Below are 133,589 nucleotides of genomic sequence, written 5' to 3' on the forward strand. Positions count from 1 at the left end.
CACTTTTTTGAAATTGGGCGAGCGAATTTCAAAATGATTCCCTCCCTCCATCAAGAGAGAGGGATGAAGAGAGTGGGAAAGAGAGGGAGAGAGAGACATGACAATAATAATTGAGAGGGAGAGGGAGAGGGAGAGGGAGAGGGAGAGAGAGATAGCGAGAGAGCGAGAGGGAGTGAGTGAGAGAAAAACATGTCAAAATTACGTCCACTAAATCAAGTTTATTGCTTCCAAGTGAAAATAAAACCAAGGTCTTTCATATACAACTTCCAAATACAACTCTTTAGTCACAACTATTGTACAGAATCTTGTTTACTTCCATGGGCTTTGCTTGTCCTCCGCGGTGAACACACAAAGTAAGAGAATGACATTCTTTCCCTTTCGCACTTCCTCAAGCAAGAGACGCTCAGACGTATCATCAATAAAACCATGGGCATGCCGTATCGCAATTAAGCCCACCACTTTGGTCTTCACTTGAGAAATATCATCATCATCTATGGTCTTTTACTTGACCTCCGCATTGGTGGCCTCCCTCGTGATTTGCCTAGCAACAACTTCAATGCTAACATTTGATGAGGCCCTCACAAGTAATATGTAGGAGGGTTGTGGGTGGTGTACTCTACTAATAAGGCTTAGCTAAATGGTTATTGACAAAGTGCTATGGATCTTATCTCTATATTTATAAGAGTCGAAGAGGTGGATAAAGAGATATTCCTTGTTCTTTTGAAATAAACAAGCGAGTATGTATCGTTTCTTTTTGTACGTGCAATGTTAGAAAAGGTTTTATGTGATCTATGGCCCACCTTGCCTCTCTCTTCTCTCTCTCCCTCATTGTTCCTCTCTCATTTCCCTAAGATTTCTAATCGTTTAATGCTCATAATGTGATTACCATTCATTAATAGAAGACCACGTTCTAGAATACCATACCTACTTGAAAATGCAATGGACTAACAATATTCAACAAAACTCAACTTTACTTTCATAATGCAATATGAGAAGCTTAACAAACTTTGTTTGGAAGTAGGATCACATAGTTCATAAACATTACTACCATCATCAAGAGATAGAGACAGGGAGAGGGGGGGGGGACGGAGGGAGGGGGAGAGAGAAAGATATAACCCAATAGAAGTCCCAAAGTACTATAAAACATGAAATGAGAAATTTTGGCATGTGAAATTCCATGCATTCAATGGTCTAAATTAGGGTAGGTTCTTCTACGAGACAAGGCATTATAAAGCTCCAAGTTCGAGAGGATAGGTTGGTGGATGAACATATTCTGGTTTTGGCTCAAGCCAAGAACACACAAATATATGAAGTAAAAGTGCTTGCCAAGATAAGGTTTCTTCTTGGATTCTCTATCTGTAAAATCTATACACATACAGCATGGTTCATATTTCACATGCACATAGTATTTATTCATGCTTGTGCTCTAGACTCTGCACTTCTTCTACCACTGTAGCTTTCATTTTCAAAGAGGCCTTTTCCTCTGATATCGACGTATGGTACTTGACTCTTATGCCATTTTGCATGCCTGAGACACGTGCCTCTGTGTTTGTAGTGGACCCATATGGTGGGTCTTTATTACTTGTTATTGTATAAGACCTTGTAGCTCCACCGCTACTAGGTGGGGTGGGCCTGACACCTTCTGCATTCTTTATCTCCACCTAGTATCCACCTTTCCTTAATGATATGAATAGACCTTCTTGTCTATGAGATTAGTTCCCATATCACCTGGCCATATCTTGGGTGGTGGATTGGGCTTTGGGTCTATGTTGGTGTCCACAATATAGCAATGAAGCACATGATCAGGGAAAAACCAGAATCATTATCTAATGAGACCATTAGGGTACTTGTGATACCCTTCAAATGATGGTGCAAGAACACCCTTTGTAGATCCAGCTATGTGTTGCCCACACTTCTTACCACCATGAGGTGTTCCGCTGCATGTGACCTTGCTGCCAATGCATGTCTTTGGGATCGCCCACATTGCTTCACATTGCACTCAATCACACTAAACTCTATGACTTTCATTGTTCTTTAAGGAGTAGTGGTTGTAACATGCTCCTTAAAATTGATCTTCTGTAGCCTCCTTGCATATTTGTGGTCTCATACATGCGCATTATACTCTGGACAATGTATGGCCTCATCTTCAATATCAATGACCATAGTGGCTGGTCTCTTGTGACGTGTAGTTCTTTGTCACCAGTGTTCTTTCAATTGCTTGATTGACTGTTTGGACCACTTTGGATGGGCTTATAGACATCCATTCTATTAGTTTCTCGAAACTTATTCCTCTCCCTATGTGTTTGCCTTGAGAGCAAGAGACTACCTTAGTGCTTTGAAAAATTGCATTTGCCATATTAGTAGTGCATGCATCATAAAGAGAAATCTTACGTCTATATCCTTTCCCTACAAGACATTTCCCATGCTTGCTTTCTGCTAGGTTTGTTCTTGGGGAATTTGGATCATCTTCTCTCTAGTATTGTCATGACTGAACCACCCCAATGTGCTATGCATACCTCCCACTAGCCCAAGAGTCCATTGGAAAATATTTCTATCTATGACATGACCATTGCGCTACCATTGACGTATTAATCGAGCCTCTATTGATGCAGTTTCACTAGTAGGAGCCATGTACCACTTCTTGCACATTGCATTGTGCTCACCTTAAGATGTGGCACACACATATTTTGTTATGTTGGCAACCATGCTCTGCTCCCAATGAAATAGGCAATACCTCTCCCTATATGTCAAGACGTTATTTTCTGACCATTGAACACCTATTAAACTATAGTCCAGTTAGCATGTGCCTCATCTTCCGCATGAAACCAAAGAAATCTGCCCTTTCCCATGGTTTCCCCATCACCTCATTGATGCACTCCCAAAACAGACATTGGGCCTCCATATCCTCATCTTTTATTTCACATGTTACAACTGTTAGAAGATCCTGCATGCTACATGAAAACTCAAGTCCGTGTTATGCTCTTTAACACAATTAAAATCCTTTGACTACATTTATTATGGAATTTGTAATATGCTAACTTGGGTTATACACATGACAAGCCATGGTCACTTAATTTGATGTTCGTCGGGTGTGGTCGAGCTGTATCCATGCATGTCGTAGGTCCCTAGAGCTGGTACACTACATTCGATTCACCAAATCCAACACAGAAGCGGTTCCAATGGTGGACATCTTGAAAACAAAGCACTTCTCACTTGTGGACCCTTGTCGTGGGAACCTACTTTCGTGAAAAAAGTCGTAAAGTGCACTCTCGTTTTAGCTTCAAAAGTGCATCCCAAGCCAAAGCTCTCCTTAGAAAGCCCATGTCGGGCTTTAGTTACTGAACTCCAAAAACCTAATAATTAAATTGTTCATGGTTCACACTTCGCTTATCTAGATTTATAACTCATTTACAAAAACATAACTGTCCAACCAATTTAATTTACCAGTTGTCTTCCACCAGTGGTCCCATGTCCTTTGTAATGATGATGATGAAATGCTGCCATTACGATTTCTTTTTCCACACACATTTGTACCTTTCTTACCTCGGCATTGCAATCTACTCCTAACACGCTAGACACAATTTTCTTTGTCCTATTAGTTAGTGCCTTTAATGTGCCTACCCGTACATTATGTTCATGGATATTGATGTGTATCATTAATCGTCTCATTGTCTCATATGAGGGCATCACATAATAGATGTAGCAATTGCAGGTAGTGATGCACATCACCGGCATTGAGCAATAATGGCAAAGGAGCTTTCCAGATGCATTGTTGCACACCTCCCCAATGGTCGGTGCCTTAGTGCTCATGCTCCCACTAAAATGTGATGTGTTTGAGATCCTATGGTTCTTTAGGCGTGGGCAAAGCTCATTCACACACTTCAAACTACCTAGGTAATGTCCTCTTGGACACACTCTAGGGAAGGCAATGTTGGAGGTTTATGGCTTTGACCACTAGTCGGGATCATACTTATGCTCCATGGAGTTCATTCCTGCATGTGAGCCCATGGTTGGTGGGAACTCAAATGTATATAACCATTATATTGCCTAGTAATCTCACCTCTTTGACATTCAACAAAATCTTTGTTAATGTATTTCCTTCTTCATGCTCCAAAGGTATTCCAAGATGCTTTTGTGGATGAGATTGATGCACTGGTTTTATTGTTATCTTGTAAGGGGCTGCATAAATCTATCACGCTTGATTGAGTTGGAAGTCCTCTAGGTGGGCTATCTAAGATGGCTATTGGTTGTGGGTTTGAGCTTAATAAACTTTAACTATTGTGGAGTATTTGGCTGCTAAAAAAAAGAGAGTTTTCAAGTATATAGAACTCCTATATCTGATGATTAGAGGTAGGCTCTAGAGGGACACACAACTCTTGGGACCTAATATTTACTATTTCTTGCAATCCGTAGAATAACATGGGGGCTACTTAATAACCTGTAAAACATGGGGCACTCATGTAGACTAGCTAGATGAGTTTGTTTTATAGGTTATTAAGGTGCACTCATGTAGACTAGATAGATGAATTTGTTTTACAGGTTATTAAGGTGCACTCATGTAGACTAGCTAGATGAGTTTGTTTTACTTAATTAACCACGATTGCCTAATTTTTCTCTATTTTTTTGCTACCATCCTATAAGAAAGAGTACTCTTAGACGTGAGAAGTTTGCATCAACATATAATGCAATTAGCCTAAACATGGAAAAGGTAGAAACATTCAAATATGAAAATGTGAAGCTTTATATCATGATCACTTTTATGCAGGAGCCACTTGTGTGATGAGAGTACACTTTTGTTGATGTGCCTTCTGGTTGTTGGCTAAATAATTGTATCAAAAGTGGAGTGAAGCTCTACCTTTCTCTTTGTTTCTCTATCACTTATTTGGAGTGAAGCTCTACCTTTCTCTTTGTTTCTCTATCACTTATTTGGAGTGGTGAGTGTTTGTGTCAATGAGTTTACTTAAAGTTTAAAAAAGTGCATAGTTTTGATGGATTCTAGTGAAGATTTTTGCATGGCTTTCTTTACAAAAAATTAGTCTCATCCAAGGGTTTGATTGTAAAGCGTAACATGGGTAACACCCACGGGTTTTATTATGATGCTTTTGTAAAGTGTAACAGACATGGTAGGATGATCTTGATAGACCTCCCAAATAATGTACAATAATATGTATTGCCCTTAGTAGACATACTTTTACAATAATATGTAAGCGTAACATACATGATACCATTATCTTAATAGGCCTTCCAAATTTACAATAATATATATTTATCTTAGACATACTTTTACAATAATATGTAAAAGTAAGTCTAATATGTAGCTTGACTTTTTTTGGGAGTAGATAATATATATTACCTTAGACATACTTTTACAATAATATGTAAAAGTACGTCTAATACGTACTTTTTTTTTGGGAGTAGATAATATGTATCAATGCCTTAGATGTACTTTTACAAAGGTACACTAAAAAGAATAAAATAATACAAAAGATGTGAGACGTTGCATCAACCTATAGTTCAATTAGCCTAGATGTGTGCTAACCCTCATTGGATACCTCTCCAACGTTGATGCCATCCATTGGCAACCTTCACTTCATTTGGCCGTTGTGACATTAAAAATGCTAACATTGTGTGCAATAACCGCTTGTTTATAAAAGGCATGCCATGGGATTAATTATGGAGATTTCATGCTTAAGTATTTGCACAAACCTAGGCGACCTTGGAAAGCCATGGACCTATATTTTAAGTATGACCGGCTAACTTCCAAGAGATAAGGGTCAGTTTGTATTCTCACCATTCATTCTCTTATATGCAACTAATATAGTGCTTTTCTTCTCTATGCTCTCTTGTGTGCTTTGCTCACTTGCCTAATTCAATTAGAGATACTATATGCTTATTGTGTATGTGTGAGTGCATGTGAGAGAGAGGGATTGAGTGAGACGAGGGTCGAGCTTCCATTGGAGTACGGTGGCATTGGAGTGGAGCTTTGGAGTGTGGCCATGTAGCAACATTGTCTCCTACAACAGGAATCCGAGCACAAGCTTTCATGAGGTGAGTGACACACCTTGCCCATGCAATTGTGAGCTAGGTTATGGAATATTAGCTTCTTGGGGGAGTTGTTTTAGGCTCCCAAGTGCGGTTGGGCAAAGCTCCACGACCTTGGTTAGTTCTTAAACTCTTCTATGGTGCAAGGGCTTCCCATAAATGGCTCAACTGCTGCTGCAGGAGGATAGCCCCACCGCATAAACACAATGCATTTTGAATGCGTTTTTTTATATGGTTAATTTCTATTATATTTCAATTTTATATTTTTTCAAGAATGGTAGAAATGAATTTCTGAAAATCTATTCATTTTGTGGCATTGTTGTTAAAATCTATAATTTCTACATGTTCAATTTTTGCAATTCCTACATATTTCTACAATTTCTACATGTTCCTCAATTTCTACATATTTCTACAATTTCTACATGTTCCTCAATTTCTATATGTTTTTCATTTTTTGTGAGTTTTACAATTTGTGCATTTAGGTTAATTCTTCTTCCACTTATCATTTACAAGTCCAATTTGTGGTTTTTTACATTTGTTAAATTTTTTTTTATAATTTTCAAATTTGAAATAAAAAACAATCAATTGCACATTAAAATTGAAAGAATTGGGTTAAATAGACCACAGAAACTATGGGAGGATTTGCCACACAGAGAAATTTCTATGTTTTTTGCACATTCAGCATTTTTGCATTAGTGTAATAACGCGAGTTAATTATGCTTAACACTCTCTAATTTGGGACATCTTGATTTGTTAGCTACATTTGATGAGTGCACGCTTTTAGGCCACTAGCCAAAAAAGTCCAAAAGACTGTTTTGTGTGGCTGGATGCATTTAATGCGTGTAGCCCCAAGTCAAAGATTCTAGGAAAACCCAATCATAAAAAAGTAAAAAATAAAAGTGAAAAGGTAAAAGGTAAAAGGTAAAAGATCATTGGGTAAAAAAAGAATTTTTTCAGAAAGTGTTCACTCAAACTTGCCTAATATATATTTTAGGCTATTGTGATTGTGTTGATGCAACTTGTGTGACACCTGAAAAATTTCCATTTTTACATAGTTAAGAAACTATGGGAGCCAATGCAAACACTTCACTGTTTCAATAGCCCTAAGACATGGGCATAAACATAAGAAGGCAACACCCAAGAAACTCAAAAATATCCCTCAAGAAGACCTCGGTGACATCACTTCAAAGCTTCACCTTCAAAGAGCTCCAGTCAAGGAGAAATCGAAATGGATCAAGTCTCTAACAGAGAAGCTTCTCAGAGAGCCTAGGGGACACTCACCTAGCCAACTCTCTGTTCTCTAGCTCACCCTCTGCTCTAATCCTTGCAACGATGAGATTACACCAAGTGTCTCTCTAGAGTTTACCTTAACTCCTGCATCATATGGTCTGTAATCAGATTTGGTTTAGAGGTAGCAGTTGAGGCCAAACCTCTGAGGTAGCTAGTAGCTACGCGATCAAAACGACCAGTGGCTGGCTTGACTGGTGAGGCCTAGTTAGTTCTCACTTCTTTGGACTGGGATCCTTCCATTGACTCAAAATCTGATGTATCACACAGGTCCCTAGTATAGGTCCTTGTACAATGCTAAACTGGGTTTCGATTGATGGTCCTGAGCCCAGTGTAGGCTGGTACGCACCTAGCTTAATAGATGCACTATCATCTATATCAACCTCTGATACACGCCCACATCGTAGGTGCATGTGATTATAAGGTGCAGAAAGGTCCTACAAATGCCACGGACAAGTTTGAAAAATCTTTAAAAAAATCAAATTTTGTTTATTTCTAGAAATTTTTTAGATTAACCCCAAGTTTTTTTGAGACACGTCTTTTGTGTTTCCGAACCCGTTTGGCAACAAAAATAGTGTATTTTTTTCAGGTCAATAAAGCGTTGTAAGGGTCTGGATAGAGCTTGATAATTTTATAAAACTCTTACGTAAGAAAAGGGCTGAAGATAATTACGCAAGTCAATTTGAAATAGCAATCAAGATGCTTGTGGAAACAATTGTAGCTGCCTAGGGAAACAAGGACATAACCTTCTACATATAGTAAGAGTTTTTGCTTCATGTAATTTGTACATTGACTAATTAATACGATATAAAATGATTATTAATATATTTTTTAAATATGTGAAGCATATTTTTTTGCACATGGCCCATACTTTGTGAGGAACCAAGGACCTCTTGCTACATGGAATACTCAAGGCATGGAAAAATCACACTATGCCGCACGTATCAACTATTTTTTGTACAACTCGACATGGTGGTGGAAAAACAAAAACAAATGCACTACGAGAACTTTTCAACACATTCTACCGAAGGGAATTGTTACCATACAATGAAATTCTTAAAAATTAGGTTAGTTTATACAACACAAAAATAGTCACTGTTATTAACATTAATATATTATAAATACTCATCATGCTAAATAAAGTGTATCTTTATGCAAGAGATGGTGATTGAGAAGGAGAAAAAGTCAAGTGACACAAATTGTAATAAAAAAGATTCTCAATACAAGTGGAAAAAGGACTCTTAAAAAAGTCTTCTTTTTTGCTTGAACTAATTGTCTTCGTCAAATAGACTCCCCTCCTTTTTAGGGCTTTCTTCTTTGGGTAGCTGTTGGCCCTCATCTTTGTGGATAACTGCTTAGCCTCATCTTCTTTGGGTAGTTTGCCTCTATACCTTAATAGATTTTGGCGTTGATAGCCTCCAATAGCATGGGTATTCAAATCAGGAACTGCCTTTGCATACGCCGCATTAAAAAAATACCCTGCTTTCGATGCCCTCAACCTTGGTGCATATCCAAAAATATGTATAGCTTCCTCCTTCTCTATTAGCATTATCCTTTCATATCCTAAGTATGGTGACAAAACCTTTAAGGCCATCAATAGAATGTGTGGATCATCTGAATATTTGCATGGTAAATGATCAGCACGCCTGGAGGTATCCTTGAAATATAGTGGCTGAGGGTCGAGTCTTTGCCAACAAAAAATTGTTTACCTCCACCTTGATCGAGGAATCCATATTCATCTATTATCTCAAGCTGTAAAAACAAAGAAGAAATTTACTTTACAACAATAAAAATCTTTTAAAAAATGTTATTTTTATTCATATAAATACCTTTTTGTTCTCATCGTCAACAAGTCACCTATCTTCCCACAAGTCAATTGAACCTTGTGGAGGCATCTCTTCTTCTGAGCATGGAATCCTTGGTTGCTTCCTTCCCATATTAGAGATTCCCGTGCTGTCTTGAATATCTTCAAATTCTTCCTTTGTGGGAAGAGTGTCTTCTTCTTCTTAAAACTTTTTAATGCACATTTCTATAGCCTTAGGTGCACTGAATGAAATTGTTACCTACTGCTTTTGTGTACCTAATGCACATTTCTATAGCCTTAGGTGCACTGAAAATTCATCAGTGGCATCTGGATCTAAAAAATCTGAAGCAACTTGACATGCATCTGCAATTAAATCAATACAATAGTCCTCCCTTATATTCAACATCTTTTGAATATCTATTAGTAATACAAAACTCTTATTGTCCTTTAGTGGGAAGGATGGTAGGCATGGGAGAAGTATCTCCTTCTCTGAATCCTCTATAGAAACATTCTTTTCATCTAGAAGAATCAAACTTGCCTTAAAATCTATAGCATCAAAATCCCTGCTCATTATTGCTTCTTTCTCTTTATCCACCACCATTTCCACTTCCTGAATTTCTTCTTGATTTTCAATTTCTCCTAGAAATGCTATAGGCTAGACACACTGGAAGTCTCCAGGTAATTCTTTTCAGCATCTTCAATTCTTGATTATACATGAAGATAGAAAAGAAAAGCCACATGATGCTGAAGAAGCTTACATTTCTTACTATGTAATGAGCAATGCTCCATAGTGAGCTTTACATGGTCATGAAGTATGTCATACTTTTTCCATAATCTGCCCTTTTCTGAAGTTGTCTGTGACAACATGCTGAGATGATCAAACCTTACACCCTCAATAATAATTCTACTATCATTTGTCAATGCACTGAAATCTTACATCTCCTCTTCATAATATTCCTTGAAGTTATCAATCATGAACTCACTTCAAATCTGAAATATAAAGATTCCCTATAGCAATCAAATAAACTTTCTGCACGTGCAAGCTGTAGGAAGTCAAAATAGTCTCTCTATTGGTGTTTCTTCAATCACACAATCACCTTCATCACCTGAAAATTTTAAGGCTCGCGAGCAGCTGTAGGAAGCTATGTTATGCAAGAAAAAAAAATTGTGAGAAAAAAGGGCATACAATAAAAAATTCTAGGGTATGGAAAAACAACGCAATATGGGCAGCCCAATTCGGTCGGATTGATATCCTCGTACTATTTTTTTGCTGGGCTATATTAGCGATATGACAGGGCTATATCAGGGAGATGAGGGGAAGCACAGGGTGCTAGGACAACTCAGCAGGCGGCTGTGGCAAGTCAGGGCGAGAGAAGACTTAACTATGTGTGCCCTGATTGCCTACAAGAGGAGCAGAGGAGATCTGGGCTCTGCACCTTGTTGGAAAGACAAGGGAAGAAGAGGAAGCATCACCATGAGATCAGAGGAGGACAAGCATGACCAACATGGAAAGAAACCACCACGAGGGTAGCGATCCGAAGTCAAAAGATCCACGATATTGCATTGTCGTTCCTAGTTTGGCAAATGGGGAATCTCACAAACATGGAGCAGCTCAAGAAGGGGCTGGGGAGCAGGTGGGGTGATGAGGCAGATCAGGGGGCCAGGAAAAGGCCAAGGGAAGCTCACTGGAAAAGCACAAAGGGCAAGGGCAAGAGAGAGACAGGCAAACGGGCGTAGGGTTCTCGGGCAGTTCAAAGGCAAAATAATAATAATAATTAACATGCTATTTATAAGCGTATGGGAATAGTACAGATGCCACGTGGTCATGCCACCCATCCAGACATGGGAGGCCACATGTGTGAAGCCACACGTGTCGACATGCGATCACATGTGTGAAGCCACATGGTGTCGTGTGGTCACACGTGTGAGTCGCACGTGTGCATTAATAATCGCACATTTTGTTTTTTGTACACCACATGGCAATCTTGAGGTCATCTATAAATATATTCGACGAGATATTATTATTTTTTGCTTCCATACGTGCGTGAACAGGTGTCACTAGCTCATTCTGTTGATCCCCAGCTCCTCCTCTTGGTACCCATCTTCTTCTCTTGGTCTTCACCCTAGCTCCTCCTCTTGATCTTATCTTTACCCTAGAGTCAATGGTGTCTAGCTCAGCATAAAGGTGCATTGGAATAACGGCCCTCAAGTACCAAAGTGTGAGTCACACACTGTCAAGATCTGGTTTGTACGGAACCTGCATAAACTGGCTCTCTAAGCCAACAGTGTAGCTCAAATCTGGCCTGCTGATCATGATATAGATCAAACTCTCCACAAACTTCCTGTACATAGTGGGATCCTCCAACACATAACCTGCATCCGTACTAAGCTTGCCATTTTGATCTAATGGCACCGAGATTGACTTACAATCAGCCATCCCATACTTGGACAACATGTCTAATACATACTGTCTCTTTGATAGCCAAATGCCCTTAGGTGTACGAATGACCTCAGTTCCCAGAAAGTAGCGCAGATCTCCCAAATCCTTCATCTTAAACTTCCTTTTGAGAAGGCTTTTCACATGCTCAATATCTTCCAAGTTGTCACCCCAACAATAAGATCATCTACATAATACATAAATGGTGATGATCACAATATCCTTATTACTCTTGCGCACATACAAGGGGTGATCTGCATGTGCCAAGATACTCAACAATCTTGTCATGCCATGCTCATGGAGCTTGCTTCCAATAGACTCATCAAAACATGTGGGTTCTACAACTTGCATAACTTTTGCCATATAAGCACAGTGATGTGCCACATAACCACATAAGTCAACCTCTGCACAGGGTTTTTGACTCTTCCAGATCTTCGTAACTTTACATTCATGGCTTCCATAGCCTTCTTCACACCATGTGTCCTCATTATTGGAATCCCAAGCTCCTTATCAAGGCTCATCTCCGAGCCACACTCTCCACCATCAACAAGAGAGTGCCTTCTTGTAGAAATATTTGGCATACCAAGGGGCTCAACCATTTTCTCTTTTCCTTTATGTGATGTACCAACTACATTTCCAGGACTGGTATTATGACGTAGCCTGCCACTCCATGGTCTATCATAGAAATGCTGGATGAGGATTCTCCTGGTCTACTCAATGAATGTGATTGCTGACTTGCATTCTGTGCAACCACATTTTCACTTACATTAGCCCCAACAGCATCTTTTTCAATAGCATACTAGCTACTCATCTCATCAAATACAACATCCCTGCTTACCCTCAATTCACGTGTAACAGGATTATAGCATCTATATCCCTTTTGCTCAAGGGAATAGTACCCAATAAACACATTTTTCTACCTTTGGATCCAGCTTAGTATGCAACTCATTTGGCATATTCACATATGCAATACATCCAAAAACTTTCAAGTGAGACAAATCAGGTTTCTTGCCAGTAAACTTCTCCTCTGGTGTTACATCATGTATGGCTGTAGTAGGAGTCCTGTTCATGATATAAACTACTAGCCTCAGCCCAATAGCTATGCAGCATATTCTTCTCTGCCATCAATGCTTGTGCTATCTCTGCAATGTGCATCTTTTCCGCTCAGCAACTCCATTTTGTTGCGGAGTGTATCTACATGTAAATTGTCTCTTAATGCCAGTCTTTCGAGAATTCAGAGAACTCATTGGAGAAGTATTCTCCCCCTCCATCTGACCTTAGGCACTTCACATGCTTTCTTGTTTGTTTTTTAGCCATCACTCTGAAATTTTGAAAGTGAGTGAACACTTCACTCTTGTCCTTCTGAAGTACACCCACACTTTCCTTGTGTGGTCTCATCAATGAATGTTACACAGTACCTGCAACCACCCATAGACATAGTCTTTGTAGGACCCCATACATCTGAATACACAACATCTAGTACATTCCTGTTCACATTTTTGTCATGTGAAAATACATGTTTTTTTTGCTTTTCAAATTGACATGCTTCACATACTTTCTGCATATCTTCAACTTTAAACTTAGGCAGACTTGTCACAATTTTTTTAGTCTGCATAGACTTCATTCTTTGCAGATTTACATGCCCAATTCTCTTATGCCAAATGTTTGTATCAGCAACAACTCCTGGACCATTTGGAAACATTGCAGCACTCACTTCAGGCATATTTACATTCAATATAAACATTCTACAAACTCTGTTTCCTTTTGCAACAACCAACTTGCACTTATCTTTAAAGTCTTCTATATAACAGCCATCAGGGTTAAACCGGACCTGCAAACCCTGCTCAATCATCTGGCCAATTGAAACCAGATTCTTTGTAATATTCGAAACATGAAGTACATCTACAAGGTACTTCACCTTGCCATCCTGCAGAGACAATGGCACATCTCCAACATGGGCAATCAGACGAGAAGTGTCATCCCATGTTTCAACAAAACTTGGTCGTTCAAGACTCTTCATTTCCTTGAACCACTCACCATGACTTGTCATGTGGTTTGAAGCACCTTAATCAATGTACCATACATCATCTTTACATACTGCTACATCATATCCAGACACAGTATTAACCACATGTTGCATAACGAAAAACCTCTCATTATCCTCATTATTTCATCTAGAGGGTGCATAGTTATTTTGCTGAACTTTTCTGTTTCGCATGTCACTTTGCTTCTTATAGTAATTTGCCTGCACATGTCCAGGATTACCATGGTAAAAACACCCTCGTGTATCATTATGTTGCCTTTGCCAATTACCATGACCTTTTTAACTCCCCCTGCCTCTAAAATGGCCTCTTCCACGTGTGTGTTGTTGTTGTGATTCTTGGGACTATTGCTGCTTCTGACCATAATTATGATTACCTGTTTGGCCACCACCTTGGCCACATCCATGACCTCTACCTCTTCCTCTACTTAAACTTGTGTAGAAGGCCTGCTGCTCTGAATTGTTTTTGTTTTGTGTGAAGATTGTTTATCTTCGCCCAAGTTCTTCTCTTCAATGATCAACATTGACACCAAATCTGTGAAGTTGGGAATTTTCTCTCGAGTTTGAATAGACATCTTGAATGCCTTGTATTGTGGCTTGAGACCACATAGACACACTTCCACCTTATCATCATCATCATCAACAAAAACACCAATTGATGCAAGGGATTCCACAATGCCCTTGATCTTCAAAGCATAATCATTCACATACATATTTTTCTTCTTCACAGTATGAAGCTCATTCTTTAACTGAATCTTTCATGCCTTGGTGTTAGTTTCATACAGCTTCACCAAGGTGTCCCATGCCTCCTTAGGTGACTTGCAAGGCATCCTATATATGCCCAATCATGGTGTCCTGTTGTATACTAATAGAAAGCTAATACATGACTTTCCTTTCTCCTTGATTCCAATCCTTGAATTCTTTTACATCTGCAGCAGTTGGATTAATCTCTGGTATCTCTGGTGCCTCCTCATGTTCACCTTCAATATAGTCCCAGTAACTTTTCCCATCAGGAAATTGGTCAATCTAAACATCCAAGCATGGAAGTTGTTCTTGTCAAGCTTCTTTGTAACAATCTAGTTTATTACATCATTCGACATCTTGTCTGCAACACAAATTTATCAAAAAACATCACTCTTTTTTACCTACACAAACTGCTGTATTCTCTACAACGGTATTATACTACACCCAAACTGTCACAACCAATGACCTCAATATGCATACATATACCCAATGGCAACTTTATATGCCCTTCAAGAACTTGCAGAGGATTTCATTATAGACTTTTTTATTGATAGTTACATTTGTTCTATCCATGCACACCTGCAGGTTAATAAGATACAAATTTGTTCATATAGGGTCACTCTTATGGACAAAGACATGCACCCCTGCAGGTTAATAAGATACAAATTTGAGAACTTATTGCATCCTATACCATTGAGTGATCCCAGGGCATTCAATATTTTGAATGTCCCACCAGCTAGAAAATCAAAGGATGTAGGTATTAAGATTGAGAATGTTACCTATGATAGGGATACTAGGACTTTAGATGAAATAAAGAATGCGAAGGGCAAAGAATAGACGGTAGTTGAGGAAGAAAAGAGGGTTGATGAAGAAAGAATAATGGGAGATGAGTTGCCAGACCTTGAAGAGAAGAATGTATAAGATTTAAGGAATGTACTTGGATTGTTCATGTGAAGGATTTTACTGATGGTGCAGAGTATCTTGATATAGCACCTTTAGACATGTATATGCTGTCAAAGAGAAATAGAGAAATAAATGATGTTGTGATCTTGATATCTCTCAAGTATGTAAGCTATCTTTTTTAAAATTTTATCTATTGATTTGTTTTTTCAAGATAACTACCTAATTTATCCTTTGGTTTGTTTTTTATAGGCTGCTTTTGTCCACCCTACCCCCATAGGCCTATTTTGCCATCTTTTTGCTAGACCCCATAGTCTCACTTCATGTAAGTATTTTATTTTAAATATGTTTTACTTTGTTTTATGTCTTTTTATACATCTCTAACAATTTTTTTTCTTTTATAATTGATATTAAGAAAAAAGACATTTTTCTTGAATTCCATGCTTGGTATGCATGGAGAAGCCAAATTGCAAGTTATTAATTTTAATAGAGATTGTGTTTAAGATTCAATGTATATTAGAAAAGTTATCACATCATAAATGATAAAGTTTAAGTTTGTAATAAAGCTTTAGTTAAAAGTCTAAACAAGCACTATCATTGCTATAGGTTCCATTACAAAAATTGACGGAAGCTCATGTGTGGATAGAGAGTAGTCGCAAACACAAGGAGATATATGCAATCAAAATTTCAGTAGACATATCAAAAAGAGTAGCTGTGAGTATTTTGATCGACACATCAAAAAGAGTTGTAAAAATTTAAATATTTTCTTTAAACTTTTATATCCTAATATATACTAAGGTTTTGGTCATGATAGTTTGCAATTCACAACTTCATGTTATAGAGACACATACATTTGGTGGGTGAGAGCAAAGGAAATCCAACTAATGCTCGACAATTGTGTGAATATTCCCACAGATCCAGATTCACCACCATCAAACGCACCTATGATGGCAAAGAAGCCATCGAAAAGGAAAGAACCTATGATGTCTCCGTTGAAATTCGAGAAGAAGGCTTCTCGAAAACAAAAACAATCTAAGGAAAAAGATGCCAAGTCAAAGAAAATGTCTAAGAAATCGGAGTCCAAGCCGACCAAGGAAGGCAAAGAGGCCAAGGCTTCTATGGACACTAACCCTCCAAAGTAGATAGTTTTTTGTTTTCTCATACATTGTAACCAACCAATTTGTATAGATACTACCATTGTAATAAATATATTGTTTCTCATTTTACATTATTCATGTTCTCTTAATAACGTTGAATAACTATTTTACAAAATGAATCGATAAGATGAGATAGATGGGTGTAAAATTATATTATATTAAGAAAACTTTAGGATTATAGGGGGCAAACATTTCATGCAACTAAAAGTATTTTTGAACCTTCTTCCCACCATAATACCGTCTACCTTAAATTTGTAGTCTAATGGTATGGCATCTAATATAAATTCCAAGGACATATGCACATCCCTCATCAATGTCTATTTTGTATTTATAGGGATGACTCTATTTTCATCATCACTCAAGTTGATTGTTAGGTCATACTACACTAATTTTTCCTCTGAATCCAATGGCATCCAAGTCCCTCTACTCAATTTCCTTTGTCTCTACTCTAAGCTAATGTACAAGGTTTGTCGAGAGATGTTGTATGCCATCACCCACCAAGATTCAATGCAAGCATTACATTTTATAAAATCACCCCTATGGATGACTTCATTCACTTTCCATTCTCAACTGCATTATGCAAGTCAGACTCAGACATATGTGTAGATAGCCACATTACTTTTGTCCTCTTCATGTTTGCTTCTCAAAAACATGCCACAAATACATGAAGAGGTATAAACCATGATAGCCTAATCCTCTTAGAAATCATTCCTGCTTTCATAGACTTTTGAATATCTAAGGCAATCTTGGATTTAAATGCTAAATTTTGAGAACCTAAATTTTAAATTTTTTCTTTTTGAAGTACTGACATTTGGCATGGAGGACACGCCCTTGAAGTTGAAACCCACTAAAGTGATGTTGAAATAGCCGCACTGTATCACATTAAAGTGGTGATAACCCACTAAAATAGCCAAAACTAGTGAAGTTAGTAAAAAGTGGATATGACACCCAATGTCATATTTATGGTTGAATGTCACATTTCTATTGGTTTAAAGCTTAATCTAAATCCAGTACAAGTGAATGCGGACCCTTTTTAAACGTTTTTAGCCCTAATCTTGGGGTTGTGTATGTAAGGTTAGTTGAATTTGGAGGATTGCAAAGGATCCTGGAGGACAGGTTTTCGACTAGGGACAAGTGGAGGATTTCAGAGGTAGAATCAGACAGGTCTATGTTAGCTGAAGGTCTATGTTGACCCGAGAGGACAACTGAAGTAGTCATCTAGATTAGATAGGGAGGTTGGGAGGGTGTTGAGGTGTCCTATTGAGTTAGTTGAGGATCAGGGGTCAGCTGGGTGTACTGGTGTCTTGATTTGGAGTTTCTGCTAGGTTGTGGTGTTGGTGGTAGTTTTCTCCTCACAGTAGTGTGCTCTGGGACGGGCTATAGAGGCAGGTTCTCCTAGACACATCATTGTTTTGGTGCCCCTATTGAGGAGGGATTTGAAGCACCCTTTTAGTCTGCAGGTCTTAGAGTTTTCAAAAGAGTAGATGGCAGCCATGCTTTTATATCCAATGTGCTATGGGCATACTAGAGAGGATCCAGAGGAATTTTTCACGGGGATGGAGTTGGCAACATTTACCTTTTGGAAGGATAGAGATGAGGATAAGTTAACCTTGTTGTCAATGTTATTAAAGAGAGATTCCAAAAGGTGGCTATAGACATGGAGAGCTCATCCTAATCACAAGGTTAGGTCTATGAAGAAATTAAAGGGGCCTTGGTGCAGCAATATAAATAGGGGGAATCCCTAGATGCTTTGTGGCAGGAAATTCAAAAGTTGAAGCATAGTTTGTCTGATGTGTTTCATAGATTTGTGGACTATTTTGAGGACTTGTGGGGAAGCAGATGGGATACTTCTCTAAGAACAAAGCATCCAACCACTGGTTTTGCTTAAGAAAAATATTTTTATCTAGTCCCTACATGTTGATCTAAAGGAAAAGGTGGAATTGAAAAAACCTGGAAGTTTTGAAGAGTCCTTGAGGATAGCCAAAGAGAAGGAGTGGAAGTTACAAAGGTTGGCCCTGAAAAGCAAAGGGTATTTTTAACTAAGGATAGACCAGTTATGTATCCTTAGTGTCTTTACCCCAAGAGGATGGATAGTTATAGCTTTCTTATGCTATTCAGAAGTGAAGACATACAAGATCTTAGGAGAGAAGAAGAGATGCCAAATCGAAAGATGTCAAAAGAGAGGTAGCTAGGGAATAGAATGAATGAGGTTCAATGTTTCAATTATGGAGAAGGGATCATATGGCCTAGAAGCCAAGGAAAGCCCTAGGTGGAGTTGGTATGCTTGATTTGTTTGGTGTAAATCATGGTAGAAGCAATGAGCAGGTTGTGGATTCTTGTGTGAGTGTTGTGTCAGAGGATGCCAAGAAGGAAATGGACCAGTATATCTGTGAGGTTGAAGAGGGTGCAAGCTGTATGCTTACAGACCCAGACTTGGAGGTAGCCCAAATCAGCTTAGCTAGTGCAAGAAAAGCTAGGTACACAGCATGCAGTTTTAATTAAAGGTCCACTAGAGACTAGTGATGGATTTGAGAACATAGGTGCAATTCCCTTATACCATGGGATTGGTGGGGATGTGTATTATATTTTGGATAGTACCCTGTCATCATTTTATGTTGCAAAAGTAGAAAAATTAGAAGCTGTCCTCTCAACACCAATAACCACCCCAGGAGATATTCCATTTGGCTCTAGCAGCAAAACCTCACCTATGTGTCACTTTTTACCTTTTTAATGTATGTAAAATAGAGATCTTTTGGCTTTTAGATTTTAATTTTTGAGTTTCAAATGTTGACTTTTTGTTTCCAGTGACTTGGATGATGATACAAAGTTAAAGGACATGGTAAATTTGGAGCATGAAGATAATATAATTAAAATTGAGGAAGGTGAGCTTGCATTTGAAAATATCATCTCTGCCTTCCAAATTGTTCGTACATTGCCACCCAATGACATCTTGCACAAAATTATTAATGATTGCACATTCAAGGGTAAAGTACAGGAGCTTCCTAAGGTGTACAGCGAAAATTGTATTTATGAGCTTATAGATGGGAAGGGCATGGAAGGTATGGAGCACAAGTATGAGGGAAACCCATGGACAAAACCCTAGATGACACAGACAAGAAATATTAAATCCTTTGTTTTGAGGAAGAGTTTTTGTGGGGGTACCTTCCAATGCATGAATGAGAGATGCACTTATCGATTGCAAAAAAACACACCTAATAAGCTCCATTGGAATGGCCAATTATTAAAAGCCCCAAAAGACGGGTGTTTGGCAATGCGGAGTTATGGGAACCTCGAGTGTTTTTTTTTGTAAGCATGTTCCAATTTGCTTGCAAACATGTCTAGTGTCTGCCTATTATTTTATGCCTAAAGAGCCCTCCCACAGTCGATTGTTTCTTCACCATGGAAAACATACACAGTTCCTACAGGCATGTGTCGAGCATCTATGCGAAACATAAAGCTTTGGTGGCTCCTGTAGTTCAAATGGACCATAATGCAGGTCCACAAAAGGTGCAAATGATTCTTGCCAAGGAGCTAGTGTTAAAGGCTTTCACTGAGGATAAGTCCACTAGAGAGTTTATGTCCGAGAGGGAATTGCAAGAGATGTCTCAAGAGCTAATATCTCTAATAAACAACAAAAAGTAAGTTCGTGTTGCCATATATATATAGGCAGTGATGTGTGTGAACACATCACTTTCGTGTTGCCATATATATATAGGCAGTGATGTGTGTGAACACACTTAGGACCACCGGGGTACTTTTTCCCTCTTTAGGAGGTTTTTTCCCCTGGCTTGTATATACGCCCATCATTCTAGGGCTAACTTATCTTTTGTACATTGACACAATCTAATACATTGAGTGTTGTGTGCATTCTTGCTTCTTCTTCTCCAAGCTTGGTGTGCTTTCCTGCAACCCTAATTCCAACAATTGGTATCAGAGCAGGCATCGGCTCCCAGGGCTACGCCGCCAGCACCCTCCGACTCACGTTCTTCGATTGAGGTGAGCTTTCACGAGCATTTGCAGGTCCCTATACTTTGCAAATTGACCCATAGGGCTTCGCGTTCTCAGAAATCGCATTTGAGGTCGTTTCGGGCTCCGTTTTTGCATTACAAGTTCTGCATAGGTGTTTTCGTCATTTTCTGTAGAAATTTCAACAGTGCAGTTTTCTGCAAAATAGGCATATGTATTCTATTGTGGACCGTGCTACATAGCACGAGTTGTTCTGTATTCAGTCTTTGCTTCATTACAGGTAGCTTTTGCATCAGTTTCATTGGAGACAGCAACTACCCACTTTGGGCATACATGATGTAGCATGTTTTGGTTGCAAAAGGAGTGTGAAACATTGTGCAGGGTATGGATGTATGTCTAGGTTCTGTGGATGTAGGATCTCTTGAGGATGTTGCAGGTTCTAGCAGCTCTACTATTGCTGTTGTTTTACCCACTGCTAAACAAGCTTGTTGGGATGGTAAAGATGCGCAGGCTCATGCCTTGATTGCATTTTCTGTCAAATGTAACATCACCCCACATATTCATTCAGTTAAAACAGTAAAACAGGCTTGGGATATTCTAGCTGGTTTGTATGCAGGTCGTAACGAGGCAAAAATCTCTTACCTGTGTAAAGAGCTAGAATCGAAGATTATGTAGGAAGATGATGACATGAATGTTTTTCTTGCTGAGATTAAAGATCTCAAGGAACAGTTGATTTATGCAAGTGAGATTATGCCTGATCATTCTCTTGTGCAAACTGTTCTTGATGCTTTACCTGAGTCATATCAGACTTTTGCTTCCACGTTTTTTACTTGTTTACTGAGGACAGACCTGATGTTGTCAAGTATGATACTTTAGTCAACAAACTCTTGCAAGAAGCGCAGTCCAGGCAAAACAAGGCAAGGCAACGTGCAGTTGGTCAGGCATTTTTTGTTGCCCAGCAGAGAAGAAGTGGTAAGGTAGCCCCTTCCACTGTTTCTTCTCCTATTAGTAGGTCTGCAACTTCTTCTCCTTCCACAGGTAGCAACAATAGGTCTGAGAAGGCTCTTGATAAAGACAAGAAAAAAATGAGGTGCAACTATTGTAAGGCAACTGATTATGTCATTAAGAATTGCCCTAAGCTAAAGGCTAAAGAGGCAAAGAAGAAAGAGTCAAATGCAGCCACAATAGCGGATGCTTCTACAAATGCAGATTCTGCAAATGTTGTGCAGGATACAGAATGGGTGTTTAGCGTGTATTGCCAGTATGACCCATCTGTACATGATGCATGTTTGGCAGTTTCTGTTGACTCTGATGTTTGGTATTTTGACAGTGGTGCTACAAAGCACATTACCTCGCATCGTGATATGTTCACTTGTCTTGAGGCTGTCTCTAATGGGAATACTGTCACATGTGCTAATAATGCTTCTTACCCAATGAAGGGTGTTGGTAAAATTATGCTTATTGCTGCAAATGGCAGTGCTTTCACACTTTCAGATGCTTTGTATGTGCCAGGGATAAAGAAGAATCTATTGTCTATCTCTACGCTTGCTAGACTTGGACTTGTAGTCAAATTTGTGGATGACAGATGTACTGTTCATGATTTGACTTCTGGTGATACGATTATTGCATCTGGAACCTTGTTTCGTGGGCTGTATAGGCTCAATTCTTATGACAAGTGTGTGGAAGATTCAGCAAACGCAGTTTCTGGTGAAAAGGCAGTTTCAGATGCAAAACTATGGCATGCTCGTTTTGGTCATCTGAACTTTGCTAGTTTGCTGCGTTTGTAGAAATTTGGTTGCTTGGCCTATGCTTTAGTGCCTGTGCAACAACGTAGAAAATTGGATGATAAGGCTGTCAAATGCATTTTTGTTGGTTACAGTGCTGAGAGCAAGGGTTACAGATTGTATCATCCACAGTCAAAGCGTATCTTGATTAGTCGAGATGTTGTTTTTGTGGAAGATGCTGTGCAGCCTTTGCTATCATGTACCAAAGAGACATGTGTGAGCTCATGGGATGTATTTGATACGTTGTTGCCTCTATTTATAGGTGGGAATTCAAATGTAAGTCCTAATGAGGCAAATATTCAGCCTATGCAGATTTCAAACGACATCATAGATCAGCCTATTTCTGATGCAGATTTACAGGATGTAATTCATGAGGATAGGGCTGAAAATGTGCAGGCTAGAGGTATGCCTAAATGGCTGGTGCAAACCTTACGTGATAGTAAAATTGATGCACCTATGTCTAGTCGTACTCGTTCAGGTTTTCAGCATGTCTCTTATGCATCAGATTGTTATGCTTTGGCTGTGTCTAGTATGTGTGAAGAGGAAGAACCTCTTTCATTTGATGAGGCACAAAAATCAGAAAATTGGTTGGCTGCAATGCAAAATGAATATGATGCTATAATGAAGAATGGTACATGGTCTTTGTGTGATTTGCCTATTGGTAAAAAAGTCATTGGATGTAAGTGGGTTTTTAAGTTGTTGAAACGAAAGCCAGATGGCAGTGTTGATTGCTATAAAGCTAGACTTGTTTTTGCAAAGGGTTATGCTCAAGAAAAGGGCATTGATTTTGATGAGACCTTTGCTCCCACTTGTCGTATGACTACCATTCGTAGCATTTGTGCATTGGCAGCTCATAATGGTTGGAATGTACATCAGTTGGACATAAAGACTACGTTCTTGAATGGAGATTTGCATGAGGAGGTGTATGTATTGCAGCCTCGTGGTTTTGTTCAAAGAGGGCAGAAAAACAAAGTGTGCAGGTTGAAAAAGGCTTTATATGGTTTAAAGCAAGCTCCACGAGCTTGGTATGAAAAGATACATGCATATTTGACTGCACATGGTTTTTAGAATAGTCCAACAGAAAGCACTTTGTATGCTAAACGTGTGGATGATGTACATCTAATCATTGCTCTCTATGTCGATGACATGCTGCTCACAGGACCAAATGAGAGTCATATTGCTGATTTTAAGGCTGATTTGAATGCCTCTTTTGAGATGTCAGATTTGGGGCATTTGCATCATTATTTGGGGATACAATTTAAGCAGTGTGATGGAGGTATTGCTTTGTGTCAGACAAAGTATATTGAGACATTGTTACGGAGATTTGGCCTTGAAGACTGCAAGCCTATTGCTACTCCAATGGAGACAAGTTTGAAATTGAGTCTTCATGATTCTGGAGATCACTTTGATGTCACACTCTATCAGACAGCTGTTGGTTGCCTCATTTATGTATGCATTACGAGGCCGGACATTCAGCTCGTAGTCTCACAGGTGAGCAGGTTTATGCATAGCCTAGGGTCTCAGCATTGGAAGGCAGTTAAACGCATCTTTCGCTACTTGAGTGGCACCATACATCTTGGGTTGTTTTATCCCAAGGGGGGATCGTTGCCGCCAGATTTACATGCTTTTTCGGACTTAGATTGGGCTGGTTGCTATGACACAAGAGTGTCCACAAGTGGTTTTTGTTTCATGCTCGGTAGCTCATGAATATCTTCGTTGAGCAAGAAGCAACCTCCTATGGCCACTTCTAGTTGTGAAGCTGAGTACAGGGCAGCTTTCACAGCTAACGGTTGAGTGTGTGTGGCTCAGACGGCTTATGGTGGCTGACTTGGGTGTTGGACAAGAGTCTGCCACCTCTATCTACACTGTCAGTCAGAGCGCATTGGCAGTTGCGAGAAACCCAGTTTTTCATGCTCGCACAAAGCACATTGAGGTGCATTATCACTATGTCAGGGGGAGACTCTCAGCAGGAGAGATCAGCTTGGTCTATGTGCCAACATAGGACAACCTCGCTGCAAAGGCGCTTCCTCGTGAGAAGTTCGAAGCTTTCCACAAAGCTTTGGGCTTGCTCCCCTTTGTGGACTGATCTACTTCGGGCATGGCACTTCCCTATACATGAGTGCCAGCTCTCATTCACACCATCACTCCCAGGGGGGATTTGTTGCCATATATATAGGCAGTGATGTGTGTGAACACACTTAGGACTGTCGGGGCACTTTTTCCCTCTTTAGGAGGTTTTTCCCCCCGGCTTGTATATACGCCCATCATTCTAGGGCTAACTTATCTTTTGTACATTGACACAATCTAATACATTGAGTGTTGTGTGCATTCTTGCTTCTTCTTCTCCAAGCTTGGTGTGCTTTCCTGCAACCCTAATTCCAACAGTTCGTTTCAATTCAAAGTAAGTTCTTTTCTATTGAATAGATGGTAGGTGATATATGTATGCAATTTCCTAACCGACTTCCAAGGTGAATGCAAAGTCGGAAGACAAGTCGACCACTAGGTGATGGATTTGAGGCTATCCTAGAGCTCAAGAGAAAATGTCACTTTCAGTTCTTCCATGGGTCAAGCTTTCCCTTGCAAGCAAACAAAAGTGACGAGAGGTGCTATGTGTTTAAGATGTCGACAACTGGCCCTAGCTCCGAGGTTGATATTGTCCGTAGAATGGATGCTGCAGGTGATGGAGACCTTCGACATTCATGGGTTTGTTTTGATCATATCCACCGAGTGGAGATGGATTGGCATACTATGGGTGCACATGTGTATGATCACATGTATGTTTTAATTTTTATGCTCTTTTTAAAATGAAGTGATTGCCTGAGTTGTTATAATAATAGTAGAATAATCTTCCAAATACTTATTGGAGAGCTATTGACAATTGCAACTTGTGAGTTTAGAGAGGAGGATGAGCAAGCACACATCATGTCCTGGGAGAATTTAGCATACTAGGACAGCAGCAAACTTTTTTGGCTTCATGGCTGTGAGATCCCACTGCCCCCTCTGTGCACCGGATTCCGGGATGGTCGTAGAGCGGAAGTAGCTTCCTCTTACGTGGGGCAGGGTTTCTCACTCGGGGCCTTGCCCTCGAATGTCCGGGCACGAGACTAAGCTGGTGGACACTCCGAAAACCGAAACCCGAAAATTTCCCATGCCGGGAAAGCGGGGACGATTCCACCATTTTGAATTTCTTAAATAACGAATTTTTCTAACGAGAGGTCAAGACTGAACTAACCTTCATCTGAATAAACCGGATAGAAGGGAAACTATAACGGACTTAACTTGAAGGAATCAATGCTTTTTTCCTAATTGAAAGAATCAATGCTTTTTTCCTAATTGAATTAGGCACAACCGTTGATCTATTCGTTTGAGAAGTCTTCAGGTTATTATTTAACTATTCGAGTTCTAAGCATAATCTTATTAATCAATTTTATTATTAAAACTCTATTGATTCTAGCCTGCTGCCCATGGGTTAGCCACCGCCCAACCACTGGAATAGTAGAACCAGACAAGTACTCACCCACCCATAATTGAAAGCCTTTCTTAACTTTTGCTTTAGAATACAGATACTCACACACTCCTCTTTAAACTTTAATTTATAAAACAATCCATTGACAAACAATTACTGGGTACAGATGTCACAACTCAAAATTTCCATTTAATCCTGTTTCTCACAAAACAGTATCACTCTGGACTCTCCGTTGAGACCAGCAGGTCAGCAAACGAGATCTAGTAATAGATTACAATAAGTTTCTCGTCATACATATATATCTTCCACGACATACGCATGGGTGTCCTTGGCACCGCGAGCCCGTACATCTCCTGGTTAGAACCCTCCAGGATCCTCCTCAGGTGTCCTGGCACTTCACTCACGGACCGCTTCGTCGGCCCTCGCCCATCGTACCCGGAAGCGCACCAATTTAAACATACCAAGGTTGGTCAAGACCTAGGCAGGCTTTGCCACGTGAGCCGCGTGAGCTGTCCTTTGAACACTCCCCGCCAGCTGTTGCAACCAAACTTCCCTTAGAACACACATATACCAAACGCTCCCTCCAGCATTCTGGCGTAAGACTGTCCTTTAAGAAAATAGGGTTTCTATGCAAGTTTTCAGTTTTGATTTGCTTTTGAATACAATGAATATATCTTAATTCCGAATCCCAAGACGTCTAGATCACAGGTCTGGATTCCCAAGCAGAATTCCTCTAATTCTGAATTCTTGATCCTCAGATAAAAATCAAAGGTCTCAACTTAGTTTCAGATTTGGTGGGTGATTTGAGTGTAGATTACTGAACTGGTCACATTGTCTATTCTTGAAACTGACGAAGGAGTTATGTCTTGGTCATAGTCTGATTCAAGGATTGAGTCTGGAAAGGTTCTCCCTGATCTATCTTTCTCGAAGGTAATATTTCAATTACTACTTTACTGAATTCAAAACTAAACACGAATTCCTACGAGGAATAAATTAGTCATTTATCTAAATTTCGACTTCGATAGTTTTTCTGAATTTTCTCATTACCATCCTAGAGAATATAAAACGGTATAATTTTCCTTCACTGAGTATTTACTTATTCTTTTTTCCAATATTCATGGGATTTAAACATAGGATTAAAGTGAACTCTTATTTTGACGAAAAAATTCTTTTATGCATCATTTTATGCATAAAAATCAATATTAGTAAAAGTAACACTTTTACAATTAAAAAATTTCTTTTATGCATAAAAATCCATTTTAATGAAAGTAACACTTTTGTAATAAAAATATACTTTTATGCATCTATCTAGGCATAAAAATCCATTTTGATGAAAGTAACACTTTTATAATTTAAAAAATTTTCTTTTATGCACCATTTTATGCATTAAAATCAATATTAGTGAAAGTAACACTTTTACAATTAAAAAATTTCTTTTATGCATCATTTTATGCATCAAAATCCATTTCAATGAAAGTAACACTTTTATAATAAAAATATACTTTTATGCATCTATCTATGCATAAAAATCCATTTTCATAAAAGTAACATTTTTATAATAAAAATCTTCTTTTATGCATCTATCTATGCACAAAATCCATTTTGATGAAATTAGCACTTTTGTAATTAAAAAAAATCAATATGCATCTTTCTATACATAGAATTTAATTCTATTGAAAATCATTCTTTTATAATTTAAAAAAAATCAATATGCATCTTTCTATGCATAGAATTTAATTCTATTAAAAATCACTCTTTTATAATAAAAAAATAATCAATATGCATCTTTCTATGCATAGAATTTAATTCTATTAAAAATCACTCTTTTATAATAAAATAATAATCAATATGCATCTTTCTATGCATAGAATTTATAAAAATCACTCTTTTATAATAAAAAAATAATCAATATGCATCTTTCTATGCATAGAACTTAATTCTATGAAAAATCACTCTTTTATAATTAAAAAAATAATCAATATGCATCTTTCTATACATAGACTTTAATTTTATTGAAAATCATTCTTTTATAATAAAAAAATAATCAATATGCATCTTTCTATGCATAGAATTTAATTCTATTAAAAATCACTCTTTTATAATAAATAAATAATCAATATGCATCTTTCTATGCATAGAATTTAATTCTATTAAAAATCACTCTTTTATAATAAAAAAATAATCAATATGCATCTTTCTATGCATAGAACTTAATTCTATTAAAAATCAATCTTTTATAATAAAAAAATAATCAATATGCATCTTTCTATACATAGAATTTAATTCTATTGAAAATCATTCTTTTATAATAAAAAAATAATCAATATGCATCTTTCTATGCATAGAATTTAATTCTATTAAAAATAACTCCTTTATAATAAATAAATAATCAATATGTATCTTTCTATGCATAGAATTTACTTCTATTAAAAATCACTCTTTTATAATTTAAAAAAAATCAATATGTATCTTTCTATGCATAGAATTTAATTCTATTAAAAATCACTCTTTTATAATTTAAAAAAAATCAATATGCATCTTTCTATGCATAGAATTTAATTCTATTAAAAATCACTCTTTTATAATTAAAAAAATAATCAATATGCATCTTTCTATGCATAGAATTTAATTCTATTAAAAATCACTCTTTTATAATAAAGAAAATAATCAATATGCATCTTTCTATGCATAGAACTTAATTCTATTAAAAATCACTCTTTTATAATAAAACAATAATCAATATGCATCTTTCTATACATAGAATTTAATTCTTTTGAAAATCATTCTTTTATAATAAAAAAATAATCAATATGCATCTTTTTATGCATAGAATTTAATTCTATTAAAAATCACTCTTTTATAATAAAAAATAATCAATATGCATCTTTCTATGCATAGAATTTAATTCTATTAAAAATCACTCTTTTATAATTAAAAAATAATCAATATGCATCTTTCTATGCATAGAATTTAATTCTATTAAAAATCACTCTTTTATAATAAAAAAAATAAGCAATATGCATCTTTCTATGCAAAGAATTTAATTCTATTAAAAAATCACTCTTTTATAATAATAAAAATAATCAATATGCATCTTTCTATGCATAGAACTTAATTCTATTAAAAAACACTCTTTTATAATAAAAAAATAATCAATTTGCATCTTTCTATACATAGAATTTAATTCTATTGAAAATCATTCTTTTATAATAAAATAATAATAAATATGCATCTTTCTATGCATAGAATTTAATTCTATTAAAAATCACTCTTTTATAATAAAAAAATAATCAATATGCATTTTTTTATGCATAGAATTTAATTCTATTAAAAGTCACTCTTTTATAATAAAAAAATAATCAATATGCATCTTTCTATGCATAGAATTTAATTCTATTAAAAATCACTCTTTTATAATTATAAAAATAATCAATATGCATCTTTCTATGCATGAATGAAAATGACACTTTTAGAATACACAAACGATGGGGATTACTCTTTTTGATTAATAAAAGATGAAATTTATTTCACAAATTTTTTGAAAAGTTTTGCCATAACCTCCTTTGTATGGCTGACCATTTTTCAATTTTTCTAACCTTAATCTACTTAGGAATTATCCCCTATTGGTCTAAAGCATTCTAAACTAATCAATTTTCACTTTTAAGAGAGAAACAATATGAAAAATTTAATTCCAACAATTAGATCACTTAACTAGGATAAAGAAGGGCTGATTTTAAGAATGAGAGAGGGGGAAAGCCTTTCTGTTTATCATTTTAAGATAACAAACAATTTAGAAAACCATTAAAAGAATAAGAAAAAGTAAGATTTCTTACTTACATGAAATTCTGGGAGCTTTCCTTTGGCTTGATGGTTTGAGGGATCTACTCTTGTTTGCAACAAGAGTGGCCACTAGTTCTTTAGAAGAGGGAATGTTCAAAAACTAGTGAATTATTAAGAAATTCACAGTTCTTGGCTCTTGGGAGAGGAGTAGAGTAACAGTGCATAAAACACTATTAAGCTTCAACAAAGGGGGGGGGGGCTTCTTTTTAAAGGAAAAAGTGAGCTTCAAACCAAGCAAACTGGTTCTAGAATTTTCCAGATCAGTTTGGTCAATTTTTGACCATTTTTAGGTCAGTTTAGCTTACTTTTTGGAACTAGACTTGAATTAGGAGAGAGGAGAGATGAAATATCTCAATTTTTGATAATTTTAAACTCCACCACACATGTGAAGTAGGCGCCTCCTTCATGAGGGGGGATTCCCATTGTGAGAGGTGTCAAAAATAATTCCTTTGGTCCTTAGTCCACTCTTCATCTTATGTGAGTATTTACTCATTTTTGGGGAGATTTTCTTTATTTCTTCTATTTATCTTCTCGACACATTTGGATGAATTTGATTGGCCCCTCAAAACCTTAATTTAAAATTTTTCGAAAATCTGGACCCCTAGGATAAGGTCTCTTGAACAGATTATACTTGATTTCTAATGCACCTTCTGAAAATCGTTTTGAACTTCTGTTTCGGAGGAACTTACTTTAATAAGAAGAGATATTTTTCCATCCAAAAATATTCAAAATCTGAATAACCTCTCTCTATAAATTTTCTCTCTCTATGCCAAAACAGGCAGAAACAAGATCTTTTATATTTCTGAAGAGAGGGGATTGATTACAGGGGAAGATACTGGACATCTTGAGAGGGAGGAATCTTACATTCTCTCCCACTTGAAAAATGCGAGATGTTCTCATCTCGCAAACTGGGGGTAATCCCGCAACATTTTGGCTTCTTTCTCCCAAGTGGCATCTTCAAAAGGATAGAACTTCCATTTGACCAATAATTCTCTCAGAATTCTGTTCCTGAGAACCTTTTCTCGAACATCAAGGATTTCTTCAGGTTGGAGTTCCATCTGCCCTTGGGTTGAAGAAGTTAAGATTTCATCATCAAGCACATGATTTGGGCTTGGTACATACTTTTTAAGAAGGCTGACATGAAATACATTATGTACTTTGAGATGAGGAGGCAGAAGAAGTTCGTAGGCTAAGTCACCTACTTTCTTTGTAATCAGATATGGTCCACAATATCTGGGAGATAACTTCTTGTACTTCCCAAGAGATAGAGAACTTCTTTTGGGACGTACTCGAATGAAGACCATATCTGCTTTTGGGACGTACTCGAATGAAGACCATATCTGCTTCTTCAAATTTTTTGTCTGTTCTCTTCTTATCTGCATACTATTTCTGTCTATCTTGGGCAGCTTTTATATCTTTGCGAATTGACTGCATCTACTGCTCCATGTCATCAAGCATCTGTCTGGACATCTCGACCCTAATCAATGGGTCAGACCAAGTTAATGGAGTTAAGCAATCTTGTCCATACAGAGCTTTGAAATGGCTCATCCCAATACTTTGGTGATAAGAAGCATTGTAGGCGAACTCGACTAGGTGTAGATAGCTTAGCCACTTCTTGGATTCCCTGCCACAGCATGACCGAAGTATATCTTTGATTACTTGGTTTACCCTTTCTGTTTGACCATCGGTCTCAGGGTGGTAAGCTGTGCTGAGATCCAAGAAAGTTCCTACTGCTTCAAAAAATGCAGTCCAGAATCTTGACGTGAATTTGGGATCTTAATCACTTACTATTCTTTTGGGTAGGCCATGCAATCAGAAGATTTCCTTGAGGAACACTCTGGCCACATCCACTGCAGAGTGTAGGTTTCTTTTACTGGAATCAGATGGGAAACTTTGGTTAGTCTATCAACTACCACGAAGATGGAGTTGTAACTTGATTGCACTGAAGGTAATCCAGTAATAAAATCCATACTGATACATTTCCACTTTATCTGGGGGGGATGTCTAATGGATATAATTTCCCAGGCATTTTTACTCTCTCGGCCTTGACTTTCTGACAGGTCAGACATTGACGTACATAATTAAGCACATCCTTTTTTAGACCAGGCCAAAAGAATCTTTTCTTTATAGACATGTAGGTTTTGATGAAACCTGGATGTCTTGCAATAAGGCTGTCATGGGCTTCATTCAGAATTTGACCCTTAGTTCCCTCATCATTGGGAATGCATAGCCTACGATTATAATACATAATTCCATCATCCATGCTGTACCCTTGAACTCGGTTCAACTCCTGTGGAGTTTTGCTTTCCTGCATAAGTAGGGTAGCAATAGGGCCAAAGAATCTATCCTTCTGCATGATCTTCTCTCTTGCTTCAATAATCAAAGGATTTGACACTACAGTAATTGCAAGCAAGGAGGCTTTTCTACTGAGGGCATCTGCTGCTACCACATTTTCTTTTCCTGCGGTACTTGATTTCAAAATCAAATTCCTGCAGGGTCTGCATCCACCTTCTTTGGCGCATGTTGAGATCCTTCTGAGTGAAGATCCACTTTAAGCTCTCATGATCAGTCTCATCAAAGTGAATCTTTGACCCAGGGTAATGTCTCAACTTTAGGGCATATACTACTAAAAGTAGTTCCAGGTCATGGGGACAGCATAATTCCTCTCATGCGTTCTGAGTTTTCGGGATTCATAGGCCACTACATGACCTTCCTGCATGAGTGCACCTCGCAGGGCAAAACCACTAGCATAGAGAGAAATCTGGCAGCTTCAAAATGGAATTGGGTACCAAGGCGGTCTTCAGCTTATCAAAAGCACTCTGGCACCTGGCAGACCATTGAAACGGGATATTCTTCTTGAGAAGATTAGTCAAGGGGAAAGCTATGAGAGCATACTTTGGTATAAAAATTCTATACCAACCAGTCAATCCCAAGAATCCTCTGACTTCTTTCAGTGTCTTTAGTTCAGGCCAATCTATGATTGCTTGGACTTTCATGGAGTCTGGAGAAATTCCATCTTTGGATACCAGAAAGCCCAAGTATTCAACATGGTCGTCGAGGCAGAGAAAGTGCATTTGCTCTTTTTTTGCAAAGAGTTGATGCTTCCTTAGAATCTCAAGAACTTTTCTGACATGAGCTTCATGGTCAGGTGCATTCTTTGAGTAAATTAGAATATCAGCTCTGGTCACGAGAGGCTTATAGGTGGATGGTGAGAGGTGTTGGAGGTCTGTGCTGACTTGAGAGGATAGCTGAAGTAGTCACGTGGTTAGGAGGGTGTTGAGGTGTCCCATTGAGTCAGTTGAGGATCATGGGGACATTAGCTAGGTGTACTAGTGCCTTGATTTGGTGTTTTTGCCAGGTTGTGGTGTTGGTGGTAGTTTCCTCCTCACAGTGGTGTGATTTGGATAGATGCAAGTTCTCCCAGACACATCAACACCAGTTGATTTGGCATTCATGAATAGCCATCCATCCCCTTGTGAGGATTAGATACTCTTGCATAGTGCTTGTTAGGGTGATGAAAAATTTAGATAGCAAAGGTTTAGAACCAGCAATTATATTTGCTTTTAGACTCCCAGACCATTTCCTATTATACCAAAGGACACATATATATATGAAGCAAACCCAAGTGAGTGGGAAAATCAACCTAGTGTGATTAAGAATTGGAGCATGCTTACAAACTAAGGTTATCTGACGATGAGCTTACTAGATGAGTTTGTTTTACAAGTTATTAAGGTGCACTCATGTAGAGGAGATTCATATTTACAACTTATAGTGGACGAGCAACCTTGATATGGACATGATTTCCCTCATTGCCCAGGTGTATTCTAATCCATCCTCACCTTTTGCTATTGTTTCAATCTTTTTTATGATTCTCCATTTAGTGTTTGTTTGAGTGCTTGCTTACATTGTTATGTAACTGGTCTATCAATTTTCTAGTTATTACTTGGATAACCATTTAGGCTTTGGTCCTAATTCAATCCTCCCTGAGATCAACCTTAGAGTATGCCAAGCACTTCACCTTCCTTAGTGTGCCCTCTTTAGTCAGAATAGAGCCTTCTATTAAGTGAATTGTGAAAGTGAAACTAGTTTAAACAAAAAATAAATAAGTAAAAATAAAAATAAAAAAACCACAAGAAGATAACTATCACCAAGTGCGATCTAGGTAGGACTTTGGGCTCTTAGTAATGGAGCCTTGGGACCGTAGCCTTGATCTCCATGGGATGGAACCTTGTGGCTAAAAACCTATCATTGTTGTGGAGGTAATTAGCGGTTCTTAAATACTCTTGTATGAGGTATGTGGACCATTGCTTGGGTCTCTATATAGGGTGGTTCCCTAATTTTATATTTTTAGAATCAAAATGAACGCTTATAACAATCACTTAATAGTTTGATTTATGAGGCTAAATAATCACTAGAGATGGTTTCACCAAAGTGATAGTGTGTCGAGACTAAGGTCATAATAACCAGAGGCATGCTTTTTGTTCCTTCTCAGTTTAGATCAAATTTGGACTAACCTTAATATTACCCTTGTATTAACTAGAAAACTGACCAGTCGCAAAAATCTTTCCTCATTGCTTGATTGATGTTTACATTATGCTTGATGTTTCCACAAAAGCACCTTACTCGTTGTACCATGTTACTTTGCAGACCTCCCCCAAGACCTTCAACATTTCCAACGCCCATGTGCAACCAACAATCTCCACGAATCTTCATTAAAATATTCTAAGGACAGAATCTGCATTAGGAAGGCGACATGTTAATCCTAATTGGACACCTCTCTAGTGTCGACGCCATCCATTGGTAGCCATCACTTCATTGGCCGTTGATATTAAAAATGCTAATATTATATATTTTACATGTGCGATCGCTGCTTGTCTAATGAAAGGCACGCCACGTGATTAATTATGGAGATTGCATGCTTAGATTAAGTGTTTGCACAAACTTAGGCAATCTTTGAAAGCTAAGGACCTATATTTTAAGTACGGTTGACCAAGGTGTGAAGGCTGGGGGCCAAGATAAGGGTCAGTTTGTATTCTCACCACTCATTCTCTTATATGCAACTAATAGAGTGCTCTTCTTCTCTATGCTCTCTTGTGTGTCTTCCTTGCTTGCCTGGTTAAATTAGAGCTACTATATGCTAATTGTGTATATGTGAGTGCATGTGAGAGAGGGAGATTGAGTGAGAGCAGGGTCGAGCTTCCATTGGAGTGCGACGGTGGCATTGGAGTGGAGCTTTGGAGTGTGGCTATGCAACAACATCGTCTTTTATGAGAATTCGAGCACAAGTGTTCACGAGGTTGTTGAAAATACAAGTGAATAGGGTGTGTGCGGGAACAAGCCCCCTTGGTTAGAGGCTGTAAAAGAGAAGATGTAAATGTGAAAGAACCTGTGAAAAGGTGAGAAGAATCTACTGGGAGAGAATAAAGGGTAGCATGAGAAGATTTAGGAAGTGTGGAGATATTCTGGGAAAAGTGAAGAGGTGGAGAGAATTAGGGAAAAGAGGTGGAGTGAATCATGGAGAAATCAATGGGATTTGATGCTTGATGTAAACTCTATAAATTGAGGCATAGCCCTAATGAGAATTTGCTAGTTTTTGAGTATCCATGCCTACATTAATCTATTTGTTAATTATCCACTAATTACGTCTTAATTATTTACTAATCACTTTATTAATGATGTTGATTGTAGTGTTTGATCCACCATAGCTCATCACAATGCCCTAATTTCAACATGGTATCAGAGCCATGCTAATTTGTGAGCCCATTATCTTGCTAATTATTTTGCTAATTAGGATTAGTAGAAAATTATAATTTTTCCTCTTTTTTCAACTCACCTATGTACCCCCAGCCAGTGGAGGAGCTCCCTCTCCTTGCACACATAAAATTAGGCCAAGCCCTTCTAGCACATGATAGGTATCTCATAGCTCTTCAATCTCATCCAAACAACGTAGCAAACCGCCACTTGATGAAGGAGAAATCGCTGTTTTAGCAGGCTCCGTTTTTCAGCAAAAGATCTCAGATCTACACTCACTCAGGGTGAATCACTCTAATTCCTCTTATCCCAAGGTGTTTTCAAGCATGCTCTACAAGCTGGTGAAGACAGAATTCAATTTCATCAAGTCTACAGTGAGATCCAAGCTCTTCATCAAATCTGCAAAACAGAGATTAAGCTTTCAATATTTGGTCAAATCTTGTGTTTATTGGCTTAATCCTCTACTAGACTCATTGCTATTGATGGCTTTGAAAGCATTTGAGCTCATTTGAAGTCTAAGGCACCAGATCTGGACTCCCCGCATACTCTGTTTTTTGTATACAAAATAGTGGATTAATTTGCTAATCAGTGATTAATCAATGCTAATCACTATATTTTGGTGCAATTGAGGGTTCAAATTAACCATTAGGTATCTGATACAGATCCCTATAACTTCATATTGCAATTCAGAGTTGGTTTGATACTCCAACCATCCCGTACAAATTGGTTACCCTTGATTTAATGTGATTTTTGGGAAAATTGTGCTGATAAATTTGTGATAATCATCATTTTGCATTTAACCCTTGGTTAATGCCTGTAAATCTCACTCAAATTCAAGATTATTCACAGCCAAAGTTGCATTTGGGAATGTGCATGAGAATGAATGCTATACGCATTATGTATTGGGCACATTGCATCAGTGTAAAAATGGAAACAGACACTGCCCTTGTCCAGAATAAGGCAAGAGGTAAGACCTCCCGCATAAATTTGGATTTGCATTACATAATGACACAAGATGAACATCAAAAGCCCAAAGAAACTGTCAGCAAAACATTGAAACTTGTTGCTCACATGGAGCAAAAAGACCTGACGGACAAGCTCATGGCCCCAGCCATGAAAGAAGAAGAACATCTCCTTCCAAGAGGAAGATCCACACCAAGAAAATTTAAAGGAAGTGGAGTCGGATCATCTTTTCTGAGAGAGAGAGAGAGAGAGAGAGAGAGAGAGAGACCCCACAACCCAATGTAACCTGCCCCAACAAAGTAAAACCACCTCTGAGCCACCGATGATGTAGGCCACGTGGTAGATGTATGTGTGAGCACTTTAGTCAAGGTCGCGGGAACTTATAGTAGCTTTGGACACATAAAGAGAGAGAGTGTCAAGGACTATGGAGTTTAGGGACTTGAGGCACTGGTCGCGGGCTATCAAGTAAGAGGGAAACTTGGTATAGGGTCCAGGTGTGCTAGAGAGTATTCACTTGAGGGGAGGTGTTGAAAATACAAGTGAATAGGGTGTGTGCGGGAACAAGTCCTTGGTTAGAGGCTATAAAAGAGAAGATGTAAATGTGAAAGAACCTGTGAAAAGGTTAGAAGAATCTACTGGGAGAGAATAAAGGGTAGCATGAGAAGATTTAGGAAGTGTGGAGATATTCTGGGAAAAGTGAAGAGGTGGAGAGAATCAGGGAAAAGAGGTGGAGTGAATCATGGAGAAATCAATGGGATTTGATGCTTGATGTAAACTCTATAAATTGAGGCATAGCCCTAATGAGAATTTGCTGGTTTTTGAGTATCCATGCCTACATTAATCTATTTATAATTATCCACTAATTACATCTTAATTATTTACTAATCACTTTATTAATGATGTTGATTCTAGTGTTTGATCCACCATAGCTCATCACAATGCCCTAATTTCAACAGAGGTGAGTGACACACCTTGCCCATGAAATTGTGAGCTAGGTTATGGAATATTAGCTTCTCGATTGAACTATTTTAGGCTTCGAGTGCGGTTGGGCAAAGCCCCATGACCTTGGTTAGTTCCTGCACTCTTTTTATGGTGCAAGGGCTTCCCAACCTCGTGAAAAAGGTAGAAACGTTCAAATATGCAATTGTGGAGGTTTTATGTCACTATCCCTTTTGTGCACCAACCACTTGTGTGATGAGTACCCTTTTGTTGATGGTTTTTTTGGTTGTTGGCTAAAAACGTGTAGTGAAGCTTTACATTTCTCCTTGTTTCTCTATCACTTATTTGAAGTGCCGAGTTTTTGTGTCAATGAGTTTTCCTAAAAATTAAAAAGTGCATAGTTTTGATGGATTCTAGTGAAGATTTTTAGATGGTTTTCTTTATAGAAAAAATATTTTATCTTGGGTTTATCTAAGGGTTTGCTTGTCAAGTGTAACATGGGTAATATCTATTTAATTTTTTGTAAAGTGCAACATACATGGGACTTAGATGGTGTAGAATAATAAGAAGAAGAAGAAAAGAGAAGAAACAATATCCCCAAAATTAATTATCTCCTATATAAATAGTAGGGACATAACACACCCCTCACTTGCAAGCCTATTTGTCATACCGAGCATACAATATGTTGTATTCGTGAGTCACACCCACCTCACTCCTCTGAGGAAAAGGGTTGCAACTTGCCATGCATATTGGCAATAAGAGGTAATTTATGAATAGAGAATAACAACACATATCTTCCTTTAAGGTTCACAAAATTAAAACAATATCAATACATGCACATCCCATATTACTTCATATTCAAGTATAAAAAGGGGTTGACGTGATTGCAAGATTTCCCTTAATCTCTCGGCACCAAAAAGAGAGACAATTCATTTACTGATGGAAAATGGATAAGAGGTAATTTATGCATAGAGGACAACAACACATATCTTCCTTCAAGGTTTGCAACCTTAAAACAAGATCAGTACATGAACATTCTAGGTTACTTCATATTCAAGTATGGAAAGGATTGGTCTCGAATGAGACTGTAATGAAAAGCACATTTGGTTTTTGGGTTTTAAAGAGAGTGTAATGAAAAAAAGAGAATCTGGTTTGTGTTTGAATATACAATATAAAGAGAATAAAATAAATTTCAAAATAGCTTTAAATGGAAGGAAAGGTGAAAGAAAGTTTTTAGAAAATTTTTAAAATTTTCTAGATTTTTTGGGTTCTTTTGGACTCAAATCGCATTTTTGGGTAAAAATATAGATTTTGGGACCCATCTTAATTTGCAAGTGAATTTTTACCTTTCCTTAGATTCAATCTCTCCTTTGTCTTTTGATTCTTCACTGGCTTCAAGATTTGCAATCAACCTTAGCGGCTCTAATGCCATTGTTGGAGAACAATGACCCGTAAATAAATTACAAAATAAGAATTAACATGACATAGCATAAAATTTGCACATAATACAAGATTGGGCCCAATTTATCCCCACACAAGAGTGAGCCCACGTTGTATTTTAAGCATATTACTTGAAATAACTTGTGGGGCTCAAAATAGTTTTCACTTTTACAAAGATGTGGACTTCAACAAAAAAATAGCTTCCTTTATTGAACATGCAAGCCAAACTACTCAAAATAGGTATAAACCTCACATAATATAAGTGTTTACATCTTTTGTAAAATTAAATATGCATAAGGGAGCTTTCACATATCCAAATAATGTATCAGTTGTGTCAATAAATATGGATGTCACCTAAAATGGAATAAATGGTGCGGGTTGCATGAAGTCAAATAATAATCAACTGTCATTCAAAGTTGAGTGTCTCAAATTCTTCCTAAACCACCACTAGATCACCTCCATTATCCAACCCATGGATTTTCATTTACATCAACTATGCGAACCTTAATAAATTAATTGATCAAAAATAAAAATCTACTCAATAAATCAAGACATGTACAGAATCACCCGCATATGCATAAAGTAAGCTACTATTGCTTGGATTTATAAAGGCGTCCCAATCTAAAACTATAATGTGAAACATGTGGGAAATTAAATTCCATGAATTTACTACTCATAACATTAAGATCTTTGCAATGAACTATTGGGCATCATGCTTTGAGTTCCTATGCATCATATATTTAACTTTGAGATAGATTGTGTAGAAGGAGTCACTACAACAACCGAGAGTACAAATTGCCTTGCTTGGTATTCTTCATACAAAGATGAGATATGGTGGGGCCTATTTATAGAAGTAAAGCTAATGAAAGATCTAATGTAAGGAGGCCTCAACTTGCATATTATTTGGCTCAAGAGTGTTTATAATTGAAGGAGATCAATCATATTAGAAGAGGAGGTAAAAACCCATTTCATGTCTCAATGTTTCATTCCCAAATCTTCCCATTCAACCTAATCATCCCTTATTACCCTCCCCTACCTTGTCTATGAATCTTATAAGTGTGTCAAAAGATCTTCCATCAACAACACATTGTCTTTCTTTTTGGTGCGAGAGATGGATGGATTAGCTAAAAGGTTATTGACAAAGTGTTATATGGATCTTATCTCTATATTTATAAGAGTTGAAGAGGTGGATAAAGAGATATCTCGTGTTCTTTTACAATAAACAAAAAAGATTTTGAACACCTTTCTTCTTTTTTTAATGATAATAATAAAGGCATCTTTCCTCATTTTCAACATCACAATAATAAAGGCATCTTTCCATATTTTTTGGGAAGAGCGAGCATGTATCGTTTCTTTTTCTGTGCATTGTCAGAAAAGGTTTTATGTGATTTGTGGTCCACCTTGCCTCTCTCTTGTCTCTTCTCTCTCTCCCGCATTTTTCCTCTCTCAATTTCCTAAGATTTCTAATCGTTTAATGCTCATAACGTGATTACCATTCATTAATAGAAGACCATGTTCTACAATACCATACCTACTTGAAAATGCAACGGACTAACAATATTCAACAAAACTCAACTTTACTTTCATAATGCAATATGAGAAGCTTAACAAACTTTGTTTGGAAGAAGGATAGCATAGTTCATAAACATTACCGTCGGCGGGGAGAGGGACGGAGGGGGAGAGAGAAAGATATTACCTAATCGAACCCTCTACAATGAGGATGCTTCCACTAAGGTTATAGAAGTCCCAAAATACTATAGAACATGAAATGAGAAAATTTGGTATGTGAAATTCCATGCATTCAATGTTCTAAATTAGGGTAGGTTCTCCTATGAGACAAGGCATAGAGCTCCAAGTCCAAGAGGATAGGTTGGTGGATGAACATATTCTGGTTCTATAGCTGAAGCTAAGAACAAAGAAATATATGAAGTACAAGTGCTTGCATGCAAGATAAGGCTTCTTCTTGGATTCTCTATCTGTAAAATCTGGACACATACAACCCGGCTCATATTTCACATGCACATAGTATTTACCAACGTGTGCATCATCCCCGAGCGATTTGATCTTAAAAACTTCATGCTTTTACTCTAGACTTTGCACTTCTTCTACCACTGTAGCTTTCATTTTCAAAGACTTTTTTTTTCACTGCTTCCTCTGATATCGACGTATGATACTTGACTATTATGCCATTTTGCATGCCTGAGACACGTGCCTCTGTGTTCATTAGTGGACCCATATGGTGGGTCCTTATTACTTGCTATTGTATAGAACCTTGTAGCCCCACCGCTACTAGGTGGGGTGGGCATGACACCTTCTGCATTCTTTCTCTCCACCTAGTATCCACCTTCCCCCTTAATGAATAGACCTTCTTGTCTATGAGATTAGTTCCCATAGCAACTGGGCATATCTTGGGTGGTGGATTGGGCTTTGGGTCTATGTTGGTGTCCACAATATAGCAATGAAGCACATGATCAAGGCAAAACCACATTCATTGTCTTATGAGACCATTAGGGTTCTTGCAATACCCTTTGAATGATAGTGTAAGCACACCCTTTATAGATCCAGCTATGTGTTGCGCACATCTCTTACCACCATGAAGCGTTCTTCTACATGTGACCTTGCTACCAATGCATGTCCTTCAGATTGCCAACAGTGCTTCATTCACATTGCACTCAATCACACTAAACTCTGTGACTTTCATTGTTCTTTAAGGAGTAGTGGTTGTATCATGCTATACTTAAAATTGATCTTCTGTAGCCTCCTCGCATATTTGTGGTCTCATACTTGCGCATTATACTCTAGACAATGTATAGCCTCATCATCAATATCAATGACCATAGTGGCTGGTCTCTTGTGACGTGCAATCTCTTTGTCACCAGTTAGGGGGGTAGGTGCCTTATACATGGGTGCTCAATCAGTTGCTTGATTGACTATTTGGACCACTTTAGTTGGGCTTATAGACATCCATTCTATTAGTTTCTCGAAGCTTGGTCCTCTCCCTATGGGTTTACCTTGAGAGTAAGAGACTACCTTGCTTTACAAAATTGCATTTACCATATTAGTAGTACATGCATCATAAAGAGAAATCTTGCGTCTATATCCTTTCCTACAAGACATTTCCCATGCTTGCTTTCTGCTAGGTTTGTTCTTGGGGTATTTGGATCATCATTACTTCTCTCTACTATTGTCATGACTAAACCCCAATGTGCTATGTGCACCTCCCACTAGCTCAACCAAGAGTCCCTTGTGAAATATTTCTATCCATGACGACCATTGCGCTACCATTGACGTATTAATTGAACCTCTACTCATGCAGTTTCATTGGTAGGAGCCATGTTCTCACCTTGAGATGTGGCACATACATACTTTGTTATGTTGGCAACCATGCTCTGCTCCCAATGAAATAGGCAATACCTCTCCCTATCTGTCAAGATGTTATTTTTATGACCATTGAACAACACCTATCAAACTACAGTCTAGTTAGCCTATGCCTCATTTGCCGCATGAAACCAAAGAAATCCACCCTTTCACAATCATGGTTTTCCATCACCTCATTGATGCACTCCCAAAACCGACATTGGGCCTCCATATCCTCCTATTTTATTTCACATGTTACAATTGTTAGAAGATCCTACATGCTGCATGAAAACTCAAGTTAGTTATGCTCTTTAACACAATTGAAATCCTTTGACTATATTTTTTATGAAATTTGTAATATGCTAACTTGGGTCATACACATGACAAGCCATGGTCACCCAATCTAATGTTCATCGGGTGTGGCCAAAATGTATCTATGCATGTGGTAGGTCCCCAGAGCTGGTACATTTCATTCGATTCACCAAATCCAACCCAGAAGCGGTTCCAATGGTGGACATCTTGCAAACAACGCACTTCTCACTTGTGGACCCTTGTTCTTGAAACCTACTTCCGTGAAAAAAGTCGTAAGTTCACTTTCGTTTTAGCTTCAAAAGTGCATCCAAGCCAAATCTCTCCTTAGAAAGCTCATGTTGGGTTGTAGTAACTGACCTCCAAAACCTAATAACTAAATTGTTCATGGTGGTTAACACTTCACTTATATAGATTTTTATAACTCATTTACAAAAACATAACTGTCCAACCATTTCCAAACACATTTGTACCTTTCTTGCCGCGGCATTGCAATCTACTCCTAGCACCGTAGACACAATTTTCTTTGTCCTATATCAGTTAGTGCCTTTGATGTGCCTACCCATACATTATGATCATGGATATTGATGTGTATCATTAATCGGCTCATCGTCTCATTGGAGGGAATCACATAATAGATGTAGCAATTGCAGGTAGGGATGCACATCACCAACATTGAGCAATAATGGCAAAGGAGCTTTCCAGATGCATTGTTACACACCTCTCCAATGGTCGGTGCCTTTAGCATGTTCCCACTAAAATGTGATGTGTTTGATACCCTATGGTTGTTTAGGCATGGGAAAAGCTCATTCATACACTTCAAAATACCTAGGCAAATGCATCTTGGAAACACTCTAGGGAAGGCAATGTTGGAGGTTTACGGCTTTGACCACTAGTCGGGATCATACTTATGCTCCCTGGAGTCCATTCGTGCACACATGAGCCCATGGTTGGTGGGAACTCAAATGTAATATAGCCATTATATTGCCTAGGAATCTCACCTCTTTGACATTAAACAAAATCTTTGTTAATGAATTTCCTTCTTCATGCTCCAAAGGTATTCCAAGATGCTCTTGTGGATGAGATTGATGCACTGGTTTTATTGTTATCTTGTAAGGGGCTGCATAAATCTAGCACGTTTAATTGAGTTGGAAGTTCTCTGGGTGAAGATGGCTATTGGTTGTGGGTTTGAGCTCAATAAACTTTACCTATTGTGGAGTAATTGGTTGCTAAAAAAAGAGAGTTTTCAAGTATATATAACTCCTCTCTTTGACGATTAGAGGTAGGCTCTAGAGGGACACGCAACTCTTGGGACCCAATATTTACTATTTCTTGCAATCCATAGAATACATGGGGGCTACTTGTTCTTGTAAGAACTTTGTACTCATCACCACCACGAGAACTCGATCCTTAGCGAAACAAAGATTCTTCTTAAAAGATGGGAAGGGGATTATGCAACTCATTATAAAGAGGAGCAAAAAGAAGTACACAAGAACAAAAAAAATGTCACAACAACAGGGAAGAAGTATACCCCAAATGAATGGTGATTATCACCTTTAAATAATGTGGCCATTTTTTAATTGATTTTTTAATGTAATTAATATTTTTAAAAGAATATTACTTTTTAAAAAAGTTATATATATATATATATATATGTATGTATGTATGTATGTATATACATGTTTATATATATATATATATATATGTGTGTGTGTGTGTGTGTGTGTGTGTGTGTGTGTGTGTGTGTGTGTGTGTGTGTGTGTGTATATATGTATGTATATATATATATATATATGTATGTATGTATGTATATATATATACATATATATATATATATATATATATATATATCTAGTAGAGAGGAAACTAAAGGAAGAAATACTTAAAAAGCCGATTTGATGTATTGTGTACCTCTTAATTCTTGTTAAGGAAAACACCTCCAAAGAGTAGAGCTGATGGCTTACAAATGCATAGGTTCTAGGAGGTTTTATTAGTTATGAATGCCTTCAATGATTGAAAAAAAAAACTAGAAAACAACTTAGAATTCCCATGATTCTCAAAACAGACAGTTTTGCATCACGCTTCATGTGCTTAACCAGGTTCACACCATCAAGGATGCTCGCTGTATGCTGGTCCACTCTTTGTATGAGCTCGAAAAGAATGTGTTTGATCTGTTTGAGGGTATCAGCCCCTTACTACCTGCTGTAGGTCCTTTCTTGGTCGATGAGGAAGATCAAGTTAGCGATGAATGGTTGTCATGTTTGGATGGAAAAGAGAAGGAAAGCATCTTGTACGTCGCATTTGGGTCCTTATACGAGACCCAAGACAAGGAGATAGAGGAGATAGCCACATCTGTCAAGATGATGAGTCAACATCCTTTTCTATGGGTCATACGTGGTAAGGTCAAAGAAGAGGCCACTATAAAAGTTTTCATAGAAAGGACTAAGGACAGGGGGAGGGTCATAGAGTGGGCACCCAAGGTCCTAACTCAACCTTGCATAGGTGCCTTCGTATCCCATTGTGGTTGGAACTCCACCCTTGAGAGTGTTTGGGCTGGGGTGCCCATCATTGCATGGCCTCGAGAGACAAAGCAAGTAATCAATTACAAGCTCATTGTAGATGAGTGGCACATTGGTGTGAGACTTTCTTCTCACATCGACCGCGATAACATTTGCATGGCTATACAAACTCTCATGCATAGTGAGACGACTGGGACATGCATTCGTGTGCCAAAGTGCATGAACTCTCAGTAATATCCTCAACTAGCACCTCTTCACAATCTAACCTTCTTGACTTTGTTCATTCTATTTCTAGTATGAAAGCCTATCAAACCTACGTTACTCTAAGTTTCATCCACATGCTCCCAATAACAATTGTTTAAGTTACTCTAAATTTCATCCACATGCTCCCAATTATAACAACTATTTAAGTACTCGAGTTCCATTCTCACTTATCTATGCATGTCCCTCTCTCTCTCTCTCTCTCTCTCTCTCTCTCTCTCTCTCTCTCTCTCTCTCTCTCTCTCTCTCTCTCTCTCACACACACACACACACACACATGCACGTCCAATTCAACCTTTGGAGCCTCTTTGATGTTCTCTGACCACTCATCGATATTACAAGTCAAAGTATCATCTGGTTGAAACAATAAATGGCTATCAATGTTTAGTAGATATTGTTGCACAAACTTTATTGTGTTCCTTCTTACTGTGGGGTGTAAATGAGAATGGCATATTTAATCAAACTTTTTCTTCAAATTTTCATTTTGTGTTGTGATTCATTCATGTAAATTTTGATGAGGATTTTCTCTGCTTGTTGCCAATGAATTGATATAATTTACTCAAAGTTGAACCATCTCCAAAATAAACGACCCCCATTTGTTGTGAGCTTGAATCCTTTCTCAAGACCTATATAATATCAAAACCATGTATAAAAGGTAGGTTCCCTATGAAACACTCTCAAGAAGCTTACAACTTAAAAAGTTACATATTTAGACTTGGATTGATGTCAAGCTTATTATATGCAAGTCTTTTTTGAGTACTTAAGGCTTTAAGTTTGAACTGAATGGCAACACTTATGTACTTAGAGGTTTTATCTCTTTATTTTCACAAGGATTATTCTCCTTTCTTTGACATGTTACACACTAAACAAGTGAAAATTCATTAAATTCTACCCTCCTGAGAGAGAGAGAGAGAGAGAGAGAGAGAGAGAGAGAGAGAGAGAGAGACTAAATGGGATAAAATGAAACACAAGCATATGAGTCAATAGATCCTCCCATGACTTCCATGAAAGATAAGTATTTTTTCTATTATGACTTAGATGGTGTAGAAGAAGAAGAAGAAGAAGAAAAAATGAGAAGAAACAATATCCCCAAAATTAATTATCTCCTTCTATATAAATAGTAGGGACATAACACACCCCTCACTTGCAAGCCTATTTGTCATATCGGGCATACAATATGTTGTATTCGTGAGTCACACCCACCTCACTCCTCTCAGGAAAAGGGTTGCAACTTGCCATGTATATTGGCAATAAAAGGTAAGTTATGCATAGAGAATAACAACACATATCTTCCTTTAAGGTTCTCAAGATTAAAACAAGATCAATACTTGCACATCCCATATTACTTCATATTCAAGTATAAAAAGGGCTTGAGGTGATTGCAAGATTTCCCTTAATCTCTAGGCACCAAAAAGAGAGACAATGCATTGCTGATGGAAAATGGATAAGAGGTAATTTATGCATAGAGGACCACAACACATATCTTCCTTTAATGTTTGTAACCTTAAAATAAGATCAATACAGGAACATCCCATGTTACTTCATATTCCAGTATATGGAAAGGGTAAGGGTTGAGGTGATTGCAAGATTTACCTTAATCTCTCGACACCAAAAAGAAAGACAATGTGTTGTTGATGGAAAATATTGACTTGCTATAAGATTCATAGACAAGGTAGGGGAGGGTAAGAAGGGATGATTAGGTTGAATGGGAAGATTTGGGAATGAAACATTGAGACATGAAATGGGTTTTAACCTCCTCTTCTAATTTATGATTGATCTCCTTGAATCATAAACACTCTTGAGCCAAATAATATGCAAGTTGAATCCGCCTTCCAGTAGATCTTTCATTAGCTTTACTTCTATAAATAAGCCCCACCATGTCTCATCTTTGTATGAAGCATAACAAGCAAGGCAATTTGTACTCCCGGTTGTTGTAGTGACTTCTTCTACACAATCTATCTCAAAGTTAAATATATGCTGCATAGAAACTCAAAGCATGATGCCCAATAGTTCATTGCAAAGATCTTAATGGTATGAGGAGTAAATTCATGGAATTTAATATTCCCACATGTTTTCCATTATTTATAAATTCTCCTAGACAACTTTAGATTGGGACGCTCTTCTAAATCCAAGCGATAGCAGCTTACTTTATGCATATGGAGGTGATTCCATACATGTCTTGATTTATTGAGTTTCGTATGGTGATTTGTATTTTTAATCAATTAATTTATTAAGTTCGCATAGTTCATGTAAGTGCAAATCCTTGGGTTGGATAATGGAGGCGAGCTAGTGGTGGTTAGGAAGATTTTGAGACACTCGACTTTGAATGTCATTGATTATTAAACAGTGAGTCGTGAAAAACGACGAGTCATGAGTTGTCATTTGCAACAAGCTGTCTTGATTTTTCACTAGTCCTAAATATTGATCAATTTTACACTCTTTTAGAGACATTGAAGAGAAATGTTTTTAGAAATTTTGTAAAATAAGCATAGTTTTAAAAAAATGTACATATTGCTAATTTAAAGGTGAAAAAATTTTCACTTTTCATGTCAAATCACAAAATGAAAAAAATAAGATGGATACAACATCTAATATTCTTTAAAACGATTAATAATTCACGCATCTCTATGTAATGTATAATACATTCTTTACTTAGAATTATAAAAATATACTTTTTTTTCTTCAAAAATTTAACTAACTTCGTCCCAATCACTGCACCTCATCTAATCATTGAATTAGAGCATATATTTAATGTTAAGATAAGTAGATATATGGAATCCATGGCCACAGAAGAGGCTTATTGAAAGAAACGCTTTCTCTAGATTCAGATAGAAAACCAACGATCCAAACACTCAAACTTTAGATGATAGTAGTGAGTGCTACAATTTATCGGACGTGTGGACATGCTTAATTTGCATGATATAAAAATTGTTGTGTATGGATTTGAGTTAAAAAAACTTCTTGACACTTGTACCAGAATATAATTGATACTTTTAAGCAAAAGATCCAATGACTCTCCTAGTTAATTGGAAGAGTTTCTTCTCTTTTGTAATTCTTTTTCAATTGGATGTTTTTGGGTTATGAGTAAAATGTTAGTAATGTTTTTTGTATTCTTTTTTCACAAAAGTAGTATTTTTTTTAAAATGTTCGACATGAAAATGTATCTTTTGTCTCCATAAATTGTAAAAAAAGGATATATTTAGGTTTTTTTTCCCCAAAAATGGAGTTGAGTTGTCGTCTGCATGATTTTGTTATCGTTTATCATGACTCGTTATTATTTGACTTTGAACAATGCGCACCATTTATTCCATTTTAGGTGACACCCATATTTATTGGCAACAACAACTGATACATTATTTGGATATGTGAAAGCTCCCTTATGTATATACAAAAGATGTACACACTTATATTATGTGAGGTTTATACTTATTTTGAGTAGTTTGGCTTGCACGTTCAATAAAGGAAGCTATTGTTTTGTTGAAGTCCACCTTTGTAAAAGTGAAAACTATTTTGATTCCCACAAGTTATTTCAAGTAATATGCTTAAAATATAGCATGGGTTGCTCACTCGTGTGGGGATAAATTGGACCCAATCTTGTATTATGTGCAAATTTTATGCTATGTCATGTTAACTCTTATTTTGCAATTTATTTACAGGTCATTGTTCTCCAACAATGGTATCAGAACTAAGGTTGCTTGCAAATATTGAAGCCAGTGAAGAATCAAAAGAAAAAGGAGAGATGGAAGCCAAGAACAACTTGTATAGTAGTGAAGGAGGGTAAGATCGTATGGACTCAAGTGGATTTATACCTCAAGGGAGATGTGAAGATTGAAAGTAAAGACAAAAAAAAGAAGGCAAGAGGAAAATTAGATTGCACAATGCAAAAAGGAGAGACTATCATTAGCACCAAGAGTTGTAATCTTACTAGCTAATCTGTGTTCTACACTCACATCTAGGTTAATTTTCAACTCCATATATCACTAGTAAGGCAAAAACACTTTTGACTTGAGAAGATTATCACTTTCTACCTTTTCATTGCACACCTAGAAAGGACATATACGTATGTATGCACACTAGATTGATTAAAAAAAACTTATTCTTAGTGAATGATTGGGAGGAAAGATGAATGCATAGTAGACTTGAATCAACCACTTGAGTGGATAAAATAAGGTATGGGGTTGGAGTGGAGGAGCCTTTTAAGACAGTTGGCACAACACTCTGGTTGGTAAGGCAGACTATGCCATGGACTTGGCACCATTCCTTGCATAAACCCACTTCTCCTCACCATCAACCTTACCTTTTCATGTGATGAAAATTTAAAAAAGCCTGTTTTTTAAGAGATTTGTTTATATTTACTTATAATCCTTCCTTTTGACCTTACCATCTTCAACGTAATTTATTTCTCGACTATTACTAGTGGGAAACATGTACAATGCTTAAGCCCCTAATCAAGAATAGTTTGTGTCCATGCCACCCACCACTCACCTCCATGTGCCAAACCATGTCTTTTTAAAAAGAGAGATTATCTGTATTATTTTGTGATAAGCATGTCCAATGGGTGTAGCTAGCAAGGTTTGTAGGTCCTCTCGGTGGCCATTGACATGTTTGAAACTTTACGATTATCGGCTACTAGATACCACCTTATCTAGAATTGGGAAAATCTTTTTTCTTTCAAGATATATTCATAGTTCAAACCCTGTACCTGCACTGTTTAAAAAAAACTTTAGCACTTGGGCTAGAGCCTGCTGGCAACAATTTTTCATGTTTTGTGCATGCATTTGAAACAATGAGCCCTTCAACCTATTACAAGCAAGATAAAGTACTAACACTCATTAGACTCCTCAAGACTACACAAAAAGTTGAGCTTGTTTTCTAATGCTAACAAAATTGCTGAACTTGATTTCTAATGCTAACACAATTGCTGCTCCAAAATGAGCATCCAAAATTGCTAACCTCAACTGCCCTCTGTGCTAGGTAGTCTATGAGATAATTATACTCCATTTCCTAACCCTTTACAGGCCATGACATGTGTATGCATATAAAGCCTCTTATTAGTACTCTTGGGATGTTACAAGCTCTCGTAAAGCCACCCTAAGCTCATGAATTCCTTGCTCTAGAACAGCACAGACAGGAAGAATTTGCATAGAAGGTAACCTGCTCTTCAGCTCTTGGAGTGACTCTACAGCTCCCTTCTCATCTAGTTTTGTAGCAACGATCAAGGCAGGCCTGTTAGATAGTCCAGATTGATACATTTCTAGTTCAAACTTAAGATCTTCATATTGAACCCAAGGTGGCGGACCTTTATTGTCACCAACACAAGCAGCCAGGTCTACAACAAAGGCGAGCACCTTCGTCCGCTCTATGTGTCTTAGGAAATCATGACCAAGCCCCACGTTCTTGTGGGCGCCCTTGATGAGCCCTGGGATATCAGCCACAGTGATCGAAAAGAAGTCTTCGAATTCAAGCTTGCCTAAGTTAGGCCTCAATGTGGTGAAAGCATAGTGCCCCACCTTCGGCTTCGCTCGTGAGATAGCGCCCAACAGTGTGCTCTTTCCTGCATTCGGAGCCCCAACGAAGCCCACATCCGCAATTGTTTTCAACTCCAGCACAAGAAAAGCTTGCGTTCCTGGGTGCCCTCTCTCATGTGCTCTGCTAGGAAGCTGCTTCTTAGATCCGCGCCCTCTAGCCATGGTAGCATTGCCACGACCGCCTTCTCCACCACAAGCCACGGTAAGTGTTTCTCCAGATTTGAGCAGCTCCGCCACAGCACTTCGTGTCACTTGCAATGAGTCATCTTTAGCAGAATCTTGCTCAGGCTCATCATCTTCAGTGTCGTCCTCGTCCATTTCAGTGCCAGAGCAATGACTAAACTTTTCGCTTTCCGTATCTGTGCCAGATCTGCCACTCCTGACATCTTCATCTTCATCAGGCTCTTGGACCAGATTTTTGTTCAAAACCTCTTCACCTTTCTCAGCAATAGTAGCAGAATTTGTGGCCTCTTCTTCCATTTGTAGGTTCTCAATTTCTTGGAGAACATATGAGCCACTCTCATCATCATTCTTAGTTTCAAGTAAGTCCTCTGGTAATGAAGGAATCTGACCGCTTACTAAATGAATGACTGTTCCCATGGGGACACGCACAATCTATGAACAGCAAAACATAAAACAATAATCAAACCGTGTACTTCTCTATGCATATCACACTCTTTTACAATGACTCCTCTTTCTCTCAGTCTCCCAAGCGACTTGACGCACACATTCTATTAGCAGCAAAACATAAAACAATAACCAAACAACACTCTCACTTACCCAATTGCACACACACGCACGCGCACACACGCACACGCACATGCACACACACGCACACGCTTCTCTACGCATATCACACTCTCTTATAATCACCTTGAAATCATGTCACACTTACCAAGCGCATACAAACACAAGCACATGCACATAACCAATATTCAGTTTCAAAACCCACTACTGGTTTTTTATTTACTTCAGATCCAACCGTAACTCTCTCTCTCTCACATCCCATGCCCCACATCATGATGTTCCAGATCTCGTATGTCCCACATCCCGTGCCCCAATACCAACATCAAAAGGGATCAATTAAAGGACCCCATGGATCCAAATAATTACAAGACTCTCATGATTGGCCATACAATAGACAAGATTTATGGGGGAGTACTAGAGTTTGAGTTCAGCTTCTTGGCATAGGGGCTTATTAGGCAAAAAGCATCGGGGCAAGCAGGCTTCAAGAGAAACTACTCTTCACTTGATCACAGCTTTACCTATGAGCCATCATAGAGGAGGTGAGGGCACAGATCAGCATGTATACTGCTTCTTTTCTGCCAAAGCCTTTGACTCTGTGCCTCGGTCCTGCTTATTGGGACGTGCAGGAGGTCCACTTTCCACCAGATATGATATGGGGCGAGGTAGCTTTAAATGAGGCAATGACTGGCAGAGCACGGGCACCAAGGGAGCTCTCTCCAGATTTTTGCAGCGCTATGAGGGTCAAACAGGGCTGCCCACTATCTCCCACACTATTTCGTTTGTATATTGATGAGATTTCACTCTTTGTGGACAGATTAGGGGGTGTCCGCTCACTACTCGCTCAAGCAGTGGTACCCATTCTATTATATGGAGAAGACATTGTTCTGATCTCAGACTCTGCACAAGGATTGCAGAGAATTTGGATGCATTGCAGTGGTTTTGTGATGAGAGAGACCTCATAGTCAATCTTGGCAAAACCAAAAGTCATGGTCTGCAACATTGTTGGTGTCACGTGCACGTCCATGCCATGGCCAATGTTCTATAGAAACACGTTTCATACGAGTTTGAAAAGTACGAAACGCGTTTTTTATTCATCCTGAATATTTTAATACCCTACAGCCTGTGACCCGTCACATCGTTTCGTACCTTTTCCGTGCGCGTTTCCCAAGGGCGGCCGCCTGTACGTTTTTGCCATTTTGTGTACCAGCTCGCCATCAAATCAGCGCGTGTGTCAGCCCACCTGCTCCTTGGTGTCCTTGGGCCTTGGGGAGGTCTTCTAAAGGGGTAATGTCTTGTTTTGCTTTATGTATGTTTTCTCTTCAAAATTCACGAAGCAGCACGTTTTGTTCTATTCCATGAATATTTATGGCATATCTTCCTCCCCTTGCTCTATTGAGGCCTAAGGCTACCTACCTTCTCTTCCCCTTGCTCTATATTGGCCAAGATAACAGTTAAATTCATGAATCATAAAATGAGATTACTTTATGTTATGTGTCGCACTTGCAGGGCCAACAATCTGCATTTATCCCCGCCTTGTAGGATGCCTTGAACAGGTAATTCTCTTTGGAATATTGTCACCTTCAAGTCTAGAGATGGTGACTCGGGCTCCGGAAAGTGGAAATGCAACTTTTGTGTAGATAAGCACCATGGCAGTGTCACCAAGCTGAAGGCACATTTGTCACAAACAAAGGGTTTTGGCATTGGGGCATGTAAGCATGTGCCACAAGAAATCTATGATAGCCTAAAGGCTTGGAAGGCCATGCAACTAGGTATCCCGCTCGAGGATATCCCCAATCTGGGAGAGCCTGAAGCACGTCAAAGTGTCTCCAAGAGGACTCGCACTATCGAGAGGAAGATACCAATGGTGATGTTGCAGGTGGTGTTGCCGGTGGTTCTAGCTCGGCACCTCGAGCCAAAAGAACCAAGTCTTCGAGTGTTCAAGAAAGGACATGTGCAGGCAGGGATGCAGAAGGCTGCCATGAAAGAGGCAACGAGGGAGTTGATGAAGTTGTTTATTCAATGTGGATTATCCTTCCACATTGTCAGGACTCCTCGATGGAAGAAGGTAATGAGAGCTATCTCCCACATTGGGTGTGAGTGGGATGGCCCCTCCTATGAAACATTGCACACTACTGAGCTTCGCAAGGAGCAACTGGCTGCGAAGATGGAGATGGAGCCTCTCAAGGCCACTTGGGTAAAGTATGGTTGCACTTTGCTTTGTGATGGATGGACATATGTGCAGAAGAGAAATGTGTACAACATTCTTGTGACCTCCTGCAAAGGCACAATGTTCATTCGTGCCATAGATGCATCAGTGGCAGGGACAGTGGTTACAGGGGAGTTCATTATGTCCCACATGTGCCAGGCAATCAATGAAATTGGTCCCAATAACATTGTGCAAGTGATCATGGACAATGGGTCCAATTGTGTATCTATGGGCAGGATGTTAGAGGAGGCGTACCCCAAGATTGTGTGGACACCTTGTGCAACACACAGCCTTGACTTGATGATTGAGGATGTGGGGAAGCTTGATTGGGTGAGCCATGTATTTTCAGCTGCATCTAGCATGGTGAACTTTGTCACAAAGAGGCCAAAGGTTTTGAGCATGTACAGGGCCAATAGTGATCTTGAGCTTCTAAAGCCCTCAAAAACTTGGTTTGCATATATGTTTATTGTGGTGGAGAGACTAGTGAGAGTGCAGCATGGCTTATTGCGCACTATTGTGTGTCGTGAGTGGAGAGCATAAGAGGACAAGGACGAGCCCGAGTCCATAGCATTCTCTCGTATGGTCATGAGAGATACTTGGTGGTAGGATGCAGAGGGACTTGTAAAGACACTTCAGCCCATGTATAGTGTCCTTCGGCTCACAGACATGGAGGGGAGTACCATTGGGCTGTTTTATGAGTTCATGGACAGAATTGGTGAAGCTCTCAATGATTGCACTAGTCGTCTGATAGGTGCTCACCCTTGGGCTTTAACTTAAGTCTTTGAGTCTTTCTCTTGAGTCTTCCTACAAGTTATTTTATAAATGTAGAGTCTAGATTTGTAGCTTTCTTGGTGCTTCCTATTACCTAAATCTTGATCTCTTATGTATGTCACATGTAGAGTTCAAGATATTAAGGAGATCTGGAATCGGCATGGGGATTGGTTTCATAGGCCAATCCATGCTCTTGCTCACATTTTGCATCCCCTTTGGAGGAATGAGGATGCAATATCTCAATGAGGAGCTAGAGTCAAAATGGACCGAGTACATTACCAAGTTGGTGGGACTCGGAGGTGATATACAGCTTATGAAAAAGCTCAAGAATGAGCTTCTCATTTACCGCAACGGTATCCACATGTTTGGGCGAGCTACTGCATTGCTCAAGGAGACACAGTTGGAGCCAGTGTCTTGGTGGGAGAAATACGGTATTGGTACACCCGACTTGGTAAGGTTCTTAAATCTTGTATCTTTGTCTCCTATTCTTTCAAAATCTACATTCAAATGCTACTCTCCTTTTGACTCTAACTTTACATTCTTTTTTGTACAATGTAGAGACCGAAAGCATTGAGAGCTCTCTCCCAAGATTGTAGTTCAGGGCCTTGTGAGAGGAACTGGAGTACATGGGCTCTTTTTCACACGAAAAAGAGAAACAGACTCTCCACGGCACAATTGGAGAGGCTTGTCTTTTGTCATTGCAATCTCCGATTGAAAAGGGTCATCCCATTGAGCCTCGCCAAGTGAATCTAGATAAGATTGATATCATGAAGTGCAAAGAGATTCCCGAAATTCCTCAGGAGGAGAGAGACATCTATTCTATGCTCTATGAGGAGATCATGGCTCTGGCTCACACTACACGATCTTCTCGAGTGGCTAGTACTAGTGGTGCAGCCCGCACCTCTAGAGGATGAGGCATTTGAGGACTCGGTTATCGGCAGTGACCCTGAGAGTGAGGCTACAGAGGCAGAGGATGTAGATGAGGATGACCATGAGGATGCAGATGAGGATGAGGATGAGGATGCAGATAACAGCTACCAGCATCATTTTATTTGGACATGTTATTTAGTTTGATCTTGGATTTTGAGTCGTGACTCATCACCCACATGGTGATCCTTTTGATTTCTGTTTAGTGATTTTTGTTTAGTCATCACCCACGTGATTTGTGATATCATCATATCATCTTACATGTATTTTGTTTTTATTGAAATGAATTCAATGTGGTCTCTTATAAGCTATGTCAACAATCATAGGGATGCTTTTCTTTTGTATATTTCAAGCTAAAAATATACATGCTTTTTCTATTTTGTATGAAACCCGTTTCATACCTGTCGTTTCAGAAACGCTTGGCAACACTGACCATGGCTAATCTTCAGCATGAACAGTATAAACCCTGATTAGGATAGCAATTAGGACAGCATTTAGGACATAACCAACATCATCATCAACAACAACAACATGGAGGGCATGAGTATCCAGTCGGTAGCCAGTAGAGGACTTAGGTGGCCAGGTGCTCAATAGTTGGCCAACAGCACATGGACAGAACAGGGAAGTAAGCACAGCATTTAAAGATAATTTTATGAATATTTTGTCCAAAACAAGCCGACAGCAACAACAAGTGGCCGACCAGTGCCTCAAGCATATATATATATAAGTTTAAGCCATCATTTGCATTCAAGCATTCATCATTCACATCATTGCAAAAGCATAGAAGTCACATCATCGCAGAAGCATAGAACTCACATAGAAGGCTAGAGGTCACTCTATTGGGTGAAAAGAAGCAGGGGGGAGAGAGCTTGAGCTCTTGCAAGCACACACACTCACAAAACCCTAAAAGAGAACACACAAGGTGAGAGGCTGAAAATCTTCTTCTTCTTCACACAACACTCAACACATCATATACAAAGATAAGAGTACACACACATATGAAAAGGTACTCAACCAAATACATACTAGGGTTCTCTATAGTGTGAACCCAACTAAATGAGCTAGCACTGTAACTATGCCAGTCTCTAGAATGGCTGTCACACAGCCTGTCATCCCACTAGCCGCATATCACCCATGATCTCACCAATCATGCCAGTGGTGTAAGCGTGGGCCTATCCCCCAGGTGGGTGATCAGTGTCCACCGCCTCACTAGATGAGCTCGATATCTCAACATTCCCCCTCGAGCTCAACTCCACCTCATGTACACCAAGCGAAGCCCTGAATTTGCAGAGCTTCTCTGTACCCAAAGTGACCTAATCACCTCAATGCCAAAGAAATATATGAGCTCCCCAGATCCTTCATCTCAAACTTCTGTCTAAGCAAGATCTTTACATCAAAGATCTCTGCATCATGGTCCCCCGTAATGATCAGGTCATCTACATAGATGACAACAAGCACAACTCCTCTATCACTGTGTCTCACATACAGCGAGAAATCTGCATTGGCTACATGAAAGCCAATAGTAACAAGATATTCAGAAATCTTGTCAGACCATGCTCTTGGTGCTTGTTTTAAGTCATACAAGGCTTTCTTCAACCTGCAAACATGCTCAGGGTGACTCACATCCTCATAACCAGGTGGCTGCAATATATTCACCTCTTCCTGCAAATTCCCATGCAAGAATGCATTCTTTACATCTATCTGATGTAAAGACCATTGCTTTGACGCAGCCGCTGCTATCACAACTCTCACTGTTGCCATCTTGGCAACTGGGCTGAAAGTTTCCTCATAATCAATGCCATATGTCTGCACATATCCTTTGGCTACCAATCTAGCCTTGTACCTACTTATGCTTCCATCACTGTTATGTTTTACTTTATACACCCACTTGCATCCAATGGCTTTCTTGCCTTCAGGCAATTGCACTAAATCCCAAGTCTCATTTCCATATAGTACATCCATCTCCTTATCCATAGCTTTCTCCCAACACACATTTCCAACAGCCTCATCGATGCATGTGGGCTCTACAACCTGTACAACTTTTGCCATGTATGCATAGTGATGTGCCACATAACCATCATAGGTAAACCTCTGCACAGGATTCTTCACTCTCCCAGATCTTCGCAGCTTTGCATTCCTTTACACCAAGTGTTCTCATAGCTGGTATCCCAAGATCCTCATCAAGGCTCATCTTTGAGCCACTAGACTCTCCATCAACATGAGAATGCCCTGTAGAAATGTCAGACATACTAAGGGGCTCAATCACTTTCTCTTTGCCTTTATGTGATGTACTAATCACATTTACAGGACTGGTATTATGACGCAGCCTGCCACCCCATGGTCTATCAACTGAACCACTAGATAAGGACTCTCCTAGTCCACTCAAAGACTGTGATTGCTGACTTGCATTCTGTGCAATCACATTTCCACTCACATCAGCCCCAACACCTTCTTTTTCAACAACATACCAGCTGCTCATCTCATCAAAAACAACATCCCTGCTTACCCTCAACTCACGTGTAGCAGGGTTATAACACCTGTATCTCTTTTGCTCAAGGGAATACCCAATAAACACACATTTTTCAGTTTTTGGATCCAGCTTAGTTCTCATCTGGCACATGCACATGTGCATCCAAAGACTTTCAGATGAGACAAATCAGGTTTTTTGCCAGTAAGCCTCTCCTTTGGAGTTACATCATGTATGGCTGCAGTTGGAGTCCAATTCATGATGTAAACTGCTGTAGAAACAGCCTCAGCCCAATAGCTATGCGGCATATTCTTCTCTCCCATCAATGCTCGCACAATCTCAACAACGAGCCTGTTTTTCTGCTCAACAACTCTATATTGCTTCGGAGTGTATCTGCATGTAAACTGTCTCCGAGTACCATTCTTCTTCAAAAATTCAGAGAACACATTGGAGAAGTACTCTCCCCCTCCATCTGACCTTAGGCACTTTACATATTTCCCTGTTTGCTTTTCAACCATAACTCTCAAATTCTGAAAATGAGTGAACACCTCACCTTTCTCCTTCATGAAGTATACCTCTTGTGTGGTCATCAATAAATGTCACATAATACCTGCAGCCTCCCATAGACATGGTCTTCGTAGGACCCCATACATCTAAATGCACAACATTTCTGCTCACATTTCTGTCACGTGGAAATACATGCTTTGTTTGCTTTCCAAATTGGTATGCTTCACATATTTTCTGCATACCTTCAACTTTAAACTTTGGCAGCCCTGTCACAATTTCTTTCGTCTGCATAGACTTCATTCTCTGCACATTCACATGTCTAATTCTTTTATGCCAAATGTCTGTGTCTGAACCATTTGCAAACATCGCAGCACTCACTTCAGGCATGTTTACATTCAATGTAAACATTCTGCCCACTCTGTTGCCTTTTGCAACCAACCTGCACTTGTCTTTAAAGTCTTCAACATAACAACCATCAGGGTTAAACCGAACCTGCAAACCCTGCTCAATCATCTGGCCAACTGAAACCAGATTCTTTGTTATGTTCGGAACATGAAGTATATCTGCAAGGTACTTCACTTTGCCATCCTGCATAGACAATGGCACATCTCCCACATGGGCAATTGGATCAGCATTGTCATCCCCTGTTTCCACAAAACCTGGTCTTTCAAGGTTTTTCATCTCCTTGAACCACTCCCCATGACTTGTCATGTGGTTCAAAGCACTTGAATCAACGTACTATACATCATCTTTATGTGCTGCTTCAACATTTTCAGACATCGCAATAACGACATGTTGCATAACAAACAACCTTTCATTATCCTCATTGTTTCTGCTCGAGGATGCATAGTTGTTTTGTTGCAATTTTTCATTTTGCATGTCAGCTTGCTTCTTATAACAATCTGCCTGCACATGTCCAGACTTACCACAATAAAAGCATCCACGTGTATCATTATACTGCCTTTGCTAATTTCCACAACATCTTTGACTTCCCCTGCCTCTGAATTCGCCTCTTCCACCTGCGTGTTGTTGTTGTTGTGAATTCTGGGACTGTTGTTGTCGATGCTGCTGGCCATAATTTCGATTACCTGTTCGGCCACCTCCTTGGCCGCGTCCACGGTCTCCTCTACTCGTCCTCTTGTTGAACTTGTGTAGAAGGCCTGTTGCTCTGAACTGTTTTTGTTTTGTGAAGACTGTTGGTCTTCACCCAAGCTCTTCTCTTCTATAATCAACATAGACACCAAATCTGTGAAATTGGGAATGTTTTCCCGAGTCTGAATAGACATCTTGAACGCCTTGTATTGTGGTCCGAGACCACGTAGACAGACTTCCACCTTATCATCATCATCTACTAAAATACCAATAGATGCAAGGGATTCCACAATACCCTTGATCTTCTTCAACTGTATCTTTCGTGCCTTGGTATTCGTTTCATAGAGTTTTACCAAGGTATCCCACGCCTCCTTGGGGGACTTGGCATCCTGTATGTGCCCAATCATGGTGTCTTATATACTGATAGAGAGCCAATACATAACTTTTCTGGCTCCTTGGTTTCAATCCTTGAACTCTTTCACATCTGCGGTAGTCGGATTGATCTCTGGTATCTCCGGTGCCTCTTCATGCTCACCTTCTATGTAGTACGAGTAACCCTTTCCCATCAGGAAATTTGTCAACCTGAACCTCCAAAAAATGAAAGTTGTTCTTATCAAGCTTCTCAGCAACAATCTGGTTTATGCCATCATTTGACATCTTGCCAGACACACAAATCTACCAGAAACAGCACTCTGGTTTGTCCTGCACAAACTGCTGTATTTTCTACAACGGTACTGTACTACACTCAAATGTCACAACTAGTGACCTCAATGTACATACATACACCCAATGGCAACTGTTTGACCTCCTTGCAGCACACACAATGTCTGCACAACTAATTTGTCTTCCTGCAGTTCTTAAACAGAGTTCTGCATAGAATCGATGACTTACCCGCAGTGCTCTAAATCGCCTGCTTTCCGTCAAACGGAGGTCCTAACGCGCCCGAAAAATTCTGTTCGATAGGACAGTATAGTTGCCCTGTAGCTATACTCCCGCGAAGAAAGCTCCTCAATTAGAGATCGTTTGCCGGTGCCTCCCGTAGAGCTCCCGACAAGGGTGTAGTCGCCAACACAAATAGGGAAGAGTAGATGAAGCTCTTACCCTCGTACCGCTTCCTGTGCTTCTCTTGCTTACAGCTCAGCCCTTAGCATAAACCAGGGTCTGATACCATGAAAAGAAGCAAGGGAGAAGAGAGCTTAAGCTCTTGCAAGCACACACACTCACAAAACCCTAAAAGAGAACACACAAGGTGATAGGCTGAAAATCTTCTTCTTCTTCACACAACACTCAACACACCATATATAAAGATAAGAGTACACACACATATGAAAAGGTACTCAACCAAATACATACTAGGATTCTCTATAGTGTGAACCCAACTAAATGAGCTGGCGCTATAACTATGTCAGTCTCTAGAATGGCTGTCACACAGCCTGTCATCCCACTGGCCGCATATCACCCATGATTTCACCAACCATGCCAGTGGTGTAAGTGTGGGGCCTATCCCCCAGGCAAGTCATCAGTGTCCACCGCCTCACTAGATGAGCTCGATATCTCAACATTGGGTAGACCAAGGGCCTGACAGATGTACAGACATTTAAGTCACCTTTTTTTCTTTTCCGAAAAATTCACCTTTTGTACCATATAATAAAAGAAAACCCTGACACCAACTATCTCTCTCTCCTCTGTCTTAATCATGTTTAATCAGCATCTTGTTCTTAATCAGTCTTAGGACTGAGGATCTATGCAGCAAGGATTCCATGCATGCAACATTGGTATCAGAGCATTCAAGCTCAGCCACTAAGCAAGTCCCAAGGAGGTTCACATATCCATTAGAAGAATGCAGTCAGGGTAGCAAATGGAGTGGTCTGCCAATAGGCGAAGCTAGAGGAAAGCATTCTCTAGGGGTATGTACTCAAAACCAGTACATCATTAAGCTCTCGTATCAGTTCCAAAGGCCTAGCAACATGCATGATCACTTCCGACAAGTGACCCACCACCGTTGTGTCAAGGGAAAGGGATAGTAGGCATGGGAACAGTAATGGAACAGTTGCTCAGTTCTTCAACAAGACTTGGAAGTGGAGATCAGAAGTGAAAGGTGTTCAGAAAAAGTGTCAAAGTCAAAGTAGAAAGTCAGAAGTTTAGAAGTCCAGGGAGGAAGGACAACAGAGTGTCCATCCCGTCATCAAGTTTAGCAGGAGGGGATGTCACATGCCATGGCTAATCTTCAGCATGAACAACATAACCCCTGATTAGGATAGCAATTACGACAGCATTCAGGACATCATCATCATCATCATCATCAACAATAACATGGAGGGCATGAGTACCCAGTCGGCAGTCCCCAGACATAAATTGGCAGCCGGCAGGGGAGTCAGGCAATAGGCAGCCACATGCTAGACAATTTGCCAGCGGCACATGGGCAGAGCGGGGAAGTAAGCGCAGCATTTAAAGATAGTTTTATGAATATTTTATCCATAACAGGCCAACAGCAGCAGGAAGTGGCCAATCAACACCTCAAGCATATATATAAGTTTAAGCCTTTATTTGCATTCAAGCATTCATCATTCACATCATTGCAGAAGCATAAAAGTCAATAGAGGTCGTGTATAAGGCCAGAGGTCACCCTATTCGGTAGACCAAGGGCCTGACAGATGTACAAACATTCAAGTCACCTTTTTGTACCATATAATAAAAGAAAACCCTAACACCAACTATTTCTCTCTTCTTCTCTGTCCTCTGTCTTAATCAGTTTAATCAGCATCTTGTTCCTAAGCTTGCAAGCTTAGGACTGTGGATCAGTACAGCAAGGCTTCCACGATGCAACAATTGGGCTAGGGTTTGGAGCAGCATCTACACACACACACACACTCCTCAGGGGTGAAAGAAAGAAAGTTGTATTAACGTCTACAAAAGGCCAAAATGACCTATGAGACCAAAAGGTTACATCATGTCCATGAAATACATCATCATGGGTACTAAAAATAAAAATCAAAGAAACTAATAAGAGCTGAAATGTCAGATCTGATCCCAAAACAAAAAGTGTGCAACTCTCATATCACCATAAAATATCCCGCATAGGACGTTACAACATGGCACCCAATGTAGTAAAGCTGGGACGGCAAGAGAAAGTCCTATGGTGGTGGGAGATGATGGCTCTGATCCTTCTGTAGTGATGCGGGCATGGGCGGGGACCACGACGTCGAGGGCATCGGGCTTTACGTAGCTCAATGGCTCTGTCTAGTGTCACTCCTCTCGGTCGAGCTCCCGCATCAGCCTAAAGGTCGGGTGTAGTGGGTGAATCTGCCCCATGGATTGAGAGCTAGCTTGCTGTCGCCCGCACGGAGATTAGATCCATTGAGGAGAGGAGGGTGTAGTACAGATACCATCCCAGAGCTTCATTCTGGAGTCAGGCCGGCAATAGAGTCACAGAGGATTTCTTTGAGATAATCGGCCCACACAGGAGGAGAGATGGTATTCGCAGGTCGTGTGGCCAGGATGGAGCTATAGTTTCTAATCCCTCCCATGTGACAGCCATCACTACAGATTTCTTTTGATCACTTCTCACAGGTGCCCTATTATCCCCACAAGTGATGGACACGCGTGAGAGGGTCTGGTAGCACACGAGAGAGGTGGTTCGTCCCTCTCTTTGTTCCTTTTTATTGACTCCATTCACTGCGGAGGAGTAGGCGGAGGTGGTGTGATGGCACTACCCAGGGGCAAATGCCCGGGGGCGGACGGGCTTCCAATCTCTTTCTTTCTTCGTCACTGGAACCTCATGGAAGGCGGCGTTCGAGCTGCCTTCAATGAGATTATGCTCACAGGTGCTATGCGAGAGAGGCTCTCAGAGGGTTTGATACACTTGATTCCTAAGGAGGGTGGTGACAGATTGGAGATCCGACAGTGGAGAGGGCTATTTGGGGAACTCTCCTAAAGCCGCTGCTGTAAAGAGGCCAGACCCCTCCTCTGACTCCTCTGATGCTCCCGAAATCCCTCCAACCTATTATGGGCTGCCTCCTGCAAGAAACCGCTAATCTCCCCTAGGCCAACATCCAATGTGCATGCCCCAGAGCCTGAGGTAAAGTCGAGTCCCGCCCATATTTGCTCTATCCTGTTGCAAATCTCGGGGTCCTGAATGAGGCTGTCCGTAATCCTAGAGCTGTCATGCCTCCAAGGGTCCTCTAGGGACAGAATAACCAGGGCGTGATCTGAAAAAGTAGTGCCTACCAAGATACCAATCATGCCCCCACGGCTGCAAGCCCACTCATCAACGTAAAACCTATCAAGTCTAGAGCAGGCTACCCCAAGATCTTGAGGGGCCCACTTGGAGACTCTGGCGGGAGAACCCTCACCGAGGAGGCAGCGATGGTCATCTCAACCGGCTTAGAGAAACGGTGAATCAAGCGGCGAATGAAACTCCCGGTTGCCTCCGCTCCGAGTCGGGAGCTTCTGGGGGTCGACAGGAGTGCTCTGGAGAGGCGGATGGAGGGGGCAAGGCGGGCTCTGATGCGAAGGATGGGGCTAAAGGAACTACTGCAGGTAAAGACAGGGGCGAGGATGGAGGAGGAGGGGGAGGGGGCGGGGGGTGGAGAGGCCGGAGAGGGGTGCTGCTGGGAGAGATCCATCGAAGAGGAAGACTGTTGGGAGAGGCTCACCGGAGGCTCAGTGGGGTCTACCGGCCTCACTGGGCACTAGGAGTCAGGGGAGGGATCTCGACGGGGAATCGGCCGCCAAATCGGAGGGGCCGGAGAGGTCCGCTTAGTGTGACTGGAGGGGGCCCATCACCAACGGGTGGGTGCTGTGATAAATGCTCAAAACGGTTCTTTGATAAAACGGAATCCTCCTGTGCTCTGCCAGCCTTGCGCGCACGGCGAAGGCGGTCAACCTTGGTGGTCGGCTGATGGCCCGGGCGTGGGCCAACAGTCCGCCACTCATAAGACAGTTGTGTCATCTGCAGCCGGAAGAACCTGGTGCTCCGTTGCCTGAGAACCTGCCTCTCTCTCTACCCCCTGGTAAGAATCTGAACGGGATACGAGGGGGGAACCACTAGGGGCGGTCTCACTAATGCCGAGGGCAAGCTCTAGCTAGATGGCCAATTTGCCTGCAAATGAAACATTGGCTTGGAAGGCCTGAATACTCCACTCACTAAAGGATGGGGTCTCCCCGGAGGCATGGGATAGATATAACATGTGGCACTGAATCCGGCAAGGCAACACAGATGTGGAGGGATGGAATCCCGACTTCCCGTGCAAGGGTCGAGGCAGCAGTGGAGGGGGATTCCATCACTCTCCCGATGGCACTACCAATCACCAGGAGAAGAGGAAGGTATTCCTTCCTAAGGCCTGGGAAGCAAACTGTCACTGGGAAGCCCGACACGCCAGCAATCGGGTCAGACGCAGGGTCGAAGCCGTGCCACCACCACGCAAAGAAGACGAGCGCCGTACGCAATGCAAGGGGGCTCAGCTGCATGACTCGGTCTGATGCCGCTAGCGAGTCGAACTCCACTTGGTAGTAGCCACGTCCTAGAGGGTGAATGTCTGTGATCTTCGCAAGCTCACCAATGCGGCTCGCCTGTAAAAGATATATACCTCAATGAATCTAGGAACAAGCCCAAATTCACCTCATAAGAATGTGCAAGTTATAACCTGGGTGGATTTGCTATCAGGACTCTAGTCTGGAGGAAGTCATTGAGACCTCTCTATGCTGGTCCTCAGGTAGGTGCAGCTGATCTGGGCCATAGTAGAGATTCCTTGTGTCTGCGGAGCTCCATAAGAAAGAGCCCCACGCATCTATAGTCTGGAAAACCCATGATCCTAGAGAGTGGTCCAAATCCCTCTCGGAAGAAGAGGAAGTGGAACCTCCCCCTGATCCATAGTATACTCGGCATCTGCATGTATATTTTGGCCTTTTGAAGACGTTAAATACAACTCTCTCTCTCTCTCTCTCTCTCTCTCCGCCGACATGACACGCTCCAATCCCAGAGGCCTGACATTCACTCCACCGTCAGATCGGTTATGCCGAGGCGGATATCGTCATTAGCTGATCACAGCATATCTCACTCTACAAAGGATCATCTGTTGATCACATGTACGGTCAGATGTTTTCATTTTGCTTTTTCTTTCAGTTTTCCATGGCTCAGTATATCCATGGTACCATTGTATTACTTTTGGTCTCACACGCCCTTGGGGTCTTCCGTAGACATTAATATAACTTTCTTTCTTTCTCTCTCTCTCTCACACACACACACACAATCATGCCTGCCCTGCATTTCAGGGTTTTCACTTGTGTTTTACAATTATGTTTGGAAGTTCCAGTTTTGTTCTGCTTTTTAGGCTTTCTCACTTGCATTTTAGGGTTGCTCTGTCTTTAAGTGTTTCCGACTTAAGATCACTCTACACTGACTCACTGATAACTCTTAAAACATGTTAGCCCTTAAAGCATTAGTCGAACCTCATCTGTATATGCCTGCTTAGTGGCCTTTTGGGGACAAATCATATACTTGCACACATATTATGCATGCTGATCTAGAATGACTGCAAGAGATGGAATACAAAAGTCAATTGATAGTAGCATAAGATGTCATAGACAAGAAATCCAAAGAAAAACATCCCTTTTGGTCCTATCAGCACTTAAATGTGGGTGAAAAGGAGAAAAACTCTTACAAGATACATATGCCCCTGCTCATATGCAAGTATCGGAAAAAAAAAAACTAGCATCTTTTGAATTCAAAACTGATGATATGTGTTTTCATTATAAAATAAGAGCATGCAAGTGAACCTTGTCTTGTCCTCGACTTCCAACCCTTTTCTTGGAGGATCCTGTCCCACCATTCTTTGCATTCTGCAAAATGGTGCATAAAAAAGGACTCTCCACAATTAACTTCTTGTCCTTTTTACCACGTGTGCATGTGTTTGAGTGCATGCGTGTGTGTGTGTGTGTGTGTGTGTGTGTGTGTGTGTGTGTGTACATGCATATAGATACACACACACACACACACACACACACACATATATATATATATATATACAATATGACCTTGGCAAATATCTTGACATTATGCTATTCTCTATTTCAGATCGTTGACACACAAATCTAACACAGCACAATAACAGGAGAGATAGAATTTACAAAGTGATGCTGGAGATGACTAAAGTCCCAAAACTCCTCAGAGCATTCAAAAATAACATCTCCGCCTCTGCCTCCTCGTCCACCTGTGAATTTCATTTGCATCAGTACTCTAAAGCACCACCAGCAATGGAGGTATCAAAGATTGCCAAGCCGCAACTCAGCACACAGAAAGAAGATTACCGTCAGCTTCACCATGTCGATCATGCCTGCTCCTTCTAAAGCTGGTGCAGCCATCTCCTCCATCACCTCCCTTTACATGCACGCGTCGTCTGTCAACCATCTTGCGCTCCTGTTGTCATCTACAAACTTCTCTTAATATTATTCTAGAAACAAAAATTGCATTAATAGAAAGCAAGGTAGCCATTCAAGAACATTGTAACATTCACTCTAGGATGCCCACTCGCCCCTACACTCTTTGGACTCTGTATAGATAAATTGACAGCAGATGATGTTCATTCTTTTGGAGTTATTTTGGAGGATCGTGGTGATTAGTCTTTGTGGTATTTACCCTTTGTGGTGCTTTGTGATTTGTGACGCCATCAACATTATTACTTGCTGGTTCTTCATGATGGGTTCTTCATCGACCTCGTGGACAATGACCTCCCTACTCAAAACAGCAGCATTCAACTCCAGCAAAGATCTTGTGATCGTGTACTATGTGATATAACTCCTTTGTGATGGTACTCTTTGTGTTGGAACTATCTTTGTGATATACCCAGTGGACATTTTGTTCGATATGAGTCTATGATCAAGCACACTGTGCAAGGTATGGATGCTTAGATCAAGAGACTGTTAAAAGATCTAGGTGATCTAGCATCCATCTGTGCATGTGAACATTAGTCTAGGTGACAATAGGCCTTATCATTTGATATAGTCATGAGATATAGACATGAAGTCTAAGGTTGCTTCCCTTGTGTAAGTGGCCAATTACTAAAGGGGAGTTAACCTAGGATAGATCTAGATAGGGCTAGTTGGCATGCCTGTAACATGCAATGGAATTATGCATAGATGAAAGGACTTGTCACACAAATTCTCACACCACCTTCTGTATCCTGAGTTTCATGAGTCTTTAGCAATCCACTTTAACACTTCAAGCTTTAAGAGAGAGAGAGAGAGAGAGAGAGAGAGAGAGAGAGAGAGACATCTGTACACAATATGGGGTCCCAATTACCCACTGAAGGAACCCCTCCTATTGCTAGAAGTATTTGCTTTATTTCTTTGACGAGAATGAATGCGGGACTGACTTTGACATGAGAATGAACCCGAACACAAGACCCTTGAAAGACCAAACGATGGGCTGACTGCACACTACTGTAGAAGCACCAAAGATGACCAATCTCGACGCCAATGCACTCTTCCAAGGGGCTGTAGGAGGATTGCAAACTGTGACTGAGAAAGTAGCTGTTTGGGGACTGTTTCTAGGGCTGAATATGCAGGCCGAGAGTGCTGCATTTTCTACAAGAGAAGGAATGATGGAAGAAGTTGTGTTTTCTGCAAGAGAGGAGCAGAGAGTGGATGCGCTTCAGCATTGGTGATGATCGATGCTTGATGATGCATGAATGAACAAGTGCAAGGTATGAGAGGGCTGGTCAGTTTGCTCAAGAGCAAGTCGGCTAGTCCTCATGATACACACGACTTGATAAATAGGCTTTATATGCTGTTTATAATGCTGCCGACTAGTCTATGCAATGGTTATAATGCTAAGCAAAGGGTACAGATGCTAAGAAAAGGTTCACATGCACATGAAGCAAATGCTACGCAATGCACACCATGATCTAAAATGCAAACCTATGGATTCTACTAACTGCTACATGCATGAATGATTTTCTTCAAGTGGGTTACGGGATTGGACTGACTAACTGACCTTCTATGGCCGAGGAAAGACCTACGTAGCTTGTGCCCAACATGTCCCGGACTGGGGCTTACAATGGGGCCACAGCATATGACAAAATCATATCCTAAAAGGTTCCTACGGATATACAAGATGCGCTGATAATGAGCCAGCTTGTCTCATGCACTACAGTGCAGAGTGCATGTGACATTTCCTCCTACTAGCTTGGCGGCAAGTTCATGGCTTCCAAGTAGTCCGCCAACAACTAGGGGTCCGCCATAGTGGATCTTGTGGACCCTCCACGAGCTGCTTTGGACCTACCTCGCCCGAGAGGAGTTACCTCAGACCGAGCCTCTGCACTCCAACGTGCCCGACGCCCTCGACCCCCCTGTCGGCCACGATCACCTCATCATCAGCTCCAGATCCAGGACATGCTCCACCGCCATCGAGCTACCTTTCCACGTGACATAGCTGAGGGAGACCTCTCGGCCATACTCGTCAACCCCATGCTTGACATTTTGGAGAGTGGTATACCATCTCTTCGGAGCTGATGTTGCTCCCATGTTTTTATGTTCTTAGTTTTCCATGACGAGTTTCCATGGACAGTTTTGTATCACCCCAGTGAGATAGCTATATTTATGTTTTCATTCTGTTTTATTTTCCATTCCATGATGAGATATGCCATGGACATTATTGTACCACTTTGGTCTCACAGGCCCATTGGGTCTTTAGTAGACGCTTAGTATCTCTCTCTCTCTCTCTCTCTCTCTCTCTCTCTCTCTCTCTCTCACACACACACACACACATTGGGAAATAGGCACCTTTTTCATGAAGAGGTAGAAGACGACAATTTTCAGCATAACCAGTCCATACACATACTTTTTGGCATGATTTCTTGCTTTTCCAACCTTTGGATTAGCTAGCAAATGCGTGCTACATTGCTGTCCAGCCATTGGGAGTCCTTTTTAGCTACTATCGCTAAGATATGTACTTGCTGAAAATGCTTTGAGCATTTATGTACCAAGAATTTGATCGAAAGCTGATTTCTACTTACAAATTTCAATAAATTCATTGATAAGAGCTTCTCGAAGTTCCTTTAACCTACTTTACATCCACATGATTGACCATTAAGGTCTCCTATGTCTCGACCTGGGACACACGCGCTTGTGTATGGATGCCAATGGAGCATAGCTGCTTGTGGCAAGTAACTGGGGATTGGGGAGTGAGGTTCTTCGCAATAAAAGCTGTGGAATCAACCCTGACTTTCACAAATCATGTTTGCAAAGTGTTTTCATTGCATGAATATCATTGGAAATCTAACATGTGATGTCCATGAAGCTTGTATCTTGAGGAATCCTTGGTAATACAATCATATTACAAAGGGGGTCAGCCCTTTCCGTCCTTGTTTGCAGTGTCATTTAAATTTCAGAATTGCTATATTGTTTGGTTTTGTGCCATTTCATCTCATTTAATAGTATTAATAGTTTAAGTGTGTGGCAAGATTGCGCTCAACCCCTTTCGGGGCAATTACATCCATGCCAAAAAGTATGTGTAGAGACTACTTATGCTGAAAATTGCCACCTTCTACCTCCTCATGAAAAATGTACCAAAAAGTATGTGTAGAGACTACTTATGCTAAAAATTGCCACCTTCTACCTCCTCATGAAAAATGTGCCAATTTCTCCGAGAGAGAGAGAGAGAGAGAGAGAGAGAGAGAGAGAGAGAGAGAGACTTTCCATACTAAGAAAGAAAGATATATTAAGCATCTTCTACAACCATATTTGAGTCTCGCTACAAAAGATGGATTTAGTAACAAAAGTAAACATTCTTCTTCTTTTGGGCCGTGCGGGAAAAGGAGAAATAATCAAAAAAGAATTGGAAGGAAACGAAACACAATCAATCAAGACTTTGCACATCCACTAGCCTGCAAGGGAGCAGATTTGTAAAGTCTCTTATTTCCAAATACTTCATCAAACCAAGGTTGTCTTGCTAAGACCCATGACGGGACAAGAAAACTTTCCAATTGAGTGTCCCTCAGCAACAGCTTCGCACTAGCCATTTGAAGAGAAGACAATGTCTGTCAATAAAAGGATACTTTCAAGTCAAATCAACACAAGAAAATCACATAAATTCTGAGACTAAATTTAAAAAAAATATCCTTGTAGTGACTACCCCAAGTTGTACTTCCCAAAAAGAAAAGGCCAAGAGAGTAATATAAATTCAAAAAACAAAAACTACATTGATCTTTCTAGGAAAAAAATAGTAAAAACATTATGTCCATTGTCTAGCAATACATGTAACTCAAAAACTAATGGAAGCATGGGCCGTACCTTGAAACGAGATAATTGTATGCTGCAAATAGCCTTGTAACCAAGGCACCCAATAAGCTTCATGATAAAATAACTCGCCTCAGACACCCTAGTAGCATAGCCACAAATCCAATCAACACAAGTTGCACATGCAACCAAGATAAAACATCTAGTGACTTGTACCGTGTAAACATTGTGCATGCATAACATTTTCTGTTACTGTTGTTTATGCAATCCATGTGCATTGCTTTAGTTGTTTAAATAAATTGCTTCTACCACACTAGCAATTTAGATCGAATAAGTGGCCAAATAGGGTGCCCATGTGTTCATGGTGTATGCTCCCAAACAAGTCATACCAAGAAGACCACCTAGACAATTGTAAAGAGGCCTTGGTTACACAATTTTTTAAGATCTTTTTTATCTTGTTGCCATCCACTAGATTTAATATGATTGGATTGGTACCCGGTGCTACAAGTTCCTGTATAGGTTGAGCCACATGATGGAAGAGGAGTTGAATATGCAAACCAAAAAACTGCCGGTCAAAAAGACCAAAGCTGAGCATATGGTTAAAATATATTTTGCACAAGTGTTAAAGCATCATGGAATGCCGAAGTCCATTGTGGGGGATAGAGATCCCAGGACTACAAGTCTCTTTTGGCGTGCCTTATTTCATAACATGGGCACAAAATTGGACTTCTCATCAGCTTATCACCCTCAAACGGACGGGCAAAGTGAGGCTGCAAATCAAGAAATGGCTACAGGCCAACATGAAAAAAACACAACTAGTGGTCGAACGCCGTGTATCTGGATCTCCAGCCCAGTCTGAGTCAGACCATCCAACAAAAGTGCGTCCTTGGCCATAAAAGATGCCAAAATCCAGAGTGCCATGCAAGTACCAAAGAACTCTGAGAGCACACCGCCAAAGCTACTGACGGGGTTTGGATGAGAAGGAACTCAATAAACTGACTGCGAAGCATATGTCCAATCAGGAGTTCTCACCAATATCCATAGGAGAAGATACTGGTTTGCACCTAGTCATCTCAAATCTGTCGAGAATCTCCCGAGTGTACTTCTGCTAAAATGCCCTTCGAGGTCTGCTAAATCTCAAAGCCAAGAAAATAATGCAAGAGGCCAAGATCCGTCATCTCAAACTCTGTCTCCAAAGCATCCATAACAAAACGGATCCGCACAGAATAAGAACCTGTAAAGATGAGGTCATCAACATAGACCACAATGATAACAATCAACCCCCTCTCAAGGAGGATATAAAGGTTCGAATCTGTGTGAGAACGGCGTAGGCCGAGCTTCTGAAAGAACTCATCAATCCGCTGGTACCAAGCCTGCGGAGCCTGCTTCACACCATATAAAGCCTTCTTCAGCACCACTCCAAATCACTCTATTTTTTGCACATTGATTTCATCATGCTTTCCTCATCATCATCTAATGACAAATATGTCAAGTATATGAAAGCCATGAAAAAAATCAAAAAGTCCAATTGCCTAGAAAATTAAAACCTTATTATTATCATTATGCAAGGGAAATGAATTCGAGTGATTTCAGTGATTTCATTAGTACTAATATGCATTGGTATGGAGAAGGCCATTTTGGGACGGATGTTTGATCTTTTGTATATTAATTAAATTTTGGTAAAGCATTTGACACTGCCCTTGAGCTATAAGCCAAGCGGTAAGACCTTGCTTAAATGGATTTAAAAGGGCATCCTGATAAGATCCTGTTTGCCCGGAACAACAAATCCTGGCAGTTGATGAATATAAACCTCCTGTGTAAGCTCTCCATTAAGGAAAGCCGACTTGATGTCCATCTTGAAAACGGGCCATCTATGATGTCCTGCAAGTGCAAGAACGGTGCGGATGGTAGTCATCCGGGCCGTTGGAGCGAAGGTCTCATCGAAGTCGACTCCAGGGCGCTCAGCATAACCCTTGGCAACCAACCTCGCCTTGTGCTTGTCCAAGCTGCCAGCAGCTCGGAACTTTGATTTGAAGATCCAACGCACACCAATCACCTTACGCTGCAGTGACCGAGGCACCAAAATCCAAGTGCCATTCCGTTCGATAGCATCCAACTCTGCTTGCATAGCACGACGCCAAGGCTCATGTAAAAGAGCCTCGTCTACAGAAGTGGGATGAGAAGGACCATTAATGATAGTAGACATAAGACCATAATTAACAAACATGTTGCCCTCGTGAATTTGTTTCCCTCTAACTATGGAAGAACGCCGAAGAGAACCAGGCGGAGGAGCATTAGGAAGCTCACGTAACCTAGAATCACGAACTGTCAAATCATACCAACTAGGTACAGATTTGCTCAAACTCGCCGGAGGAGGAGCAGGGTCATCATCATCTGACTCAGTGTCCTCAGCTGGAGGTGTAACAGAAGCAGCGGGAGCAGGAGGAGGCAAAGACGAAGTGAAGGAAGAAGAAGCTCACCACCCCCCTCTGAAGATGTAGGAGTCTCGTCAAACACCACATCACGGCTCACAACAACTTTACCGGCCTGAGGATCATAAAGACGATATGCCTTGGACATAGTGCTGTATCCGAGAAAAGTCATGCGCTGAGACTTCGAGTCCAACTTGGAGCGATGCTCCTTAGGCACATGAACATACGCGCAGCTGGTGTGATGAGGTCCGGATCTGTCCAATGGCACAACGTATCCCATGTGATAGGTGTACATCCATGTACGCCAGGCGGGTGATAAAATCATCCGGTGAGAGGTGTAGAAAATGGCTCTTCTAATGAGTCATTTTCGTGCCCAATGGCTCAAGGGGGCTAGTCCATGTCCTCTCTGTGTCCACTCTGATGATATCCATCCTGATCACTATGCTGAATATGGAGAAAACTATGCTGAATATACTGAAGCAAAACAGTCCCAAGCAAGAGACGCTACAAGTCTCATAAGTGAGGGAGCAAAATATGTACAAGACTTAATGGGAAATGAGAAGCCAGCACCCACTATATATAGTAGATGTAAGCTGGCCAACTGGAGCTGCAAAACAGGCTGACTGGAGCTACTAGACAAGGCCGACTGGAAAATGCCAGAAAAGCTGGGAAAAATCCCAGAAAAATACTAGAAAAAAGTGGTGGCCAGCCCACAAGCAAGGGCCATGCAAAAGGGACCAAATGGGCACCATAAAAGAGCAGAATCTGGGGATGAATGTGCTAATAAAATTCAGCCATGTTGGATCTCTTGAAATGTTATGTGGCAGATCAGAAGTCTTCTTGGGAGAAGCACTTAACTCATTTGGTAACTCATCAACAAAACAATCATTGTACTCTTGCAAGAATTTCAGCCTATCATTACTAAGAGTGTTTACATGTACATTATTTTTCTCAACATGATCCCGTACAAAAATCAAGTACGCATAAACACTCTTTTTCATTACTTTCTTAATTTGTACATGAGATACAAGGGGAATGGTATCACCCTCTTCACCAGCATCAATTACATGCTCTTGGCCCTTTATGCATGAAGGTGATCCTATTGGTCTTGTAAGCCTTGCATGGATCAATACGTGTATGCCAAGGCTTTCCAAGCAATACATCACAGCCATTCAAAGGCGCCACAAGAAAATCCTCATGATCCACATAGCCTTGAATGTGTATGCGCAACTTGCCAATAATAGGCATGACCTACACTTCTCTACCAACAAAGGCAGTCCCTGCTTCAATTTGAGGACCTATGTCCTCCACTTCAATACCCAAAGCAACTACCATCTGTGTAGATATGAAGTTCTCAGTTGCACAATCATCAAACATGAACAAAGCGGGCTGATCCTTAAGCTGTCCCCAAGTCTTTGCTATCATGTGAAGTGTTGCCCTGCACATCTGGAACCATATGCACATTAGGCTTTGATGCATTTGCATTATCACGCTTCTTCTTGTTTGACCATAGTCTCTCACTTTGAAGGGATGCTTTTTGGTAGTGTTATTTTCAGCCTTTGGACCATTTTTATCTTGGTTTTGGTCCTTTTTAGGTAGCTGTCCATTATTTTACAAGTTTTGGATAGCCCTCTCTTTGCCTTGAAAAGAGGGTTTAGCCTTATTGGATCGACTCAATTTGAGTTCCAATTGCTCGGTGGCAGTGGCGGCTGCGATTGTTGGTATAAGGTGTGACCAAGATACATTTGCACGGGTTGCAATCCCGATTGAAACCTTCTCTTCCTTTCCGCCTCGGTGACATGCATAAATGGAGATACCTCCAAAAGAACTTTCCAAAACATGCATTGATACATTTTCAGCTATAGCTTCTCCCTCACGAGCACACTCGAAAGCATTAGTGGCATGAGAGAGACGCGAAATACCTGCACCAACAGAAACCTCCAATCAACATTGCATGTGTTGTGCATGCACATTTTCAGCTCGGAATGGCATTTGACATACATTTTGACCATAAAGTGGTTGTCGTTGTAGACTTGCAACTCACACTACCCTCTCAAATGCCCATGTCCCCTAAAATCTGCTCTCTATTGTTCCACCAACACATGGTAGCAACAATATGCAAGAGAGCACGTAGGACAAGAGAACACTACACAAGGTATGTGATCTTGTAATCCAGTTCCTCCCTCCTGCTACTTGCTTCCATATTTAAGCATAAAAGCTTACCAATTGCAAGTAGAGTCGATGACAGCGGAAGTCTTCGCGATGGAAGTCCTTGGAGTGATGAGATCTTCGATTTGTCGCATTTCTTCGTGACAAAATTCTTCAAGAGGATGAAGGGAACCTAGGGAAAGCTTCCCCATTGATTCAACTTGAGAAAGGAGGGCTGAAATTAGGGTTTTCAGCAAAAAGACTAGAAATTACAGCAATAAAGAGAGCTGTTTTGCTGAATTTCAGTCATTGGGAGTGTGTAGGAGAGTGATTAGTACCCAGAAACACTCTTGGAAGCTTGAGAAACACCTTAGCAAGCTTGGATATGGAGTTGGGAAGGAGAAAGTGCAAAAAATACAGTCCAAATGCCCTCATGAAGGAGGCACCAATCTCTAGAGAGAGGAGGAGTAGTGAGGTGGTGAGTTGTCCAGTAGTGTAGGTGGCAGGCAGGTGCTTTGTGGAGCAAGCTAGAGTGGACACATGGCTAGTGACTCTCTTTGTACAAAGGGGATAAGGTTTGGGCGGTGGACATTGGGTTTTGTTCACCTCGGGACATCAGTGTGTGTGAACACTGGGCTGGTCATAATTTATAAGTGAGTTTTGGTCGCCCAAAACTTAATGGAGTGTGTACACACTCACTTATAAATTAGTACTAACTCCTAAGGCTAGGTTTATGACCAATACTTACCACCTATCACATGCCACATAACCATGACAGCAGACAGTTTCACACGTACGATTTGCGGGCGGGCGTCCCCTTACCCAGAACTACACATTGGTCAAGCAAGCACGAAAACAGCATGCAATTTCAATTGCAAGCAAGCACATAAAGATGCTATGCAATGCAGCATTGATATGGACAATCCCCGTTCATGAGACTATACCAAAATAGGCGTGCTCTGCAGGCAAGTACACGAGGTACCAGACCCAATGGAACACCAATCCACCAAGCATTTCCGGGCATGTACACAAAGGCACAAGTCCCAACGGAAAGCCAAGTCCACAGTATCACATGAGTGGCATCAATCCCGGCATATACAACTGCCATGGACACCAATCCAATGTACATACATGATGAGAAAGCACGGGTGGACCAGTTGGGTGGCCAAATGGTGACAGTCTCGACCGTCTAGCTCGTTGCACTTGAATCGCTCTATCTAGGGAGACGCCTTTAGGCAGGGCACGTGTCATCATTGTGGGTTGCCTTGTCCATCAAGTAGGGGCATCCGAATCATGAATATCTCATGGCCGTCGACGAGGGCCCTGATCCTGATGAAAGAAATTGAGGTATCTGGGGTCTATTGCTGTGCCTCTATGCAATCTCTATGGCCGCGCAACTCAATCAGGTAGAGTACCACACATCGCTGGTCTACGAAATCAATGACCCAAGATAGTGCCCAAAGAGGCAACTAAACCTCCCTTGTATCTCATAGTACATTGGGCATCTGCAAAGATAGTGCTCTTCTGCCTCGACCTCTAACGAAGAGAATCGGCGATCACAATCCTCATGGCATGTGACATGTGTCTATAAAGATACCCACACTTCTGAATAAAGCCATCCTCTGTCATAGAAAGCTGCCATGGATCCACCCATGTGACATGAGTCTCCACTTTGAAGAGGTCGGCTTGGATAAGTTGCTTGACATCTTGGCGGGTAACAAGTAATAGTGGTGCATCCAAACTATAGTAGAATGGGGGCAGGCGATCCATATGAAGCCCTGTGAGAGGAACCACTTAGTAGCCCTGGCAAACCAAACCCTAACATGTCCTGTCTCGGCTAGTTGCTTGGACGACTCTAGTGCCAATCGAGGTATAGATGCGATATATGAAGGTCACTGTCTGGAAGAGGGCATCAACTACCAAGAGGGCTGCTCCAGACTCTACAAGACTAATGGAGTGGCCCACTGAAGGCTTACTCTGAATCATCCGTGAAAACATCGTGACCTGCAGACTCATACAGGACGAAAAAAAAAATGCACACTGCAGTTACTCGCTGAAGCCTTCGCCCTCACCCTACTCGAGCTGCCGCCTGCTTGCACCCCCCCTCCCCACCCTCGTGACCTAGCCTCTCCCCGCCTGCTCGCACCCCCCCCCTCCGCGCCCCTGTGTGTCTCGCGTCCTCCGCCCTCCCCTTATCTCGCCCGTCGCCCCCTGCCCGTCTTGTTCATCCGCGCCCCCCCGCTCCCCCTCCTTCCTCCGCGTCCCACCCCCTTGCCTCCCCCGCCCTCCCCCCCCCCCTTGCGCGCTTTCCCCGCCTCCCCTTTCGTTTTTTTTTTTTTGTTTTTTTTCTGATTTCTTTTCTTTCTTTTTTTTGGGTTTTTTTTTGGGTTTTTTCGCCCCCCTCTGTCTTCCGCCCCTTCCCCTCTGTTTTCTCCGCCCATCCCTCTCCTCCCCTCCCCGCTCCGTTTTCTCGTGCAGCTTGGCTCTTGCAGGACGCCCCATTTATCACTTCGCCTTCAACTCAGCTTCAGACTCTAATGGAGGCTCCTCCCGCCCCACCTCAGAGGCTCTTCCGCAGCCCCCTCGCCCGCCCCTGAGGATACCCCCATCAGGCTTTCTCTTTCGCCAGAAGAGGAAGCGAGCCTCGCCGCAGAGGTGGAATGCCTCCAGGCACATTCCACCATCTGCCGTATAGTTGGCACCCGCCCCAGCAAAGGGGAGATCCGGGATCTACTCCAGGCCCGCCTTCTTGCAGATGTGGGCAAGATCCTAGACGTCCAGTTACTGGGCCGCGGACACTACCAGATTGAGTTCGAGACAGCCCAGAGCGTGGCCGAGGTCTTAGCCATGAGTCCCCTTGACATCAGGGGCGCTCGGGCCTTCTTCAGACCTTGGCAGCATGGTTTCGACCCAGCAGCGGCCGAGCAGGGAGAGCGCCTATTCCATGTTACAGCTTGCTTTCCTGGACTTCGTCGCGAGTACCTTCCGCTCCTTTCTAGGATAGGATCATTGGTGGGCTCGGTGCTTGAGACTGGCCCCACAGCAGCTTCAGTGGTGGCTAGAGCAGCTGGCCTGCCTTCGGTCAGAGTTTTGGTTCCTGACATCTCCTCCCTTCCGAAGGTCATTTAGTTACCTAGGATAGGGGGGGGATGGATCGATCAGAGAGTGGAGTTTTCGGGGCTCCCGAACCAGTGTTTTATATGCAGGCAGGTCGGCCACCTGGCCAAGGCCTCCCCTCGCAGGAGACCCTGACCTTCACCGCAGCAGCAGACCCCCGATGGCCCGCCCACAGATGCGGCTCGGCAGGCAGCCTCCGGGACACCTGCTCAGCCCACAGAGACCTCGGATTGGCAGCCTCGACAGGGGCGCCGTAGAGGGAGATAGCCACAACAGCATGCCCAGAGACCAAAGCAGCAGCAGTCACAGCCTCAGCATCACTGGGTTCCAGTGAGGAACAGCTTTGCTCCGCTCCAGGAGGAGACCCCAGCGCAGGCTGAGGATCAGGAGATGCCAGAACCCCCCCCCTTTGCCCTCACCCCCCCCTCCCCCGTCCCCCTCTCCCGCCTCGCTTCCACCTTCGCCTCCTCCCGTTCCAGCTCCCGCTTTTTCAGCGGCTCCTTCTCCATCCCCTTCTCCCCCCCCTCCTCCCCCTCCGCTCGCCTCAGCTCCCCGGGAGGCACTGGTAGTTCCCTGGCGCTCACCTGCAGTCCAGCGGGCACTGAGCACCGACCTTGCTGGAGCACCGCAAAGGAGACCTACCATGCCAATTCGTGCTTCACGGATATCCTCTATCCGCAGTCGGCTAAGTAGTCTCGACACTAGACAGCGCTCGGAGGCTTTCGACTACTCCTCCACACGCCTCTTTGGAGCGGAGGGCCCCCATGAGCCAGCACCCATCAGAGTTCATGTGGTGATACCTCCGGCCCGAGGGAAGGAGGCACTTGATTCAGCAGTGGCCTTCTCCTTCCCTCTTTGCGGCACTAGCGACCGGGAGTGGACTCTAGATCTCGCTCTTAGTGTGTTGAAGACTCAGGCAGTTGAGTTTTCTCACCATGTGAGCAATTTGGATATGACAGATGTGAGAGGCCGACTCTGGGAGTTGGCACATTTCTTTGATACCGGGAGTGCGGATGCCTCCGGGATTCGACATTTGGTGGTTCGCATAGTGGCAAACCTAGCACGAGACCCTGGCTATGTATGCATACATGAGGTTTCTCTCTCCGAGCGGGAGGCAGTCGCTATGGGACACCGCCACTGGCGCCTGGTCCGAGACTCTTGCAGCACACCGGGTGGGCAAATTCGTAGCCGCTCGGATGGCAAGCGCTTGCGAAGGCCCACCGTATGGCTGAGACAGCCTCCACCTCAACAGGTCATCCATGAGCATCATCTCATGGAATGTATAGAGCCTTGGCGGCGCACACTATGTAAGTTATTGTGGTTGCTTGAGGCAGGAGCTTCAGAGATGCCTGGTTGGGGGCAGTATTGATATTCTGCTGATGCAGGAGCACCATTTGAGTGAGAGCAAGATTCGGAGATATGGGTCGGTGATGCCTGGTAGATGGGACACATTTTGGTCTGCAGGCTTTGGCCCCTTGGGTGGGCAGGGAGAAGTATGTATGGTCATTGCGGATGTATGGCGGCAGGCCATTGTGGATCACGGGGTCATTGTGCCTGGTAGAGCACAGTATGTTATTCTGAGGATGCACAATGAGCACTTTGGTGTGCTCAATGTCTGAGGATGCACGATGAGCACTTTGGTGTGTTCAGAATAGCTTATAAGCACACCACAAGTCTTACACCCTTTTCCATGGTGTATGGGTTAGAGGCCGTTGTGCCCATGGAGTTCCTAGTGCCAACCTTAAGAGTAGCTATAGGTAGAAAGGTTGCCTCCCAAGGAATCTCCAATGCATAGAATAGAGAACCTCCTAAAACTAGAAGAGAAAAGGCTATTTAGTGCCTAGTCAGCTGAAGTGGTTCAAAGGAGAAGAAAGATTCACATGGACAAGAACTCAAAATTTAAAATCTTCGAGGAAGGTGATGCAATCTTGTTGTTCAATTCTAGGATGGGACCACACCCAAGAAAGTTGAAAATGAGATGGGCTAGACCATACAAAATCTTCAGAAAAATGGGTACAAGAACATTTGAATTGGAAAGTCTAGATGGCATAAGACTACCAAAGCCAGTAAATGGTTTTAGGCTGAAGCCATACCATGGAATGATTCCGGGAAAACCACTCAGAAATTCAAATCCGGAAAGAGAAGACCAAGAACAAGAAACAGCCCAGATCTTGAATGATGTGCTTATGATTGACGTGATTATGGGAGAAGATGAGCCGGTTGTGGAGTTGGCAATGCCAATAATACCGAGGGAAATGGCCATACATAGTGAGCAAAGAAAAAGGGTAGGGAGGTGACATCCATAAATGCTCACCATTGCCCCCTCATCATTTCTATTGTTTTGTGTGCCTTTTTCACATAAACACAAAGGAAACAGGGGATCATGCTCAATTGTGAAGATCTCAGCAGTACGTAGCAAGGTCATTGAAAAGTGCACCCAAAGTCGACAACCCTTAATAATCATAGCCTCTTCTTGAGTTAGGTAGCATAGTGCCCTTCACTGTCACTTTGAGCCTATTGAGCATTGCTATCTATGTTCCTTGCTCTCCATCATCAAACAACCCAATTGGTTGTCCTAATAAGAAGATGGAATTTGGACACCTAAGCTCTATTGTCTCCAAAGAAGCCAAAAGGCATGCAGAATGGCTACATAGAGTGGACCTCAAAGAATTCACAAAACTACCATGGGAGGAACTTCAGTACAATTTGCATGTAGAGAGACAGCTAGCTAAGCTGCAGAAATCAAACACAATAATACTGCCATCCAGTAAAAAAGTGAAGTTCTCACCAGCGTATGAAGCAGAAGGGTTCAAGCTCCCCATGGAGGGTGAGATTGAAATCAAGGCAGCAGACAAGGAAGATCTCATCCAGCAATTCGGGCAGCTGGAAGGAAGGGCCAAGGAGTACAAAATCCCAGGCAACCCGGACGAGGATAGACAGAAGCAAATGAGGTTCATGGGGGAGAAGATAAACCTTGTCACAAACTGTACTGCATGTCCATGAAAAACTATGGATTAGTTCAGGCAGCAAAGGGAGGATCCAAAATAGCATGGGCATAAATTCTGTATATAATAACCTAAAGGATGAGACGGAGAAGCTGACAAAAACCGAACAGCAAAACTAAGATTAGAATATCTCAAGGCTCTGCTCCAAGGAGCAGCAGTTCCAGAAAAACAGGGGGAAGCAGAGGAACAAGAATTGGCCAAGCATATTGCAGAAGAAGACACAAGAACCGAGGAACAGGAGTTTGCCAAGCATATTACAGAAAATAGGAACAAGAGTTGACCAAGCATATTGCAAAAGATGACACAAGAACAGATGAACAAGAGTTGGCCAATCTTATTGCAGAAGAAGACACAAGAACCGAGGAACAAGAGTTTGCCAAGCATATTACAGAAAATAGGAACAAGAGTTGACCAAGCATATTGCAAAAGAAGACAAGGGAGAACTAGAATGTTCTAAGGAACAAAATGTACACCAGCAGCAGGACAAGGAAGAGAAAAACACGTCAAAGCCAGATCATATTGAATGTCACGTGCATCCCGCACTTGGATGCCACATGGACATATTTGTACAAGCAGATGCAAGACCTGGGGTGGAAACTGGTCCATTAAGAGCCCCAGTCCGGGACAGGCTTCCACTCTAAGCCTCCAAGGTCAGGTGTACAAGTCCTGTACATGTTCTTGGTCAGGTGTGCCAGTCCATACTGTGAGTCACTCTCTAGAATGAAGACAGGTGTTCCGGGTGTTTGGTTTGTAGCCAGATACCAGGCATCTAAGACATAGAGCATGTAGTTGCAAGTAGAAGAAGGGGCAGCCCTGTGGGCCACCCCAAAAAGGGTATTAGACCCTTGCCTACCAAGGGGGTAACCCTTGTGGGCCACCCTAGGGGCCAAGAGGCCCATGGCCAATGTCCAACAGCCAAGCATGGCTGGGCATGCTGTCAGCCAGGCCTGGAGGGCCTAGGCAGCAAGTCGGCCAGGCCCAGATGGCCTGGACAGGCTGTCAGCCAGGCCTAGAGGGCCTGGACAGCCTGTTGGGCAGCCTAGGCAGTGTGGCCAAGGCACAATGGCTGCCAAGCAGTCTGGACAGCATAGGTGGCCAGCTCAATTCAGCAAAAAGGTACCTATTTATTGCATTAATTTAGGTGGTGGAAGACAAATAAACAGGCAGACCTCTTTATGGATCCACCGACCAGCTTCTGTAGAGACTATAAAAGCATAAGCTAGAGAGTCTTCTAGTGATCTTACAATTCACAAAGTGCTGAAGCATTCCAAGGGCCAGGACAGCCAAAGGGAATCCTAAAGCAAAGGTGAAAATTCAAGGGCAAGTGTCAGATCATCTACAGGCTGAAAGTCTACAGCCACGAGAGGATAGTATCTACAGATTTGCGTTATTTTCTCATCATTCAATAATGTAAATACACCATCCTTGGTGGGCGGGGGCCTTGCGGAGGGTATTTGGGACCCGATCGGGTGTACTATGCCTTATTGTCTCTTCTCTCTCTCTTGTGCGAGCGGAGATGGGGACTTCCCCTATCGTGTCAGAGGCTCTTTTCCACACAGTGACATACTCGCACAGATTATGAGAGCTCCCACCAGATAGATACCCCTGGCTTGCCGTAGAGTCCTCGAGACAGCTGGCACTTGATGGAGACTCGCAGCGTTGGTATGCACAGGTGAGAACTTGGTATGCATGGCATGAAAATGTGGGCACTCCCACCATTTCAGTATAGCATAGAGGCCCCTTCCTTTGCTCTCAAACGCACAGAACTCAACAGGGTGATCAGGAAGGACATTGTGAGATTGGATACTCAGAGGACCTGGCATCCACCCCTCCAACCCCTAGGGATGAAGATGGCTTTCTATAGAGACCATCTTCTTCACATGATGGAGGATGGCTTCATCATAGGCCCGCACTACATGGATACACATCTCTCATTCGGGGTGCGATGTGCGATTCGACTGATCCGCACCTCATCCCACCAGTTGAGAGTGGCGACAACCAAATATGGGCCTAGAGCAGCTGCACTAGAGGACAAGACATGCCAGCTTTGCCATACAGAGGCTGAGACAGAGGCTCATTATATATGCAGATGCCCAGTATACTATGAGATCAGGGGAGGTTCAACTGCCTCTTTCGAGAGGGATTTGGACCACTCTAGGATCATGGATTTTCCAAACTAGAGTGCCTAAGGCTCTTTCTTCTCAAGCTCCACAGAGTCCAGACACAGGGAATCCCTATTGCTGCCCAGATCAGCTGCACCCACCCGAGGACCAGCACGAGAGCCCTCACTGACTTCTTCCAAACTAGAGCCCCAAGAGCAGATGCACCCACTCCCCCCAACCTCCAGGCTGATGCAAGAGCCTGACCGAGAGGAGTGACATTAGACAGAGCCATTGAGCTATGCAGAGCCCGCCGACGCCCCTGACATAGTGGCTGCCGCCGCCCACGCTCACGTCACCTCAAGAGGATCAGAGCCATCATTGCCCACCACCGCAGGACTTTCTCCCACTGGCTCAGCCTCACTACCTTGGCTACCATGTTGCAACACCCTATGCGAGATATTCTTGGCTGGAGGCTCTTTGTTTTTTCACAGGTATTTTCTTTTAGTTTTACTTTCAGTATCATGATGATGTATTCCATTGACATGATGTAACATTTTGGTCTCATAGGTCATTTTGGCCTTTGAAGATGTTAATGCAACTTTCTTTCTTTCTCTCTCCCTCTCTCTTGCACTCTTACTTCCGCTACATTGTGCAATCATTTGGAACAAAGGTGCTGAATATTCATTATCCGAAGTATAATCTTGTATGTAAGCTTCTGCATGTAACACTGGTATCAAAGCTTTGCCTTTTGGTAAAGAGATTCAGCCAAGAAAAAGAAGGGGAAAAAATTTGCTTGTGTGCTTGGTTTTCAGACACCGATTGCACGCCCATTCCGGTGTGACTCCTATCCCTCAAAGGATGGTTGGTTTATAGCCTCCGGAAGCGACCAAGAACGTCTCCCACACACATAGTGGATGCATTATTGCAATCCGAAAAAATCCTAACCACTCCCACTGTGGTGAATTCCGATGATGAGAGAGAGCACTAGATCCCGCCAAAAATTGTTTCCTCGACAGCAACTGCTTCCAAAAGCCAAGTCAACACTAATGACACGAATGCCATGTTCTGAGAATTTATGCGCGTCATCGCATGACAAGGGGAACGAATGGAGAAATGTGCAGCTTCTATAGGTCCTTGGAGAAACGGATAGCTCTTCAAGAAGCCTCGACACCCATCCCTCCCCCCCTCCCCCCTTTCCTCCGCCAATTAGTCACCGAGCACCCTCCCAGAACCCTTCCCAGATCCATGCTTCGGCTATCTCCCTTGAGGAGTTAACACAGCACTCTCATGCGTTATATGAAATGCAGGTACGGGAGGTAGAGCTTCGAACACAGGCAGCAGCCCACATTGCTGCACTTGACGACCAACGACGACACGTGGAGCACAAGCAATACCTTGCACTTCTTGACGCAAGGTCAATACTTGCGACTTCCTCGATTCATCTTCACGAGAAGGTGAACTTCAGTGAGTATAACGGTAAACTCGATCCTCACTCTTGGATTCATCAGTTTGAAGCCTATTTTGCTGCTGGTAAGAAGTCAGACATAGAGAAGGTGGTGCTAGCTAGCTGCTACAACGAAGGGGAAGCCATCTCATGGTGGACTCACTAGGCCCAAGTCAATTCTAACTATGGAGTTGTTGACAACTAGGACTAGTTTTTCACAAACCTCGAGAAGCGGTTTCTATCACCTCATTATCTTAGGCGACTCAAGGACGAGTTTCAGGATTTGTGCTAGAATGCACTACCTATCCTTCAATTTGCAAACAAAGTCACTTACCTCACTTTCCAGTTACAGAAGTCGGATGCAGACAAAAGAGGACAATTCCTCTATGGTTTGAACACGCAGATCCAATGGGATGTGCGCATGTTCGAACCGGAAACTTTTGATCGAGCACTTTTGCTCGCGCAAAGTGCCAGGATGAAGTATAACAATAGGAAACCGAAGACCTCACAGCCCGGAGTAGCCAAGGCAACCACTGTCTCTGGCAAGGGCCAGAACCAAACCCAGCCAAGGTCTATCCCAGGAGCCTCTGGCTCTAAGAACTCAAACAACGGACCTCACCTTACTCCAAACCAGAAGGTTGTGGCCAACAAGACAAGTGGTAAGCTTAGTGACAAAAAGCATGCATAGTACAGCAAGGAGGGGCGGTGCTTCTTTTAGGACACACTATTAGGGCTTGCCCTAAGAAGAACCCCGCTCAGACCACCACCCCGACCTCAACAGTTGTCGTGGTGAGCAAGCCTCCCACACAAACCCCCCGGGTTGTCGCTAATCCTCCAGGTCCCACACCTTCGATTGGCGCCATTGTTAACCCAGAGCTCGAAGATAGGCAAAAGGGCAACCATGACCGGAGTATGAGCGTAATGAATTGCTCAAGACCTTTGGCTACATAGGTGGCCAGAGTCATCGTCTTGTTTGACAGTGGCAATACAAAGGACGTAATCGCTAAACAGGCCGCTCTGTGAGCCCGGTTTTCGTTGACCTCGATAGACAAAAAAGTGGAGGGATTTAGTATGAGCATGATAACGAGCATCAAGTTTGAAGCTTGTCGGGCTAAATTACTCATACAGGGCACAGAATTTGTACGAGATTTCATAGTTGCCCCTCTTGTAGACGCAGACATAATCTTAGGGATCTAGTGGTTTCACAAGTTTACCCCAAACATTGATTGGGACCAACACACATTCCAGAATACCCGAAATGTGTCAAAAGGCCCCAGTACTTGTTGCATGTGAGGACACCTTGTTGTACTAATCCACAACCCTAAGTCTAATTAAGAACAAGATGCTGATTAAACATGATTAAGACGGAGGAGAGAGAAAAAGAGAGAGAGTTGGTGTCAGGGTTTTCTTTATTCATATGGTACAAAAAGGTGATTGTATGTTTGTGCATGACTCAAGCCCTTGGTCTATCCCCAAAGGGGGTGACCTCTGGCCCCTTCTACATGCTAGCTGCCGAATGCTACTTCTGAATATGCTGAATGTTGAATATCTTGAGGCAAATGATGGATAATGCTTATATATATGCTTGAGGTGTCAATCGGCCAGAAACTGCTTCTGCCGGCCTATTGCTTGGAAAAATACTATGATAAATTGTTGCACTTCATTCAATGCCTACCCACACTATGCTAGCCTTCACAATGATGCTACCAGCTCTTGTCTGAGTCCCCTATGGGCTGTCGATTGCTGCCTAAATGCCCTGATGGCTGCCGACCACGTTCCCATGCCCTCTTATGCTGATGTTGCTGATGTTGATGCTGATGTTGATGCTAATATTGATGATAATGATGCAACTGCTGATGATGCTCTAATTACTATCCTACCTGCTATCCTAATCAGGGATTATGTTGTTCATGCTGAAGATTAGCCATAGCACTAGCGTGCACGTGACATCCCTCCTACTGAACTTGATGATGGACTACTGACTTTGGCTTTCTACTTTGACTCTGACTTTGACTTTGATATTTTTGTCTCAACAACTTCCACTTCTGATCTCCACTACCAAGTCTTGCTGAAGAACTAAGCATCTGTTCCACTATTGTCCCCATGCTTGGTATCCCTTTCCCCTTAACACAGCGGCAGGTCACCTGATGGAACTGATCATGCCGTTGCTAGGCCTTTGGAACTAATCTGAGAGCTTAATGATGTACTGGACTTGAGTACATACTCTCAAGGAATGCTTTCCTCTAGCTTCGCCTGTTGGCAGACCACTCCATCTACTATCCTGCTGCATTCTTCTAATGGATCTATGCATGTCACGTGCACCCTGCACTGAGGTACACAGTGACACACTGGCATGATCATCAGTGCAGCATTTGTACAGAAGTAGAACCTTTTCTAGGATTATTTGTCGTACGCCATGACCCCATTGTGAGCCCTCAATCTAGGGACAGTTAGGCACAAGCTACGTAAGTCAGTCTCTGAGCTTTAGAGGTCAGTCAGATGTCAGTCCTCTTAACCCCCTTGGAGAAAGCATCATACAAGATCATGTAGGTGTCTGCCATAGCCTTAGTTGCATGAGTAGGCATTTGCAGGACATTTCACATAGAAGGGGCCAACCCTAAGGCCAAGCCCAAGGCAGCCCACTTGGGCTAGCCTTCAAAGGGCTTTCATGCCTTTGCCATGCAGTCAGCCAGCCCTTGTGGTTAGGGGGGGCAGTCAGCCAGCACCCGAACAGCTCTACAAGGCAGCCGACTGTGCATGTGACAGTCGTGAACATTAATTACAGCAAGTACAGTAGTTGACTGTGCATGATCATTGATGACCAGTCGTGGCATTAATTGCAGCCGACATGGTTTTTCCATCAGCCGACTGGCATTATTGAGTCATGTGACATTTTGCATCAGCTGACAGCCTTCTAAGGCAGCTGACTACAGTCCAGAGGAGGTATAAAAGCATAACCTCAGCCCACACAAAATCAGTCAGGTATATTCAGCAAAGTACCTTCAATTTGCAGCATCCAAACACTCCAGGCTAAGAAGGAAGATACCCTTCACATTCAGCCAGCATATGTGCAGTCCTACAGCTATCTGGACTTGCATCAGTGCCAAGGAGAGTCTTCAGCAAAGCCTCGGACTAGGTGGATACTCAACCGACATACGGTCTTCCTCGTCCTTGCGTTGGGCATTCATATCATTTGTATTCAGCATTGTACGGCATTTCTCCAAAGAACAATATAAGCAAATACTCCTGCTTGCCGGGAGGGGGGGGGGGAGGGGGGAGGGGGGAGGGGGGGCTTCAGTGGGTATTGGGACCCAATACTGTGTCCTCTTCTATATTCTCATTCTCTTCTCTCTCTCTACTCTCTAAAGTTGATGCTAAAAATTATCACCACATAAAGGTATAAAGAAGGCCCTGTTGTGCGTTATCACGATCAAGCTCGGTGCATGTAACAATGCACCTCCTTGGGACTATGCTTAGTGGCTGAGCCTGAATGCTCTAATACCAATGTTGCATGTGCGCAAGCCTTGCTGTACTAATCCACAACCCTAAGTCTAATTCAGAGCAAGCTGCTGATTAAACATGATTAAGACAGAGGAGAGAGAGGTAGTTGGTGTCAAGGTTTTCTTTATGGAACAAAAAGGTGACTGTATGTCTGTACATGACTCACGCCCTTGGTCTACCCCCAAAAGGGTGACCTCTAGCCCCTTCTACATGCTAGATGCCGAATGCTACTTTTGAATATGCTAAATGCTGAATATCTTGATGCAAATGATGGATTATGCTTATATATATGCTTGAGGTGCTGTTCGGGGCAACAACTGCTGTCGGCCTGCTACTTGGACAAATATTCATAAAATATTCTGATAAATTGTTGCGCTTCATTCAATACCTACCCACACTCTGCTGGCCTTCACACTGATGCTGCTGTCGGCCTGCTCCTTGGACAAATATTCATAAAATATTTTGATAAATTGCTGCGCTTCATTCAATACCTACCCACATTGTGCTGGCCTTCACACTGATGCTGCCGACAATTGCTTGAGTCCCCTATGGGCTGCCAACTGCTACCTGAATACCCCTTATGGCTGCCGACTGGGTTCCCATGCCCTCTTATGCTGATGATGATGATGCTGACACTGATGATAATGATGCTACTGCTGATGATGCTCTAATTACTATCCTAATTGTTGTCCTAATCAAGAATTATGCTGTTCATGCTGAAGATTAGCCATGGCACGGGCGTGCATGTGATAGTACTCATGTAGTGTGAACCCAGGATACCTAACATTCCAATCACTAGCCATCTATAGGCTAAAAGGGAGATTCAGAAAATGTGTGATGATCTACATTCAAACCACCCAGACCGTGACAAGTGCTTCGGAGAAGTACAAGGCTCTACATGACCGGTTCCAGAAGATTTTTCTTCGGGACAATTTACCTCAAAAACATCCCAATCGAGACCGAATGTCACGATTGTGACTTAATCTCTCTTCATTACCCTTAATTATCCTTAATTACTCTTAATCATTGAAAGGATACCAATGAAAGACATATCTCTTCAAAGAGACGCATCTATTGATCAAAGGGCACATCTCTACGTCCAAAGGACATAACTATTCATTCAAGAGTCACACCCTTTCATCAGGGATGTGCCTCTTCATTTGTACCTCTTCAAACCCTATTTAACAAGGCCTTGTGTCTCAATGCAAACAACACAGCTTTTCGCTCTTTGCCTCATGTTTACTCAAGTATTTAAATATTAAGATATTTTAATCATGTTTAATTAAGCTAAAAGCTTAATAGTGGTATCTAAGCAAACAAACTCCAGCTTGTAGGATGTCCACAGCCAAACCCTAACCCTAAATATCAAAAAACCCTAACCCTAACCCTAAATCAACAAATTAACCTTAGAATTAGGTATAGCAAGAGTTGTATGAAAGAGCAACAGAGAATGTCCCATTCAATTTCGGCCCCTTTTGCCCAATTTTGCCTGATTTATAAAATCCCCCAATTTTCTACAACACAAAAAAAAAAACGATGGCAAGCTCTAGCCTTTGGTCTTCTCTCGCACTTTTCAAGCGCCAGTTGGCGATAGCGGCTCTTCTAGGCTAAATCGCCATTTTTCAACAGTCGCCTCCTTCCGAAGTGAAGCCCCATGTTATTATTGAAATTAACAAACAATATTTAAAAGTCTTTTTTGTTTAAGACTTTAAAGGCTTTATAAGCCTTAATAGCGACTCACATTTTTTAAAAAAAAATTTAAAAAAAAGATGGGCGCCCAACACCAATCATCCGGTTAACGGCCAGCCTCTCAACAAAACAAAAGAAAAAAAAAGAGCCAGCGTCAGGCCCCCCACCCACCCTATTCGACGGATTTCAACCAGCCTCTCTCCTCATGGTGATTTCACCAGCCGGTTCCCCTCCTCGGTGCCTTCTTCCGGGCGACTTTCTGCGGCTAGTCCAGAGGGAAAAAAAAAAATATGGCCAGCCCCTCTACGCATCTCTCTGGCGGTAAGTTCTCTGCCTTCTACACCTGGTTCCTGGCCTGCACGTGTTCATGGCATTGTTTCAACCTTTCCGCATCGCAAGTCTTCATTATTTATAGCTTCTGCTTAGCACCTAACTCCTGCAATACCTGCATTCAATTGGGCTTATTCAAACACACAAATCACACGTGTGATTAGCCCATATACCTTGGTGTTTTCATCAATTTTTTAAAAAAAAAAACGCAAAATTCAGCACAAACAACAACCAAGACAATGTGGCACTTTAATGTTCGAGAAAGCCACAATTCACCATCATACGGTACTATGCACTTCGGATGTGCAAATCGGGATTTGTGGTTTACATATCGGGATTTATGGTTTACATAGAAATGAAAACCCCCTGTGCTTCTTCTACGTACCTTCTCCATCCACATAATGTATCTGCTTCCCCTACTTGCTGATGATTCTCACTAGGGCCCAAATGCGTCAACAACCACAATCTCCGGAGCCTTAATTTGCAAAGTCTTCATCTCAGCCTACTATTATGGAGGACGAAACCCACCAGCCTGGCAATCCAGCTCCAGCGGATTGGCAACAAGCTTTGCAGCAGATGCAACAGCAGTTTCAACGGCAACTTCAAGAGTCTGTGGCCACATTGGCTTCGCAGATCCAACAGCTGCAGAGGGATCGCCATTCTCATATGAGTTCCGTACCAACAGTCGACATTACAACATTGGTACTAGACAATAAAGACAACATTCCCCCTAAGGTGGAAGGTGATGATCTTAAGACTCTTTATCGCCTTTTGCAAGCTAGTAAAACAAAGAAATTGGAAGTTAAACTCCCAAAGTCCTATGGAGGACAACGCAATAAGCGTACACTTGAACAATGGCTTTACAAACCTCGCCTCTATTTTGACTCGATGGTCCTTACCGATGTCAAGAAGATTACATTCGCCGCATCCTCACTTAAGAATACTGCCTTACTTTGGTGGCAACGGCAACAACATGTTGGAAAAACAGTTACGACGTGGGAAAAATTTGAGCGGATCATTCGTAAGCAGTTCGTTCTTGCCAATGCAGATTTTCAAGCCCGAACTCGTTTACGCCACTTAGACCAAACTAGTTCTTTGGCTTCTTATATCTCGCAGTTCACTAATTTGATACTGGAGATTGATTCTTTGTCCCCAGCGGACGAGCTTCATGTCTTCATTGAAGGATTAAACCCCACACTTCGTACCGATGTGCAAAAGTACAACCCTGCCGACCTTGCTACTGCCATTCATTATGCCGAGCGTGTAGCGGATCTGAATCCGAGTTCTCAAACATCCGCCTCTCAAGATTATTATGGCAATGGTTCACATATGGCTTGTGAAGGTTATCAACAATCCTCATCGGACAACGTTCAATTCCGACCCAACTCCCCTTGGCAACATTTGCAACAACCTCGCCGACAAGAAGGGTCATCTTTTAACCATTCTCAACATCAACAGTTCCTTCAACCATGTGCATCTGATCGTGGACGGGACTCTGGATGGGACCAATCTCGCACACCTCGTCCTGCAATAGCTTCACCTTCAAAAGACAAGATTGTGCACAATTTGTAATGGCAACCATAGATGATTTGAATGTCCTAAATGACCCAATGCTTTTCAAAACCGTAATGTGGAATCTTCAACTTCAAAAGACTGCTTCGATAATTCAAAAGGAAAACATGCAGTAGCTCATGCACTTCATGTCTAACCTTGACACAGATATGGCAAACTTTATTGAGTTAGTTGATGACAACATCGAGGATTCTTCCAGCATGACTTCAAAAGAACAACAAGATGATGTTGAAAAGACCTTGGATTCTTTATCTCAAGATGATGAGTCGCTCACGATTGACTTCTTTGAAGATATAAAGATTACAAAAGCGGATATAACATTTGTTTCAATCTTACCCACATGGGATGACACAATCGATATCAAGCAAGAGGATAAAGTTTTCAACACTGCTAAGAATTTCAAGCATTCTTCTAACAACTTGGATGAGTACTTTACTACTATGAAGCGGAACACTTCAACAGATACTATTCAAGTATCATCGAGAGAATTCATGGTTGAACCTTCAAATTCTTCTACATCGCCATAGTTGCAATGAAACGCATTTCATTCAGTTTGAATGAAATGAAACATTTCATACAAATGAAACGCGTTTCATTCGTATCCACCTGGGAACTGTATGATTTAAGCGCTTTTTACCCTGATTCTTTAGTTTTAACTTGAAAACATGTTTTAATGTGTAAATGTTGCATGTTTAATATTGTTTTGCAAGAAAGGCAACATATTTTTTACATATTATAAACTTATATACAAATTTTGGAGCCTGTAACCCCCCTGTTTTGTATGAAACGTCTTTGAAACATCTGGGATTTGAAAGAAACGTTTATGAAACGCGTTTCATGGAACGCCTGGCAACTATGTACATGGCAATATAGCCAAGTCAACTTCAAGCCCAACATTTGGAAGTAGACAAAGAAGAAGACATTAAAGAATGATGCTACAACTTGCAATTTAGCATTTAAAGCACGATAGCAAGACAATAGAGGAAACATCTTCAATATTTCTCAGTGCAAGCTTCACCACAAGTATAAATGGCCTAATGACGAAGATCTTCAACAAAATTGTATTATTTAGCCGGAGTCTTATTTTAAGTGGGAAGGAGAGTCACAATTGTGACTTAATCTCTCTTCATTACCCTTAATTATCCTTAATTACTCTTAATCATTGAAGGGACACCAGTGAAGGGTCACAACTTGTCACATGGGTCATCACCAAAGAACACATCTCTTCAAAGGGACACATCTATTGATCAAAGGACACATCTCTACGTCCAAAGGACATAACTATTCATTCAAGAGTCACATCCTTCCATCAGGGATGTGCCTCTTCATTTGTACCTCTTCAAGCCCTATTTAACAAGGCCTTGTGTCTCAATGCAAACAACACAGCTTTCACTCTTTGCCTCATGTTTACTCAAGTATTTAAATATTAAGATATTTTAATCATGTTTAATTAAGCTAAAAGCTTAACACCAAAGGACCATAAGATTGAGCTCCTCCCAAGTTCCAAAGCCCCCAATAAGACCGCCTGAGCAAGGCCATGGAGACGGAGTTGGATCATCTGCTCCAAGAATTATTGCAGTTTGGTTTCATATGTTCTAGTGTGTCTCCATTCACAGCCCGATCCTCTTTGTGAAAAAGAAGGATGGATCTTCCAAACTTTGCATAGATTATCACGAGCTCAATAGGCTGACAACGAAGAGAAAGTTCCCTATGGCTCTGATTGATTATATCTTAGGGAGGCTGAATGGAGCACGGGTTTTTTCAAAAATTGACCTCAAAAGTGGCTACCATCAGGTGAGAATTGTGGACGGGGACAACCCCAAAACCACATTGCGGGCCCACTACAAGTTCGTGGTCATGCCTTTTGGATATGTCAATGAGAAGAAATCGGAGTTTAATTTATACGAGATTCACTACCTCGGATATATAATCAATGCCAAAGGCATCCGATTAGACCCAGCAAAAGTGGCGGAGATCCTAAACTCGGAGATTCCGAAAACAACATATGATGTTAGGTCGTTTGTGGATATTTGCCACGCATATTCCACCCACATCGACATTTTGGCTTCTTTGATTGATCTCCTTAAAGGTGTCAAGACTCAAAGACAGAAGATCAAGATGACCCCTCGGGGTCTGCAAGCTTTCAAGAACCTCAAGGTTGCATTATATGAGGCTCCTTGTTTAGCATTAGTCTCCTGGGATGACCCATTTCAGGTGATCACTCATGCGCGTACATTACTATCGGGGAGGTCTTTTAACAGAATGGGTATCTAGTAGCTTACATGTCTCGTAAGTTGATCCCTACAAAGAAAAACTACTCGGTTTATAAGCAGAAACTCCTCACGGTGATACAAGCCCTGAAGCATTGGAAACATTTCCTTTATGGACGTGACTTTGAGATTTGCACAGATCACCAAGCTCTGTGTTGGCTTCACACAATGCCAAGCGCAAATTGGAGTGACCAACACCAGAGCTAGATTTTCCAGCAATTTGGTGGTATGATCAAGTATATTCCGAACAAGGCCGTCTCAGTGGCTGATGTCTTGAGCAAGAAAGGAACCATGTTCCATATCCAATCCACTTGCTGGTACAGAAGTAGATGATATGAAGCACGAGTACGCGGATTCCATGGAATTCGGTACTCAATGGGAACAAGCATCGGACGCCACAAGAGTATGTCGTTTCTTGATATGCGATGGTTGGCTTTTCTACAAAGGTCGACTTTGCGTGTTGAAACAGTTCCAAGTAACTCTTCTCCATGATGCCCATGATGCCATCATTGGTGGTCATCGAGACATGAACTCTGGAGAAGTTAGAGTGGCAGTTTTATTGGCCAAGAATGAGGCGAGATGTGTTCACTCATGTGCAACAATGTGAGGTTTGTCAAAAAGTGAAAGCTCCTCATGGGAAGAAGATAGGGTTGTTACAACCTTTAACCATTCTCGAGGGACCTTTTCAAAACATTTCGATGGATTTTGTGACGAACCTGCCTCCCAGTCCGGGTAAGCGATTGTTGATTGTTTTAGCAAGTTTGTTATGCTTATTCCTTGTAGGACTAATGTAACTACTGAAGATGTTGCTAGATTGTTTATTTGACATTGGTACCCCATAGGTGGTATACCTAGGACCATTGTGCCAAATCGAGATGCCAAGTTTACCAGTCATTTCTAGATGGCATATAACTCTGGAACTAAGTTGAATTTTTCCAGTGGATTTCACCCACAGACGGAGATTTACAATCAATTGGCGTTCGACGTGATGCAGTGTTATGCCAGCAACGTAAGTGGGAACACTATTTGCCCTTAGTTCAAGCTCTTTTGAATGACTCCTTCCCTTCAGCTATTGGCAGGACTCCATATGAGGCAGCATTTGGAAGACTTTTCCAATCTTTGTTGACCAGGACGTCCTTGTAATATGCGGAAGCTTCGTGGTCAAATCAGTAACTTCAATGCTTAGAATTCAGCAATCATTCATGATGAATATAACGCACAAAACTATAGAAGGTGTGCAGAAAAGAGAGAGAAAGAAAGAAAGAAAGAAAGATTTTATTAACGTCTTCCAAAAGACCGAACTCGGCCTATGAGACAAATCGGAGTACCTGTATGGGGTATCCTCTGTCATCCCAACAAAATGAAAAAGTATTGAACAAAAAAGCTGAATCTGGGTGTGCAGGGGATGGAGCTCTACTACTAGGAGAATGCAAAGCTATATGCATGGAGTATACAATCATGATATGCAACCTAGCTAGCTCCATCCTGTACCATACTGGGGGTATAAAATGGTATACATCAGTGAAGGGGGTGTCCACAGCTCCCTGAAGAACATGCCTGGGTCTGCTCTGAAGCGAGCCAGTCGCTCCGCACCCTCTCTGTGAAACTGAGCTCTGATCTCTGTCATCTCTCTCTGGTATAGGCGTGGTGTCTGAAAGCCAGGTGTCTTCTGTCTCATGCGGGCTCTAAGTGTCTCTGCTCTCTGGAGAGTAATTCCCTGCCGTGTAGGGGCTGGGAGGGGGATGGATCTCTGAAAAAATGTAGTAATCTTGCCAGTCTCAATCTCCAATCGGTGTGATGAAACTCTGAGCTGACCAATAGCCACTCGGGAGCCGTGTGGTAGAAAGCCCTCCATGTATCTAGGCCTCTCTATAAATCCATCATCAATGATACTCATGAAGTGATCTCTGTAGTATAGCATCTTCGGTGGAAGAGGCTGTGTAGGCGATATCCATGTCTCTCGTGTATAGAGCTGCCATAGATCCTGTCTCAATACTCTGTTCCTCTCACTATGAGAGAGACGGATATGTGGTGTATCCCTGTCATACTGGAATGGTGGTAGATGATCCATGTCTAGGCCATGCTGTGAGAAAGAAAGGGAGAAGAGGACACAGTATTGGGTCCCAAATACCCTCTGTAGGGCCCCCACCACGAATGGTGTATTTGCTTTATTAGAATGATGTAAATCTGAAAATAAAGACCGAATCTTGACTTGCGATGTTCACCTTGGTTGGAGGCTAGAGCACTCCCCTTGGCTATCCTGGCCCTTGGAACGCGGCAACCCTTCATGAATAATGAGAAGATCTACTGAATTCCAACGTGGAGTTTATATACCTAGCCGTGGTCGGCCAACTCTCCTGGAGTCGGTTTGCTGGAAAATATCCTCACGACTTGTATAAATAGCATTAAATGCTCTTTAAAGTGGTTGTTTCACACTATCTTATGGCTGTCCAGCCTGCGCATGCCCTAGCTGGGTGTCCACGCTGCTGGGCAGCCAATCGAAAATGGTGTGGGGCTGCCCCACACAGCCGACTGGCTGGGCAGGACCCTAGGCCTTGTCGGCTGTCTGGCCAAGGCTCCTAGGGCTGGCCAACAGCCTGCCGAGCCCATGCTAGGGCCGGTGGGCACAGCATGGGGCCCTCCTAGCCCCTTGGGGTGGCTATAAGCTTCCCCATGCCCACAGCAAGGGCCCTAGGCTCTACTCTAGGGTAGCCCTATGGGCTAGCCCCTTTTTCTACATGCATCTACATACGTCTGGCATCCAGTTGCTCAACCTTCTTGTCCATCGAAGTCAAAACGAAATAGGCTCGCCGAGCGGCCTGTTCCATGACTGGATCCTCCGTGCTGCTGTCAAGCAAGACAATGACTCTCTAGCCACCTATATAGCCAAAGGTCTTGATCAATTCATTGCGCTCATACTCCTGGTCTTGGGTACCCTTCTGCTTATCTTTGAGCTTCCACCTAATGATTGCACCAACCAAAGCACTGGGATCCAAAGAACTAGGGACAACTGCTGGGGTATGTGTCAAAGCTAGGCTCACCATGGAAGCCGTGGAGGTTGGGGTGGTTGTCTATGAAGTGGTAGTCTTCTTAGGACACTCCCGAACTGCCCTTTCTTGTCCTTATCAAATGAGCCCAATTGCAAACATAAGTTCAAAATTTTATTGGCAAACTGAAGGACTGGTTACGCTCAAAACACGCTCCCCTAAACTCGTCTTCGAGTTGCTCGAGGTAATGGGACGGTAGAAACCGCCACTTAAGGTGGAGGACAAACTTGTCCCAAACATAAGCCGCCATACCTAATCTGGTGTAGGCATGAGCCCACTGGGTCCAGCAAGGAATGGCCTCACCTTCCAAGTACCAACTAGCCAAGATCACTATGTCAGTATCATTTTTTCTAATTGCAGCAAAATAAGCTTCAAACTGATGCAACCAAGAATAGAGAGTTGTGGGGTCGAGTTTACCATTATACTTACTGAAGTTCATTTTCTCAGAAAAATGATGTTATTCTTGCGTCTAAAGCCGCAAGGTATCTTTCGTGTTCCACTACGCGTGTGGAAGACTTCCAAAGGCTGAAAACCAACCGTCCTTCAAGGGATAGAAGTCACACCGAGAGGGGTGGTCCACCGGAGTCTAGAAACCAACCACACAAGCAAGAAAAAAAAATATTTCTTTTTTTAAAATTTTTCTAGCTAAATCTTCACACTTGAAGAAGGCTCTGATACCAAAGTAACACGGGGAAGCTTCGTGGTCGAATCAGTAACTTCAATGCTCAGAATTCAGCAATCATTCACGACAAATATAACACACAAAACTGTAGAAGGTGTGCTAAAAATAGAGAGAGAGAGAGAAAGAAAGAAAGAAAGAAAGTTGTATTAACGTCTTCAAAAGGCCAAAATGATCTATGAGACCAAAAGGTTACATCATATCCATGAGGTACATAATCCTCGGTACAAAATAGTAATAAAGAAAGATAACAAAAATCTAGAACTTTAAAATCTGATCTAGGTACATGAGCAGAGCTCTCATATCACCCTAATACATCCCTCATGGGCCGTTGTGACATGGTGCTCAAGGTGGTAAAACTGAGCTGGCGTCAGAAGGTCTTGCGATGATGGGAGATGATGGCCCGGATCTTCCTGTGGTGGCGTGGCCATGGGTGAGGGCCATGGGGTCTGGGGCGTCGAGCTCTACACAATTCAGTGGCTCTGTCGAGTGTCACACCTCTCGGCCGAGCTCTTGCACTAGCCTGTGGTCTGGGTATGATGGGTGGATCAGCCCTCGGAGTGCTGGTATGGAAGAAGTCAGTGAGAGCTCTCTGTGCTGGTCTAGAGAGAAATGAAATGAAATGACATGATATATTAATGTCTTCAAAAGGCCAAAAATGACCTATGAGACCAAAAGGTTTACAACAATTGGTGGATCTGATACAATGTCTGTGTAAGAAAAGCTAAAAGAAAAGAGACAGGGAGGAAGAAGAGACACAGTGTTGGGTCCCAAATACCCTCTGTAAGGCCCCCACCATGAATGGTGTATTTGCTTTATTAGAATGATGTAAATCTGAAAATAAAGACTGAATCTTGACCTGCAATGTTCACCTTGGTTGGAGCACTCCCCTTGGCTGTCCTGGCCCTTGGAATGCAGCAACCCTTCGTGAATAATGAGATGATCTACTGAATTCCAGTGTGGGGTTTATATACTCCCTCCTAGCCCTGGTCGGCCAGCTCTATTGGGGTCGGTTTGCTGGAAAATCCTCACAACTTGTATAAATAGCATTAAATGCTCTTTAAAGTGGTCGTTTCACACTGTCTTATGGCTGTCCAGCCTGCACATGCCCTGGCTGGGTGTCCAGGCTGTTGGACAGCCAATCGAACATGGTGTGGGGCTACCCCACACACAGCCGACTGGTTGGGCAGGGCCCTAGGCCCTGTCGGTTGTCTAGCCAAGGCCCCCCCCAGGATAGCATGGGCCCCTCCTGGCCCCTTAGGGTGGCTGTAAGCTGCCCCATGCCCATAGCAAGGGCCTTAGGCTCTGCTCTTGGGTAGCCCTATGGGCTGGCCCCTTTTCTACATGCAAACCTACATGCATCTACAGACGTCTGGCATCCAATTGCAAACTAGATACACGGATCATCTGACATCATTCCAAAGGGAGACTCATAGTACGGACTGGCACTGCTTCATGTGCAGGACAATGCACACTTGACCTCGGACACATAGAGTGGAACCTAGCTAACTCGTCCTTGACTGGGCTCACATGGGACCAGTTTCCACTCCAGGTCTTGCACCTTCTTGCTTAGATATGTCTACGTGGCATCCAAGTGTGGGATGCACGTGACAGTCATCCTCCGTGCCTGAAGTGAACAAAATGACAAAGCCTTACCAGGAGACCTTGGAGTCTGTGAAAGACAAGTTGGCTAAAGCGCAGGAGGCCTACACTCGACAGGCCAACAAGGACAGACGAGTCACGAGATGTGATCTTTTTAGAAGGAGATTGGGTTTATCTCAGGATAATGAAGCAAAGATTGAAACAGGTGGACAAACGATGCCCAAAGTTATCGTTTCAAAGCTTCGGACCCTTTTGATTTTGAAGACAATCAATGAGGTTTTAATGAAGCTGAAGTTACCACCCACTTGGGCCATGCACAATGTGTTCCATGTCAGTTGGTTGACGCCTTACTTTGGGCCTCCTCTCTCTGACGTCCACAATGAACAAGAACCAAATTTAGTGGACAACGCTGAAATTATGATTCCAGACAGATCCTTCTACATCATTTCAAGCACGGCTCCGGGCCCCGACCGAAAAGAAAGACAATTCCTCACGAAGTTTCTAGAACGAGTGACACGCGAAGCAGTGTGGCTTGAGAATAACTTCTTCTAAGATTTTTCGGCATTTTTGACGGACTATTTGGATACTTTGCGGCTTCTATCAAGTTAAGCAGGAGGGCATGTCACGTGCATCCCGCACTTGGATGCCACGTGTACATATCTATACAAGCAGGTGCAGGACCTAGAGTGGAAACTGGTCCCTTGTGAGCCCCAATCCGGGACGAGTCTGCCAAGGTTCCACTCTAAGCATCCAAGGTCATGTGTACAAGTCTCGTACATGGTCTTGGTCACGTGTGCACACTGCAAGTCCCGCACATGAAGCAATGCCAATCCGTACTGTGAGTCACCTTCTGGAATGATGACAAGTGTTCTGGGTGTTTGGTTTGTAGCCAGATACCAGGCATCTGGGAAGCCCTATGAGCCACCCCAAAAAGGGTATTAGACCCTTGCCTACCAAGGGAGTAACCCTTGGGGGCCACGCTAGGGGCCAAGAGGCCCATGGCCAATGTCCAACAGCCAAGCATGGCTGGGCATGCTGTCGGCCAGGCCTGGTGGGCCTGGGCAGCAAGGCAACCTGGCCTATATGGCCTAGATGGCTTGGATAGCCTGTCAGCCAGCCCCATAGGCAGCTGAGGCAGAGCGGCCAAGGCACAATGGCTGCCAAGCAGCCTGGACAGCATAGCAAAAGGCGGCCAGCTCAACTCAGCAAAAAGGCACCTATTTATTGCATTAATTCAGGTGGTGGAAGACAAATAAACAGGCTGACCCCTGTATGGATGCAACAACCAACTTCTATTTAGACTATAAGAGCACAAGCTAGAGAGTCTTCTGGTCATCTTACAATTCAAAAAGTGCTGAAGCGTTCCAAGGGCCAGGACAGCCAAGGGGAATCCTAAAGCAAAGGTGAAGGTTGAAGGTCAAGACTCGAGTCAGATCATCTACAGGCTGAAAGTCTACAGCCACAAGAGATCTACAGATTTGCGTTATTTTCTCATCCTTCAATAAAGAAAATACACCATCCTTGGTGGGACCCTTGCAGATGGTGTTTTTGGGACCCAATCGGGTGTACTATGCCTTATTGTCTCTCTCTCTCTCTCTCTCTCTCTCTCTCTCTCTCTCCCCATTACCATGATGTTGGAATCCACGGACATGATGTAACATTTTGGTCTTATAGGTCATTTTGGCCTTTTGACGACTTTAATACAACTTTCTTTCTTTCTTTCTCCCTCTCTCTTGCACTCTTACTTCCGCTACATTGTGCAATTGTCTCGAACAAAGCGCTGAATATTCATTATCCGAAATATAATCCTGTCTGTAAGCTTCAACATCTAACAGGATAAAACCTCTGCCACCCAAGCAGTCAAACAACAAACGCCACGATCGGAATGCCCAAGAAAAGGAAGTTTAATTTTGGAGACAAGAAGTCAAGTAGCCAACCAAACAAGAAGCCGGAGACAGGGCAAACCCACAGAATGGAAGTGCCCACCAATACCAAACAGTGGAAGACCTCATTGCACTGAGTACTACAAAAATGGAAGTGGGAACTATAAAGGATCCCCTCAAAACCATCAAGAAACTAGAAGTGTCTCTACCCTTGCCACAACAAACAACAACTGAAGCTCTGCCGACTCTCCCAGCAGAGAAGTAAGGTTCCTAGAAAGAGTAGAAACACAGCGGGCTCAAGGGGCACTGGATTACCTACAGACGTGTGTAACAAAAGGCCCCAAGGAGATCCAGATTCCAGAGGCTCAAAGATGTCCTGAAGGTAAGGGAGGCAAAAGCAAAAGAAGACCACAAGGAGCTGCTACTCTTGAAAGCTGAGCTATAGCAGCACCGAAGTATCCAAGCACAAATGTTCGGGTTAGAGGAGACCAACAAGAACTTAGCAAAAGAAATAGGGTCCTTAAAGTTATAGTGGCTTGGCAGCAACAGGAGACAAGGCAAATCAGGGAAAGATCAAAGGAAGCCTCTGCAAATGCAGCAGTAGCACAACAACAGGCTGAAACTATACTGAAAGGGCATCTAGAGTCAAGGACATCCAAACAAGGGCAGATGAAGACAAAATTGGGCTCATCAAGGCGGAGGCCAGACTGGCAGTGTACAAAGCCCAGACACCCGCTGAAGTGTATGAGTTAGATGCAGCCAAGATGGAGGAGTGGGAAGATCATGTAACTGATGAACTGAAGGGGATGTGGGTGGATTATCTGCAGAAATTGAAGGACATTATGGAAGCACCCACACCCACCTGCAGCCACTTAGTCTCCTATGAAAAAGAAGACCAGAATCCGGACGGGGGCGATGGAAAACAAGAAAAGGGTGCTGAAGCAGGCAGGGGAACCAGAAAATTGGGTCAACCATAATGGATGCCAGATCAGTGTGTAGACAGTTAGGGTTCGCATATAGGAAAGGGGCCACCCCATAGGGCTACCCCAAGGACAGATATGGGCATGGGGAAGGTGGAGAACCACCCCCATAAGGGCCAGGAAGGCCTTGGCTGTACCCACCAGCTATAGGATGGCCATGGAGGGGCTGTAGACAGCCCTAGAGCTCCTGGACAAGTGGCCGACTGGTTACACAGCCCCTAGGGGACTGTAGACAAGGTGTGGGGCTGCCCACACAGGCTGTCCAACAGCCAGTTCTGAGGTGCATGGTGGCCAGCATTTATTTAGTCATGCGCAGATTTTTTACAGCATTTAATAGTGATTTTTCTAGTCGTGGAGCTATTTTCAGGCAGCCGACTGGCTTTCCTGAAGGGTATAAATACCGAGGGCTTAAATCAGTTTTTATCTCATCATTCACCAAGTGCTGAAGCTGAACCAAGGGCTAGGACAGCCAAGAACAAGCTAACACAGAAGGGGTGAAGGATTGAAGGTCAAGGGCAGAGATCCATCTCAGCCAAGAAGGTTCAGTCAGTCTTTTATTTCAGTTTTTTGCATCATTCTAATAAAAGCAAATACACCATTCGTGGTGGGGGCCCTAGAGAGGGTATTCACGACCCATACTCTGTCCGCTTCTCCCTCTATCTCTCTCTCTATTTTTCTGCACATCTACATTCAGTTTTGTGCGTTAATGTTGTCGCGACAAGTGTGCTGTTTTTCTGAGCATTGAAGTTACCGATCTCCCCCGAAGGTTCCGCATGTTACAGTGGTATCAGAGTCTACTTCCAGTGTAAAGATTCACAGCAAGAAACCAAAAAAAATTTATCGCTCCTGTGATTGGTTTTTCAAACTCCGGTGGACTACCCCTTTCGGAGTGATTCCTGTCCCTCAAAGGATGGTTGGTTTTCAGCCTCCGGAAGTCTCCCGCACACATAGTGGATGGTCAGATTGCGCTCTGGAAAGGAAGTGCGTTTTCCTGCTATGGCGAGCTTCGACGACGAGAGACCAAAAACCTTAGGACCAGAGTGCACCAGGCAGCCCAGCTAGGGCATCAGGCATGAGTGTTACAGATATGCGAGCAATCGCAGACCAGATGACCAAGTTGGAAGAGCAAAAGGCGCAGATCCTGGCCCTGGAAGAGCGCACCTGTTCTCCAGCGCCGCGTTTTCCATCTCCTCCTCCCTCTCCTTCCGTATACCAGATTCCAGATCCTCTACATAGAGACCCTCTCGCAGGGTCACGACCACAGCCGAGTTCTATGCTTGAGTTGCAGATGCGTGCATTGGAGATCCGACAACGCGAAGACAAAGCCATGCGACGCATGGAACATGAGCGTTACCTTGCAGCTTTGGACACCAGATTGACACCAGTGGCGTCCTCAAATCATTTTCCCGAGAAAATGAACTTCAATAAGTATAATGGTAAACTCGACCCCACAACTCTATATTCATGGTTGCATCAGTTTGAAGCTTACTTTACCGCAGTTAGAAAGAACGATACTGATAGAGTGATCTTAGCCAATTGGTACTTGGAAGGTGAGGCCGTTCCTTGGTGGACCCAGTGGGCTCATACCCACACCAGATTAGGTATGGCATCTTATGTGTGGGACAAGTTTGTCCACGACCTTAAGCAGTGGTTTCTACCGCCCCATTACCTTGAGCAACTCGAAGACGAGTTCAGGGGAGCACGTCAAAACGCGCAACCAGTCCTTCAGTTTGCCAATAGAATTTCGACTTTATGTTTGCAATTAGGCTTATCTAATTCGGACAAGAAAGGGCAATTTTTGTATGGCCTTGACACACAAATCCAGTGGGAGGTGCGTATGTTTAGGCCAGCCACCTTCGAAGACGCACTCTCGCTTGCACAGAGTGCTGAAATGAAGCATAAGGGTGGCAAGCCCAAGACTTCCCAGCCGGCTACTCCCAAGGCTACCGCCTCGGGGGGAAAAGGCCAGAACCAGACGAGGTCTTCCCTAGGACAGAGCATGGGAGCCTTTGGCTCCAAGAACTCGAACAACGCGTCCAAGCTTACTCTAGACCAGAAAGCGGAGGCAAGCAAGACGGGTGGCAAGTTGAGTGCTAAGGAGATTCCTCAGTACAAGAAGGAGGGTAGGTGTTTCTTTTGTCATACAAAAGGCCACACTTCTCGGGAGTGTCCTAAGAAGACTACCGCTCCAAAGACCGCCGCCTCAACCTCCACAGCTTCCATGAGCCCAGCTCCCACACAGACCCCACTGGCTGCCCCTAGTTCTTCAAATACCAATGCTTCAGTTAGAGCAATCATTAGCCAGGAGCACGAAGATAAGCAGAACGGCGCCCATGACCAGCAATATGAGCGCAACAATCTTGTTTGACAACGGCAGCACGGAGGATGTGGTCACGGAACAGGCCGCTCGGCATGCCCGTTTCGTCCTGACTTCGGTGGACAAGCAAGTTGAGGGTTTTAGCACAGGCATGACAACAAGCGTCAAGTATGAAGCTCTAGGTGCTAAATTAGTTATTCAGGGCATAGAGTTTGTACGTGGTTTTATGGTTGCCCCTCTTGTTGGAGCAGACATAATTTTGGGCATTCCGTGGTTTCACAAGTTCCTTCCTGATGTCCAGTGGCACAAGCACACTTTTCAGATTAATCGGAATGTGTCAAACGTCCCAGTGACCATTAAGTGTGAGCCAGGAATTCCGAACTTTCCGCTCATAAGCCACTTGCAGGCTAAGTGAGCAATCAGGAAAGTCGCACATTGTGCGATGATATACATCCGGACTACCAAGACGGTGGCCAGTGCTTCTGAGAAGTATTTGGCTCTCCATGAAAAGTTCCAGAAGATTTTCTTCGGGACAATCTCTCTCCCCAGCTCCCCCCGTCCAGACCGGAGAACCACAAGATTGATCTCCTCTCAGTCTCGGAACCCTCGAGCAAGTTTCCATATCGCCTTTCCAAGGCAATGGAATCGGAGTTGGACCGCCAACTCCAGGAATTGTTGCAATCAGGCTTCATCCGTCCCAACATGTCGCCATTTACAGCACACCGATCCTGTTTGTCAAGAAGAAAGATGGGTCTTCTCGTTTGTGTGTCGATTATCGTGCACTCCATAAGCGGACTATCAAGAGTAGATTCCCGATGCCTCGAATAGATTATATTCTCGAGAAGTTGAACGGGGCTAAGGTGTTCCCGAAACTCAATTTAAAGAGTGGATACCACCAGGTGAGGATTTTGGAGGGGGACATCCCCAAGACAGCCTTCCATACGGAACGGGCCCACTATGAATTTGTGGTCATGCCTTTTGGCCTTGACGAATGCCCCGGCTACATTCAACCGCATGATGATGTGGGTTTTCCGGGAATTAATTGGAAAGTGTGTATTCATATTTCTGGACGACATACGGGTATTTTCAACTGCGGTTGAGCAGCATGACATTGATGTGGAGAAAGTCCTTAAGTTGCTGGAAAGCAACGAGCTCTACGTCAATGAGAAGAAGTCGGAATTTTATTTGTTCCAGGTGCACTACCTTGGATACATAATTAGTGCAGAAGGCATTCGACTTGATCCGGCTAAGGTGGCCGAGATTGTCAATTGGGAAGTACCTCAGATAGCTTATGACATCAGATCCTTTGTGGGTATATGCCAGGCATACTCCACCCACATAGACAAGTTTTCTGACCTCTGGGCAGATCTCACCGATTTGCTTAAGGGTGTCAAGACAAGAAGGCAACAGATTCGAATGACTCCGCAAGCATTGGAGGCATTCAAGAACCTCAAGGTGGCTTTATCAAAAGCGCCTTGTTTAGCACTTGCCTCGTGGAACGAACCATTTCATGTGATCACCGATGCAAGAAACATTACAATTGGCAGTGTATTACAACAGAATGGTCATCCAGTAGCTTACATGTCTCGTAAGTTACTGCCCGCAGAGAAGAATTACTTAGTCTACGATCAAGAACTCCTTGCAGTTCGACAGGCCTTGAAACATTGGAAACATTTTCTTTATGGCCGTGACTGTGAGGTTCGCACTGACCATCAGGCATCACGTTGGATTCAAACAATGCCAAGTGCACAGTGTAGTGACCAACAACACCGCTAGAGCCAGATATTCCAGCAATTTGGTAGTATGATTGAGTACCTTCCAGGAAAGGCCAATCCAGTGAACTAATGCGTTGAGCAGGAAGGCACAAGTGACTTTGATTCAGACCACTAGACTCGACCTTGTTGGTACGGGACTAGACGACTTGAAGCACACGTATGCGGATTCTGAGGAATTCGGTACAAAGTGGGAACAGGCATTGGATGCCACAAGACCATGCCACTTTTTGATACGCTATGGTTGGCTTTTCTACAAAGGCCAACTGTGTGTCATGAAGTTGTTTAGGGCAGCTCTTCTCCATGACACCCATGACGCCATTACTGGTGGTCATAGGGGCATGAATTCGACTTTGGAGAAATTGGAACGGCAATATTATTGGCCAAAGATGAGGCGAGATGTGTTTTCATATGTACAACACTATGTACAACACTATGATATTTATCAAAATGTTATGCTCCTCGTGGAAAGAAGATAGGGTTGTTACAGCCCTTGCCAATTCCTGAGGGACCTTTCCAAGATATTTCGATGGACTTTGTCACGAATCTGCCTCCCAGTCCGAGTAAGCGTAATACTCAGTGCTTAACTATAGTTGATAGATGTAGCAAATTTGTTATGCTTATTCCTTTTGCGGGGCCAATGTGACCGCCGAGGATGTTGCCCAATTGTTCATTCGGCATCGGTACCCGATTGGTGGGATTCCTAGGACCATAGTGTAGTGCATTCCACCCACAAACGAGCGGCCAGACAGAGATCTACAACCAATTGGCCTTTGATTTGTTGAAGTGTTATGTCCACGATTAGCAAGGTAAGTGGGAATCATATTTGCCTTTAATTCAAGCTGTTTTGAATGATTCTTTTTCTTCAGCTATTGGCAGGACTCCATATGAGGTAGTGTTTGGAAGACCATTCCAGTCGATTTTGACCAGGATCTCGTCTTAGGAACCTAAAGCGAACAGAGTGACAGAGTCTTACCATGTCATGTGCATGTTTGCCATGGACATTCTCTGGAGCTAGTCCATAAGGAGCAACCAGAAAAAGATCAATAGAACTACGATTTGGAGCATAAAGTGCAGAAGTGGCAAGTTGGACTAGGAGAAGGACAAGAAAAGGATGCTGTCGACTGCTTGGTGGGGTCTGTTGACTGAACCAGAAGGGAGTCGGCTGTACCAGGGCAAGGCGGCTGCAAACGCATCATTACTTGGGATTTGTGACCAGTCGGCCAGCACTCCAAGGGGTCCAAGAGCCTATATAAGACACATATGCTCATTGATAAACTCATTCAACTCCTTTTGAGTTGGGTCCTTAGAGTAGGACAGATTTTGGTGTATTCCACCTTTTATGTAAGGCAGCCTATTGCTGTAGATTAGGGTACCTTTTTGTATCATATGAATATACTGAATTTCCAACTATCTCTCTCTTTCTACTCTCCCTTCTGTCTGCGTTTTTGCATCAGCATGTTCTAGATGGTGTTTAGGGCTGAAAGAAGACTCCCAGAGCTTCCGCGTGTTACATTGGTATTAGAGCATCAGGCTCAGCAAGGCTAAACACTGTTTCAGTCCCATATGATGGTATACAGGTCCAAGGTACAGGAAAGTGCACGGATACGAAGCCCAAGGCAAGGAACACATGATCGGGAAGAGCTCCCAGGAGGTTTGTTGGTGGTGTTCCACAAAGCCAGAGGGGATGGCAGTCCTATGAGCCATATAGGTTCTCGGGCAACGGTCCCAAGGGAGGATTATCCTCCCAGGGGTGGAGTGAGAGTGCCAGACTCATTTCTTAGGAATGAAGACCAAAACAGTGTTCAGAGTCAGGGCAGGAATGGATTGGGGACTGGATGGAACAGATGCATAGATCTCATTCAGAGTCATAGTGGTTTTAGAGACCGGGCCGGGTTTTTAGAGAAAAGGGTTGCCAGAGATGGATGGATGACAGAGAGACCTCGGGAAAAGAATGGGATGATGACAGTCATCCAAGAATAGGTTGGAATCCCGCCATCAAGTTTAGCAGGGGGATGTCATGTGCATGTTTGCCATGGATATTCTCTAGAGCTAGTCCAGATGGGGCAGCCAGAAAAAGATCAATAGAACCAAGATTTGCAGCATAAAGTGCAGAAGTGGCAAGGTGGACTAGGAGAAGGACAAGAAAAGGATGTTGTCGGCTGCTTGGTAGGGTCTGTCGTCTGAACCAGAAGGGAGTCAGCTGTACCAGGGCAAGGCGGCTGCAAACGCCTCATTACTTGGGATTTGTGACCAATCGGCCAGCACTCCAAGGGGTCCAAGAGCCTATATAAGGCACAAATGCTCATTGATGAACTCATTCAACTCCTTTTGAGTTGGATCCTTAGAGTAGGACAGATTTTGGTGTATTCCACCTTTTATGTAAGGCAGCCTATGGCTGTAGATTAGGGTACCTTTTTGTACCATATGAATATACTGAATTTCCAGCTATCTCTCTCTTTCTACTCTCCCTTCTGTCTGCGTTTTTGCATCAGCATGTTCTAGATGGTGTTTAGGGCTGAAAGAAGACTCCCAGAGCTTCCCCATGTTACATACCAGGAGATTTTAGAGTCAGTAAAAGACAAGTTGGCTAAAGCGCAAGAGGCCTACACTCGACAGGCCAATAAAGACCGAAGGGATATGAAGTTTTTGTTAGAAGTCATCTCCTGTCTATTTGTATACACCAGGGCCTCTGTTGTGGGTGTGCCCGCCCGTATATCATTTTTCCACACTCCCCGTATTTTTTCCCTATTTTTCCCATTTTTTTCCTAGTGGCTGGAGGGCTGCCAGGTGATGCCAGGACCACACTGAGGCTGGCCGACTGCATCTGGAGCAGTCGTGGGCTATTTGTGTGCTGGCCGACCTGATCTGAGCAGACGTGGGGACCAGATGCTGGCCGACTGCTGTTTTTCAGCAGTCGTGGACATTTCATGAGTCGTGGGCCTCTTCCAGGGCTGGCCGACTGCCCTCATGGGCTTGTATATATTCCCCCCCATCCTCCTCCACTTTCTCATTCAGTTTTCTTCGGGATCTTGTGTATAGAGAAGAGTTTACACACATCTCTCAGTGTTTCTTGTGCTGATTATTTTCTGCAGTCTACTTGCTCTTGTCTACCCAAGTTTGGATACCATTTCCGCTGCATATTCTGACATGGTATCAGAGCCCTAGGCTCTAGTAGATCTTGGGCGTTTTTCTGAGCAAGAGGGGGAGCAACAGGTTGCTGATCGGTGGACTGTTTCGGGCTGAACGGGAAGTGAAGGTGCAAGAGGAAGGCGGGCAGAGGGGCTGGACAGCCACTTGCATATTTTCTGATTTTCAGATTTTTCCCACCCACCCACCCTTTCAGGTTACTCTCCGAGATGGCGGATTTACTCGAGATGGCAGAGAAGCACGTGAAGATTCCGACTCTTCCCACGTTCCCAGTGGATCGGCAGTTGGACGGGTCCAATTATGGCATCTGGAAGGTCATGATGGAGTCAGTTCTGGAGTCATATGATCTTGCTGATTTTATTATCAAAGGGGTGCCAAGGCCGGAAGGGGAGGTTTTATCCGCGAGGAAGGACCGAGAGGCACAGGCACAAATGTGGGACCGTGTCAACGCCAGGGTCCGGTCATTTATATTCCTCAATTGCACACCACAGGTGATCAACCATGTGAAGCACATGATGCTGGCGAGAGGCATATGGGAGCACTTGGCTTCTTTGTACAACAGGGTATCACCCATGAAGCGGATATCCTTGGAAGTGCAGATGCGGGTTATGAACCCTGCAAAGTCTTCGACGATGCGGGAACACATTAACAAGCTGCAGGCCCTTCAGCAGGAAGTCCTTCAAGCTGGGAAAGAGATATCGTCCGAAGATATGGCCATCACGTTACTTTCCCACTTGCCTGGTCAGTATTCCGCTTTCTATTCCTCGTTGATCACGAGTGGCAGGCTCAGCACCATTACTTGGGAGGAGCTTGTGCCAATGGTCTTGGACCAGGAGGAACGTTTCACGAACCCTCCTCACGGCGGAGGTTCGGAGGCCTTAACTGGCCAACGGTCGAAAGGCCGTAATACCAACAAGGGCAAAGGGAAGGCTTCACCAGATAAGTCTTCCGAGAAGAAGCCTGATCCAGAACGAGAGAAGCTGAAGGCCGAAAGATCTTGCAATGATTGTGGCGAGAAAGGCCACTATTGGAGGAAGTGCCCTAAGCGGACAGGGAAGAGTGCTGAGTCCTCAGCCTCAGCTGCGAAGACTCCGGCATTTGTGCACTTGGAGATGGTGGACTCCGATGATTCATCGTCTTCGAGCGAGGAGGCAGTTGGCTTCACCGCAAAGGATACTCGGGAATGGATTCTCGACAGTGGTGCTTCCAGGCACATGACTCCATCCCGTGACTTCTTCCTGGATCTGAAGCGGCAGTCAGGTCGTATCTTTATTGGTGATAACTCCACTATTCCGATTCATAGTGAGGGCCGGATGGAGATCATTCCCGACGGCAAGGGGGGCAAGCATGCTTCCCGTGTTCTTTATGTCCCTGCTCTAGGCTTTCATCTTTTGTCAGTGCATGAGGTATGCAAGACTGGCTTTCGGGTGGAATTTGAGGAGCATTCAGTTGCTCTAAGGGACCGTGAGACAGGCAAAGTTGTTTGGGAAGGCGGTGTGGAGAACGGTATCTACAAACTCTCTGCACTCTCCTCACTGACAGGCTCTCAGGTCGGAGACTTGTGGCACTTTCGTTTTGGCCACTTAAATGTGGATGCTTTGCGGCGCGCCTTCCGGGACCAGATGGTGGTTGGCTTGCCAGATGTTGGTAGTAGGCAAGGACGCTGCAGTTCTTGCATACGTGGTAAGCAGCACAGGGAATCCTTTCCGAAGCAGGCTTCCAGGCGGGCTTCGAAACCTTTGGAGTTGATTCACACTGACTTGTGTGGACCACAGCAGATACCATCCTTGGGAGGATCTCTCTACTTCATGCTGCTTGTTGATGATTGTACCAGATTCACGTGGGTCTACTTTCTATCACAGAAGGACCAGGCTTTTGCTCGGTTCAAGGATTGGCACGTGATGGTGGAGAAAGAGTCTGGATTTCAGGTCAAGACTCTCAGGGCTGACAAAGGAGGGGAATTCTCCTCGACTGTATTCTTTCGGTTTTGTGCAGATCATGGCATCAAGAGGGAATTGGCCAATACCGGATCGCCTTCGGAGAATGGAGTTGTTGAACGTAAGAACACGACTGTGGTGGAGATGGCGAGGACCATGCTGGAGCATCGAGATCTTCCTCGTCCACTTTGGGGTGAGGCTGTGGCGACAGCTGTCCATACCATTAACCGCTCTCCGACGACTTCTGTACCCCATATGACTCCATTTGAGGCATATTTTGGCAGGAAACCCGATGTCTCGCACTTCCGTGTCTTTGGGAGTGACGCGTATGTACATATTCCGAAGAAGCAGAGGGGGAAGCTTGACTCCAAGTCCCGCAAGCTGGTATTTGTGGGGTATAACTCTCTTTCCAAGGGATACAGGTTGTATGATCCAGAGAGGAACGAGATTGTTGTCAGCCGGGATGTGGTCTTTGACGAGCATGTTCCAGCATCCACTGTCGAGGAGCCGCCACTTCTTGGAGATCCAGAGTCTGATGATGATTCCCAGTCTATCACTCCAGTTGATCCACCTCAGTCATCACAGGAGGTTGAGCCCGCAGCTGGAGTTGAGCCCCCGCGATCACAGGAGGCTCCACGATCTGTTCGAGTACCTAGGTGGTTGATGGACACCCTTCGGGAGTCAGGTGTCACGGAGCTACCCTCCGAGTGGACCACAGAGGACGGCCCTCGAAGATCACATCGAGTTCGAGATAAAAGCAACACGGCGGAGCTTCTTCAGGTGAACTATGCTCTTATGTCTCGTATCATGCGGGATAAGGAGCCCACTTCCGTAAAGGAAGCCCTTTCACAGGATACTTGGAGGGAAGCCATGCAGGTGGAACTTGACGCCATCGAGAAGAACAACACTTGGGAGTTGGTACCGAGGCCGTCGAAGCGGTCAGTCATTGGTGTCAAATGGGTCTTTAAGACCAAGTACGCGGCTGATGGGTCGGTGGACAAACACAAAGCCAGGCTCGTGGCTAAGGGTTATGCTCAGCGGCCAGGCATCGACTACGAGGATACCTTTGCACCGACAGCGCGGATGACCACGATTCGGACCGTTCTTGCCCTTGCTTCTTCTCAGAGGTGGCCCGTGTACCAGATGGATGTAAAATCGGCGTTCCTTAATGGTGACCTGCAGGAGGAGGTGTACGTTGAGCAGCCTCCAGGCTTCATTGTTCCAGGATCGGAAGGGATGGTTTATAGGTTACGTAAGGCCTTGTATGGTCTTAAGCAGGCTCCGCGGGCTTGGAATCAGAAGATTGATTCCTTCTTTATTCGGACTGGATTCCAGAGATCGGTTGCAGATCCGAACCTGTATCTCTTTCGGGAACGCGGCATGGTCACACTCATCATCCTTTATGTGGATGATCTCATTCTCACCGGCGGTCATGTGGAGCACATCGGAGTGACGAAGGCTGCCTTGTCACAGGAGTTTGAGATGACCGACTTAGGCTTACTCCACTTCTTCTTGGGATTGGAGATCTGGCAGACCCAGAGGGGGTTTTTCGTCTCTCAGCAGCGGTATGTTCATGAGTTGCTTGAGGCCTTTGGGATGGAGAACTGCAAGCCTATTACTTCGCCGATGGACCCGAACACAAAGTTAACCGTGACAGATCCTTGTGAGCCAGTTGATGCCTCGCAGTACCGGAAGTTGGTTGGTTCATTGATCTGGTTGCTGAACACCAGATTGGACTTGAGCTTCTCCGTGGGGCTGTTGAGCTCTTTTATGCAGACGCCATTGAAGACTCATTGGGACGCAGGATTGCGGATCTTGCGGTATCTGCAGAGTACGAAGGATCTGGGACTCTTTTACACAGGAGGGAATGGAGTCAAGCTCCAAGGTTGGAGTGACTCAGATTGGGGAGGAGATCCAGACACGAGGAGATCTACTTCAGGATACACTTTTACCCTCGGCTCAGGAGCGGTTTCTTGGAGCAGCAAGAAGCAGCCGACTATTGCCCTTTCTTCGACAGAGGCAGAGTATCGAGCTGCTTGTGGTGCTGCTTGTGAGGTTGTATGGCTGCGGAGGCTGCTAGGCGAGATGGGGTTTCCACAGAGGGAGCCCACAGTCATCCAGTGTGATAACCAGAGTTGTATAGCTATTGCTCGGAACCCGGTTTTCCATGCCCGGACCAAGCATATAGAGATACAGTATCACTTTGTTCGTGAGAAGATCTTGGCTGGTGACATCTTGCTACTTTATTGTTCGACGGAGGACAATGCGGCGGACCTCTTCACGAAGTCTCTACCTCAGGCTACGCTCAGGCGGCACTCCAGCTCCCTGGGGTTGGTTACACAGCCAGGAGCTGAGAGGGGGTGTTAGAAGTCATCTCCTGTCTATTTGTATACACCAGGGCCTCTGTTGTGGGTGTGCCCGCCCGTATATCATTTTTCCACACTCCCCGTATTTTTTCCCTATTTTTCCCATTTTTTTCCTAGTGGCTGGAGGGCTGCCAGGTGATGCCAGGACCACACTGAGGCTGGCCGACTGCATCTGGAGCAGTCGTGGGCTATTTGTGTGCTGGCCGACCTGATCTGAGCAGACGTGGGGACCAGATGCTGGCCGACTGCTGTTTTTCAGCAGTCGTGGACATTTCATGAGTCGTGGGCCTCTTCCAGGGCTGGCCGACTGCCCTCATGGGCTTGTATATATTCCCCCCCATCCTCCTCCACTTTCTCATTCAGTTTTCTTCGGGATCTTGTGTATAGAGAAGAGTTTACACACATCTCTCAGTGTTTCTTGTGCTGATTATTTTCTGCAGTCTACTTGCTCTTGTCTACCCAAGTTTGGATACCATTTCCGCTGCATATTCTGACAGTTTTCGGAAGGGGGTTGGGTTTATCTTCAGATTATGAAGCAAAGACTGAAGCAGGTGGGCAAGCGATGCCCAAAGTTGTCTTTCAGGAGCTTCGGACCTTTTCCCATCCAACAAAAGATTAATGAGGTTTCAATGAAGAAGTTGAAGCTACCTCCGAGTTGGACGATGCACGATGTGTTCCACGTCAGTTGGTTAAAGCCATATACAGGTCCGATCCCTTCAAAAGTTAAAGACGAGGCGGAACCAGATATTATTGATGAAGCTGAAGTTATGGTTTCATAACAGATCATTTTGCACCATTTCAAGCATGGCTCAGGCCGAAGGCAAAAACAGTTCCTCACAAAGTTTCAAGACCGAGGGACCCACGAAGCGGTATGGCTTGAGTCTTGACAAAGAGTTTTTCGACGACTATCCAGCACTATTGACAGATTATTTGGAGGCTATGCAGCTTCCGTCAAGTTAAGTAGAAGGGGATGTCACGTGCATCCCGCACTTGGGTGCCACGAACACATATCTGTACAGAAGGTGCAGGACCTGTGATGGAAAACTGGTCCCATGTGAGTCCGATCCGGGACGAGTCAACCAAGATTCCATTCCAATCGTCCGAGGTCAAGTGTGCATTGTCCTGCACATGCGTCCAAGGTCAGGTGTGCGTTGTCCTGCACATGAAACAGTGCCAGTCCACGCTGTGAGTCTCCCTCTGGAATGATGTCAGTGGTTCTGTGTATCTGGTATGATACTGGATGCAAGATCACTGTGTAGACAGTTAGGGTTTGCATATAGGAAAGGGGCCAACCCATAGGGCTACCCCAAGGACAGATGTGGGCATGGGGAAGGTGTAGAACCACCCCCATAAGGACCAGGAAGGCCTTGACTGTACCCACCAGCCATAGGATGGCTATGGAGGGGCTGTAGAGTGTAGACAGCCCTAGGGCTCCTGGACAAGTGGCCGACTGGTTACACAGCCCCTAGGGGACTGTAGACCAGGTGTGGGGCTGCCCACACCGGCTGTCCAGCAGCCAGTTCTGAGGTGCATGGTGGCCAGCATTTATTTTTTAGTCATGCACCGATTTTTTACAGCATTTAATGCTGATTTTTCTAGTCGTGGAGCTATTTTCAGGCAGCCGACTGGCTTTCCTGAAGGGTATAAATACCCAAGGCTCAAATCAGTTCATTTAACTCATCATTCACCAAGTGCTGAAGCTAAACCAAGGGCTAGGACAACCAAGAACAAGCTAACACAGAAGGGGTGAAGGATTGAAGGTCAAGGGCATAGATCCATCTCAGCCAAGAAGGTTCAGTCAGTCTTTTATTTCAGTTTTTTACGTCATTCTAATAAAAGAAAATACACCATTCGTGGTGGGGGCCCTACAGAGGGTATTCGCGACCCAATACTCTGTCCACTTCTCCCTCTCTCTCTCTCTCTCTATTTTTCCGCACGTCTACATTCAGTTTTGTGCGTTAATTTCGTCGCGACGACAAGTGTGCTGTTTTTCTGAGCATTGAAGTTACCGTTCTCCCCCGAAGCTTCCGCATGTTACAAAGAGCTAGTGCAGTGGACCAGCACTGCACTGGACACAATCCCTGTCAATGAACTAAGAGAACGCGTGTTGGCCACCACCAAGCACTTGAAGGATAAAACAAATGACGAGACTACACTCAAGGCTCACATTGAAGAGTTGGAGGGGCTGATGGAGGAATTCAAGGAGCACTAGAAGAAGGATGACGAGGCCATAAAAGAACTCAAGTAGCAGGCGAGCACTAACCTCGGGGGAGCCCACAAAGGAGCCAAAGAATAGAACTCTCAAGACGAGCTCAATAAATATAGCACCAAAACGAAGATTGACTTTGTATATGGAGGCATCAATGGGTCAGCTAAATCGACGACTAAGAAAGAGTGGAAAAGGAAATAAATAATTCTGGCTCTGCAATGGTTTCGGAAAATTTCTTCCATTCCAAAATATTTCTTTCTCCAGTTCAAGGGCCAAAATAAGGGTTAAACTAGGCGTGCCAAGTGTTGGCGGGAGAATAGGCCTCAGAGTTCTCACCGCCAATAACTGTTCTTGACCAAAAACTGAAGCATCGTGTGCCGCAGCTCAGAATCTTGATTGTAACAACTTTTACAACAGGTCTCATGGAGAGGGGGGGGGGGGGGGGGGGGCATGCTAGGCGGGGAAGTGAGAATTGACGCACTTAGGCAACTAGAGGGAGCCTGGTAGGAGAGGCATTGGAGAATCGCCTAATGCACTATTGTTCATGTTATTCCCGTTGCCTTGAGCCAGATATGTACTCTCTAGAGTGCAATGCAATGGTCAATTAAGGTGTATGTGTACTGTATCCATGAAATGTTGTTAAGTTCATCTAGCTAAGTCTGCATGCATGCTTGTACTAGTAGTAGTCTTTCTGGAAGGCAGTCTACACTCTAGCTCTCTGGATTAACTTCCAAACATTCTCCTGAAATGCAATCGGTATGGGCAATTTATGCCCCCTTATCCTATTGGGTATAGTTGGATAGCCTAACTAGGCGATGCTGGCTATATGGTCCAGAACCACTGAAGTGTTGAGTCTTGATCGGAGGGCGACACTATCCATGAGAGGAGGTGCAAACCCTTAATCTTTTGATGAGTTGGTTGAATTACTTCTTCAAGAGGAGCAGACCAAGAAAAACAAGCTTTATAGAGGGGAAAAACAAGCTTTTCTCTCTAAAGGCAAAGTGGATTCTGGATCACAGGGTGATACATCCAAGAAGAAGAAAGGGAAATGTCACTACTGCCACAAGGCTCGACACTACATCAATAAGTGTCGAAAGCGGCTTGCCAACGTTGAGCTGGAGATGAAGATGCCAACTCAACCTCAAAGAAGCACAAGAAAGATAAAGCCCAACTTGTTGACATGTGTTGGGTTTTCTAGACATGTGCATATAACCACTAAGGGGGGAATGTAGTTGTGTAATGTGCACATCATCACATAAGATATTGTTAGGGTTAGTGTGTAGATGTGCATGGTGGAGTTTTGTCTTAGCAAGGGTACCAACGTGGATAGCACGGACACAATCCACCACGACAAAACTCCTTTTTAAGAGAAGGACTAGATCTCGCCTCGTAGGTGGAAGTGAGGGAGACGATGTGCTCTCCACAGAGCAACTGCCCACCAATGTGTATTCGAGTGCTAGGGACCGGGAACCATAGATATGCGGATACGGGTGCTGTTAGAAGTCATCTCCTGTCTAGTTTTATACACCAGGGCCTTTGTTGTGGGTGTGCCCGCCCTTATGAGGTGTTTTATCATTTTTCCCCACTCTCTGCATTTTTCCCCTATTTTTTTCATTTTTTCTGTGGCTTGGGAGGCAGCCCTAAGTTGGCAGGAGGATCCATTTGCTGGCCGACTACATCAGGATGTGTGTACTGGAGCTGGCCGACTGAACTTGACCAGTCGGGGATCCTCAGTGTTGGCCGACTGGCTGCATATTGCTAGCCGACTTGATGCAGTCGTGGAGTGCCTTTTTCAGCAGGCCGACTGCTCATATGGGGCATATAAATAGGCCTCCAGCCCCCTTGCTAGTTGTGTATCATACTCGGGATTTTCTTGTGTATATAGAGCAGAGTTACATGCCTACATCTCTCTCTTGTGTATATAGAGCAGAGTTACATGCCTACATCTCTCTCTCTCTTGTGCTGTATTTTTTTGCATGCGTTTTTGCTCGTGTTCCCAGATCTGGTCATCATCTCCGCTGCGTATTTTGTCAGGTGCATCCAAACCTTGGATTATAGATACCCGACGATTTGAAGGAAAAGAAAAGGTCTGTACCTCTTGCTCCAAGGCCTGGACCTAAAAGCGGGTCAACGTGATTCCCAGTCAATGGCCTTCCTATCAGGAGGGAGGGGAGGAGGGTGGACATCGTGAAGTATCTCATGGAGACGGAGCCTCGGAGAGCATGGTACAATGAAAGTTGGAGAGTGACAATTGCTCCAATCTCCGGTTTGGAAGGGAATCTACCACATAAAGAATACCAAGAGCATTCCTACACCCACAACAAAAGGTTTTCAAATTCAAAGTACTGATCATAAGCAAACTTACTTACGCCTGGTGTTGATGTAGCGATCATCAGCAGCTCAGTCATTGCAGCATTCTCAGTGTTTTAACTTGCGTACTTTGAAAAAAGCTGTAAAAAATCAAAAAATCGCTTCAGTCACCGGACAATTGAAATCTCTCTCCCCTCTCTCTCTCTCTCTCTCTCTCTCTCTCACACAGAGACTGTGCCACCGGCCAAGTTAAGTGCATGATACCTTTTCCCTCAAAACTAGATTTAAGGTCTCTTCCCCTTTCCTTCGGCTATTGTATCGCAACGAGGAGTTTTTGTGGATGGTCCTTTAGCCGTGGGCTACCCAACAGAGATGCTAGTTCTAGCCGATGGGTCAGTAGCTTTAGTCGCCTTGTAATCCCTCGCTTGTAGACTAACTCTGCTCTTTCTAGTTCTAGTATATGTACTTGTAGTTGCTGGTTGTTCTCTCTCTCTCTTTTTGGTCTCTTCTCATGAAACTATGCCCCCAAACTTCATAGTTAGCACACCCTTAAACTGGGGAGATCAATATTTACCCACAAAACGCATTGCCTGAACTCATGAATAATTCATAAAAATAATTCGCTTGTTAAAACTATGCTTTTAAAATCCATATCCACATAATGACATGAGATAGTAAAGCACTACAATGGAGCACATCAAAGTAATTGTAATTCTTAGCTTTTTTATATGTGATATATTCTTTAAGATCTCATTTCATTGCTAGATAATATTAAATTTTAGTGATTGATAGTTTGGGATCACTCGATGAGGAAACAAATTTAAAACGCAAGTAAGGAGCCCCCCCCCCCCCCCCCCCCCCAAAAAAAAAAACCACAAAAAAAAGGCTAATGGATTCAAGAGGGTGACATAAGGGGTAGGATGGGGTGAGTGGAGGTAGGTCAATACATTCAATTGGACAATAATAAGGATTTTAATGGTAGTCTTTTGCTATCCTTTTTAGTTGCTAAAACACCCTAAGTGAGAAGTCCACTTACCTATCTATCCACCCAAGATCCATACACACATAAATCATGAAGCATATCCAAGCATGTGCAATCCATGGTTTTCTACACCTAAACAACAATTACATACATAAGGACATAGGTGGGTTCAACTAGCACTTGCTATCCAACAATAGACTCCAAACCAAATATAACAGTGAGCCACCACCCCCAAGTTGGAGATCAATGCACTGGTCCGCACCCTAAAGGCATGCATGTCCCATGACATGCACCCCATTCCTCACAATTGTCATTAGTGCAACTAGCTAGTGGGCTAACCAGTAGTAGCTGGATCCTTTACTACCAATGTTAGGCCCACATTCCTGAAGACCCTAGAGGATTAGAAAATATCATGTCAGTCTTGATGTCAATGAGTCTGTGATAAAAACTAGCGCGCAACGATTTATTATTAACTTTTAACCATTGTTAGCTCTAGTTAGCTTTCAATTGGCCCAATGTAAATCAGAGCCTCATCCTTGATATACTCTAGGGCAAGCCATTGTTAGCTCTAGTTAGCTTTCAATTGGCCTAATGTAAATCAGAGCCTCATCCTTGATATACTCTAGGGCAAGCCCTATCATCACCTACTATATGCTAACCTTGGGTTAGCATATACCCTTATCTTTAGTTATCTTATCCCCCTAAGCCCGCTTAGGGATGTAACATTATCTGTCCCGTCTATTAGATTCATGTCCTTGTGTCGCTTCTGAGAAAGAATCTATTAATTCTCCATTTTGATGAGATAATAATAGGAATGGTGTAGGTGTGAATCTAACTAGAAGAGTTAGCTTTTAATTGGCCCGAGGTTAGTCAAAACCTCATCCTTGATATACTCTAGGGCAAGCTCTATCATCACCTAACCCTGGGTTAGCATATACCCTTATCTATAGTTATCTTATCCCCCTAAGCCCAATTAGGGATGTGACATTATCTGTCCGATCTATTAGATTCATGTCCTTGTGAATCTAAGTAGAAGACAATTAACTTTAAGCCTATCCTCAAATTATTATATCCCACCACAACATGTCCTTGTGAATCTAAGTAGAAGACAATTAACTTTAAGCCTATCCTCAAATTATTATATCCCACCACAACATCCACATAAGTTCCTTAGCCCTTACCTAAGCTAGAATTGGATCCTTACTATTGAAATAGTTAAAGTAACTTGCATATCAATTCCATCTAAATCAAATAGGACTAAAATGTAATGAGTCCTAGTAAAGTTAACCCTAGCTCCAATTCAAAAAGCACACTCTAGACCTACTGCTAAACTACATGTGTGCCAATACTTGCTAGTAGTCACTAATTGACCTTGTACTACAAGGTTATTGATTCCTCCCACTTTGTTTTATTTACATTACTTGGCATTTGGTACACCTATAGAGTCATGAGCCAACTAAATTAAGCCCCCATACATCTGTTGTGTTTGCGTTTTTAGGGCTTATAAGCTATACTAGCTTTCTCGTCTCTTGCATTGACTTTTGTACCATATGTACATAGCTCTCTCTCAGAGCCGCATGCAATACATACTTCCATGAGCAAGATAAGTTTACTAGCACAATCTGAAAAGTAACCCATGTTGCTTAGTAAAACATGTGCTAATAAAGCACCCAGTCATGATCACAAGATCCCTTTTGTCAGCTACTCAAGTCAAGGTTGAACTAAGACTTTGTTCCTAATCAGTTCAATTGTCAACAGATTCACTGTTGCTTTTCCAGATATTCTATCTTTTGGTTGAAAATCCCTCCCTTCCACTAGAACTTTCCCTAGTTACCAAGAGACTCTTATTGTAATTCAGTGGAGCTTTCCTTGCTGCAAAGATGCAAAAAGAAATCAATCTTTAACCGTGTCATGGTAAATTCCCAAGCAACTTCAAATATGGTCGAGGCTTATTTGCTAGAATTCTCTCCTTGTATCATCTCCTCTCTTGCATGAGAATCTATCTTCACACAAAATCCGTTCCAAAATGGAAGTCTTTGGTGGAGACCCCAAAATATGGACAAGAAAGCTTGCAACACATAAAAGAAAACTCCATGTCCCCTCTTAAAGCAAAACCAAAAATCTAAAATCTCCTTCCTTGTAGGCTCCCTATGAGAAGAGGACTTTCAGCTCAAGCAACTTGTTCTTGAACATTCTCCCAAATCCTAGCCAAAAAGGCATGACCTCTGATCAAGTCAGTTTGCATTCCCATAGCAATCCATACTAAAGGTAATGAGCACTTTTGGATTCAGCTTGCTCTCTCCAAATGTAAATCATATTTTTTATAATGGAATTGGTTCCACAATCCAATACCAAGGGATCACACTTTATTTTGAAGTTACCCCTCAATTATACACATCTAATCATCCACCAAATGTAGTGGAGGTCACCAAGCACATTAACTAGTAGATCCAACATCTCGTAGATGCGATCACATATATACAAGAAGGTAGCTAATTGGTCTCTATATGGAAAACTTTCACACATCAATTCATAACTATGAAGGCCACCAAATCCAACAAAGGATTACAATCCAAAGTTAAATCGGTCTAGAAATCCTACCACAAAGAGAGTCCCCCAAAAATGTTGATCCTTACTAACACCAATCGACCTTATATTAACAAGTGGTTTCCATGCTAACAAAAAAAACCCAATTGTTGCTCCACAAGGCAACCCTTTGATTGAACCCCACAACAAAGATTGGTAGATTGATCACAAATGATGGTATGCAAATGAATTGTCCACTTGGATGTGGATAACTAAACAAGAAGGACAAACTTGCTTTATGTGTGGCATAATAGCCAACCCAAAAAGGTTTGAATACATTAATTTGAAGCCTTAATTAGTAGTACCAACCCAAGCACTATAGATTATAACCAACATGAAGCTAATGGATAGGTATAATTATTGTAACACTAACATAGTCCACCGCATCCACGAGGGGCACATGGTTAATTCGGAATATTACTACTACAACACAACCTATGTAGCTTGCAAGACCAAACAAGTAGACAACGATTCAAAATGCTCAAATATTCATAAAGTTCTTATATAGTGCACTTGGTTAGCCTAAGACTCATAGCTGGAATTATTGTTGAAAAAAGAGGCAGCCATGTGGATCCTCCTTAATAAGACTTTGCAAGAAAGCAAAAGACAGGCCCAAGTGATTGAGAAGGGTGCTAAATTCTTGAGGATGCCACCCTGAATGATTAGGAAGAGGCCATGATAGAACTTAAGTTCCTAGAGGAAACCATCCCTCAGCTAGCCTTTGAGGTTCTATTGCCTGTAAGGTGATGGGTGCACCAAGAGCAACACAACATCGCCTAGTCAACCATAATAGTATTGCCTATCATATGAGGGGCATAATCTTACTTTATCAAAGGACCCATGTAGCATACCCTATTAAAGATGAGAAAGCCACTTGTTTAAAGATACAAACCACTTCTGGACCCACTGTCACTAGAAGATGAAGACAAGGGCAAAGATACAAACTACTTCTTTAAAAGGGTGGAACTATTATCTCACTAGAAGATGAAGACAAGGCCAAATAAAGGAAGCAAGAAGAAACCTTAGCAGGCCATGGTCTCCACAAGGCCCCCTTAGCCCCCGACAAACACTACTAACACACAAGAATCCCAAGAACAATCCCTCACACCCACATCACAAGCATAAGTACCTTCTTCTACTTCTTCATTTATGCTTAGGATCGTACCTAGGATAAATCATCATAGGCATAAGCACCTTTTACTTCTTCATCTATAATTAGGATCATACTTAGGATAAACCTTCCCACTAACCCTCTGTAGACCTTGAAGTTGATTTAATACTCACCTCAACACTAGCTTAGATAAAGATATCTTATATTCCTTCCAAGGTAGCATGTGTAGGTATAACAATCATCATTCACCATCCATGATTTACATATATATAAATGGAAACTTATGTAGTAGCTAGCAATTCTTTACTTTGCAAAGACACCACACTAAAGATGCTAAAGAAGGTAGTATTACATGGATACACTACCACCCAAGGCATATGCACAATACCTCAATTGTAGCACTCAAAGCTAATGAGAACACCAATGAAGAAGTGATTGTTGAGAATCCATCACATTTAGTCAATGCTATAAATTAGAATGGTGATAGTAATTGTGTGGGAAAGCTTTGGCACATGGAAGGCACAGTCATTGTGTGGGAAATCTTTGGCACATGGAGGGCACAGTAATTGTGTGGGAAATCTTTGACACATGGAGGGCACAACACTCAAAGGATACTAGAGGAGGTTATGAAGATTGGCCTTAGGTAACTAAAGAGCTAGTGCTTGAAGAGCTCATAGGCATTATAACAAAAGTGGAGGAAAAAATATCTACCTTTGGGTAACTAAACAGATAGTGCTTGAAGAGATCATGGGCATACGACAAAAGTGGAGGAGAAAGTACTTATACCTTTAGCAATACTAGAATTACTATATTAACATGCCACATGTCAAAAGGATCAAGCCAACATACATGTCGATCAAGAGAAGGTGGAATGTGGAAGAGTTCTAAGCTTTGAAAAAGAGAGTCTGCAATTACAATTTTCCTTTCTTTAAACCTTCCAAAGTTGACACCTCTAGATAGATGAAGGAGCACATGGAATTCATGTGTGTGAATAGTGGGGAGGAGTGCTAGATTCTTCCATCATCACTACAGTAAGGTTTTCAAAATTGATCATGTTGCTAATCAATTAGCTGAAGGAGTTCTAAAAATTCTTGTGATTTCGACCTCAACACCGGCCATAAGGAATCATGTCTTTATACTTTCCCAATCTATGCTTTTATAGCTCACATAAAGCTACTTTATATACTTCTACTTTATAGCTCACATAAAGCTACTTTATATACTTCAACACCGTCTTACAAAAGATAGGCTTTCATTAAAAAAAGGTGGCACAATGCCTTACAAAATAGTAGGAGAGGTGAGGCCATGTTAATCGGAGTGAATAACATATCTCCTTTCCTCAAGGTGACCATGTTCTCATGTCTCCAACCATAGACATTGAAGAAGCTTCCATGGGCAAGGAGTAAAGAAAGGTTTGTAAGAAAGATAATGGCATGTCCATCTCATTACTGTGAAGCTCTTTGAAAAGACCGTGTCTAGCATATCTTCAAAAGTGATAATGAGATGCTTCCCATGGAATTATTTGATTTATTTATAGTATTCAAGCTCATATTTTATGGTAAGGCCTCCTACATTTAGATCAAATATTATATTTGGCCCATGTATCTTTTGGCACTATGTTAAGTGCAAGTACAACTAGCTTATGTAGCCACCATTACTAGGTTCGAGGCATAGTAGAGGTCAATGAAGTTCTTCATCTTAGTTTCATCTTGGTGGTTGTGATTGGTGACATCCCTTTAAAATATAATAAATTTTAGATTAGGTTGGTAGTCTTTGAGTTGCAAGAACTTTTGCCACAACCACTGGCGATGAAACTACAAGAACATGGTTTAGTTTATAGCTCTCTTGTTTAGTTTATAGCTCTCTTGGGGTAGCTCTACACTTCTTGAAAGATCCTTGTCCCCTCCGCACAAAGAACTCAGGGGTACTAGCAGCGAAAGTAGCACTTCTTGCGAGGGGCAGGGTCCCTCACTCGGGGCCTTGCCCATGGATATCCGGATAAGAGACTAATCTATCGGGCGGTTCTTCCAAAGCTGAACTTGGAAAAACTTCCCTTACCCGTAAAGCATGGGCGATTCCTCCAGGATAAATTTACTCTAACGTAGTCAAGAGCCTTAGCTAACTGAACTGATCTGACCAAACCCGTAAGTCCCATAGTCAGATCAAGGAAAAGACTTGCACTTCGGTCATAGAGACCAATGCTTTTTTCCTTATCGAGAGGCACAGCCATTGATTCTTTTCCATAGAACAATTTTTATCCAGGATTTACTTCATCTATCATACCATAATAGAATTGAGTCTCATTTTAGGGATCCATCAATCCAGCCTACCCCATCCAATCTCGTGGGTTAGCCAATAGCCAACCACCCAACCATTGTAGTGATGGGATTCATTTAAGAATTTGGTTAGGTTTTGTCCTAGGTAGTACCATGGAAAAGAGTTCCCAGGACCCCTAGCCGGATATTCATACAAATTTAAAACTAGTCACACCACTTACACACCCAATATGAAATTTCCTTTTTCACAGATTCAGTTGTCTTTAAAACAATCATTTAATGAAACTGTAGTATCACTGATTATAATCCTCCAAAATATCCGGTTGAATTCTAATTTCCAATTTTTCCTTCATCGGTGTACCTATGGCATCATTTGGCAACAACCAGAACGCTCACCACCTGTCCACTCAGGGCCCTTTTCGATAGTTCCTAGCTCATAGTACGCGGCAATATATTCACTTATAAAAATCAAAATGGAATTTCCATTGAAGATTTGGTCTTGGTCATAGTCTGATTCAAGGTTCGAGTTGGATAAGATTTTTCCTGAACTATCTTTCTCGAAAAGGTTTGATAATTCAGTTACTATTTTACTGAATTTCTTTCTTTGAATATTCACTTAACTGATTTCTAAATTAGTTACGAATTCCAATGAGGAATAGATTAATCATTTATCTGAAATGAGGAATAGATCAATCATTTATCTGAATATTTCGATCTCGATAGATTTTTTGAATTTTCTTTTTACAATCCGCATGAATATAAAATGATAGAAATTTCTCTCTTAGAGTATTTAATTATTCATTTATCAAATACTCATAGAATTTAAACATAAAATTTAAGAGAATTCTAGTTTTGATATAAAAATTCTTTATGCATCTATTCATGCATAAAAATCAACTTCAATGGGAATAACACTTTTATTTAAAAAATCCTTTTATGCATAAAATCAATTTTAATAAGAATAACACTTTTGTAATAAAAATAAATCCTTTATGCATCTTTCTATGCATAAAAATCAAATTTAATAAGAATAACACTTTTGTAATAAAAATAATTCCTTTATGCATCTTTCCATGCATAAACATCAAATTTAATAAGAATAACACTTTTGTAATAAAAATAATTTCTTTATGCATCGTTCCTTGCATAAAAATCAATTTTAATAGGAATAACACTTTTGTGAAAAAAAAATCCTTTATGCATCTTTCCGTGCATAAAAAGCAAATTTAATAAGAATAACACTTTTGTAATAAAAATAATTCCTTTATGCATCTTTCTATGCATCTTTCTATGCATAAAAAATCAAATTTAATAAGAATAACACTTTTGTAATAAAAATAATTCCTTTATGCATCTTTCTATGCATAAAAATCAAATTTAATAAGAATAACACTTTTGTAATAAAAATAATTCCTTTATGCATCTTTCTATGCATAAAATCAATTTCAATAAGAATAACACTTTTGTAATAAAAATAATTCCTTTATGCATCTTTCCATGCATAAAAATCAAATTTAATAAGAATAACACTTTTGTAATAAAATAATTCCTTTGTGTATCTTTCTATGCATAAAATCAATTTTAATAAGAATAACACTTTTGTAATAAAAATAATTCCTTTATGCATCTTTCCATGCATAAAAATTAAATTTAATAATAATAACACTTTTTAATAAAAATAAATTCTTTATGCATCTTTCTATGCATAAAAATCAAATTTAATAAGAATAATATTTTTGTAATAAAAATAATTTCTTTATGCATCTTTCTATGCATAAAATCAATTTTAATAAGAATAACACTTTTGTAATAAAAATAATTCCTTTATGCATCTTTCTATGCATAAAAATCAAATTTAATAAGAATAACACTTTTGTAATAAAATAATTTCTTTATGCATCTCTCTATGCATAAAATCAATTTAAAGAATAACACTTTTGTAATAAAAATAATTCCTTTATGCATCTTTCTATGCATAAAAATCAAATTTAATAAGAATAACACTTTTTTAATAAAAATAATTTCTTTATGTATCTTTCTATGCATAAAAATCAAATTTAATAAGAATAACACTTTTGTAATAAAAATAATTCCTTTATGTATCTTTCTATGCATAAAATCCATTTTAATAAAAATAACACTTTTATAATAAAAAATTTCTATTATGCATCTTTCTATGCATAAAAAATCAATTTAATAAGAATAACACTTTTGTAATTAAAAAAATTCCTTTATGCATCTTTCTATGCATAAAAATCAATTTAATAAGAATAACACTTTTGTAATATAAAAATTCTATTATGCATCTTTCTATGCATAGAAATCAAATTTAATAATTAATATCAGTGATATCCATGCATATTCATAGCTGAATATGTACATGGAGTAATTATAATGTTTCTTTTAGATGTAAAAATGATGAAAATTACTCTTTTCGAATAACATAAAAACAAACTTTCTTTTTCATAAAATTTTGAAAATTTTATCGCTGACCATTTCTCATTTTTATCATTCATTATCTAACTTGATTTAACCCAAATTAGATTTATAGAACTCTAATCTACATAATTTTCTAAATTCAAGAGAGTAAACAATAAGAAGAGTTTAATTAATCCCTTAATTAATCTTTCTAGGATTGAGAAAGGTTGGAATGTAAAGAAGAGAAGGGGGTGGCCTTTTTATCAAAGGCATAGCATTTGAATTTAATTCAAACATTTAAAAACATAAAAATCAAGAAAACCATAGATTTTTCATTAAACAAAGTAAGAAAATTAACTTATATAGAGCTTGTAAGCTCTCCTTTGGCTTAAGGGATTGAGAGTTCCACTCTTGTTTGAAGCAAGAGTGGCCACCAATTTACTTTGGAGAGGATTAGGCCAAAAACAATTGAATTATTAAAAAATTCAATGTAAATGGCTCAGGACAGGAGCAGAGTAACAGTGCATAAACACCATTAAGCTTTTACAAAGAGGGAGGCTTCTATTTATAGGAAAAGTGAGCCTCTAACCAAGCAAACTGATTCTAGAATTTTCTAGATCAATTTGGTCAATTTTTGACCATTTTTTGGTCAGTTCAGCTTACTTTTTGGATCTAGTTTTGAATTAGGAGAGAGGAGAGATGAAAATATCTCATTTTATTGATTAAAAATTGGGAGTAATGATGAGAAAAAGGTGCCTACTTCATGAGGGGAGATCAACACACTGAGGTGTCAAAATTCAGTTTTTTAATCCTTTTCTTTGGTCCTTAGTCCACTCTTTATCTTATGTGAGCATTTACTCATTTTTTTTGGGGGGGTTTCTTTTATTCTTCAATTTATCTCCTCCCTATATTTGGATTAATGTTATTGGTCCATAGGAACCTTAATTGGACCATAATCTAAAAATTTTTGAAAATCTGGACCCTTAGGCTGAGGACCTTTATACTTATTTTCAATTAATTCCAATTGCACATTGTTGAAAAGTTCTTTTTGAATTTCTCTTTCAAGGGAAACCATTTTAGACACTAGGAGGATTTTAATATTCAAAAATATCTCAATTTTGAATTACCTCTCTCTAGATAATTTTCTCTCTCCAAGCCAAAACAGGGTAAAATATGATCTTTCTTTTATTTCAGAGAGGGGAATAATTATAAGATGAGAAGGGGAGGTTCTTACACCTGCACACCTCAAAAACTGGAGGGAGGAATCTTGCATCCTACCCCACTTAAAAAAACCCCACTTAAAAAACGCGAGATGTCTTCATCTCACAAACTAGAGGACAACTCTTTCCCCTAAGATCCAACTAATTCTGCGGGTTCCTTATAGTTTGGTGAACCCAACAAAATCCTGGGATAAAGATTCCTTATATAGAACTCATAATCAGATAACAATTCTTTCAGATCATATCATTTATACCCTTAACACAATAATGGTCCATTAGACCGAAATTTCCATCTGAACATTCCTCCATGGGAATTTCAATTATACAGGTTTTTAATTTGACATCCCTTAACTTGATCCACTAGGTTAAGTATTAACAGTATCAATCTATCAGCACAATCCACTAATCTCATAGTAATTTACTGAAGTCATTATTGTCATTCCAGTTACGAACATCATCACAGGGACTCGTCCCATTCATCCTTATTGTGGTTTTACTCAGCTTATCGCTTTTCAACCAAAACTCAAGAATCATCATTTTTCAATCAGAATCCAATTCAACTCATCAGTTCTCAACTAGAATTTTAAAATCATATCAACCACATTCGAATTCATCATCTGGATAGCATTTTTGCTTATTATTTTAAGGTCTTAGATTTGCTCATATATACTGCCAGTAAAGAGCTACAGTTATACCCTCGGCATATACGGGTAGTCACGATCCTTGGAAATTTAAGGTAAATATCATCATGTCTAGGCCTCGAGCAAGTCAGGTATTCCATACAATTGCGGTACTTCCATTTGAAGACCGGCATCATTGGCAATCAGAACGCTCACCACTTGTCCACTCATTCAGGGGTCTTTTCGATAGTTCCTAGCTCATAGTACCCGGCAATATATTCACTTATAAAAATCAAAATGGAATCTCCGTTGAAGATCAGCAAGATCAACCAACAAATCCACGTAAAAGAGCCATGGACTCATCCGTTGAGGGACCAACAAGGTCAATCAACCAGATCCATGCCCGAATTCAGAAAACAACTCTTACTCCTTGTTCCAATATCTTCCACAACGCACGTGTGGGTATCTTTGGCGACCCAGAGCCCGAGCACCGTATGGTCAGCACCCTCTAGGATCCTTTTCGCAGGTCACCTACCGCTTCACTCATAGGCCGCTTCCTTGGTCCCTCATCCACCGTATCGGAAGCTCACCATTTAAATCGAACCGAGGCTAGTCAAGACCTCGGTCGATCTCACTATACGAGACGTCCTCCGTTGACTCTCCGTTAGCTGTTGCAACTTTATCAGTTAGGTCTCCACGACCTCATTCACAAGACAGTCAAAATGCTTTCCCAATATTCTTGACATAAAACAGTCATTTAAAAACAGGTCATAAAAATAATTTCTATAACGAACTCTCGTTTTTCCACATTATTCCACATCAATCTACATCCATTTCATATATATTCCCATTCTCATCCAATCACATCATTTTCATTCCCATTCTCATCCAATCACATCATTTTCATTCCCATTTTCATCCAATCACATAATTTTCATTCCCATCACATATCATGCATTCACATCCATCCCAATTTACATCACATCCATTTCACATCCCAATTTACATCACATTCATTTCACATCACATCTCATTCATTCACATCCCGATTCACATGACATCACATCTCATCCATTCACATCCCATAGCATTCATTCACATCCCGATTCACATGACATCACATCTCATTCATTCACATCACCATCCCATCACATACATTCTATCCACATAACATCACATCATATCACATCACATCTATCCACATCATATCTCATTCACATCTCATCTCATTCATCCACATCTATCCAATCGTTCATATGTACGACTACCCACATCTATCCATACATTTATATCTATCACTTCACATCCACATATATTCATGTCACATCACATCTCTTTACATCCACATATATTCATGTCACATCACATTCTTTCGCATACACATCCACATCCATTCTTTCGCATACATCCACATCCATTCTTTCGCATACATCCACATCTATTCTTTCACATACTCATCCACATCCTTTCTTCACATACACATTCACATCCACTCTTCACATACACATTCACATCCATTCTTCACATACACAGTCACATCCATTCTTCACATACACAGTCACATCCATTTTTACATACACATCCACATTCATTCTTCACTTACACATCCACATCCATTCTTCACATACACATCCACATCCATTCACATCCATTCTCCACATACACACTCGCATCCATTCTTCACATACACATTCACATCCTGATTCTCATCACATCCCATCCATCCATTCATTCACATCTATCTGATTCACATCGCAGCTCATCACATCTCATTTCTATACAAGTTTTTAGTTTGATTTTCTTTGAATAATATAAGGAAAATTTCTTGAATCAGTATCCCCAAAACTTCTTGATCGAAATTCTGAATTTCATACCAGAATTCCTCGAATTCTATAACCTTGATCCACATATCAATTCGAAGGGTCTCAAACTTAGTTTTAGATTTGGTGGGAGTTTTGAGTATATTTTTCTAAACTGGTCACACCTTCTTTTCTCGAAACTGACAAAAGAGTTTGGTCTTGGTCATAGTCTGATTCAAGGTTCGATCCGGATAAGATTTTTCGTGAACTATCTTTCTCGAAAAGGTTTAATAATTCAATTACTATTTTACTGAATTTCTTTCTTTGAATATTCACTTAATTGATTTCTAAATTAGTTACGAATTCCAATGAGAAATAGATTAATCATTTATCTGAATATTTTGATCTCGATAGATTTTTTGATTTTTTTTAACAATTTGCGTGAATATAAAACGATAGAAATTTCTCTCTTAGAGTATTTAATTATTCATTTATCAAATACTCATAGAATTTAAACATAGAATTTAAGAGAATTCTAGTTTTGATATAAAAATTCTTTATGCATCTATTCATGCATAAAAATCAACTTTAATGGGAATAACACTTTTATAAAAAAAATCCTTTTATGCATCTATTTATGCATAAAATCAAATTTAATAAGAATAACACTTTTGTAATAAAAATAATTCCTTTATGCATCTTTCTATGCATAAAATTCAAATAATTTTATGCATCTTTTGTAATAAAAATAATTCCTTTATGCATCTTTCTATGCATAAAATTCAAATTTTATAAAAATAACTTTTTTGTAATTAAAATAATTCCTTTATGCATCTTTCCATGCATAAAATCAAATTTAATAAGAATAACACTTTTGTAATAAAAATAATTTCTTTATGCATCTTTCCATGCATAAAAATCAAATTTAATAAGAATAATACTTTGATAATAAAAATAATTTCTTTATGCATCTTTCCATGCATAAAAATTTAATAAGAAAAACACTTTTGTAATAAAAATAATTCCTTTATGCATCTTTCCATGCATAAAATCAATTTTAATAAGAATAACACTTTTGTAATAAAAATAATTCCTTTATGCATCTTTCTATGCATAAAATCAATTTTAATAAGAATAAAATTTTTATAATAAAAATAATTCCTTTATACATCTTTCCATGCATAAAAATCATATTTAATAAGAATAACACTTTTGTAATAAAAATAATTCCTTTATGCATCTTTCTATGCATAAAATCAATTTTAATAAGAATAACACTTTTGTAATAAAAATAATTTCTTTATGCATCTTTCTATGCATAAAATCAATTTTAATAAGAATAACACTTTTGTAGTAAAAATAATTCCTTTATGCATCTTTCTATGCATAAAAATCAAATTTAATAAGAATAACACTTTTGTAATAAAAACAATTCCTTTATGCATCTTTCTATGCATAAAATCAATTTTAATAAGAATAACACTTTTGTAATTAAAAAAATTCCTTTATGCATCTTTCTATGCATAAAAAATCAATTTAATAAGAATAACACTTTTGTAATAAAAAAATTCTTTTATGCATCTTTTTATGCATAAAAAATCAATTTAATAAGAATAACACTTTTGTAATAAAAAAATTTATTTATGCATCTTTCTATGCATAAAAATTAATTTAATAAGAATAACACTTTTGTAATAAAAAAATTCCATTATGCATCTTTCTATGCATAGAAATTAACTTTAATAATTAGTATCAGTGATATCCATGCATATTCATAGGTGAATATGTACATGGAGTAATTAGAATATTTCTTTTAGATGCAAAAATGGTGGGAATTACTCTTTTGGAATAACATAAAAACAAACTTTCTTTTCCATAAAATTCTAGAAAAGTTTGCCATAACCTCCTTTGTATGGCTGACCATTTCTCATTTTTATCATTTGTTATCTAACTTGAATTAACCCAAATTAGATTTATAGAACTCTAATCTACATAATTTTCTAAATTCAAGAGAGTAAATAAGAAGAAGAGTTTAATTAATTCCTTAATTAATCTTTCTACGATTGAGAAAGGTTGGAATGTAAAGAAGAGAAAGGGGTGGCCTTTTTATCAAAGGTATAGCATTTGAATTTAATTCAAATATTTAAAAACATAAAAATCAAGAAAACCATAGATTTTTCATTAAACAAAGTAAGAAAATTAACTTACATAGAGCTTGTAAGCTCTCC

The 133,589-nt window shown here is 41.7% G+C and overlaps 1 protein-coding gene across 9 annotated transcripts; it reads right to left on the reverse strand.

Moving 5' to 3' along the window:
* Positions 1 to 50,041: 50,041 nt before the first annotated feature.
* On the reverse strand, positions 50,042 to 118,795 carry LOC147609528 (GTP-binding protein Obg/CgtA). Of its 9 annotated transcripts, none has more exons than XM_086787608.1 (9): positions 118,614 to 118,795; positions 118,409 to 118,489; positions 97,574 to 97,730; positions 70,542 to 70,629; positions 70,136 to 70,288; positions 66,561 to 66,669; positions 66,381 to 66,463; positions 66,030 to 66,092; positions 50,042 to 51,150 (listed from the first exon to the last, which is right to left on the reverse strand). In XM_086787608.1, exons 4-9 carry the CDS (start codon positions 70,602 to 70,604, stop codon positions 50,059 to 50,061), a joined length of 1,563 nt encoding a protein of 520 aa, XP_086643734.1. In that variant the 5' UTR covers positions 70,605 to 70,629; positions 97,574 to 97,730; positions 118,409 to 118,489; positions 118,614 to 118,795; the 3' UTR covers positions 50,042 to 50,058. The 9 variants fall into 9 exon arrangements, with proteins under 9 accessions (XP_086643734.1, XP_086643733.1, XP_086643732.1 ...); XM_086787607.1 differs by having other exon boundaries at positions 118,405 to 118,489; XM_086787606.1 differs by lacking the exon at positions 97,574 to 97,730.
* Positions 118,796 to 133,589: the final 14,794 nt, after the last annotated feature.

Source organism: Cibotium barometz, chromosome 51 (assembly GCF_041138505.1).
Source record: "Cibotium barometz isolate CiBa-2024 chromosome 51, ASM4113850v1, whole genome shotgun sequence".
NCBI lineage: Eukaryota > Viridiplantae > Streptophyta > Polypodiopsida > Cyatheales > Cibotiaceae > Cibotium > Cibotium barometz.

Bases quoted from the DNA above. Each gene is read 5' to 3' on its own strand.
- LOC147609528 (XM_086787606.1), bottom strand. From the start codon at position 70,604: ATGAAGCTTATTGGGTGCCTTGGTTACAAGGCTATTTGCAGCATACAA. The intron at 66,093-66,380 runs GTAAATTCTATC...ACCATTTTGCAG, and splicing joins GTCATCTCCAGCATCACTTT to AATGCAAAGAATGGTGGGAC. The intron at 51,151-66,029 runs GTTCACTTGCAT...TGCTGTTCATAG, and splicing joins GAAGTCGAGGACAAGACAAG to ATTGTGCGTGTCCCCATGGG.